The 144,179-nt window shown below is 42.6% G+C and overlaps 1 protein-coding gene across 1 annotated transcript; it reads right to left on the bottom strand.

Moving 5' to 3' along the window:
* Positions 1-24,437: 24,437 nt before the first annotated feature.
* LOC145355317 (potassium voltage-gated channel subfamily A member 1-like) lies at positions 24,438-99,629 on the bottom strand. Its single transcript, XM_080207275.1, has 2 exons — positions 96,457-99,629; positions 24,438-24,825 (listed from the first exon to the last, which is right to left on the bottom strand). Exon 1 carries the CDS (start codon positions 99,627-99,629, stop codon positions 97,989-97,991), a length of 1,641 nt encoding a protein of 546 aa, XP_080063401.1. The 3' UTR covers positions 24,438-24,825; positions 96,457-97,988.
* Between the last annotated feature and the right edge of the window lie 44,550 nt (positions 99,630-144,179).

A 144,179-nucleotide genomic window follows, 5' to 3' on the forward strand; every position in this document is an offset into this window, starting at 1 on the left:
TCCTGGTCCCTGGTGCTGTGAGGTAACAGTGCTAACCGCTGTGCTACTATGTCACAAACTATAGAAAGATCTCCAGTAGCAGACTGTCATTGATAACGCCTCACATTTCCCCTGCCAATCCCCTGAACATACCCATCTTGCAAAACTAAAGGGCAATTTAGCATCTTGTGTTTTTTTTTCCTCGTTTTTAACTTCTTATCTTGACTGATAAGCTCCATTTTAGGAATTGAGGCTACTCAGTGTTGCATTGAAATGTAAATGCCAAATTCTGGTGAATTATGATATCAGGAATGCTGACGGCTGCTGACAAACAAGTTCCAGGGGGAAGGGAGACACAACAAAACTTTCATTACTTACTGATTAGCCTCAACGCTCTAAATTACATTCTCACCAAGCATAGTCAAATGTTGAAGTAATTTGATTATTTAACCTACAAGAATGTAATTCTGAATGCACGAAACAAAGGCATATTTCTCCAATTAAAGTGTCAGAATAAAAGTTCAATACAATTGAAAATGAAGTAATTATCAAATAGCAACCTTCAACTGAAAGCTACAGTTAGACCAGTGGGAACAAACTGCACATTATTAATATTACTTAATAGTTTGGAACCAAAGTCAGCTGCATTATGTGAAGGAAACATGCAACCAGTTTGCATACAGAAAGCTTCCACAGTAAACAGGGGAGATTACTGACCATTTAATAAGCTTCCGCTGAAAAACCTCCTGCCTGATCTGTGACTGGGATTCTCCAGTGCCGCTGTAGTAAAAGGAGGTTTAGCTGAGTACCAAATCTTCCAATCACCCTGGCAGCAGGACTGAAATGAATGAGATCAGAGAATCCGAACGTGTGTTCCCAGCAGGTAGCCTTGCCCATTGGGAAAGCTGAGGCATGATTCATTTTCACATATTTGAGAAACTGATTCTGGGTTGCAGTGAGAGAGCAATGTAAAGCAGCATGTTGGGAAAATTCCATATTCTGTTTTGGAATAGCGTCATGGGACCTTGCACAATCACCTGAACATCAAAGGAGGAGTTACAGCTCGATTACGCATGTCCAAGTAGGGGAGGCAGTGGCTCAGTGATATTGTCACTGGACTAGTAAAGCAGAGACCCAGAACAAGATCTGGAGGACGTGGGTTCACATCCCACCAAGGCAGCTGGTGAAATTTGAACTCAATAAAAATCTGGAATTAAAAGTCTAATGATGATCGTGAAACACTTGCCGATTGTTGTGTGAAACCCATCTGGTTCACTCATGTCCCTCAGGGAAGGAAGTCTGCCATCCTTACTGGGTCTGGCCTATATGTGATTCTAAAGTCGCATCAATGTGATTGATTTTCAAATGCTTTCTGAAAATAGAGGGCCATTAAGGGTGGGCAATAAATGCTGGCTAGACAGTGACACCCATTTCCCATAAAATGAATGAAAAAAAGTGGCTATTCTGGAAATGAAGCACTCCCTCAGTGCTGCACTAATGCGTCAGCTCAGTTTACTTGTTCAGTTTTTGCATTGAATAGTGACTTGAACCCATGACATTCCGACTCAGGGAAGAGTGTCAGAAACACAATGGTGCAATTTCAATGTAATTTAAAATCTAAAATCACAGGAGGTTTTCACAAGCATCATGTTTCCTTTGATCCAATCATTGCTATGAAGAAAACATTGTAATTTATATCAACTGTCAATCAGCAAAAGGACAATTTGTCTCATCAAGATGAGAGATGTCAACATCGAAGAGTGGAACATATTTCAGTTTCAATTGACACTGTTAGCGTCACGCTGGTGCTGGTTGACTAAGAATAGGGCTCCTTCTACTTTAATTATGGAATTTGTATCATATTGCATGGACTTAAGATCCAACTATCTGCAGGAATAAAACAATAGCTTTCTGCAAAAGTAAATTCTTCACTAAATTTTGTACATTAATATTGGCAATATTCATTTATTTTAGATAGAAATCCCTCCACGTGCCATTTGAAACCATTTGGCTCATACTTTTGGCAAAACGCTTTCTTTGATCAGTGTTGTTGATGAGTTGAGTTGAAACATTTACTTTCTTTAAACAACCTCTTCAGTTTATAAACTATCATCCTTGTTTTCAAAAGCCTCCATGGTCTTTGATCTTTTGTAGCCTCTTCCAGCCATACCAGGCCTCAATTCTGTTCTCCTGCATATCATTGGTTTTGCTACATCATAAGTGGGCTTGTCTTTAGCTGCTCAAGCCTGACATTCTGCAGTTCCTTCCTTACCCACTCTGTTTTTCAACCTCTCTCTTTCTCCCCCTGTTCTAATATCTCAAGTGGTTTTGTGTCAAGCTGTGTTTGATAGTGCGCCAATGAACCCCCTTGGGATGGTTTACGATAGAAAAGATGCTATATAAATGCAATTTGGTATCGTTATATATAATGATCAGTGAAATTTAGATGCTATACTCCAGAGACGAGAAGATTACAGATTACTAGTACTGAAGGATAAATGTGAATTCTTCAAATCTTCTATTGAATATCAGGTGCACGTCATAGATGCAAAGGGACTACACAAATCACCTTCAAAAGGAAAAGCAACAACTGAGGTGCCTGCACTTCATAATGTAAATCAACTTTGAGGTGGAGATGGCAGTGGTTTGTGGTGTTGATGGCAGCTATGAGGTGGGGATGAAGGAGCAGTGTTCTGAAAGCTCAAGATTCCAAATCAACCTGTTGGACTCTAACCTGGTGTTGTGAGGCTTCTTACTAAATCAACTTCAATCATTTTTGAGTTTATTAAACTATTATGGAAGATTAGTCCCAAATCTAGCAACTATTCTCAAGCCTTTACACAACTTATTGTGTCCAGACAGGGAATGGAAATGGTGGATCAGTGGGTGAAGGCCTTCATACAGATGAAGGAGACATTATTGCAAACAGAAATACTGACGCCCTTTGATTCAAAGCTACCCTTGCAACTGGCTTGTGATGCATCACCCTACAGGGGGGTTTCTCACATAGAACCCAATGGTGAAGAGAAGACATCAAGATCATTGAACAAAGCAGAAATGAACTATGCGCAGATAGAGAAGGAAGCTCTGAGCATCATTTTCGGGACTAAGCATTTTTACCAATAGCTATATGGAAGGAAATTTACTAATGGATCATCAACCACAGACAATGATACTGAGGCCACACACCGGAATTTCATCTCTAGCAGTGAGCTGATACAGAGATGGGCATTGCTGTTGGCAGCACATATATACACAATAAAATATCATCAATCAAATCTCCATGGGGACACTGATGGATTCTCCAAATTACCTTTAGTAACAAGTCATCAATTAATAGCTTGAGTGATAATATTTTCTATTCTAAAGAAGTTGATAACATTCCTGTAACTGTAGGACAAGTTAGGAAGTAAACCAGACTGTCAGGGGTTATAGACATGGTACTTCGTGGCAAGATGCCAGGAACAAAACCCAGAGTTGAAGCCATTTGTTATTTGAAGACTCAAACTATCCGTGTGGGCTGGTTGTCACCTCTGGGGAATGAGGGTCATCATCCAAACACAACACAAGAAATAGAAGCAGGGAATGACCACAAGACTCTTAAAGCCTGTTCTGCTATTCAATATGATCATGGCTGATCTATGCCGGCTTCAACTCCTTTTCTGTGCCATTTTCCCATTGCTCTCTATTCCTCTATCTATCAAATATTTATCCACCTCCACTTTAAACATTTCAGCCTCCACCACCCTTTGAGGCAGAGAGTGCCAGAGATTCACCACCCTCTGCAAAAGAATTTTCAACGCAGCTCAGTTTTAAATGACTAGACCTTTATCTTGTAGCTATGTCCCCTTGTTCAAGACTCTTCTACTAGTGAAATCATCTCACCATCCACCCCGTCAAGATCTTATATGTTCGAATAGGGTCACCCCTCACTCTTCTGAGCTCCAAGGAATACAGACCCAGATTATTTAAGTTGTCTTGATTGGATAACACTCTCATCCCAGAAATTAGCCTGGTGAATCTCCTTTGGACTGCCTTCAATGTTACTATATCCAATGGGACCAAAACTGTACACAGTATTCCAGATCAGGCCTCACCAACACCCTCCCAATTTTCAAACTCCAATCTCTTTGCAATAAAGGCCAAAATGACATTTGTCTTCTTAACTACTTGTTGGACCTGCCTGCTAACTTTTTTGTGATCAATACACTAGAACACCAAGCTCCCTCTGTACTTCACTCATCTGCAGTCTTTCTCCATTTAGATAAGAATTTAAGTTTATGTTTATAAGTTTATTAGTATCACAAGTAAGCTTACATTAACACTTCAACTAAGTTACTGTGAAAATCGCCACAGTCCGGCGCCTGTTCGGGTACACTGAGAGAGAATTTAGCATGGCCAATGCATTTAACCTGCATGTCTCTCAGGCTGTGGGAGGAAACTGGAGCACCTGGAGGAAACCCATGGAGACACGGAGACGTGGACAGTGACTCAAGCCGGAAATTGAACCCAGTTCCCTGGCGCTGTGAAGCAGCAGTGCTAACGACTGTGTCACTATGCTGCCCTTGTAATAATCGGCCTTTTGATTCTTCCTACCCCCTTCAACAGTGAAAATCTTCTGCAATCATTGTCTTAAGAGAGAGGGAATTTCAGGAAGAGATTATCATAATTAAGTAAATCAATCTAGACTTGCAAAGTTAAATGGGGATGAAAGTTATGATGATGTTTTATTCAGAAGAATTTTCTACACACCTCAGTTTTAAATGACCAACCCTTTATCTTGTAGCCATGTACCCCATGTTTGAGACCCTCTCACTAATGAAAACATCTCACCACCTACCCTGTCAAGGTCCCTTGATCTCCAAGGATTACAGACCCAGATTACTTGGCCTCTCTTGATAGGACATCCCAGGAATTAGCCTGGTGAATCTCATTTGGACTGCCTCCAATGTTACTATATCCTTTCTAAGTTCAGGGGACCAAAACTGTACACAGTATTCCAGGCATGGCCTCACCAACACCCGATACAATTGCAACAAAACCTCCCAATTTTAAAACTTCAAACTCCCTACGATAAAGGCTAAAATGCTGTTTGCCTCCTTAACTACTTGCTGGATCTGCCTGCTAGCTTTTTGTGGCTCTTGCACTAAAAACACCCAGATCCCTCTGTACTTCACTCATCTGCAGTCTCTCTCCATTTAGCTAACAATCTGCTTTTTGATTCCTCCTACCGATGAATTGACTGCTTGTAACAAAACACTACCTCTTAAAGAAGTCGCCCCCCCCGCCATTAAACATAAAATATATTAATAACATAGTATCATCACACAGATCTTGAAAATCATAGAATATTGTCTTTTATCAATGAGAAAGTGTTTATTAACCTAACCATGAAGACACACAATTGATCCTATCCAAGGAAGGATGGAAAATTTTTGACCTTATTAGTGGTACAGGACTTTCATAGTGTGCTTTTAAGAACATAAGAAATAGGAGCAGGAGTAGGCCATCTAGCCCCTCGAGCCTGCCCCGCCATTCAATAAGATCATGGCTGATCTGTTGTGGCTCAGTTCCACTTTCCCGCCCTCTCCCCATAACCCTTAATCCCCTCTCTTATCAAGAACCCATCAACCCGCTTCTTAAAAATATTTAGCGAGGCAGCCTCCACCACTTCAACGGGCAGAGAATTCCAGAGATTCACCACCCTTTGAGTGAAGAAGTTCCTCCTCAACTCCGTTCTAAACCACCTCCCCTTTATCTTGAGGCTGTGCCCCCTAGTCCTACTGTCTTTTTTGAGCGGGAAGAGTCTCTCCACCTCTATCCTATCCATCCCATTCATCATCTTATGCGTCTCAATGAGATCTCCCCTCATTCTTCTAAACTCTAACGAGTACAAGCCTTTACACAGCTAAGTGATTACTTTAAAGTGGTAAACAAGGGTAATTAATATTTTATTTTGGAAAATGTGAACGCAACAGAGCAAATATGACATTTTCAAGGTGAGGCGCTGACATGCACAAAAGGTGGAATATATCCACACTGCCTTTGTGTAAAGTAGCAATAGACCTTCCTAAACCAGGCTAACATGGGCTAAATACAAAGCATGTCTCAGGCAATACTGTTCTGATCACATAGAAATGAAATTCCATGCCATATTTCAGTCAGTCCGGTCCTCCATCAATTCTTGGAGTTCTCGCATTGACTTGGAATTTGATTTGATTTGATTTATTATTGTCACATGTATGAGCTACAATGAACAATATTGTTTCTTGCACGCTATACAGACAAAGCATAGCGTTCATAGAGAAGAAAACAAGAGAGTGCCGAATGTAGTGTTATACTCATAGCTAGGATGTAGAGATAGATCAAATTAATGCAATGTAGATCTACTCAAAAGTCTGACAGCAACAGGGAAGAAGCTGCTCTTGAGTCAGTTGGTACGTGACCTCAGACTTTGGTATCTTTTTCCTGACGGAAGAAGGTGGGAGAAAGACTGTCTGGAGTGCGTGGGGTCCTTAATTATGCTGGCTGCTTTGCCGAGGCAGCGGGAAGTGTAGACAGAATCAGTGGATGGGAGGCTGGTTTGCATGATGGATTGGGCTACATTCATGATCTTTTGTAGTTTGTTGCAGTCTTGGGCAGAGCAGGAGCCATACCAAGCTGTGATACAACTAGAAAGAATGCTTTCTATGGTGCATCTTGTAAAAATTGATGAGAGTTGTAGCTGACATGACAAATTTCCTTAGCCTTCTGAGAAAGTTGGTGGGCTTTCTTAACTATAGTGTCAGCATGGGAGGACCAGAACAGATTGGTGATCTGGACACCCGAGAACTTGAAGCTCTCGACCCTTTCCACTTCGTCGTCATTGATGTAAACAGGGCTATGTTCTCCTCTAAGCTTCCTGAAGTCAACTACAATCTCCTTCATTTTGTTGACATTGAGGGAGAGATTATTGCCACTGCACCAGTTCACCAGATTCTCTATCTCATTCCTGTACTCTGTCTTATCATTGTTTGTGATTCGACCCACTAAGGTGGGTCGAATCACAAACTTGAAAATCGAGTTGGAGGGGAATTTGACCACACAGTCATAAGTTTATAAGGAGTATAGTAGAGGGCTGAGAACACAGCCTTGTGGGCACTGGTGTTGAGGATGATTGTGGAGGAGTTGTTGCCTGTCCTTACTGATTGTGGTCTTTGAGTTAGGAAGTTCAGGATCCAGTCACAGAGGTAAGAGCCGAGGCCCAGGCCACAGAGTTTGGAGATGAGTTTTATAGGAATAATGGTGCTGAAGACTGAGCTGTAGTCAATAAATAGGAACCTGACATAGGTGTCTTTGTTATCTCGGTGTTCCAGGGTTGAGTGCAGGGCCAGGGAGATGGTGTCTGCTGTGGATCTACTGTGGCAGTAGGCAAAAACTGTAGTGAATCCAGATAGTCTGGGAGGCTGGAATTGATTTGTGCCATGACTAGCCTTTCAAAGCACTTCATAATGATGGATGTCAGAGCCACCGGCTGATAGCCATTAAGGCAATGGTAACTCTAGCAGTTACAAGGTACTTGACAGGCAGATAGTGGGAACTCTTGCTGTTCATGTGACTGCAGATATGGCAAGTGAGTGGAGGCATAGCAGCCTCCATAATGATGCACGCAGACCTTAACAAAGAGGTGCAGAGAACGCACTATTCCAAATGATAGTTTCTCTTGTATCTGCCTTCCAATTCTTTGTCCATTTCTGCCTCTGCCTGGCTCTGGGATATTTGTTCTTGACTTGTGTGTGTTTGGCTCTCAGTCCCACTTTGTCTGGCTGGCAGTTTTTTATATATTCTCAGGTATTTTAATATCCAGTTGCAAACAGACCTGTATTATCCTACAAAGCAAGAGTAGAATAATTCTGACCTTGTTCCATGGGAAGTTGAGGATATGTAAGGAGATTCTGGACAGGTGTAGAAAAAACAGGGTTGTTGTAGTGGGAGACTTTAATTTCCCTCATATAGACTGGAAATCCCTTAGGGCTGGGGGTCCAGACAGGGAGGAATTTATAAAATGTGTCCAGGAAGGTTGTTTGGAACAATTTGTTGATGGTCCAACTAAAGACAGCGCTAAACTGGACCTAGCACTGGGGAATGAGCCCGGTCAGGTCATCAAAGTTTCAGTGGGGGAACATGTGGTGAACAGTGACCACAACTCTGTAAATTTTCGAATAGTTATGGAAAAGGATGAGTGTTGTCCTATGGGTAAGGTGTTGAATTGGGGGAAGGCTAACTACAGCTGGATTAGGCAGGATTTGGTGGCTGCTGAGCTGCTGATTGGGAGAGGCTGCATGATCGGTGCAGACATGGAGGGCCGAAGGGCCTGTTCCTTTGCTGTATTGTTCTTTGTTCTTTGTTACTGGAAAGAGGCTTCCAAAGTGTATTTTAACAACCAAGTGATTCCTCAAGGGTGATGAAAACTAGGTACCATACCTGCCACAAAACCTGACCACTCTGATGTCTCTCTGGCTTTCTATTTGATGATTCCCAAATCATTCAGCTGAACTTAATTTTTATAGATACCTTTCCATAACGTCCTGGTTTTATTTTGCTGTTTTCTTGTTTCATTTCCTTTTCTTTCTGTGTGTGTGTGCGCTGCTTAGACATGTTTTGTTGATTCCGTGTCTATTTTTTGTTGTGAATTTACCTTTCCCTTTTGGCTCGAGGGATAAATCCGGCCTTGGGAATCACCGGCATCTGTAAAGACATTATATGAGCAGCTGTATGCTTGCACAGAGGCTGGAAGAAATCCGGACTGCATTCCCAGCAGCCTCTGAAGGGCCAGAACACTACAATCCGAGCTGACGAGTGCACTGATGTAAATGCAGAAGATGTAAAAATACAGTCAATGAAAGTATTTGCATTTCTCCATTTTAAAATTCCTTTAAGGTTTGGTGATGTGTTGTGGAAATTAAGATGCAATTCCAGCTGTGGCCAAATATTTAAGTCACTCTGTTCTGCACTGTAAATAAAGCACTATGGAGTTGCTGAGACCTGTGAAACTATAATTACAAGCAGTTAAAAACTACAGATGCTGGTGTGGAGATTAAGTTACAACAACAATAGCAGGTAAGAATGGAAACAAAGCCTCATTGAGGTCAATGGTTGGGCATTCAGGAAAGAGACTAATCTAACGTTGTGTCAGTTTCATAAACACTTCATTCCCCACCTTGACCACAGGATAAAACAAAGACAAGTTACCATGACAAATACCAAAAATGAGATACATTGACTTATGACACTAAGGAAGGAGATGATTTTCTATTGGATAAGGGCAAAAAAGCAATGTAATGATTGGTGAGCTATCCTTGCAAATGAAGGGTTAGAAAGTTGCTTGTTTCTCATTTGCTGTAACTAACTACAACCGCTAAGTGTCTGTATGAAACAACAGAACACCGTAGTGAAATTCATTGTGTCTGTTTTCATTGCTAGCAAGTAACAAAAGTTTAGGAGATTGAGTACTCATCATGCATGGTCTGGTTAATCCTCAACAAAGTTATGAAGTAAGATGTGAGTTTTTCTTTGGTTGCATCTTTCATGAACATGGAATGTGAGTCAATTAGTATGTGCCACAATCAATGGACACATCGGCCACAGTGGACTCAATTTTATGCATAGGTGGGATTCCTGTCTTCTGGCATAAGATTCAGGGGCAAGCCCCCCTACGCTTCACTGGTTCCTCCTGCTCCCCACAGTCATGTACTGACCATTGGGCCATAAATCAGCTTGATGTTGGACTTCTGCCCCCATTATAAAGGACAGTTGCCAGCCAAACAAAAGCAGCACTTATGTCCCAGCAGCACCACTTGGAGCAGTGGCCACTGCTGGAACTGCAGGCAGTCCAGAAGAAGAGGTTTTTGATTTGATTTGATTTATTATTGTCACATGTATAAGCATACAGTGAAAAGTATTATTTCTTGTGAGCTATACAGGCAAAGCATATTGTTCATAGAGTACATTGGGGAGAAGGAAAGGAGAGAATGCAGAATATAGTGTTACATTCATAGCTAGGATGTAGAGAAAGATAAAGCTAATGTAAGGTAGGTCTATTCAAAAGTCTGATGGCAGCAGTGAAGAAGCTGCTTGAGTCAATTAGTACATGATCTCAAACTTTTGTATCTTTTTTCGACAGAAGATGATGGAAGAGGATAAGTCTGGCATACCCTGGCGAGAGAGATTGGGGTCAGAGTAGATATGTCCAACATCAAAAGGTGCACATCTGCATTTTGCGCCCAAGACCTTTCTAACCTGCCGCACAAAATTGGAGTGGGATCTGGAAGACAGAAGAAAATTCTTGCTCCAGCTGGGAAATAAAAGTAAGTTCAGTGTTTCACTGCTCGATTCACACTTCCAGTAAGGGGAACGGAAATACGGCCCTGGGGGTCTGACAGTGGGGAATGGTAGGGTATTAGATCTGGAATCTGAGAGGGAGGAATGGTAGATTGGGCGCCTGAGGGTCAGGAGAAAGCAGTAGGTTGTATGTCTGGTGGGGGGGAGGGGGGTTCTCAAGAGTGGGTGAGAGACAGATTGGCTGTTGAGTGGGGGAGTGTTGGATTGGGAGTTAGAGAGCGGGGGGGGTGGAGTAGTAGAACACAAGCCGGAGAGAGTAAACTACATACTATCTTTCCAAGCACTGAGGTCACTGGTTTGAAGCAGTAATTATGCTTTACAGTTATGGCGGTGTTGATAAAACAGCTGAGCTTCAGCCCTGAGGCTGGTGACATATTCAGCACTTGTTTCATTTAATTACTATCCACTGCTCATTATTTTTCATGCTTTATTTAAAAAAAATCCCTCTCGCATAAAATTACACCAAACAGTTTTGCAGACTCCTGTACTTCACAAAGGCAGATGCTTCTGTTATACACGATTCATTCCAGTTGCTAAGGTTACCAAACACATTGCAATGTTACCGCACGGAAATGTCAGCTCCATACGCTGCAGACATTTTAACAAATATCTCCTGAGTGCTGAGGTCGCCAGTTGATGAGACAATTAGGAATTAAGCTAAGCAATCGCTCCCAGTTGCTTCTGCTGAAATGTCACACACTAAAGGTTGAGCTTACTTCTTTCAGATGCTAATTGGCACGCTTTCTGTTTACATCAAAATTGGCAGGGAGCGGTGGGGTGGGTGGAGTGGGGGTGGGGGGGGGTGGAGTTGGAGGATGCGTGGGTGGCTGGGGTGAGTTGGGGCGTGGGTGGATGGGAGGGAGGTGGAGAATGGTTGGGAGTTGGAAGTTGGGTGGGTGGCTGGAGGGGCAATTGGAGGGTGGGTGGGGGGGGGAGTTGGAGAGTGGGGGAGGGAGTTGGAGTGTGGGTGGGTGGCTGGGGCAAGAATTGGGGGCTGGGTGGGTTAGGGAGTTGGAAGGTGGGTGAGTGGGGTGGGGGGGAGTTAGAGGGTGCTTGAGTGGGTGGGGAGGAGTTGGAGGGTGGGTGGGTGGGGGGAGTTGGAGGGTGGGTGGCTGGGTAGGGGGGAAGTTGGAGGGTCAGGAGATGTCTGATGATTGGAGGGTCAGGAGAAGGATTCAGGCAAGGGTGGGTAGGAAGTCAGTTGTTCAATAACCCGGGAGTTTAGTCATAGGCAGGGATTTTCCACTTCCATGTGTTGGGCAGGTTTGGTGATGGGAGTGGAAAATATTGCGAGAAGGCCAAAGTCAAATTTTATGTTGGTGTGGAAGTTTGCCGTGATACTCCCCTCACTGTCTGTGGCAGGTGGGTGGGCCACATTTCCCACCATTCAATGTCAGGAACGCCATTTGAATACGTTCGCTTCTCATTATTGGCCCCATAAACATATAACACATCAAAGCATCCACCCACAACAGGCTGATTTTAGAGTGGCATCAATCGTACCTGGTTTGAAAAGGCATGCACCTGGCAAGCACCCTCTCTGAGGGGAGTGCAGCACTCTCAGAGAAACTCCCGCATTCAGGGGGGAGAGGGAGATACCAGGGTTTGACTTGGAGATACCAGAGCTTGACTCTGGGCATGATGGAGCTTGACCCAGGGATGCTGGGCTTTGAGTCTGAGGGTACCAGTTTCGATTTGGGGTTGGGCAACCTTTGACTCAAGGCAGGGTGGAGTAACACTGGAAGGAGACCAGAGGTTACTGGAGGGGGAGGTTCCACGGTACCTGGGAATTCTCCAGTGAATCGAGTGGAAAGTTCAGGGGGGACTAAAGGGAAGAGTTATGTGAAAAGAACCATTCCTGAGACTGAATTCTGTTGGTGGGCCACAAGCTTCTTGGAAACAACGGGAAGGAAAACCTGGGGCTGTGTAGCGGCTGGGTGGGGAATCATCACGAACTGAGTAATTGGGGGGGAGGGAGGGCGGCCTCTGGATGCAGATTATTGACATGAACAAGGCTAATTGAAAGACATGTCAGTAATAATGATCCAGATGCAGCTGAGATCATTCAGCTTTAATTCAATTGACATGCCTGGAGTCTAACTACTAACACAATTATGCCTACTGAAGCACCATTACGTATATGAGTGCCACTGATTGCCACTTAGCATTTAATCTTTGGTGCACTGATCTCCAAATTCTCTGACAACCATTGTTTGCCTGTACCATTGACTGGCTGTGCATGCAAATACATTCCTGAGGCAACGGCACTCTGCCCGAGTGTTTCAAACATATGGCTGTGTATTGAGGCACCTTTTGACAGCTACCACTCTGCCCCATAGACCAGCTCGCAAGGCCTTGACATAAGGCTTTAAACAATTCCTGTGCTTGGGATGAGCATTCAGGATGCAATGGAGTGGCCAAAGCTGTGGCTATTCAGTCACATGGTGTGGCGTAAGGGTTGTGTGGGGATTTGCCCACTCAGCAAGCAAATGAAGCACTTGACATCAATGTAGTGGCCAGGACATGGGTCAGTGACATTTGGAAGGCAGCGTCAGACAATGAATGGACAAACAGTGGTCCTTAGGAAATAAATGCTAACCATCAAGTTTATCTGATACCACCTCGATGAGAATGTACGAAACATGGAGCCTGTTGAACTTGCAATCATTCTTCTTGCTCAAGGGCAAGAGAATAGGAGATGTTAGTGGAGGTGCCTGGTTTGCCAAAGACAAGAGCAGAAGCGTGTTGAGAATGGGGTGACAAGGTATGTTCTGCAGGCACAAGATGAATGAGCCGTCACTTGAGACACCTCGCTAGACCCAGGGAGTACAGGTGGCGCCTGACATACGTCCAAGTATTTGAGAACTAGTGTTGCTGAAGACCTTACATTTCCAGGGAAATGGTTGATCACAAATGCCAGTTTTTGCTGGATTTGGCGCGATGGGGATTTGGAGAGTATCCACCGTCAGTGTCACTGAAAGCTATTAAGGGGGTGACTGATGATGCCTGTGTGAATGCCACAGAGTGCAGTTGAGACAAGGTACAATGAGGTTCATGCTGCATCTCACATTGTTGGAGCAGACCATAAGGATGCTGGCGATGAGGTTCCAGTGCCTGGTCTGGTGGAGTCCTGCAGTACAGTCCACAGCGAGTATCAAGTATTGTGGTTGTCTACTGAGCCCTGCAAAATTTGGAATCAGAATCCCTACAGTTCAGAAGGCACGATGCAGTCTGTCGAATCTGCACAAAATCTCTGACAGAGCATCTTACCAAGGCCCTATCCCCATAAGCCCACGTATTTAACCCACAAGTCTACATACTTAGGGGCAATTCAGCATGGCCAATCCACCACACCTGCACATCTTTGGACTGTGGGAGGAAACTGGAGCACCCAGAGGTGCAGGCACAAGGAGAATGTGCAAACTCCACAGAAACACTGACCCAAGACCAGAATTGAGCCCAGGTTCTGGGCACTGTGTGGCAGTAGTGCAAACCATTGTGTCACCGTGCTTCCCAATTAGGAAGAAGATCATACAAGGTTGTCATTCTCCTGATGTGGAGATGCCGGCGTTGAACTGGAGTGGGCACAGTAAGAAGTCTCTCAACACCAGGTTAAAGTCCAACAGGTTATTTGGAATCATGAGCTCTCAGAGTGCTGCTCCTTCCTCAGGTGAGACATTCTCATTGACAAGGGTTTTGTTAGATTCAGAGTTGTTGATACTGTTTGGCCAAATCAAACTGACTGAGGATCACAGATGAAAAAGGGTAACTTGGTGAGATTCATGAAAGCCTTTGAAAATGTACCTATAACAAAGAATAAACTGAGCTCTTTGCAACACCTCAGGGACAGTCGATTCCCAGGGGCTATAGAAAGGAAAACAAAAGGGGGCATAGGACTGTTCCAATTCCACAATATTCCCTTTGGATTTTCATGGTTTTTTCAAATTATCCGATGTGGATGAGTGTCTTCAAAATGCTTGGTCAATACTACTAAGGAAAAGAACGGTTGGGGTAATTATTGTCCTTGCCACCTCAACCCACTCCACATAAATCTATGGAATATCAAAACCCCATCTAAACTCTTCAAAATAACTTTCCAGTGCAGATTTCTGTCAGTCAGTCAAAAGTTTGCAAAGTTTGGGGAAATCCCAATAGTGACTTGAAAAGGTTAACAGCAGCAGATAGAACACTCATTCTTCTTTTCCAGTCAAACCTTTGGCTGTCAGTGCTTTCAACATGCTTGTCTTAAAAAACAGTCAGAAAGCCCCAAGGCTAATGGCCAGGACTGCAGCTGCCTTTCCGTTTCTGCCGCAGGTTACCCACTAAAAGTGCCAGATGTCAAATTGCCCTGGGAACATGCCTGAAACCTGCAAGGGTTAAGAATTGATTTATTAAATTTATTTATGAGTCAGCTTACATTATAAATAGGCTTGCATTAATATTGCAGTGAAGTTAGTGTGAAAATCCCCTAGTCGCCACACTCCAGCACCTGTTCGGGTACACTGAAGGAGAATTTAGCACGGCCAATGCACCTAACCAGCGCGTCTTTTGGACTGTGGGAGGAAACCGGAGCACCTGGAAGAAACCCACACAGACAGAGGGAGAATGTGCAGACTCTGTATGGACAGTGACCTGAGGCTGTAATTGAACCCAGATCCCTGGCGCTTTGCAGTCTTAACCACTGTGCCACAGTGCCACCCCTAAAGGGTAGAGCAGGGTGGAGTTTGTGGAAATTCATCATTCACAAAAGAGTGGTGAAGCAGCAAAAAAAAAACTGACATTAAATACTCAATGTATCAAAACAGAGGGAACTCAAAGTAGAATAGATTATAAACCTTAGAGTGCAGAAGGCCATTTGATCCATCGAGCCTACACAGACAACAGTCCCAACTCAGACCCTATCCCTGTAACCTCACGTATGTAGCCTGTTAATCCCACTGCGAAGGGCAAAGTTTAAAAGTGATATACGAGGCAAGTTTTTATACAGAGGGTGGTGGGCGGGAAGGTAATGGAAGCAGATACGACAGTGACTTTTAAGGGGCATTTTGACAAATACATGAATAGGATGGGAATAGAGGGATAAGGTCCCTAGAAGAATAGGGGGTTTTAGTTTAGTCATAGAATCACTGAACCCTACAGTGCAGAAAGAGGCCCTTCAGCCCATCGAGTCTGCACTGAACACAATCCCACCCAGGCCCTACCCCGATATCCCTACAGATTATACCCACTAATCCCTCTAATTTATGCATCCCTGGATACTAAAGGGCAATTTTAGAATGGCCAATCAACCTAACCTACACATCTTTGGACTGTGGGAGGAAACCCACACAGACACGAGGAGAATGTGCAAACTCCACAGAGACAGTGACCCAAGCCAGGGATCGAACCCAGGACCCTGGAGCTGTGAAGCAGCAGTGCTAACCACTGTGCTAAAGTGCCGCCCTGGGCAGCATGGTCGGTGCAGGCTTGGAGGGCTGGAAGGGCCTGTTCCTGTGCTGTAATTTTCTTTGTTCTTTATGAGCAGGTATTAAAGCAGGCAACATTTTTGACATGGCAAAAGTAGAACATCAGTGGAAATGAAAATTGCTCATGACGTCTCAAAGAATCTACACACTATTTGTGCGCCATTAGTGATGTACAGCTAATTAAACAATGAATTTGTTAATTATATTGAAAAATTATTTTCTCAATGTTAAACAGCTTTTATTGTGAAGACTTGTTTCAGATAAGGGGACAGGGGGCCCAGCAGAAGCACACCCCCACAATGTATAACCTGCCTTAATCTTAACCTCCTTGCATTTCAAACCCCCCCCTCCAAACCTCCCTCAAACCCCTCTCACCCTTTCACTGGGGGCTGCCAGCCAGACCCCATCAAAATGCTGGACTTATCAGAAATATTAATTTTGTCATATTTTACAAATTGTTTTAATATTCAGAATTTAAATTTGTTCTCCTAGCTTGGGGTGAAACATTGAACTTTCACAGAGAAGTACAAACTAACTTGATTTCAATACTAAAGATTGTCTTCTTGGGGAAATCTTGTTTTTACTATCCAAGAGCATGTGTGTGCACGTATGTGTGCGTGCATATGTGGCATCCCATGCACAGTTGGCGCATGATCCCCCTCTAAATTTAGTTTTTTGCAACAATGCTCCTCCAAGCTTTGGAAGAAGGCAATGTGCGTGACTGGGTGAGAAGTGTAAGCCAATTAATGGGACTAAGACAATACTATTTAAACTAACAACATTGTGTTGGGCAGATTAATACAACAAGGTTGTATATTGTGCAATGCTTTTATGTAACTTAGCAGACATGCATTTTTAAAGATGTCACTACGTCTGCTGATTTAAGTGCCTTTGGACACCACAGTATTACCCCAAAGTAGCAAAAACGCACAGCAGCTCATTCAGTCACAACAGGACAGCAAAATGCTTACACCAGTTTAACACAAGGTAGTTTGCTTGCGGTCAGCTTTTCAATTGCATGTTAGTACAGTTCTGCACCAAAAGTGAAATTCCAACCAATTTATAATTTTAAATAAGTGTTTGCATCAGAGTCTGATAGCTCTGGAACTCAGAGCATGCGCAGTGGTTCTGAACTGTCAGTTTCCCCGTTCGTTGGTCAGCTCGATCACTGGCCAGCCCGGGACCAACCACAGTGCTGCTCCTCCAGCACCACCCCTGCTCCGATCGCAGCCCCCACAACAATTCCCAGCCAGCCCCGACCCCACCCCGTCCTTGAGCACCCCAATGTCCAGCCTACCCTTCCCCAGCAGTGGCGACCCCCCCCATTCCCACTCACCCCTTCGGGGTCAGGTGCCCACGTGGGAGGCAGACTCCACCCCCGGCAGACCAACCCCCCCACCATCCCCCAGCCCACCCCGATCATTGGCCTCTCTCCACCCCAAACCACACACCCCCCCACCCCTACGGATTGCCCACAATTGGTCCTACACCCTTGGCATTGCCTGATGCCCAATGGGCAGTGCCAACGTGCCCCCTGGACATGGGCCCATGCCCTGATTGCCCCTTCACTCCAGAGTGGTGTCCCTCTAGTTCCCTGAATGTAGGGAGCTTCTCTACACTCCGCAGGAATGAAGTACCTCTGATGGGATGGGAGATGCGATGGGGCCCGGCATGTTCTGTGCCTGGCCTGATAATCACATGTAAATTACATTTAAAATATAATAAAAATAGATTTAAATCTCTTACCTCTCTTCCTGCTGGTTTCCAGCATGATCCCAACTGTTTCCTGGCTCTGGGAGACACACAGGCTTCCCGCAAAATGGCCAACATGTGATTCTGTGGACCGGACCAGCCCGAAAATTTGTGGGTTGCAATGGGAGAATCGCTCCTGATGTGTGTTTTAAAAGCTGAAAGGTTGCTTTACACAAAAATTATACTGAAACCTAAAACTGAGAGCTTTTGCGGCGATGTACTTCTCCACTTACACACGGTGTGCTTCCCATGTCAAACAACACTTCACTTGGAAGAAAGCTATAAGAATTGAGATGTAACCTCTAAACAATTCTGAAGAAGAGTCATATCTGAAATGTTCACTCTGTTTCTTTCTCCACAATGCTATGCATTTTAAGCATTTTCTGTTTATAGTTCAGATTTCCTGTATCCACATTATTTTGCTTTAAGATTTACTCCAAACTATTCAGCTGCTGAAAAAGCAATTTCAGTCTCAAAAATTTACTTTACCACACAGATTCAGATGTTTCCTTGCACAATTCCTAAAATTATTTACTGACAGTGATGAAAATAAAATTCATGAATGTGTCAAAGAATTCACGTTGTGAGCAGTACACTGTACACTTGAAAGATGGATTTCTGATGAATGTAGTTTGCAACTTAATTGGCTCAGAAAACTTTGCATTTCTCTATTCAAAGAACAGATTTATTAGATTTAGACATTGAATTTTTCCGCCATTCACGCCCTGCTGTGAGTGAGACAGAGAATTTGGTGCTCAGCCAAATCTCTATCCGCTACAGGAGACCAGAGAATCCTACCGACGTGAAAGGACAGAAAATTTCACCCATCATTTCTGCATTTTTTTTTAATATGAGTGCCAAATGGTGAATTATTCACATTATCCAAAAATGGTCGTGAATAGCAAGGTAGCTAACAAAAGGATGAAGTTCCATGAACTCCTTCTCCTTAAACGTTACAGAATTAGGAATGTCAGTGCAAGAGATGAGGCCAGGATGCTGCAAAGTACCTTTAGCTTAGTGGTATTATCACTATACTATAAATCCACAGACTCAGCTAAAGCTCTGAGGGCTCGGGTTTGAATCCCACCACAGCAGATGGTGGAATTTTAATTCAATTAAATAAAATTTAGAATTAAGAATCTACTGATGACCATGAAACCATTGTCAATTGTTGCGAAAACCCATCTGGGTCTCTAATGTCCTTTAGGGAAGGTCTGTCCTACTAGTGACTCCACAGCCACAGCAATTGGGTTGACTCTCAGGCACCTAGGGATGGGCAATAAATGTTGTGATGTGAAGATGCTGGCATTGGACTGGGGTAAGCACAGTAACAAGTCTCACAACATCAGGTTAAAATCCAACAGGTCTATTTGGTAGCAAGTGCCACAAGCTTTTGGGGCTTTGCCCCTTCATCAGGTGAGTGGGGAGTTCTGATCACAAACAGGGCATATAAAGACACACACACTGTGCCACATAAACTTGTTGGACTTTAACCTGGTGTTGTGAGACTTCTTACAATAAATGTTGGCCAGCCAGTGATGTCCATGTCCCATGAACAGATAAAAAAAACTGAGTTGGTTATTACATTCAGGTTCCTCTCAGATCCCCATCATCATAGATATCAACAAGATACACTCCTTGTGACATTAAGGTGTTGTTTACTGCATGGCATGTAGCAAAGGCTATTGGCTCAGGCATTAATGCAGCTGTAGTGCTGAAGGCAAGCACATTAAAATCAGCTCTTCCCCATACCAGTTAATTGGCAACTACCAGACAATCAGGAATATTAATGAATATTAAAGATCCTAACTATGATGGTGGGGACCTCGGGAAAAGGCTGAGTCGAATAATCCAATCAGCACTTTAGCATGAAGATGTTTGCAAGCACTTCAGTTTTGTCATGGCTAAAGATATGAATGTTTATGCAATCTACTCCTCTGGCAGTTGCCTTATTGTCCACTAGTGTTCTTGACTAGATGAGTTAGGGATACTGGACAAGACTAATCTGGCTAATTCTCTGTAATATAAGGATCTGGTACATAGAAGAGTTCACAGAATCATAGAATCCCTATAGTACTGAAAGAGGCCATTCAGCACATTGAGCCTACACCTACAACAATCCCAGCCAGGCCTTATCCCTGTAACCCCTAGTATTTAACCTGCTTGTCCCCCTGACACAAAGGAGCAATTTAGCATGGCCAATCAACTTAACTCATGCATGTTTGGAGTGTGGAAGGAAATCGGAGCACCTGGAGAAAACCCACACAGACACAGGGAGAACATGCATGCTCCATACAGACAGTGACCCGAGGCCGGAATTGAACCTGGGTCCCTGGCGCTGTGAGGCAGCAGTGCCAACCACTGTGCCGGTTAACGTGGGACTGAGTACAGTATCGTCCACATGGTGAAGTAAGAAGCCACATGAGCCAAACCTAGAGTCAGTGTGGTGTTGAACAGGGACGTGTTAAGGACTAGAATCATAGAATCATCATAGAAACCCTACAATGCAGAATGATGCCACTTGGCCCATCGAGTCTGCACTGACCACATCCCACACAGGCCCTTCCCCTGTATCCCTACATATTTACCCACTAATCCCTCTAATCTACGCCTCTCAGAACACTAACGGGCAATTTTTAGCATGGCCAATCAACCTAACCTGCACATCTTGGACTGTGGGAGGAAACCGAAGTACCCAGAGGAAACCCATGCAGACACAAGGAGAATGTGCAAACTCCACACAGACAGTGACCCAAGCTGGGAATCAAACCCAGGTCCCTGGAGCTGCGAAGCAGCAGTGCTAACCACCGAGCTATCATGCCGCCCTTGACATGAATGTATCTCCTAACCTACACTTTACAGTATATATTTACATAGTTGAAAGTACTTGAAGATTTTCTGTTAACAGATTGAAGACTTTTTAACAGATACGTTTTGTAATCAACAGTATCCCAACATTATTGCCCAATGAGCTTCCTAAAGATCATAAGTAAAGTGATGGAAGCATTCATCAATAGTGGCATCAAGGAATATAAATTTACCAAGCCAATTCCTGGCTTGGGTCACCATCTGTGTGGAGTTTATACATTCTCCCCATGTCTGCGTTTGTTTCCCCTGTTTTCTCTCACAGTCTAATGACGTGCTAATTAGGTACATTGGCCATACTAACTTCATCCACAGTGTACCCGAACTGGCGCTGGAGTGCGACAATTAGGGGATTTCTCAGTAACTTCATTGCAGTGTTAATGTAAGATTACTTGTGACTAATAAATAAACTTCAAAAAAAAAATTCCCTCACGACTCTGTCCAGATCACTCACCATTTTGAATAACTTTATTAAATTTCCTCTCAACCTTCTTTTCTCCAAGGAAAACAATCCCAATCTCTCCAATCTCTCTATGTAAAAATGTTTCTCATCCCAGGAACCATTCTCGTGAAACTTTTCTGTGACCTCTCTAATGCCTTTACATTCTCCCTGAAGTGCAGTTTCCAAAACAGAATGCAATATTCAACTGAGATAAGAACATAAGAACATAAGAAATAGGAGCAGGAGTAGGCCATCTAGCCCTTCGAGCCTGCCCTGCCATTCAATAAGGTCATGGCTGATCTGTCGTGGCTCAGTTCCACATTCCCACCCTCTCCCCATAACCCTTAATCCCCTCGCTTATCAAAAACCCATCAACCCGCATCTTAAAAATATTTAGCGAGGCAGCCTCCACCACTTCAACGGGCAAAGAAGTCCAGAGATTCACCACCCTTTGAGTGAAGAAGTTCCTCCTCAACTCCGTTCTAAACTGCCCCCCCCCTTTATTTTGAGGCTGTGCCCCCTAGTCCTACTGTCCTTTCTGAGCGGGAAGAGTCTCTCCACCTCTATCCTATCCATCCCATTCATCATCTTATATGTCTCAATGAGATCTCCCCTCATTCTTCTAAACTCTAATGAGTACAAGCCTAGTTTATTCAGCCTCTCCTCATAGCTCAACCCCCTCAACTCCGGTATCAGCCTAGTAAACCTCCTCTGCACTCCCTCCAAGGCCAAAATATCCTTGCGTAAGTGCGGCGACCAAGTGCGAGATCCATATAAGCTCAACATAACTTCCTTGCTTTTGTATGTTATAGCCCTATTAATAAAGTCAATGATACTGTATGCTTTATTGACCACATCTACACCCAGGTCTCTGCTGCTGCATTCCCTTTAGAATGGTGGCCTTTATTTTATATTATCCGTCTGTGTTCTTCTGACCAAAATCAATCACTTCACACTTCAATGCATTAAATTTCATCTGCCACTTTTCTGCCCATTCACAAACCTAGCTATGTCTTTTTGAAGTTCTCCTATCCTCTCACAGTTCACAAAGTTTTGTATCATCCCCAAGTTTTAAAATTGTGCCCTGTGGCCCGAAGTCCAGGCCATGAGTGTCTATGAAAGGGTAGGAATCTGAGCACTAACCCTGGGAAACTGTACTATAAATCTTGTGTGAATCTTTGGAATTCTCCACCCCAAAGAGCTTTCAGCGCTCTGTCTTTGCATTTATTTAAAGCAGAGATGGACATATTTCTGACGATCAATGACATAAAGGGACATATATGGCAATATAGTGGGAAAAAGTCACTGAAGTGGAAGATTAGCCAATGATCGTATTGAATGGAGGAGCAGGATCAATGGGTGAATGTCCTGCTCCTATGTTCATCTCTCAGTCTAAAAAACATCCTTTAACCACTACTCTATGGCCGGAATTTTACCGGCACATCCGCCTCGATTCCGGGGGCAGGTGAGGCTCGGAGAACGGCATTCTCCGTTGGTCTCAGGCAGGATCATATGAACTTTGGGCGGACATGCCGGTAAAATTCCGCCCTACGTCTCCTGTCACTCAGCCAATTTTAAATCCATGTTGCTGCTGGCCCTTTCATTGTATGAGCTCTAACTTTGTTCACAAACCTGTTGTGTGCCACTTTATCGAATGCTTTTCGCAAGTCCAGATACACCACAACAACAATATCACCCTCATCAACGCTTTCTGCTAGCTTATCAAAATATTCCAGCAATTCAATTAAACATGTTTCATCCTTAATAAATCTGTGCTGGTTTTCCTTAGTTATTTGACTTGATTTATTATTGTCACAAGTATTGGGATACAGTGAAAAATATTGTGCACCATACAGACAAAGCATACCATTCAGAACGTACACAGGGAAGGAGGAAAGGAGAGGGTGCAGAATGTGGTGTTACAGCCATAACTTGGATATAGAAAAAGATCAGCTTAACACATGGAGGTCCAGTCAAAAGTCTGAACATTATCAGAGTTTAAAAAAGTTATAGTTTTAAGAGCACAGAATGAGAATAAAGGGTAGAATTAGAGGATATGAAGGGGACAGCTTGCAAGAAGTCGCCACTCTCCAGCATCATCTTGAATCCTCTTGAAATCATCCTGCATTTGTGCAAGTGACTACTAATTTTGGCCTGAATTATCATTTCTAGAAGCTTCCACCATCAGCATCTGACCAACTGACCTGTCATAGAACAACGTCTTCCCGATGATGAGCAAATAATGAAAAACAAAAGAGATTGCTCCCTCTTCTCATTTTCTCTTTGACCTCCTCTCTCAGGAGCAGAACTAAAATTACTGTATCATCAGGAAACCGGTATCAATGACACTTCCATGCAATTCATATGTTCAATGGAAAGGGAAAATAAAGACAAGAAGAGAAATATTTCACTGCAGCTTGAGTTTTCTGCACTACTTAGCCTGATGATACAGAAAAGCAAAGCATAAACCTTTTTGAAAAGAAAAACATGCAGGACGAGGTTAAATGCTACTCCAATTCACTGTCAGAACATGACTCAGCCTGCATTGCTCATTTACCAACTAGCTATTATTCAAAAGATTTGAGATTGCCTCTGCCACAAAACAATTTTATTTTCTGGATAACAATAAAGGCCCAGAACTTCTGACTAGCAATGGAAAGCCAGGGGCTGCCAAAAACCATAGAATTTCTTGCGCACTTACCTGAGTTGAAAAATCGCAATCCAATATCCGACGGGCATGGAAGTCTTCGGCCTTCAGCAAAACAAGCTCTGCAGGTCCCAGTGCAGCGCAGGAGGATTCTAACCTCAGCCCCTTATGATAGGGCCAGATTGGGAATGCCCATTGAGATCTAACTCTGAAACAACAGTTTTGAAGTGAAGACAGAGAGATCAGAAGGAGTCCCAGCTATTATAATGTTATATTGAATTCATTTTTGTTTGCTTTGCTATTTCTTTCAAACAGTTGATTCTATTGTTATTGGATCATTTAAAGTGTAAATTTTCATTTTATTATTATGATTGTAGGTGGGTTTTATTTAATATGTATCAACGAGAATAGGTTGTTATTTGTTTTATATCTGCAAAATCACTATTTAAATCTGAATAAGTTATTGTATAACTTTATGTGTGGCGTGCATCTAAGTGTTTGTATCTTTTAATTTAGAATCTGGAAAGTGAAAGTGTATTTGAGAAGAAGAGAGATCAAAATTTCTCAGACCGTGATTTGGGTAGCTTATTGCATGGGTTTGAGCAAAGGAGAGTTTACATTTTGGGCTGTGGAAAATCTAAACCCCCATGTGTTTATCATTAGTGATCTTCTGCCTTGTCTACTTCATTTATAATTATCCCATACTTAAATGTTGTGTTTAGTGTTTCAATAAAGTATTTGTATACTTCCATATTTAAATTGTTCTGTTTCAATATTTCCGTAAAGCATTCGCAGAACTTTGTAAAGTTTAATGGAAAACATTTATTAACAAAAATAATGTTATAAATACAAAACTGCGATACCATGTTAACATTTAACTAAACATTTTACTTTAGCAACTGCACTATGACATTTCACTTAATTGCCTCATGTTTTCAAATTTCTTGCAAAATATATTTTTCTCTTTAACACAACAATCAATAAAATATGTTACTTTAAATCAACAGTTCTGTTGTCTCGAAACAAGGAGGTAAGAGAGGGATGGAAGTGGGATGGGTAAGGAGCAAAGGGAAGGTGTGGGTAGGGACGGAGAAGGGAGGAAAGGGGAAGGGGGTGTGTTGGACATATTAATTGTACATTTTACATGTAGCCCGACCCTCTCTCGTGACCTCTGCGTCACTGTCGAAGCCTCAAAAGAACTTCAGCGATTTTAAGAAGCGAAGCTAAAAGTATGATGTATCAGCGATGATGGAAGATGACTCCAGACTTCCAATCTGCACTGGATTCTGCAATACCTATCAGGGAGATAGTTCATATCAGCTTACCGGAGACTTGCATGTTGCATCTTAAGGAATACACTTTCCTAAAGCATTTGAAATAACCAAGTTGCATACTTCCCATGGGAAATGAAGAAGACGGGCAGGATTTTCCAGCCAGGCTCGCACCAAGACTAGAAAATCCTGCCCGAGTTCAACGGACCTTTGCACAGTCCACCTCCACCCACTACCATTCCCGTGGCAGGTGAGACGGGAAAATTCTGCCCCACATTTCACCCTATATCTTAAGAAGCTTGTAAGGGTCAACATTACATCAGGGAGACTCTTAAAAATGGAATAAACAACATTGTTTAAAATATATAGCAAAATCCAAGTGAACTTTAGCTGAACTGTATCAGACACTTCAAACTCACTTTGCGGTATATGAATGTACCTTTTAATGGAATTAACAATATGTCATGTTAAAGTTGTAAACAAAATCTTTCATTTCCTGTACATTACAAAAATTTTAAACACCTTTTAAACACATTTACAAAAACCCAAAAAATCTCTGCTGTCTCTATTCACGATGTGGGTATGCCGGCGTTGGACTGGCGTAAACACAGTAAAAAGTCTGACAACACCAGGTTTTAGTCCAACCTCGATGAAATGTCCCCTCGAAAGCTTGTGAGAATATTATCAAATAAATAGGTTGGACTAAAAAAAAGTGAGAATATTATCAAATAAATAGGTTGGACTAAAACCTGGTGTTGTCAGACTTTTTACTGTGTCTCTATTCACTGCAGATAGAGCAGAAGAAAAGTGAGCAAGTAAATAAGCCTAACTACTCACTTATCATCAGGACAAGTAAATAAAGTTAGGGAGAGACTGTAATGCAGAGCTTCAATCCTGACAGCGTTATAAAGCAAATTATCACTCTCACACAGACACACTCACATTCTAACACCTCACTCTCACACAAAAACACACACACCTTCGCAGTTCTCTCCCTCACACACACTAACAGTCACAATTCTACATCTCTCTCAGGTACACACACACACTCCTGAATCTCCCTCTCGCACACAAACACACTCTACATTTCTCTCTCTCTCACACACACAATCACACTCCTGCATCTCTCTCTCTCTCTTATACACACACCAGCATTACTCTTGCATATAAACGTACTCACACTCTAGCATCTCCCATTAAATATTGGAAAGACCTAAAGCCATTGTTTTCAATCTCTGCCGCAAATTCTATTTTCTGTCCACTGGCTCAACATCCTCTCTCTTGCAACTGTCTGTACACAAATAACCATAACCCTACTCTCATTAACAAACTGTGATGTTATGGCAGGACCAATACATGAACATGGAGTACTAGAATGCAACTGAACTGGTTTATTCTGGTTTTAGTTTATATACATGCATGCATAAATATCACAAGACAATGTGATTATGCTGATACTCTTTTTATGTTATTATCTAAATCTTCTTGTAACAAAAGCGGGAATGATTAAAATTAGTTGGTAGTCCCATCCTTTAATTTCTTGTTTATTGCTCTTTCTTTCTGTTCCCTTCCTTATTTTTGTAACAATTCACTTGAGGGAAAATTTTTCAGCAACTTGGGGGACCTATTTGGAGAAGGAGGGCATTGGGGGAGCTACTAAAAGGGCAACAAAAAGCATTGGACTGACTCTATGATGATTTCCTGCTTTCTGGCATGGTTTCAGAGAGGACTTTAGCACAGTTTTGGCAACTGACCTGTCAGTACCAATTAAAGTCATTATGCAGGAAATTAATGAGCATTTTTGCACAATTAGGGAAATCCAGCAGTGGTGCATGGGACTTGCATTGTGTACAGCTGTTATATGAATAGGAGACAAGTGCGAAGTGTGAGGTTGGAGGGCCACAAGATTCATGTGCAGTGGTCTCTTTAAAGGATGGAACCAGCAATCCTCAGGGCATCTGTAGGCAAATTTATCTTGGATTTAGTGTGGCCATTGAAAAGGACAAGGCACACTCTACAGTAAGGATATTTAACTGAGGAAAAGACAGTGTTGATCCTAGGAATGTAACTAGACACAGTAAGAGGGTGAGGAATTTGAAGAAGTGATAGGCACCTAGCTGGCACGGCTGTTAGTAGGTACTAGTGTAGAGAGATCACTGTAACTGTATATAGTTACAAATAATAAATCACTCAGTTCAGTAACGGAGAGTCCAACCTGTCATTTCACACCACCAAGCTCAGTGGACCCATGTGCACACCCACATTTCACTGCTGTGGAGTGTGAGAATGGCTGCGCTATGCCTCTCCCACACTGAGGACAGAGTAAAGAAAGCTTGCTGCAGGCCATCGGACAGCAGCAACTCCTTTGGTCAACAGTGCCACAAGTGCCCCTTTACCGATGTCAGGGTCCCTCAATCAGCCACTTAGTGAAGGGCTCCCCCGAGAGCCCACAAACAATACACACAGGTTTGCATATCATGCACCCTGCACAGCAAACAGGTCCACTTGCCACTGATTTGATACCAGTGGCAGCAAGATGAGGCCCTTAAGTGCGCATTAATTGCCTAGTTACCATAGACTTAATGAAGGTGGAGGCATGAAGGTGTCAGGGTGCACTCCTGCAGCAACCTGCCCAATTAAATGCCCTTTTTGCGACAAAACATGCCATGGGTGAGGGTATAAAATACCACCTAGAGGGTCTGTGGGTCAACCTTCATCTCAGGGGTGTCTGATCCACTATCCCGCACCCCAAGGTCACCTGTTGTCCTGAACTGGACAGTGTTCCCAAAGGCAATTTCTAAATTTTCCCCTTCCAGGAAGATTACTCCGCATGTTCCTCCTGAATCTATTGCTAATTCGAAATACATTTTTTTCACAGGGTAACTTGCAGCTTCTGATCACTCAAGTCTGCAGGCACTGTAGATCAATGCAATGGCTGACAATCGAAGGAAACAAAACACAGCTTCATACCTTGGGCCCCCGAGTGTGCGACAGAAAGAATTACAACAGCAAGCAGTCACAGATAAAGGAAGATTACCGCGTGTCTGACATTGGACATTGCAGATTTTGTAATAGCCTATCTGCATGAACAATTTACAGGATGTTGAAGCTTGCATTATTTATCACAACCAACTGACATGAAAGAATTAACGAAGAGTTTAAAAATAGACAGTCCTGGAGGGGAACCCTGCCTGGTGGGTGAACTTATGGAAAAACTGCTACCATGGAGCTGTAGTGAACACAGCTGTCATTTAGTATGTACACCCAGCTGGGGAGAGTTCCTTTCCTGAAATGTGCATTCATAAAATCTATCCAATAGGTTTTTGTTCAGAAAATAGACTATTGTTGTAACTTCAATGAGAAATTGGCTATTTAGAACAAAACAATTTCAGAGTAAGGGGTAATTTTAGTGAGTAGCATCATCTACCCTGTATGATTTAATTCCAGCTCACGTCACTTCATTGTCAAATCTGAATAGTTAATGCTTCTTTTAGAATCATCAGATCCCTACAGTGCAGAAGGAAGCCATTTGGCCCATTGAGTTTGCACTAACCACAATCCCACCCAGGTCCTATCCCCATAAACCACTTAGTTATCCTGCTGGTTCTCGTGACACTAAGGGGCAATTTACGAAGGACAATCAACCTAACTCGTACATTTTTGGACTGTGGGAGGAAACTGGAGCACCTGGAGGAAACCCATGCAGACACAGGGAAAGCGTGCAGACTCCATACAGACAGTCACTTGAGGTCGGAATCGAACCTGGGTCCCTGGCACTGTAAAAGGCAGCGGTGCTAATCACTGTGCTGCCCATTTTTATGTATAAAATTACAAATGTAAGTTCCTTATTGCCGCACAGAGGAATGGGCAAAATTTAAACAAATGGCAGGGGGCAGGAGAATCAGGCTGGAATACCTGTGGATAATTCCCTGCATTGGGAAAACTATCTCCGTGAAGTTGGGTGGTGTGAAAGGCCCAACGAGGGAATCCCATTCACCGGTGGCTGGGTGCCAATTAGGTTCATTAATTAGCAACTTAAAGCCAATTATCCCTGAGCCACCTAGAATTTAATAATCTCTCATAGATTTAACAGGACTCATGTGGGTCTCCCCCAGTACTCTTGAAGCTACAGCCTCATGGGAAGAGGGGTGCGTTTGCAGGCATTTGGTGCCCAATTGAGGAACTCAGCATCAGGAAGTTGGGTGGAGCAGCTGAAATCCTCCATCATCCTTGCCTCCAACCCCCTTACCCAACCCCACCAGTTCCTTCCCCACAGCACCATCCCACACCATTCATCTGTTTCTAGGGAACCAGCGGTGATTCTTTGGGTAGGCCTCGGATCAGTACTGACTGCAACAACCACTCCCCATGGTGCTTTCCAAAATGGAGAGCTGTCAGCCTCTGATTAGCAAGAGTCCACTGGGGCAGGATTTCTGCCCTCCATTGACCCTCTTTCAGAGAGAGGCCTGACCCTGGCCAGTTAGGTTCCTGAGTGCTGTGTCACGTGTACCTCCCCCACAAAGCAACATGGGGCTCCATCAGTTATCTGGCTGGTGGGGTGGACTCCCATCACAGGACCTCAATCCCACCCAATGTTTTCAGCAAATTAAGGGGACAGATCAGAAGCATTATTGAGTTGGTGTGTGACATAAGAACATAAAATAGGAACTGCACTAAACATTATGATCCCTCAAACTTGCTCTGCCGCTCAACACAATCACACCTTCACCTGGGTTGTACTTCACCTCCCCCTGGGTTATACTCCACCTCCCCCACATTATACGCACCTTCCCCCATGTTATATTCCATCTTCCCCATTCTATGCTCCATCTATCACCCTGATGTACACTCACTTAAATCGCTTTTGCAGCCTCTTTAGGGCTTGCATTGGTACCTAGTTTTATATTGTCAGCAAACATGGATTTATTACTCTCTTTTTTCTTGTCTGAGTCATTAATATAGATTGTAAATAGTTGAGGCCCCAGCACTGATCTTTGTTGCACTCCATTATTCTTAACCTGCTAACTTGAAAATGCTCCATTCATCTGCTTCCTGTCAATTAATAAATCCACTCTCACTTTAATATATTACCCCTGACTCCATGAACTCTTATCTTGCATATTAACATGTGTATGGCACCTTATTGAATATCTTTTTGAAATCTAAGTTTGCTACATCCAGCTTATTTACCTGACTAGTTACATCCTCAAAATAAATTTGTCAAACAATATTTCCCTTTGAGAAAATCATGTTGTCTTTGGTTGATTATACTACTGCATTATTTTCTAAGTACACTGTTAAATTTACTTAAAATTATCTTTCAGCATTTTTTCAACAACTGGTGTCAAGCTAATTGACCTGTACTTCCCCATTTTCCCTCTCCCTCACTGGCAAACAACTGTAACAAATACTGACATAAAAGTCTAATCAAATATCGTGACATCAGGAAATAAAGTTTTGGGACAGGAAAAGTGCATCCATCAGTTTGTAGATGTCCTTTCCAAACATTCTTTTGTAAAACGTTCAGATCAGTGAGCTTTGCGCATAAGTAGTGGGAGAGCATATATTGAGTGAGACACAGCCAGAGTCAGTGGGGCTATCGGGAATTTGGAACACAGTAGGATTTGAACTGAGTGGTCTTGAACTGAGAGCCTGCAAGCGAGAGAGCTTACTACTGAATCGCAGGTAAAGTCAGGTAAACATTTACTACTTTTATTGCTTACAGTTTGTAAGGTATTTTGTAGTTCATAGTTTGTAAAGGTTTTATTCTACAGTAAGGAGGGCCAGGGAAGTAGGGCCCTGGAGCAATTGATATTATTTGATATTAAACATCTTCCAAAGCTTCAGTGTAAAGGGGTAAATCCTGACAGGAGAGCTCAAAGCTATGGTGTGCTCCTCATGATCTACATGAGTACATTTCCAGTGCCCAAGATCAGCACGTATAGGAAGTTTCTCCAGCTGCAGCTCCTGGAAGCCTGGATTTTGAAGCTGGAACGGCAGCTGGGGACATTGTGGAGCATCTCTGAGGTGGAGAGTCTCGTAGATGGCATGTATAGAGAGGAGGTCACATCACAGGCTAAGACTCCACAGGCAGGAGGGAATGGGGGACCACCAGGCAGAGCACAAGGTCTGGACAGATCATGCAGGAATCTACTGTAGCTATTCCCCTGCAAAACAGATGTACCGCTTTGGATACTGTTGAAAGATACCAAGGGCCAAAAGAAAAATATTGGGGGGTTGAATATACATCCCCCAATTGTATTATTGATTTTGGGAATGGCATAAAGCAGGAAATTAGATGCCATGGTGATATCACAATATTTTCTATTTCAGAACTTCTCCCCACAAGCTCCATAATAGGGGTGAGAAATCAACTGAGAATCTGCTCAAAGTGCAATTACACCCACCATTTGGTATAGCACACTTGCTCTGAAAGGCAACCCTTTTGACAATGCAGTCCCGTCTCACTGTTGGTAAAGTATGTTGTTTTCCTCCATGTTCAACATGCTTGTTGCCTTCAGTTGCTCAGATCCTAAGCTCTGAAATTCCTTCTGTTAGCCTCTCTGCCTCGCTTTCCTCTTTAAAGACACTTCAGCTAGAACCTGCATTTTGAACAAGCTTCGATCATCTGCCCTCACATCTGCTTATGTGCCTTCTGGGACGATTTCTGTTTGATAGTACTTCTGTGAATGCACTTGGGACTCTTTACTCAGTCACCAAAACCTCATATAAACTGTGGGTGGGATTTTACGATCTCGCTCGTCCCAAAACCTTAAAATCCCGCCCGAGGTCAACAGATCTTCCCATGCTTCACTCCACTCTCGTTCTGATTCCCATAACGGGTGGAGTGGTAGAGTTCTGGCCTTAAGTCATTGCAACAAAGCTGCACCATTGCAAATTATATGGAAGGGAGCATGCATCCTTGCATTGATTTGTGGAAGTCTACAGGGCTTACCTCATTAATACAAAACTGAGGAGATATTATGTACTGATCTGTGTCAATCCTTCTGGCATCCAGGAATTGTACTTTGGTACCACCAGTGAAGAATTTATTTTACAAAGAGGCACCTTTGTAATCTCAAACTGGCCTGTGAGACAAAAAGAGCTTTCTAAAATTAATTTAAAATGTAACATCAGCACATGAATAAACACTATCTGATGCAGTTGGAAACTAAAAGGAAACCAGCCAAACAGATTTTGATTTAACCTTTCCAGAAATAGCATAAGACTGCATCACAAGTTTCTAAAAATAGGCTTGCTGTAGTGTCGTGGGGTATCTGCATTCTACCGATTGTCATTTGATTGTAACAGTTAATCCAATCTACATATTAATCAGATAGCATTTCTGCATAATTGTTTTTTGTTATGATCAGTACCATGTTCTTCCAGTAGGGGTTGTTACTTTATCACATCTGACATGTATACCTAACAACATTTTGTACATTGCAGTAATGCACTGAAGTGAATTATATCCGTAAACATCTGATCATGTTGGTGACTTGGTGATTTACAAGACTCATATGTTAAGCTTAATAAGATGTTCTCTGATGACTGCAAATCTAAAAAATGACGCTGCAAATGAATTTCACTCTCCCCTGCTGGCAGATTTTTAATCGCTGAGGGGGGAGTGTGAAACTGAAGAGATCCCTGCTCTCCCCAGCCCTGCAGTGATTTCACACTGAGGCGGGAAAGGTATTGGATAGGATGGTCACCCTTGCTTCAGTTGATCCCCTTAAGGGGTCAATTATTGGCCCCTTAACAGCCACTTCCCAGTCAGCTTCAATTTTTTAGGCTGGCAGGAGTATTTACCTGGTGTTGGGAAAGCCCAGAAACAAACAGGCTCACATCTCTGGCAGGAAGAAGTGCCTTCATCAGAAGCAGCATTCTGAGTTCAGAATCTCTTCCCCTTCTGCCCCCAACCCTGCAAGATTCAGTGGCGTCTGGACCTCCCACCCGCTTCTCTCTCTATCCAGCTCACCAGCCTCTCCCTGTCCCCCTTCCCCAAGCATTCCCATCCTCCACAACCTGGGACCCCTTAAACTGACTATCCCCTCTGATCCTGGGACTGAGAATCAAGCATCTTCCTGAAGTCCCTCCAGTTCACTGCTGCTGTTGTCGTGGCAGAGACTGGCAGAAATGGCTGTGGGAAACTTAGAGTTGCCAAGGAGCCTTCAGATGGTGGAAAGGGAGAGCTGCCATCTTAAAAATGCATCTACCATCTACCCAATGCATTCCCACCTCTAAGCAGTTGTGCCGGAAGCAGGATCAAACGGACACCAGCTACCATGGAGAAGGTGTTTCCATTAATAGGACAGACTAGGATCTGAGGGCACAGCCTCAGAGTAAAGGGATGACACTTTAGAACTGAGATGAGGGGGAATTTCTTCAGCGAGAGGGAGGCGAATCTATGGAATTCATTGCCACAGAAGGCTGTGGAGGCCAGGTCATTGAATGTATTTAAGAATGAGTTAAAATGGGAAAATTTTAAGCAAGGAGAAGGATCTTAGCAAGCAAGTCCCACAGATAATTTCAAATTTCTGCCCAACTTCTGCATGGGGATTAAATTGATCCTGAAATACTGTTTACCGCAGGTTTGAGGATGACTCTCATTCCTGCTCCCCATATTGCCAGTGGTCTTGCCATTACCTGCCAGCCAATCAGATGGTGCAGTCTGAAGCTGACCGTCTAGGCTCATCATTCCCCAAATCCATCCGCAATCTTTTCAACTGAAGATTAGCAGATCGTCCATGCAGTCATGGGGGAAGCACTGCATAGGGGTATTGGGATTGGCAAAGACACACAAAAGACAAGCACTAAGGGATTATGTCATCATTAAATGTATTCAGTTTGTATTAAATTTGTACTGGAATGTGTATTTTTTTCTAACTTTCACCTGTGTTAAAAAAAGCATAATGTGATCATCAGCGATAGAGAAAAAGGAAGAAATGTGGGATTGCTGTTAAAGGGGAAGTATGGTTGAGGTTTCTCACAAAATCTCATGAATTATTTGATCAACTAGAGCTCAGCATTGAGGACAACTCACTGATTCACAGGGAGAAGGAGGTCAGCACTTCATCAAGCATGCTAATTCCCTTCCTGAGCTTGTGAAAATATAAATTCCATATGCACAGGATCCAATCATTAAACCAAAAGAGAAAATGCTGGAAAATCTCAGCAGGTTTGGCAACATCTATAAGGAGAGAAAACAGCTGACATTTCGAGTCCAGGCTGATTCTTTGTCAAAGGTGAAAGGCATAGAAAGTGGGAGATATTTATACTGTAGTGAGAGGGAATGAAAGATGAGTCATAGCCACAAAAAAAGGAGAAAAGCTAAGAGGTGTTAATGGCAGTCCTTGGAGAGAATAGAAGGTGTGAATGGCCAAATGGCAGATAAACAGCAGGGTAAATTGCGATAGTTAGAGATATTTCATCCCCCACTTTTCTTACCTTTTCTCCCTCTTTTTCTCAATTTTACCTCTCTCTCACTCATCTGCCCCCGCCCCCACCCAGCCCTCCCAATCTCTATCAGCTTCTCTAAACTGTATGTTGGAGGCAGGGTCAGATAGGCAGCTACCATGGAGAAGATGTTTCTGTTAATGGGAGAGACTAGGATCCAAGGGCACAGCCTCTGAGTAAAGGGACAACCCTTTAGAATTGAAATGAGGGGACTTGCTGAGATTTTCCAGCATTTTCTTTTTAAGTCTCAGATTCCAGTATCCACAGAAATTTGCCTTTACCCAATCATAAAAACCTGGAACCCAGCAAAGGTTAATGGTGAAGCTGAAAGTTTCACATGTCACTGAGACTGAAACCAGTAAGCTAATGCAAAGGAGCAGAGTCCATGTTGAACATACAGCTGAGTTGGAAAAGCAGAAAGGATCATCACCAACGGCAGGAGAATAGCACAGGCCCCGTTTTAACTTACTTAAAAGCCACGCATGCACACAGAGTTGAAATTGGGCCTGTAACATTTCAGGTCAATGGTCTTTAGTCAGAACTCTCAATGATGAAAGGTCACTGAGCTGAAACACTGGGTGGGAGTTTTCGATCCCACTGAAATTCCCATCCAAAGTCAATGGACCTTTGGCTGCTCTCCAAATTTTCCAGTTCTACCAGCAACGTGCATCAGTGCCTGTGAGTTGGGAAAATCCCAGACATTAACTCTGTTCCTATCTCCACAGATGCTAAGACATTTCCAGCATTCTCTTGGTTTTACCCTATGTCCCTTGATTCTTTTGAAGTCTAAAAATCTCTGATTTGAGTGTACTTAACAACTGGTTAGCCACATCACTCTGGAATGGAGAATTCTAAAGATTCACAATAGTTTGAATCAAGAAATGTCTTCACAGCTCAGTCCTAAGTTGGCAACCTCTTACCCTGAGAATATGATGCCAGCTTTAGATTCCCATGTTAGGGGGAACAGTCTCTTGGCATCTAACTGGTCATGCCCTCTCCAAATCCTAACATTCAATGGCATTGCCTCTCAGTCTTTTAAATTCCTGAGTGTTGGCCCTTTCTATTCAATGACTCAATCTTTCACCAGTCCCTCCTCCTTCTCCTCAGTTTCTTGCCTGATAACTGGAGGCAGGATGATTTGCTTATAATAGCAGGATTATGAAGCATCCTTCCACAAATCTTAAACCTCACTCAGCCAAGTACTGCATGGCTCCTCCAGAACAATGCAGGCAGCAGCAGCATTGCTCGAGAATGCTGATGGTGTGCTCCATGGTTTTCCTGATGACACAAGGGGTCTCACTATAGATCTGTTATGAACATGTGTGTGGATTCTGGATTGGAGTCACAAAACTATATCTCGTTTGGATAACTCTGGTCGCCTTGAAGCCGGCCTTTAACGTGTCATGCTGAGACAAATGCAGGAGACACAGAGACCTATGAAAATTAAGGAGTTGTGAATCACAGGGTAACAGGCATTCACTCATATACTGTGCTGTGTGGTCACACATGAGAGAGTGGGATCCCTTTCAGTTGGTGAAAATGGCTAAGTTCAGCAAGTGCGCGAAATGTAATGTGTGTTTGGTCAAGGAAACCCTGCACTACAGGGAACCCTGCAACCTGACTCATCTCACTTAAGACAAGTATAGAAAAGATCTAATGCGGCTGTAGGAGCCAACAGAAATAATTCAGCAACTAAACTGTATGTAGTTCATGATACTTTTAACTAGAGGATCCTCCACTTTGCTTAATGTGTGTTCAGCTGTGCAACGTTAAGGGAGGGTGTAGATTAGAGCATGAAGTTCAAAACTGACAGTGCTGGTTTCAAACAAAATTGTACATTGATTAACAAAATGATTCACTTGCTCTGCATGCTGCTGGCAGTCATTGTGTTTCACATGCAAATTCCTTTGTCAAGTTTTCAAGTGGAAATTTCATGCTCCCCTCTCCAGCAGCCAAGCTGATTGGCAATGAGAGCTGATTAATCAGGTGGGGAGAGTACAGGATGGGGATCAGGCTACTTCCCTGCCTCACCTAATCAGAGCAGAAAGTTGGAGGGTTGCCATCACACCTGGAGGCCAAATTGAGGCCATTAAGTAGCCACTTTGTGAAAGGCCATCTACATTTCATTAGCCAAAGCTGGCCAACTAGACCTGTATCACCTGCTAGGACAAAGGATCCTGCAACTTACCTTTCAAATTCTGAATGGTTGGAACATGAACAATCTCAGGAACTCAGACAAAGGAATATACCCCTTTATTAAAGCCAGAATAGAGACGTATTACTTGACCACCACCCCTACTGGAAAAACCAGTCGCATGGTCTTGCTGTACTGTAAATCAGTGTTCCAGCTTCCATCCACTAAGCAACATGGCTATCAAGAGCTTGGTCCAGCTTTGTGTATCCGGCCCCAAATACATTTTTTTCCAACAGAACTACTGGACTTTTACACCACTGCCTTTAAGACTAATTCATCCCCACATGCCTCTGTCATCGTAGAGGTCACCTCTACTGGAAAAAACATTATTGGATTTTGACTCTGGACTCAAGCAAACAATTATTCTTTTCTCTGTGGGCTTTGCCTTATAAATCTTAATTTTCACAATCCCCTTCATTTATACGCATTGCAACTCTCCTTCATTTGAATGTGTACAAATAAATTAATCCTATCACGTTCATCCTATGTCGAGTTTGCTGTGGGGTTATTAATAGAAATTGGATTACGTAAAGACTGAGGGTTTTGGGAAATATACCACTGCTCTCGAAAGGAGAAATCAAAATCAATAAACATTTTTGTTTATGGATGGATAAGAGGAGAGATCAGGATTGTTGAACTCCCCTTCTGTCCATAGCACTTGTTAAATTTACCAGTTAGTTAACATTTTGATATTGGTGCACAGTGGTTGGCACTGCTGCCACACAGTTCCAGGGACCAAGGTTCGATTCCTAGCTTGGATCACTGTCTGTGTGGAGTCTGCACGTACTCCCCGTGTCTGCGTGATATTCTTTCAGGTGCTCTGGTTTCATCCCACAGTCCAAAGGTTGTGCTGGTTAGGTGCATTGCCATGCAAAATTCTCCCTCAATGTACCAGAACAGGTGCTAGAGTGTGGTGACTAGGGGATTTTCACCATAACTTAATTGCAGTGTTAATGTAAGCCTTCTTGTGACACTCATAAGTAAACTACACATCCTATAACCTAATAACTATCACTGTCTGTGTGGAGTTTGCACATTCTCCATGCCTGCGTGGGTTTCCTCTGGGTGCTCCAGTTTCCTCCCACATTCCAAAGATGTATGGGCTATGTTGATTGGCTTTGATAAATTGTACCTTAGTGTCAGGTGATTGGCAGGGTAAATATGAGGGGTTGTAGGAATAGGCCCTGGGTAGAATTGTAGTCTCAATGGGCCGAATGGCCTCCTTCTACACTGTAGGATTCTATTTGCAGCAGTTTTAGAAATATATACTGATATCTGAAGTTTGATTTAACCAGGATGAATATTTTAAATGTCACCAAGCAGTTTATTCCTTTCTCTCCTTAATTGTACGGTTTTATTTTTTGGGTTCAGTGGGCTCTGGTGCCTACTTTTATTTTAGTTCTTTATTTCTTCAGGCACAAAAACAAGGCATTTCAAATTGTGGCTGTCTGTCAGCAGGTACCCAAAAAATAGTTTTTAAGAGGTGGTAATTCTTCAACTAGCCACATCTTGATAAAATTTGTGCTAAATTTAAATATGTTAATCAACACCTGCAATGTGACTATAATATATAATGGATGAGTAATCTCCTGGTTATGCAGCAACAGAAAAGGGCTAAAAATACCTTTCAAAAAAACATTTATTTTTTGCTGCTTAAAATCGTATCTGAAACTTTCAGTCATATAGTTTGTTGTAACATTGTCTACTCCTGGACTTACAAGGAGAAAAGTCACTAATAATAAACTAGTGTTAAAGTCTGTCATTGTGTTTTAACGACTGTCCATTAATCAATTCTTTCCCCCAAACATATACTTAATCATAGAAACCTTACAGTGTAGAAGGAGGCCATGCGGCCCATCCAGTCTGCACCGACTCTCCAAAAGAGCATCTTACCCAGGCCCACCCAATCCCCATAACCCCACTTATTAACCCATTAACCCATTAAACCTTCTAACCTACACTGAGGGGCAATTTAGCATGGCTAATCCAGCTACCTGCATATCTTGGGACTGAGAGGGGAAACCGGAGCACCCAGAGGAAACCCATGCAGATACATCAAATTCTTGTAAGTTTCCACTGGTGTGAACCTTTTGATGCGTATATTTACCAAGGTCTAGGTACATGCACACTTCTCTGAAAGCCTTGTAATTCCCTTTGGTGCAACAGTTGCTGGAATACTCACAACTGAGTGACTTTGAGTTATTACTAGGCTGGAAGCAGAATACATTAAAATTTTCTTTGTTCAGCAGCTTTAATTGTTTCATTCGCCCTCTATCAATGTGTCCATCACACAGACCTGCAGATGTCAAGTGAACATGCACTAGGGCCAGCATTTTACAGTGTCTGTTCCCACCCCGCCACTCTGGTGGATGTGCAGGCCTTTTAAATTGCTGTTTACTTCATCAAGACCTTAATATTCCATCAAGCGGGAGGGGCTGTAAAATCCTGGCCAAGTTATCTTATGTTGCAGGGTATTCATTCTCCATCAAGAACCCCAACTCTTGTGTGCCCATCTTTCCTCCACACTATGAGACCACCAAGCCATATCAACTCCCTCCCACACTTGTCTAGTCTGAACTCCACTTAGGATCTGGGGACTACTTGCAGTCCCCACTTTGGCCACCTCTGCCACTTTTATTTATTCATTCATTGGACATGGTCGTTGCTTGCTGACTAGCATTTATTGCCCATCCCTAGTTGCCCTTGGAGGGCAATTGAGAGTCAACCCCTATGCTGTGACTCTGGACTCATATGTGGGCTAGACCAAGTAAGGGTAGCAGATTTCCTTCCCTGAAGGACATTAGTAAATCTGATGGGTTTTTTCGACAACTGGCAATGGTTTCATCGTCATCAGGAGATTTTTAATTCCAGACTTTTTTTATGGAATTCAGATTCCACCATCTGCCATGGTGGGATCTGAACCCAGGTCCCCAGAACATTGGCTGCATTTCCCGATTAATAGTCCAGCAATAATATCATTATGCCATCGCCTCCTCTGGCAGAATTTGGAAAGCAGTGGCACCTCTGCTGAAGTGAAGGCATGATCCCATCTGCAGCCAATTAATGCTTCTCGGGCTGCTAAATTTTTGTGGGATTGCTGGAATCAGCTGCGATGGAGACCTCACCAACTCTTCAGGTGGTGGGCAGGAAACCCTCCCATCCAAATCAGTCTGCTCCAGAACATGTTATTTACTGCAACAGGTCATTATGGCCTCACAAGAGCAGGTCATCATCACTGAAACGGGTGAATAATACACTATACATCACATTGTAGAGTGCTCCTCTATTAGTGCATCCTCTGACTAACTATAAACAAAGAAACAGGAGATGCAACAGAATTTATTAATTCTAACATTGAGCTGCTAAAAATAATAATGTGGCAAGGGAGAATTTTGATTAATGTTTGCAGTATTTGCTATTACACACAAACATAAATCAGTTACTGAAATCACTACTGGAACCTACACTATGTGTATCCATCATCTATACAAAATACTTCTTTCTGATTTGAGCACACTACGTTAGTTTTGTATTTTGAAAGGATGGAAGCAACATTTGCAGCATTTGCAGGACATCTTCTTTTCAGGAGCCACACACACATAGTAGATATATATTATACACTTAAAAATAGTATATAAACAAGACTTTAGATGAGAATATACAAAAATATATCAGAAAAAGAGGGCTTTTCACCATAAATGAGAATGAGGGTAGATTAAAAGAGGTCATTGTAAGAGTTTCATCTATAGAGTACGCATTGCATAAATTTGGGCAGTTCTCTAGTTTCCTCCATCCTTTAGATGTCCTTCTCAATTTCTGATGTGTGTTCCCGATAGGTAAAGCAGAAGTGTGAATTTCTAAAATTACCCCTTATAATTTAACGTTATATAATGTGGGTGTCTAAGTGAACTTGTACGAAGAAAAACTATCTTTCTGTAACACATAATGAAAATACCAGTGTTGATTTTATCTCCATTTTTGAGCAGTAGTGTAGTGGTCATACAGTAACCCCTCCCACTCTTACCTCCCAGCCCCTTTTCAAAAGGTCAAGCTCCATAGGAGGGCTTCTTCCAAATCATTGCTGAAGCTGGTGAAGAGCTTTGATGCAGCCCCTCTGTTGCGACTTCTATCACTAAGGGCAAGAATAGCAATGTTGTGGAAATACCAGTATATGCAAGTTTCCCTCCAAGTCACAGAAATCACTCTGACTTAGACAAACATTGCTGTTCTTTCACTGCCATGGAATAGTGGGCTTAGTTGTGAGGAGGATGCAAAGAGGCTTCAAGGGGATTTGGCCAGGCCAAGTGAATGGGCAAGAACATGGCAGATGGAATATAATGTTGAAAAGAGTAAAGTTATTCACTTCAGTAGAATGATGTGGAAATGTCAGCGTTGGACTGGGATGGGTACAGTAAGAAGTCTCACAATACTGGTTAAAGTCTAACAGGTTGATTTAGTACCATGAGCTGTCAGAGTGCTGCTCCTTCATCAGATGAGTGGAGAGGTGGGTTCACAAACACGGCATATATAGACAGAGACTCAGTTGCAAAAAAAAGTTGGAATATGAGTCTGTGCAAGTAATCAAGTCTTTACAGGTACAGACAGTGCGAGTGCAGAGTGATAATCACAGGTTAAAGAGCTGTGAATTGTCTCAAGCCAAGTTTTTGCAAGCCCAGGCCAAATGGTGGGGGTTAGATGTAGTGTGACATGAACCCAAGATCCCGGTTGAGGCCGTCCTTGTGCGTGCGGAACTTGGCAGTCAATTTCTGCTTGGCGATTCTGCACTGTTGTGTGTCTTGAGGTTTCCTTGCCGGAGGTTTCCAATCTTTGGGTAAATATTCTCCAAGGCAACCTTCAAGATACATGACAATGCAGAATCGCTGAGCAGAAACTCATCGCCAAGTTCCGCACACATGCACGAGGATGGCCTCACCGGGGATCTTGGGTTCATGTCACACCACTTGTAATCCCCACCATTTGGCCTGGGCTTGCAAAAACCTACTCGCTGTCCTGGCTTGAGACAATTCACACCTCTTTAACTTGTGATTATCACTCTCTGCATTCACATTAAATGTATCTGTAAAGACTTGATTACCTGTAAAGAGTCGAATTCCAACCATTATCTTGCAATTAAGTGTTTGTGAACCCACCTGATGCAGGACCAGCATTCTGAAAGCTCATGATACCAAATAAACCTGTTGGACTTCAACCTGGCATTGTGAGACTTCTTACAGAAAGGCAGAGTATTTTTTACATGGTGAGAGGTTGGCAAGCGTTGGTGTCCAAACATATCTCGGCGTCATTGACTAGAAATCATTAAAAGCTGGCATAACAGACACAGCAAGCAATTAGGAGGGCAAATGGAATGTTGACATTCACCATAAGGGAATTGGAGTACAGAAATAAAGACATTTTGCTACAATTTTGTACCACCTTGGTGAGACCACACCTGGACTTTTAGGTATATTTTGGTCGTCTTATCTAAGGAAGATTGTACTTGTCATGGAGGGAGTGAAACAAACGTTCACCAGACTAACCCATGGCATGGAAGGATTGCCTTATGAGGAGATATTGAGGAAACTAGGCCTGCATTCGCTAGAGTTTCAAAGAATGAGAGCTGATCTCATTAAAACTTATCAGATTCTACAGGGAGAAACAGAGGATATTTGGGTAGGAAGTTTGCCCTGGCTAGTGAGTCTAAACACAGTAAGAAGTCTCACAACACCAGGTTAAAGTCCAACAGGTTTATTTGGTAGTAAACACCACTAGCTTTCGGAGCGCTGTTCCTTTGTTAGGTGAGTGGGGAGTTCTGATCACAAACAGGGCATATAAAGGCACACACAGTTTACAGAATACTGATTAGAACGCGAGTCTTTATACCTAATCAAGTCTTAAAGTTGCAGACAATGTGAGTGGAGATAGCATTAAGCATAGGTTAAAGAGATATGTATTATCTCCAGACAGGATGGCAAGTGGGATGTTGCAAGCCCAGGCAAGTCATGGGGGTTACAGATAGTGTGACATGAACTCAAGATCCCGGTTGAGGCCGTCCTCATGTGTGCGGAACTTGGCCATCAGTTTCTGCTCAGCGACTCTGCGCTATCGTATGTCGTGAAGGCCGCCTTGGAGAATGCTTACCCAAAGATCAGAAGCCAAATGCCCGTGACCGCTGAAGTGTTCGCCAACAGGAAGGGAACAGTCTTACCTGGTGATTGTTGAGTGGTGCTCATTCATTTGCTGTCATAGCGTCTGCATTGGTCTCCCCAATGTACTATGCCTCAGGACATCCTTTCCTGCAGCGTATCAGGTAGACAACATTGGCCGAGTTGCAAGAGTATGTACCGTGTACCTGGTGGATGGTGTTCTCATGTGAGATAATGGCATCCGTGTCGATGATCTGGCATGTCTTGCAGAGGTTGCTGTGGCAGGGTTGTGCGGTGTTGTGGTCACTGTTTTCCTGAAGGCTGGGTAGTTTGCTGCGGATAATAGTCTGTTTGAGGTTGTGCGATTGTTTGAAGGCAAGAAGTGGGTATGTGGGGACGGCCTTGGCGAGATGTTCGTCTTCATCAACGGCATGTTGACGACTCTGGAGAAGATGTCGTAGCTTCTCCGCTCCGGGGAAGTACTGGACGACGAAGGGTACTCCGTCCATCGTGTCCTGTGTTTGTCTTCTGAGGAGGTTGGTGCGTTTTTTTGCTGTGGCGCGTCAAAACTGCCGATTGATGAGTCGAGCGCCATATCCTGTTCTTGTGAGGGCATCTTTCAGCGTCCGGAGGCGTCTGTTGCGATCTTCCTCATCTGAGCAGATCCTGTGTATATAGAGGGCTTGTCCATAGGGGATGGCTTCTTTAACGTGTTTAGGGTGGAAACTGGAGAAGTGGAGCATCATGAGGTTATCCGTGGGCTTGGGGTACAATGAGGTGCTGAGGTGACTGTCCTTAATGGAAATGTGTGTGTCCAAGAATACAACCAATTCCGGAGAATTGTCCATGGCGAGTCTGATGTGGGATGGAACTTGTTGATGTCATCATACAATTGTTTCAGTGATTGTTCACCATGAGTCCAAAGGAAGAAAATGTCATCAATGTATCTAGTGTACAGCATAGGTTGAAGGTCCTGTTTGAAGTCTTGTTCAAGCCTGTGCATGAAGATGTTGGCATATTGAGGTGCGAATTTGGTCCCCATGGCTGTTCCATGTGTCTGGATGAAGAACTGGTTGTTGAAGGAGAAGACATTGTGGTCCAGGATGAAGCCGACGAGTTGTAAAATTGCATCTGGAAACTGGCAATTGTCGGCATTGAGTACTGAGGCAGTTGCAGCAATGCTGTCGTCGAGGGGGATGCTGTGTCGAGCGCCAAGACATCCATTGTGACGAAGAGTGCCCCTGGTTCAACTGCTCCATGTGTGCTGAATTTCTGTAAGAAGTCCATAGCGTCGCAACAAAAGCTGGGGGTTCTTTGTACAATGGGTTTCAGGAAGTAGCCGGAGAGATTCTCGCACAGGGTCCCACTGCTCGATACGATGGGACAGCCAGGCGTGTTTGCCTTGTGTATCTTTGGGAGGCAGTAGAGATCTCCAATGCGGGAGTACATGAGATGAGAGCACGGACGGTGCTCTGAAGGTCCGGATCGAAGGTCTTGATCAGAGTGTTGAGTTGACAGGTGTGTTCTTTGGTTGGATCTGCGGGTAACTGTCTGTAGTGTTCCTCGTTGTTCAGCTGTTGGTACAACTGTGTGTGCCTTTATGTGCCCTGTGATCAGAACTCCCCACTCACCTGACGACGGGGCAGCGCTCCGAAAGCTGGTGGCATTTACTACCTAATAAATCTGTTGGACTTTAACCTGGTGTTGTGAGACTTCTTACTGTGTTTACCCTAGTCCAATGCTGGCATCTCCACATAGTGAGTCTAAAAGCAGGATCTTAGAATAAAGGGACAGGCCGTTTAAGACTGAGATGAGGAGAATTTTCTTTACTCAGTGAGTGGTGAATCTTTGGTATTTTGTACCCCAGAGAGGTATGGAAGCCCAATCACTGAATGTATACAAGTCAGAAATTGTTAATGACATTAAAGGGATATGAGGTTGATGATCAGCCGTGATCTTGTGAAACAGCAAAGCAGGCTCGAAAGGCCAAATGACCTCCTCCTGCTCGGGTTTCCCATATTCTTAATATTCTACATAAAGATGTGCTGACACCATAAACACAAGGACTGCAGCTGCTCAAACAGAAGATCCAACATCACCTTATCAGGGCAAGTAAAGTTGGGCAGTAAACATGACAGCCTACATCAGAGAACAAAGGAAAAAATAGCAACAGCCCCACACAGGACCCTACCAATTTCACCAGTGAGTGGACACTCTATTAATAATCATACAGCAAATCTCTAATAATTTACTTCCAACTGGTGTCAAACCAAAAGACATGTAATTTGCCTTATTCCCCTTTTTAAGGGGTAGTTGGTGACATAGTGGTAATGTCACTGGACTAGTAATCCAAAGACCCAGGCTAATGGGGGCATCCCGATGAAAGAATGCATCAAAGAAATGTCTCTCCGTGGACTCACTCCAATCCATGGGAACAGTTCCAAATCTCAATCAGCTGTTTTGTATATGAGCTCCCAAGTCCTGGAGTAGAGATGGATTGCACGTGTTTTTGACTCACAGGTGAGAGTGCTACCAACTGAAGCAATAAATAAACTCAACAGTCATTGAGTCTACAACACTCAAATCCAAAATCTGTCTCTATAATCAAATCCAGTCTGATTAAAGAGAACAGTTTGTTCAAGCCTTCATGTTAAACATTTATGCAATTAAACATTAAAATAGAGGAGGCCATTTACTATTATTTTACTTCACATAGATGATTCACAGCCATTCGGAGCTAAAATTAATTTCATTGGAAGTTTTAGATTTGTTATCATGATTAAACTCATAACACTAAATACATTGTGGACATTTACTGACTGCACCATAATTTGGTGGCAGGAATACCTGAAGAACCTTAAGTACTGGGGTGGCATGATAGTTAACACTGCTGCCTCACAGTGCCAGGGACCCAGATTCAATTCCAGCTTCAGGTCACTGTCTACGTGGAGTCCGTACCTTAGAAAAGTAGAAGATAGGAGCAGGAGAAGGCCATTTGGCCCTTCGAGCCTGCTCTGCCATTCATTATGATCATGGCTGATCATCCAACTCAATAGCCTAATCCTGCTTTTCCCCACAACCTGTGACCACATTCGCCCCAAATGTTATATCTTGCCACCTCTTGAATACATCCAATGTTTTGGCATCAACTACTTCCTCTGGTAATGAATTCTACAGGCTCACCAATTTTTGGGTGAAGAAATGTCTCCTTCCCTCTGTCCTAAGTGGTCTACCCTGAATCCTCAGAATGTGAACCCTGATTCTGGACTCCCCCGCATCGGGAACATCCTCCCTGCATCTACCCTGTCTAGTCCTGTTAGAATTTTATAAGTCTCTATGAGATCCCCCCTCATTCGTCTGAACTCCAATGAAAACAATCCTACCCTAGTCAATCTCTCTTCATACATCAGTCCCACCATTCCCGGAATCAACCTGACAAACCTCCCCATGTCTGTGTTTGGTTTCTCCCGGGTGCTTCGGTTTCCTCCCACAGTCCAAAGATATGCAGGTTAGGTGGATTGGCCCAGTGTCCAAAGATGTGTAGATTAGGGAGAAGGAATGGAGTGGGCCTGGGTAAGATGTTCTGTCAGAGTGTTGGTGCAGACTCGATAGGTTGAATGGCTTCCTACTGCACTGTGGGAATTCCATGAAAAGCTTATGAAAGGGATACTCCAGGTATCCAGAAAAACTTTTCGCCATAAATAAAACTCGCAAAGTTATTAAGAGGTGGAATTGGTCTTTGGGAAAATTACAAAATGGGCGACGGCAAATCCTTTGCAGCTAGGCAAGTTGTAGGTGGTGTAAACAGGCTGGTGATTTGCTCTTCCCCATTTTGCGCTTTAGTAAAAGACTTTTTCCTACAATAATTGGCACAAAAGGAACCCACAAAAATATAACATAAACGTGATCTTTCTTTGTTAAAATGTCACACTATTCATGTAGCTTCCATTTGTGTGACGTGGTAGATAGAATGAGTCAGTACAGAGCCAGTCAAGAGTGACCCCTATGGGCATGACAAAGTGTGATTAGCATTCCAAACACTAAACATGAAACTGAGTTAATTCATTTCTTTCAGTTTAATTTCTACTAAACCCCTTCCTTTATAGATAGGCACATGACACATTAATTCACAAGCAGAAAAGTCGAAAATGGAGAACTTCCCCTTAACATTAACATTTACTGTTGGCACAAGCTGCTACCACATTTATCACCATATCAATAAAAGGCCACAGGGTACAGCAGCACAGTGTTTGTTACTGGACAAGCAACCCAGTGGTGTGGACTATTATTGATTTTATTCTTTTGCAAGGTATGAATATCGCCAGCTAGGCCAGCATTTATTGAGAACATAGAACAGTACAGCACAATACAGGCCCTTCGGCCCTCGATGTTGTACCGAGCTTTGTCCAAAACCAAGATCAAGTTATCCCACTCCCTATCATTCTGGTGTGCTCCATGTGCCTATCTAATAACCGCTTGAAAGTTCTTAAAGTGTCATTGCTTATCCTTATTTGCCCTTGAGAAGGTAGTGGAGAGCTTCCTTCTTAAATTGCTGTTGCACAACTTGTGTAGGTACACCCAAACTACTGTTAGGAAGGTCATTCTAGGAATTTGATCCAGTGGCAGTGAAGGAACAGCAATATAGTTCTGAGTCAGAATGGGGTGTGGTTTGGAGGCGTACTTGCAGGTGGTGGTGTTATCATGTATCTGCTACCTTGTCCTTCTAGGTGGTAGAGATCATTGATTTAAAAGGTGCTTTTGAAGAGGGCTTGCCAAGTTATTGCAATGCAGTGGTGTAGTGGTATTGTCACTGGTAATGCTTCGGGGACCTGGGTTCAGTACAGCAGTTGATAAAATTTGAATTCAACAAAAACCTGGAATTAGACTCTAATAATGACCAAGAAACTACTGCCAATTGCAGTACAAATCTGTTGACTGTCGTAAGAGCCCATCAGGTTCACTAATGTCCTTTCAAGAAGGAAGTCTGCTGTCTTTATCTGGTCTGGTCTACATGCAACTCACAATCCACAGCAATGTGTTTGATGCTTAAGTGCCTCCTGAAATGGTCTAGCAAGCCATGCAGTTCAAGGACATTTACAGATGGGTGATATGTGCTGGCCCAGTCAGCAGTGTCCACATCCTATGAATGAACTTTTAAAAATGCATCCTGTAAAGGGTGTTGCCAATGTGTACTGATAGTGGAGAGAGTGAATGTTTAATTTGATTTGGTTTATTATTGCCACATGTATACAGCCAAAAGTATTGTTTCTTGCGCGCTTTTCAGACAAAGCATACCGTACGTAGAGAAGGAAAGGAGTACAGAATGTAGTGCTACAGTCATAGCTGTGTTGTGGAGAAAGATGAACTTAATATAACATAGGTCTATTAAAAGGTCTGATGACAGCAGGGAAGAAGCTGTTTTTAAGTCTGTTGGTATGTGACCTCAGACTTTTGTATCTTTTTCCTGACAGAAGAAGGTGGAAGAGAGAGTCCAGGGTGCGTAGGGTCCTTGATTATGCTGGTTGCTTTTCCAAGGCAGCAGGAATTCTAGACAGTGTCAATGAATGGGAGGTTTGCTTCATTAATAACCCTTTGTAGTTTCCTGCAGTCTTGGACAGAGCAGGAATGCTTTCTATGGTGCACAGTAGAAGCTGGTGAGAGTTGCAGCAGACATGCCAAATTTCCTTAGTCTCCCGAGAAAGCAGAGGCATTGGAGGGCTTTCTTATCTATAGGATCTGCATGGAGGAACAGGACAGGTTGATGGTAATCTGGACACCTAAAAGCTTGAAGCTCTCGGCAATTTCTACTTCATCTCCATTGACGTAGACAGCCCTCCACTATGCTTCCTGAAGTCAATGACTATTTCCTTTGTTTTGTTTTGGATGGTGGATGGGTGCTGATCAAATGGACTAGTTTGTCCTGGATTTTACTGAGCTTCCTGAGTGTAGCTGGAGCCACACTCACCCAAGTACAGAGCATCTCATCACACTCTTAACTTGAGCCTTGCAGATGGTTGATAAGCTTTGGGGAATTAGGAAGTGAGTTACTTGTCAGACGTTTCCCAGCATCTGATCTGCTCCTGTAGCCAAAGTATTTATATGACTGGCCTAGTCTAGTTTCTGATCAATAGCAACCCCCAGGATGTTGATGGTGGGGAATTTAGCAATGATAATTCTGTTGAATATCAAGGGGGGATGGTTAGATTCATTTCTGTTGGAGGTAGTCATTGCCAGGCACTTGTGTGTTATGAATGTTACTGCCACTTCTTAGTTCAAGTCTGAATGTTTTCCAGGTCCTGTTGCATATGGGCATATTTGCTTCAGCATCTGAGGAGTTATGAATGGTACTGAACACTGCAAAATCATCAGCAAATACAAATCCTCACTTTTAACATTCTGCTGGCAAGAAGATTATTGATGAAACATCTGAAGATGGTTGGGCATAGGACTGCCTTGAGAAATTCCTGCAGCAATGATCTGAAGGTGAGATTTTTTTTACCCCAAAAAGCACAACCATCTTCCTTTGTGTTTAATAGGCCTCCAACTAACTGAGAGTTTTTCACCAATCCCCACTGCCTCCAGTTCTGTTGGGGTTCCTTGATACCACACTCGGTATCATGTTGCCTTGGGGTCATGGGATGTCACTCTCAGCTCACCTCTTGAGTTCAGCTCTTTTAAATCATAGAACCTTACAGTGCAGGAGGAGGCCATTTGGCCCATCGAGTCTGCACCAACCACAATCCTACCCAGGCCCTATCCCCATAATCCCATGCATTTACCCTAGCTAGTCCCCCTGACATTAAGGTCAACCCACCTAACCCACACATTTGTCGACCGTGGGAGGAAACCGGAGCACCTGGAGGAAACCCACACAGACGTGGGGAGAATGTGCAGATTCCACACACACACAGAGTCACCCGAGGCTGGAACTGAACCCAGGTCAATGGTGCTGTGAAGTAGGAGGGATGACAAGGTAAAATCTGATATGGAAATTAATGGCCACGGTTGGGAGGGTACTAACCTGCACCCTCCTAACCTACACAACTCAGACATGGGGAGAACGCACAAATTCCACACAGACAGTGACCAAAGCCGGGAATTGAATCCGCATCCCTGGCTATGTGAAGCAACAGTGCTAACCAATGTGCCACCAGCTACATTTGTCCATGTTTGGACCAAGGCTGTAATGAGGTCAGAAGTTAAGTGGCTCTGACTAGAAGGAAACTGCATGGAGCAACAATGTGCAATTTGTGTGTTGTGCAAGTGTGATTTGTTCACACTGCTGTTGTCACCTTCCATCACATTGCTGATGATCCACAGTAGACTGATGGGTCACTAGTTGGCCATATTGTGAACGTAAGTTTAAGAATCGGGATTGAAATTAGAAAGAAGAAAAATTGGAGTACTGGCATCAGCGAAAGTGACCATGAAGCTGCTGCATTGCTGCAAAAACTCTATTGGTTCAATAACCTCATTGAAGGAAACAAGTCTGCCATCCTTATTCATGTGCATGCTATATTTGTGTCCAATCCCACACCGAGGTGGTTGACTTTTAACTACCATCTGTGCAAAGTGGCTGTGCAAGTCACTTGGTTGTATGAGAGCAACTAAAAATGGAGAATAAATGCCAATCAACACCACCCACATGCTGAAAATGACTAACACACATTTTAACTTCTTTAAACATTGTGGTGAAGTACTTTGAAACTTCCTAAGGATGTGATGAGCTGATGTAAAATGTACCAAGATTGATAATTCTTTATTTCATCCTTCTAATTTCAATTGTCCGCTCCAGTCATTCATCCATGTTGAAAGGTGACACTGCAGTCATTTACCAAAATCTATTTGGATGTCAAAAGTTGTTCAAACCTGATTGTGAATTCAGTGATCCAGCACCCCAATGAAAGCTGCAGTCAAAGGGAGCTATTCATGAGAATCAGGGCTAGAGCGCTGGTGTCATCTCTAACCTACAGTTCCTTTGCACACAATTTCCCACTGGAGTGTGGGAGTGCTTAATGCACCCTTTTAAGATTAAGAACCCATCAAAAGGTTCTTAGCTATAGGAAGAGATTGACAGCAAAGAAACCTCAGTAGTGAATAAACAGTGGCCTTTCTCCCACTATTAGATATGCCTGCTGTTGCGCAGTGATAAAGGGCTTTCAACACATTGTCAGCAATCAAACTGACTTTCTGCACCTCAGTGTAACAGCAGCAAGCTCTGATAACACAAATGAAATATTAATTATACACAGACACCAGACACGTGCTTCCCTGCAAATCTTGCTGCCAGTTAACCACCTGAAGTACACTGCCAATAGTCAACCTGCTGACATCACAGTAAGCCTACACAAGCAGGTCAAAGACAGCATGTGATTCCATTTCAGTGAGGATAAGGTAACACACTGATCACTTTCAACCAAATAATGAAATATAGAAAATACCAGGGCAGCTTTTACTAATCAGTTTTCCTTTGTTAAATCAAATATTAATTTCAACATAAGTGGATGGACTCAGTCACCTTAGAGACAATGAGGGTATAATCGCACAATCAACATTAGCAGTAATAACCTATATATGAAACATCTCTATGTGCATGGTTGCATAGTCACAGAGATTCAAAACTTTAAATGTAACTTAACATATTAACAAATAAATATTGATAATTCGAGTTGACATTTTGCAAGCCTGGAGACTTCTAAACACATTAATGTACAAGGTTCATTTGCCCATTAGGGTTTTACACATGGGATAATGGAATATAAAGAGGAATTGAAAGTCTAATATTCATGCAGTTTCCAAATATCATATGCACATACAAATTAGGAGCAAATCTAAGCCAATTGGCACTCTCAAGAGCCTACTCAACGTTCAGTAAGATCAAAGCTGATCAAATTTTGGCCTCAGCTCTGCATTCCGCCTATCCCTAATAAACTTTGACTCTCTTGTTAGTCAGGAATCTATCTACCTCTGCCTTAAAAATATTCACTGGCGCTGCCTCCACTGCTCTCTGGGGAAGAGAGTTCCAAAGATTCTCTGGGAGAAAATACTTCTTCTCATCTCCATCTTAAATGAGAGACACTTTATTTTTCAACCGTGTCCCCAAGTTCTAGCCTCTTCCACAAGGGGAAACATCCTTTCAGCATCCACCCTATCGCCTTCATTCGAGATCTTATATGTTTCAATAAGATTTCCTCTCATTCTTCAAAACAAGAAAAAATAAAGACTAGCCTGTCCAATCTCTCCATGTAAGATCACACCCATCCAGATACCAGTTGAGTGAATGTTCTCTGAACTGCTTCTAACGCTTTCATATCTTTTCTTAAAAAAGGAGATCAAAACTATATGAAGTACTCTAGGTGTGGTCTCACCAACACACTGCACAATGTTAGCAAAACATCCCTACTCCCATGCTGTAAACCTCTATGACTCTACAAATGTTCCATTCCCCTTGCAATAAACACCTGCATTCCATTTGTCTTCTTAATCACTTGCTGTATCTGCATTATTACTTTTCTTGATTCATATATTGAGACATCCTTCCATAGCTCATAATTCTGCAATCTCTCTCCACTTAAATAATATGCTGCTTTTCTATTCTTCCTGCCACATACTCATACTGTCATGTACGTATGAGTCATACGTCTCATACTCCGTCTGCCATTATTTTGCCCATTCAATTCACCTATCCATGTCTCTTTGCAGGCTCCTCGTGTCCCTTTCACAATCTGCTTTCCTACCTATGTTTGTGTCATCAACAAACTTAAGCATGGGCCGGATTGTTGAACCTGCCCGCAGCCTGGATTTTCCACTTCAGCAAACAGAGATTAGGCTGAATGTCAAACTCCCCATTCTCAATGGCAGTGGCGGCAGGGCATGAACAGTCAGGGAGCTCCAGTCCATACATTTGGTCCCTTCACACAAATCACTGATATAAATTGTAAATAGTTGAGGCCCCAGCACCGATCCCAGTGGCACTCTATTCATCGCATCTTGCTAACCAGAAAAAGACCCATGAATACCATTTCCCTACTTCTTGTTAGCTAACCAATCCTCTATACACGCCAATATATTACCCTCTATATCGTAAGTCTTATTTTGTGTCATAACCTTTGAATGTGGCACCTTGTCAAATGCCTTCTGGAAATCCAAGTACACATACCCACTGGTTCCCTTTTATCCATGCTTGTCACTTTCTCAAAGAACTCCAATAAATTAGTCAAACATGATTTCCCTTACACAAAACCACACTGACTCTGCCTACTTACACAGATTTTATAAATACCCGGCTCAAATCTCCTTAATAGTAGATTCCAGCAGGATCTGAGTATTTGTCAGATTTTTATCCAATAATTTTCTCCGTACCCTTTCCCTGGTGAGTATAATTGTTTTAAGTTCTTCCCTCCCTTACACGCCCAGATCCTTAATTTTTTCTGGGGTGTTATTTGTATCTCTCCAATGAAAACAGATGCAAAATATGTACTTAATGAATTTGCCATTTCCGTATTTTCCATTATTAATTTCCTATTTTCACTCCAGAGGACCAACAATCACTTTGTATACTCTTCTTTTTTTAAAAATACATTTTTTAAAAAAATATCTGCAGAAACTTTTACAGTTTGTGCATTTCTAGCTAGCTTTGTCTTGTGTTCTAATTTCAATAATCAGTGGACTGGGACTCAAAGAGGTTTGTAGAGGTAAGATGGGGTGAGTCGTGGAATTAAAAAATGAGGAGATGAACTTTAACTTGAAAGTAGTTCAGACAGAAAGCACACGGGGACAGAGTTCAGTGGAGGGCTAGATACTGATGGTGGTGTATTGTATGCACTACTGTTTATAGGGGGTGGAATTTGGAAACTGGCTGACGAAGATAAAAATCATCTAGAACTTATTGAACATGACGGGTGGCTTCAGAAAAGATTTTGTTTATTTATTCATTAGCGACAAATAGGCTTATGTTAACAGTGCAATAAAGTTACTGGGAAAATCCTCCAGTTGCCACACTCTGGCACTTGTTCAGGTACACAGAGAATTTAGCATGACTGATGCATTTTTTGGACCATGGGAGGAAACTGGAATATCCAGAGGAAACCCAAGCAGGCACGGGAAGAACGTGTGCAGTCACTCAAGCCGGGAATTGAGTGTGGGTGCCTGGCACTGCGGCTGCAGTGTTAACCACTACGCCACCCCATTGATGTACAAATGTATTCAAAAATATCCTCACATAATACATTTTCAATCAATTAAGTTGTCCTTTTTGTTTTTCAGAAGTACTTTAGCACTAGGAGAACAAGATTATATTTATGAAACATTTTCACATTTTCAGCCCATCCAAAGGTGCATCTTAGTCAATTAACTATTTTTGGATTGTGTTTTTTTGTAGTTTAATAAACAAAGCAGATTAAAACAGCAGTAAGCAGATAAATGACCGAATAATGTGTTTTCTTATTGATGTTTAAAGGATATATATTTGAAAGGACTCAAGGTGGACTCCCTTACTCTTATTTGAAAAGTTCCAATGAGTCTTTTATTTCAATCTATAAGGCACATGGCATCTTGATTTAATATTTCATATAAAAGACTGCATTTCCAACAGTGCAGCTCTCCCACAGTACTGACTGCACTGGAATGTCAGTCTAGATTATATAATCAAGGCACTGAAATAGGGCTTGAATCCACACCCTTCTGACTCCGATCAATTCCACCAAACTATCTTGTACAATTACGATTGAGTGACAGGAAAGTATCTAAAATAGCAATGTATTCACTTTGCATTTTATTCATACATGGACTCACGGATTGAAGGGCCACAGGGGGGATGGATGTGGGCAAGACATGGCAAACACGGGGCATAGGAAACGTGTGGAGGTGAGGGGTGTGAAGGATGGGGGCAGTCAGGCCTTTCTGTTTCTACTACAACTGGGATGAAGTCCCACAGCATCGAGATGAGTCTCTTGAACAGTCCGCCTCCACATCCCTGCTCCCAGCCACCCCCATAACTGCCTCTGAAAGTTTTCCTGGATCAGCCGGCCTGATCACAGACTGCCACCAACAATGAACATCCCATTCTTGCAGGCATTTCCCCCAAGGCAGCCACGAACTTTCCGAACTCCTGCCACCCTGCCCATGGACGGAAGTATAACCCAGTATCATCAATCCCCCAATTCATATTGCTTGAGTGGGACTCACAACTGGAAGCATCAGCAGTGACTTTACAGCCAATGCATGAAATTGTTTTAGTCACTGAAAAATACTGCAAAATATTTATACTTCATGTCTGGTTTCAAGATCTAATTTTCCAAATGACGAGAGGATGCAGTTAAATGTGACTTCTGTGCTATCATGAGAAATTAATGCAAGGTTAAAGTGAATATCTGGCATTGATCTACATGGAAAATTCTTAGTTGTTACATCTTTGTCACCATCTAAACATTTTAGATCGTGTATCCCTGATCAGCTTCCCTTCAGTGAACAAGGGGCTGAAAGCGGGGCCCAGATATTTTCAGCTCATTACATTTCCCCCACGTGATGAACGTTGACCTAGCCTGCATGGAATTTATAAATTGTTTGGGAATGGCATGCCTTATTAACAATAGCTGCTCTGTAATTCTCCAGTTGTGGATACTCTGGGCAAGCTAATTGCTGTTCAGGAAATGAAGAAGTCTAGTGTGGTATCGTGTAAATGGATGGCCAGATGCTCTTTCCTAGGGTAGAAAAGTCAAATACTAGAAGATATAGATTTAAGATGACTAGGGAAAAGTTTAGAGATGTGCGAGGCAAGCTTTTTGTTTTACACAAAGGGTGGTGAATATCTGAAACGCCCTGCCCCCAGGGAGGTGGTAGGAGCAGGAACGATAGCAACATTTAAGGTGCATCTAAACAAATACATGGATAGGATGGGAAAGAAAGGATACTGACTCCACAAGTGCACACGGTTTTAGTTTAGGCAGGAATCATGATTGGTGCAGGCTTGGAGGACCCGGAGGGCCTGTTCCTTGCTATACCGTTCTTTGTAACAAATGATAACATTGGAATGTGTTATCACGTAACCAATGGTAATACTAGAATCTGTTATAACATAACCAATGGTAACACTGGAATCCGTTATGAATGTTGGTGTAACGAAGTTTCTTTATTAAATCTCTTTCTTTGATTTACTTTATGAAATTAGTCCTTTTAATATTTGCAACTGAATATTCTTACATTTTGAAATGTTGGCTCTGTTCTCTCTCACAGATACTGTCAGACCTGCTGATATTTTCCAGCTTTTTTTTTGCTTTTGTCTCCAGAATTATGAATGCTCCAAGCCTCTATACTGAAGGGTAAACCATTATGCAAAATAGCCATTGCTGATATGCAGCAATATGCGTCAATTCATCAAATTATTTATCTAAATTTGTAGTCAACCACTAGTGGCTGGGTAGTTAACATATTGGCACAGTTGTCCTGATTTTATCATCGCAGCAAGTTATAGAAACTGAATTCATAAAGTTGAGTAGCTTATGGAATGAAAAATGACCATGAGAGATGGTGAATTGTTTTAAACAGGCAACTAGGTCATTAATGTACTTCAGGGACCCATCACCACTCCCTGGACTGACCTACATGTGACTCTAGTCCCACACTACATCGATGACTCTTTAGGATAATAAATTCCACTGCGTCAGTGTTGTCCATATGGCAGGAGTGACAAGAAATTCATTCCGCCGATTTGTTCACACCAATTTATTCCAAGGTTCTTTTATTTAAAAGAGAATTAGTCAGTCATTTGGAATGTGCAGATAAACTCTTCAACGAGCAGAAATACTTCCATCAACATATAGCCAGAATGTCTGAAGATTCTGCTAGAGAGAAAAATAACCCTAGAAACTGCATCTAAAAAGTGAAAGCCAGATATTGTACCCTGTATTCTGACCTGCAGCCGGAAGAGCAATTAAACTCTGATACAGTTCACTCAGTGCAACTCCCGGATAATTAATCTTTGTTGTTCTAAGGTTTTGCTTATTGATCAAAAATTGATCTGAAAGGGACACAGCCTAACCTAAACAGCAGAATGGTACACACCACATTTTGTGGACTTGGGTTTCATTTCTTAAAAAGCAATAAATCACCCAACTGAGTAAGACCAATGGAAAATCAACTAGTGCTAATCAACTAAAACACTTCCCATACATGCCTTTTTTCCATTATTGCTCTTCTGCCAAACTTGCCGCATTTGAGGCAAATTTTCACAGGTAACTAATTACCTCTAATGGAAATTCGATTTGGAAAAAGTCAAGTGAAAGACAACACGGATTCTTGTCTCAGGATTCTTTTTAAACAATGCAGATTCATTTCTCTTCACTCCTTCACCTGTGAGCTCTGACAACCACAGAGAAATCAAACTGACCCCCCGACATACCCATTGGTGAGTCTCTGCATACATTCAACTTTCACAAACTCAGGTGAAACTTCAACTATTCGGCAGCTTGCTATGCTGCAATCTGAGTATATCTGCCATCATCTTTAATCTGATTACTTCCTACATCTGATCCTGGCCTCTTTTACCCACGCCAAGGACAGGGATTTCAGAGATCGATGGGTTTGGAGGCAGCGTAACATTTTTGAAAGGCTGAATTGCATGTGAAACCTATCTGCCCACAAATGGTAACTTGATGGCCAGAATTCTACTGCCCTTCCAGCCAGATGAAGGGCAGACAATGGAAATGTCCGTTGACCTCAAGCAGGAATTTCCAGTCTCGCTCGAACGAGGCTGTAAAATCCCACCCATTATGGTGATCACAAGGCCAATGAAGGTCATTGATCAAAGGTTGACCGGATTTTCCAGGGATTTGTTTTTACTTCCTGGCTCTTGCTCTAGCTGCTACTCTACATTTAAAGATTTAATTATATAACAATTTGTATTGATATAGCACTTGGGGTGTTTTATCACATTAAAGGTGCTTGGTCAAAGAAGTAGATTTTAACGGGTTTCCTAAATGAAGAAGGCAAGGTAGAGAGGCAGAAAGGAGTAAGGAAGGAATTCCAAATCTGAGGGCCTAGTTAACTGAAGTTGCGCTCAATGCTGGAGCAATGAAAATCAACAGGTCAGAATTTAAAAGGCCCAGATACTACTGAGGGTTGTAAGGCTGGAGGAAATGGCAAATGCAGGCAGGGGCCACATCATGGAGGGATCTGAGAACAAAGAAAGGATAAAAATAGGTTTTCTCGCTAACAATGGCAAGAAGCTCATGCATTCTTTATTGCCAAAATGAAGACTAACCATTCAACTTCTTCCATTGTTTCTCCATCCTTTCCATACTCCTGAACAACCACCTCACCAACCAGTATATGACCTGCCCCTAATACTCTCTCCATTTCTTTCCATGGTTAAACTCTGAACTATCTAACTTTATCTTCCAGGCTATTATGTTAGCTGACGTTGCAAATGTTTCTCTCTCCTGAAGCAAAATGCATTCTTCCCTTCCAAAATCATGGTTATTAGTCATTACTTCAGAATGTCTTGTCATCAGAAAGTATCTCTGAAGGAAAGTCATACAGACTCAAATGTTAACTCTGTTTCACTCTCACAGATGCTGGCAGGGCGGTTGAGTTTTTCCTGCATTTTTAGTTTTTATTTCAGATTTTTAGCATCCGCAGTATTTTGTTTTTATTCTCAATCTTCTAAACTCACTAACTGCAACCACTCTCCAAACATCTTTTATTCCCAAAGGCCTTTGTTACCTTGTTATTTCCTAGATTTGTGTCTATCCCTCCCACAATTCCTTGTTTGAATCCTTATCATTAACTTGCTCTTCCTTCTGCAGCATTAAAACCCTAAGCAAAGACTGACTGACATTCTCCATTGTTGAGATCATGGTGCCTTGTCCAATGTATTTGACCTCTTTATAGCCATCATCACAGTTGACCGTACATCATCCACTATTACCCCTCTGCATTGTCCAGCTCTGCGGTAGCACCCTCGCCTGGTTCTTCTCATACCCAATTTGATCATAATTAAAAGATCTCTAAAAATGGCTTTGCCTCCCATTTTTCATCCTTCTCAAGGGTTCAGCTTCTACACATACAGTACTTACACTGCTGCTTCACAGTGCCCGGGACCCTGGTTCAAGTCCCGGCTTGGATCACTGTCTGTGGGGAGTTTGCACATTCTCCCCATGTCCGTATGACTTTCCTCTGGGTGCTCTGGTTTCATCCCACAGTGCAAAGATGTGTGGGCTTGGTGGATTGGACGTGTTAAATTGCCCCTTAGTGTCTGAGGGACTAGCTAGGGTAAATGCATGTGGTTATGGGGATAGGGCTTGGTCGGGGTTGTGGTTGCTGCAGACTCGATGGGCTGAATGGCCTCCTTCTGCACTGTAGGGCGCTATGCTATGACTAATTCTTCATCAACTCTCAGAAGCCTTCCACTTTCTCTTTCATTTCAGATTATTCATTCAACATCCACTACTGGATAAATGTCAACTTCTTCCAGTTAAACATTGGGAAGATATTCATCGTGTGTGTCTATTACCACCCTCCAATCTCCCAGCATAACTTTGAGTGGAAAGTTGCTGGAAATTTTGGAAAGTGGCACAAACACCTGTTTGGATGATTTCTCAGGGATCCTCCCTGAGGTTTCCACTGGAGTTCCAGCAGCAAAATCAGGGGAACCCCAATAGCCACATCATTCAACATGAACCACTAAGTTCCTACTCGTGTCAATAGTTCCACCACCTCCCTTGCCCCGTCACTCTCTCAGGTTGAACTGTTTGCAACAGCACAGCTTGTAATCTTGGTCTCTTAGTTAGCTCCTAATTGAGACATGAATGAGGATTTCAACAATGATGAGCTGAAGCAAGGCATAATTGTGTGATGGTATTGTCATGGATATAGGCAGCCTTAATGACAGTGTAGACATGTTACTGAAAGCTAAATTAGAGACAAATACTCTGACCTCACCCACAGTTGGGATTCTCCAGTCCTGCTGCAGTGGACAGAAACTGGGCTCAGCACCAAATTCTCCATTTTTGCTGGTAGGGTAGCGAGGTGTATGAGACTGGAGAATTCCGGCCAAGTGGTCTGGTTCAGTCCCAGATAGCTGCTGGGAGAGGGATAGAGTCAGTAGGTGGAAAAGGAGTTTGTGGTAGGGACAAAAGACGATGGATTCCATCTTCCCAACATTTAGTTGGACAAAATTTCTCTTCATCCAGTACTGGATAGCGCACAGACCACCTGATAATTTAGCAACAGTTGAGAAATCCAGGAAGGCGGTAATATGATAGGGCTGCACCTCATCAGCATTAATATGGGAACCGCAAGTTGTGCTTTTAGATGTGGTCACCAAAGGGTAGCACGTAGATAAAAAAAGAGAGCACCAAGGATAGTTCCCGAGAGGACATAAGAAATGTGGGACCGGGAAGCAAAGCCATTGAGGTGATACTCTGGCTATGATGGCAAAGATAACATTTAAATTGTCCTATGATCCATACCCGAGAATAGTAATCAATAAATGGATTCAGTTTCTATACCTCACACTGGTCTCTGAGGACACTGGACACAATAGCAAAATTTAAACCTGATAACAGCTACATCTACTCAGCTGAAAAGATTCATGTTTGTAGCTTCCTATATGAAAGAATTTATTTTGTAGACTTATCTGAGGTAAAAACTGAGCCTACAGCTTTAAGCAACAGGTGTAACCATGGCAACTCCTTCATCCTGTGAAGCAAACCTGTATAATTTGCTCGTGGCTTCGCCTTTTCTAAATACGCAATCTCTTTTGCTCAGAATAAACATTATACTGGAACAGATTCTTATAATATCCACTGTAAGTAAAACAGCATGAATAGCAGAAGTAAAAGAAAGGTTAAATTTCACCAAGAAAAAATGCTTTCATTGGTTGGGTGTAGGTTTAAATCTGAAATCAGGCTTGATTTTGGTGCTCATGATCAGCAGGAATTAGCTTGAGGACAATGCAGGAAAACAGAACAAGGTTAAAATCAACCCCCAATTTAGTGCAAAAAATAAAGGGCCAAATGGTTTCTGCCCTGTTTAAAAAATTCCATTCACCTAGCTGGTTTTTACATCCCTTACTATCAGCTTGCATGTTTGAAGATATTTTATTATTAGAATGTTTTCAATCTGTTTTGATAAATCAGATATGTAACGCTTGATACTAAAATAAGAATCTTGTACTGTACACACCTGTCACATATACTTGTCTCAGGCAGTGGCACAAAACAGATGGTATAGTTGACTACCCATTACAAACAGTGCTGATATTGAATTCCATTGGCTACGATGACACTGAGGGCCCTATTTCACCATTTTGATTCTAAGTGCTGGGTGGGAGTGTTTCAGATCCAACTTTTGAACCCGTTCTCAGGCGTCTCCATATACACACTGCCGGAAAAAATATCAGCGATTTCAAATCGTTCTGCAGAAGGTAGGAGGGGCTTAATACACCCGAAACTCTGCAGCTCCAATTGGTGCCTCCAACTGCACATGTGCAGAAAAAAAAGATTGAATGCAGCTCCCCTACCAAATCTCTCCCAGGCTGGCTAATGCCTCCCCCTGATCCCCAGTGACATAGCACCACCACCCCCCAACATTACTGACTCCCTTATCCTGTCACACAGATCGATCGCGGGCCCCTCCCCCATACTGATCTCAGGCAAAATTGCAGCAGACTTTCCTCCCCCCACCCCACCCCTCCTACTGATCTCAGGTAGAGTGGCAACAGACCACCGCTTCCCACCCACTGATCTCAAGCAGAGGGGCAGAGGGGCAGTGGGCTCCCCCCTCTCCCCCCACCCCTCACTGATCTCAAGCAGAAGGGCAGTGGACGCCCCCTTCACCCCACCCCCACCAATCTCAAACAGAGTGTTGTTGGATGCTCAGCAATTACCTTTTCACTAACTGCAGCGCCCAAATGCATGCAAATGCATTTAAATGGCCACCGTGGTTGTTTTGGGTATAGTCCCGAACGTAGCCATTTTTGGTAAAGGGGGAATCGGCGCGGAGGTGGGCACTGATTGTGCCACTTGCCTCACGCCCGACTTTACCAAACTTTTACACCTGAAAATGGGCGCAATGCGATGGTAAAAAAACCGGGCCCTGAATAGCAAGGGTTGTGTAAAACAGGCGACAGATCCAATATTGCCACTTAACAAGGCGGCACAGTGGTTAGCCCTGCTGCCTCACACCACCAGGGACCTGGTTCGATCCTCGGCTTGGGTGACTGTGTGGAGTCTGCACAATGTCTGTGTGGGTTTCCTTCAGGTGCTCCGGTTTCCTCTTTCAGTCTGAAAGACACGCTGGTTAGGTGCATTGGCCATGCTAAATTCTCCCTCAGTGCACCCAAACAGGTACCGGAGTGTGGCGACTTGGAGATTTTCACAGTAACTTCATTGTGATGTTAATGTGACCCTACTTGTTACACTAATAAATAAACTTTTAACGCCACCAGTTTATGCTAAAGGTTTTCAAATTTCTTGTACTTTGAATTACGAATAGCTTATGAAAAGTCATAGGAATGTTTTATCATAGGGATGCTTGATCTTTCAACTTAAGGATTCAGGGCAGCATGATTCTGATAGTAAAATAATCTGTTGTTACCCTATTCAATAAATGGTTGTTCTTTGCTGTTGAGTTTACCTCACTGTCAACCATTGTTACATGTAATGGTATTATGTGTGTATTCCATGGGGCCCATTCCACTAGCCCTGAGTTTAAACTCCATCTACCCTAACCCAAAATCATGGAATCTGGCACACCTTACCCTCTGATTTCAGCTTCTCTGCTGTTTGGCCATTCACAACTTCTATTGTCTCTACAGACTTCCATTAACATCTCTTAGCCTTTCCCCTTGTTTTGTGGCTGTGATTCATCTTTCATTCACTCACCCTACAGTATAAACATCTCTCACTTTCTATGCCTTTTAACTGTGACAAAAGGGACACCTGGCCTCAAAAATGTCAGTTCTTTTCTTTCCTTACAGATGCTGCCAGACCTGCTGAGATTTTCCAATGTTTTCTCTTTTGGTTTCCGATCCCATCCCAAATCCTAGGGACAGGCTCTCTTGCACAATTAACATCAGTACATTAGAAGCAAAATACTGTGGATGCTGAAAATCTAAAAAATCAAACAGAAAATGTTGGAAAAACTCAGCAGATCCAGCAGCATCTGTGGAAGGAGTTAGTGTTTTGATTCTGAATGACCCTTCTTCAGAGCTAAAGAGAGGGAGAAATGTGATAGATTCTATGCTGTCTAAAAGGGGTGGGGCAGCTGAGGCAGTGTAGTCAGTCAGTGATAGCTGGGAACTAGGGGGGATTACAACAAAGATGCATAGGGCACGAAATAGAGGAAATGTTAATGGCAGGGTGAAGGGCTAAAGAATGTGCTAATAGTGACATAAAGGTAAGGTAGCAGAACGTGTTAATGGGAGAATAAAGGGCAGTGCTTAGTGAAAGTCCCCCTCCCCTTTCCCCACTGGGCCATCCGTCACTTGTCCTTTATTTTTGCTTTCAGTTTTTTGTTTTCACAGATTATTTGAATAAAAACAATGTGCAGGAGTACGGGGAAAAGGTAGGGGAATGCTGCCAAGTCACATGCTCATTTGGCGAGCTGGTTCAGACACAATGGGCCGAATGGGTTTCCGTCTGCGCTGTCATGATTCTGTGATCGATTCTGTGATTCATGCCTGGTATCAGCAGCTCAGACAGGACATTGAGTGAAATTTCCAGGTATGTCCAGAAGCTCTCCTAGACGCATCCTGTTGACATTAAGATAGAGGAGAAAGATCTGTACAACTCTGCTCCCTGCACCCAGAAAAATGTCAAGATGATTGGAATGAAACTCCAATATACCCATGTTCTACCCCTGGTTCTAAGCAGAAATCTAGCTTTCAGGTCCTGTCTAGCCCCCATGAATTTCAATGTCAAAACTGCAAAAACATGGTCATCTACAAAATGTTAGTACTTTATGTCAAAGGGAACATCTGCCCATAACGGTAAATCCTCAATAGGCATTACCATCAACTGAGGGTGTGTGCCAGAAGTGCGCACTTGTTAAATCTATAGCCTAGGAGTGGGATTTTATGGCCTCGCTTCAGTAAGACTGTTGTCCACCTCTCGCCTGCTCCCATTCTGTGGCGGCTGGGGTGGTAGAGTTCCAGCGCCAGTGTTTAAAATTAAGCCAAGTTTAAAATTTAAACGTAATTGAGATTCCACACAGCTGCAAATTAAACAAGCTGCATACCATTCAATGAGGAAACTTTCACCCATATATGTTAGAAACGTGATGATGGCAGGGACTCAACCAATCAAATTCAGTTAACATTGATAGATTTGGAAAAAATTCTTCAGAGGCCAACGGATTATGTGATTGGGCAATTTCAGTGAAATCTGTTGGGGCTTGTGGGGGGGCGGGGGTAGGGGAGTTATCCAGGGACATTTTTAGACATGAAATTTGCAATTTGTTACATAACCGCACAGGTTCATTTGCAAACTTCTTGGAAATTGGAAGGCAAATGGTGATTAGTGAGAAAATGTGACAACCTCACTCTCCAAAGCTCGGTACAGTCCTCCCTTTCTGAAGTCTCCAGGTTCCTCACTACTGCTGGCCGGTTGTCTTTGAAGTAGAACAGAAGCAGCACCAAATTACCAAACAGAAAAATCAACATTTCCTGATATTTATTTATTCCTTCTCCCTCTATCCTCCAACTATGTGCCAAGCTCCGTGTACAAGTCATCTCTCACCCTCTGTGGTGATACTTTGAAAGCTTCTCATTCATTACGTGTTGGTCTGACCTGGGCTAAAACATTTACTTTTCACTTTGACTGGACTGTAGCAGAACGCCACACACAAGGACATTATTAACACTTAAACTGGCAAAGTTCCCAATTACTCTATTTCTCCAGAGTTTTTGCCAAAGTTACAACAGGAAATATTGCCACAGTTGCTTCCCTGACTTTGCCCTAGTGTCTGGTAATGGGAGGAGGGACGGGGGCCGGCAGGAATCATTTAGGCTGTTTTGTGCTATTTGCTTTTGGTTGCCCTAAACAGGACTCTGCCAAATGATGGAATAATACAATGTAATTGAGATATGGCCATTCCAATTGTGCTAAGCTCAGTCAAAGTAATTTTTTTGCCTTGGGCTTCAAGATACGACTGAAAACATAGAAACTATTTCACTCAAGCATTTTTATTTGCTCCCAGATGTGAAGAAACTACAGTATAAAGAAATGACACTATAGATCCATCCTACTACTTAAACATGCAGCAACAGCACCTCATTAAAAATTAATCGATTACAAAAATTGAAGATCCATATCCTTTTACAATGACAAAAAGCCCACTGGCACTTTTCCCTCCGTTTTATTTATCCTAGATTTTGCAAGGATAACTTATAAAAGCTTTCTATTAATTTGGTTTATCAGCCTGCACATAATAATGAAATTCAGCTGCATAGATGTGTGCTGAAATATGTATGAGATTATTATAATTTCAGGTGCGGTCATATTAAATGTAATGATATCAATAGGGATTTATACTTCAATATGAATTGAGTTAATTCAGATCCAATACTTCCTATTCGCAGCTCTTAACTAAAGAGTATAACTAAATAATTATATTAAAATTCTAGTTTCTACGTATCATGTGTAACGCATCTCCCAACTTATGCCATATCCATTACAGCTACTCCATCATGTTAGAGTTAGCGATTGCTTTACATATGTTGTTACAAGAATTGTTAAGTGCATGCGTTGCTTCTTGAAATATTACCAGGAATGTGCCACGCACTGTCTCACCCATATGCAATAGGTCTCTCAGGGAAGTCCCATTCAGTGTTGACAAAAGCGTGTACACCTTGCCAGGAGGAAAATTGCCCTGATGATTCTCCGCCATCCTCCACCCCCCCACCCCAATTACTGCCACAATAGATGCATAGGAGGCCATAGAAATATTAACCATGAGCCTCATTTAAATGGTGCCAAACCAGCTTCCTGCCTGAACTGGGATAGAAGAATTGAGGTGCAGAGCAGCTGTTGCCAGGAGACAGTGGCACGGTAGCATTGTCGCTGGACTAGTAATCCAGAAACCCAGATTCTGCTCTGAGGACACAAGCTCAAATCACACCATGGCAGATGTTGATATTTGAATTCAATAAAAATCTGGAATTAAAAGTCTAATGATGAACACGAAACCATTATTGATTGTTGTAAAAACCCATCCAGTTCACTGAAGTTAAAGTTTATTTATCAGTGTCACAAGTAGGCTTACATTAACACTGCAATGAAGTTACTGTGGAAATCTCCTAGTCGCCACACTCCAGCGTCTGTTCGGGTACACAGAGGAAGAATTTAATATTGCCAATGCACTTAACCAGCACATCTTTTGGACTGTGGGAGGAGACCAGAGCACCGGAGGAAACCCACACAGACACAGAGAGAATGCACAACTTCCACAGAGGCAGTCACCCAAACTGGGAATCGAACCCAGGTCCCTGGCACCAAGGGGCAGCACTAGTGTGCTTTTAGGGGAGGAAACCTGTTGTTCTTACCTGGTCTGGTCTACATGTGGTTGACTCTCAAAATGCCACTCTGACAGCAATTAGGGACCAACAACAAGTGCTGGCCTTGCCAGCAATACCCATATCCCATGAAAGAATAAGGAAACAGTGCAAAATGGTTTATAGTGGAGCTCCTCAGCGGTCAGTGCTGAGATCCTTGCTCTTCCTGATACATATGAATGGCCTAGACTGCGTTGCGCAGGGCAGGATTACAAAACTTGCAGATGATACGAAAATTGGAAAGACTGTCAACTGTGATGAGGATAGCAGTGAACTTCAAAAGGATATGTTGGTAGATTGGACAGACAAGTGGTTGATGAGGTTCAGTGCAAAGAAGTGTGAAGTGATTCACTTTGGCAGGAAGAAAAATGGAATGACAGTACAAAATAAAGGGAGAAACAAAAGGACGTCAGTGTAAAATTCTTTGAAGCTTGAGACTGCAGTTAATAAAGCATAAAGTAGCTTAGGATTTATTAACAGAGGCGCTGAGTACAAGAATAGGGGTGTCATGTTGAATTTGTGTAAGACACTAGTTAGGCTCCTCACAGACAGTGACCCAAGGCTAGAATCGAACCAAGGTCCCTGGCACTATGAGACAACAGTGCTAGCCACTGTGCCACCATGCCAGCAACAAAGAATTGGTTGGGATCTCGGTGGGTGAGTAACCTGCTCGTTTTTAAACTGTCCGCCGGCCTGGTTTCTGCACAGTCAATAGGGTTAAACTGCTTAGGATCAGTATTTAAAGAGAGGAACATGGTTTCTAAAAGTTTGGATTTGAACTGTTATTTGAGAATAATGTTGAGGTGTTGAATAATGTTAAGGGGGCATGGAGTTGGGGGTAGGGTGTTAGCGTGGATAGAGGACTGGTTGTCAAATAGGAGGCAGAGAGTGGGGGTCAATGGGTGCTATTTGGACTGGCGGATGGTGACTAGTGGAGTGCCCCAGGGGTCGGTGCTGGGACCTCAGCTATTTACCATTTATATAGATGATCTGGAGGAGGGAACCGAGTGTATGGTGTCGAAATTTGCTGATGACACCAAGATTGGTGGAACGGCAAATTGCGCGGAGGGTGTGGAGAGTCTGCAGAAGGATCTAGATAGGCTGGGCGAATGGGCCAGGAACTGGCAAATGGAATTTAATGTTGGCAAGTGCGAGGTGGTCCACTTTGGTAGGAATAATGGTAGGAAGGACTATTACTTACGTGGCAAAAAACTGCAGCAGGCGACGGTGCAGAGGGACCTCGGGGTCCTTGTGCATGAGTCGCAAAAACCCAGCCTGCAGGTGCAGCACGTGGTCAGGAAGGCTAATGGGATGCTGGCCTTCATAGCGAGGGGGATTGAATATAAAAGTAGGGAGGTCTTGCTGCGGCTGTAACAGGCATTGGTGAGGCCGCAGCTGGAGTACTGTGTGCAGTTTTGGTCGCCGTACTTAACGCAAGGATATTTTGGCCTTGGAGGGAGTGCAGAGGAGGTTTACTAGGCTGATACCGGAGTTGAGGGGGTTGAGCTATGAGGAGAGGCTGAATAAACTAGGCTTGTACTCATTAGAGTTTAGAAGAATGAGGGGAGATCTCATTGAGACGTATAAGATGATGAATGGGATGGATAGGATAGAGGTGGAGAGACTCTTCCCGCGCAGAAAGGACAGTAGGACTAAGGGGCACAGCACAAGATAAAGGGGGGGGGCGGTTTAGAACGGAGTTGAGGAGGAACTTCTTCACTCAAAGGGTGGTGAATCTCTGGAATTCTCTGCCCGTTGAAGTGGTGGAGGCTGCCTCGCTAAATATTTTTAAGACGCGGGTTGATGGGTTTTTGATAAGAGAGGGGATTAAGGGTTATGGGGAGAGGGCGGGAAAGTGGAACTGAGCCACGACAGATCAGCCATGATCTTATTGAATGGCAGGGCAGGCTCGAAGGGCTAGATGGCCTACTCCTGCTCCTATTTCTTATGTTCTTATGTGTGGTCTTTTCCAGCTCAATTTTTTGTTGCAGGTTTTTTTTGCCTCTTTTAAAGTGCTTTGGCTAAAATATTTTTAATGATCTGGTTAGAATGCGCATGACTGGCAGATACCAACAACCTCATTTTTTTAAAAAAACAGCATCTTATCAGACCTGCAAGAAACAAATTTTGTTCACGACTATTCTTACCGATATCCTCACATCTACACTCAAAAGCACATGTCCATGGCATGTCATAGAAAAACTGTCACTACGAGTTGTCCTTCACTTGAGAGGAACTGAAAAGAGTTTTGCCAACTCCTGAAAACTTGCTTCCACTCCCAGACAACATTGCCAGTGGCTGTCACAATCATTACTGTCGAAGATCTTTGTAGGCTTGTTTGTGGTTGCCACAGCGAAGATTACTCAATGCACGATGTGTCAAACAGGAGCTTGCATTCGTTACCAAGATAAGCAATTATATTAAACTTAAGAAGAGTCATTCGACTGGAAACGTCAACTCTGGCCAGAATTCTCTGATGTTGTCCATCCCGCCACCACTGCCTGGAAGAATATAGCATTCAGCCAACGCTCCAATCACATGTGAGGTAGGAGAATCCTGGCTTCGGTTTCTCTCTCTACAGATGCTGCCTGACCTGCTGACTTATTCCAGCATTTTCTGCTTTTATTTAAGATTTTCACATTTGCAATATTTTGCTTTTATTTAAGTAATGATATCACGCTGTTCCATGACAAAATGAGAGGTGTTGTATGCTCTCTGCTTAATAGGATTCCCAAAACCCAGAGTGGAATGCCCATTTGACTTAATGGTGCTGGCACACAAGTCCACCAATGAGTCCATAAAGTTAGATGCTCACTTCAAGACAGCAGCAAAGATGGCCGGATTATAAAGGTACCCAGACAGGCAGGGTTATTTGAGAAAGGTTTGCTGCTGGGTAGCCAATGCTACCCACATGAGCCCTTGCTCATGACAGTCATGAAGAGAAATAGAGTGTACTCATATCGAGATGATACAGCTACCAGTAAGTGCTTTAAATGCTCAAACAGACATAGGGAGCCCTACAAAGCAGCTTGGAGAAAAACTCAAACATCATGCTAGGCTCATGTTGCATAAACTTTGTCATTTCAAGAACCGCTATAAATCTGGAAACTCCCCAGTCCTCCAGCCACATCCAGGAGGACACTAGATTGAGTGAAGAAAATATTTAGATGGCTTTCATGGTTGAAGTATTCACCTAAATGTCTCACCTGGCCAATGCATTAGATTCCTCTGTACATCTGCACCATGACGTGGAGGTGCCGGCGTTGGACTGGGGTAAGCACAGTAAGAAGTCTTACAACACCAGGTTAAACTCCAACAGGTTTATTTGGTAGCGCAAGTCATAAGCTTTTGGAGCACTGCCCCTTCATCACATGAGTGGGAGAGTTGTGACAACTCCCACTCACCTGATGAAGAGGTTGAGTACCAAAAGCTTATGGCTTGTGCTATCAAATAAACCTATTGGACTTTAACCTGGTGTTGTGAGACTTCCATCTGCACCATGTCATGGGGGCTGCATACAGCTGACCTAAAACATGCCTCTTTACCCACACAGATTCCCTTCCTTTCATCTGCTAATAATCATACATTATCTCAAGAGTTCTGCTGGGTGCCAGTACAATTAAGTTGCAACTGAATTTAACTTTTTACAAGTGCTTTTAGATATGCGTCTTGTGTTTTTCATGCTGGTGTTTCCCCTGTTGTCAGTACGTGTTCAAAAACCTAACCCATTGCTCTAAGAATCATAGAAACAGGAAGCAGAAGGCCATTCAGCCTATTCTGCCAGTCAGCAGGACTGGTTGATCGGTAACCTAAATACTTTTACCTGCCTTAGCTCCATATTCCTTAACACACATGACTACCAAGAATCTATTAATTTCAGTTTCTCCCACAAAAAAATGGATGTTGATAAAATTAACAGTCTATCACCATCTCTGGGCTCCATCAAAGACTGTCTACATGAAAATCCTACATGGAAAGGCTGTCTACTTGGAAAACCCTTAGATTTATTAGTCTTGGATCATAAGGTCTTCCAGCCAGTTTACAAATGGCCTACTTGCATTGCTGAAATGGCTATTTGTTCGTATTCATTTTCTGGCACATGATCTGAACCATATGTTCATATTGACCTACTGAGGAGGGATGGTATGCTCTTTGTTTTGTATTATTACACAAAAAGATACATCACTTGAACTAAATAAATCTGCTCATATGTGATTTATGGTCAACCCATTGCAAGCTAGCAAAAGGATCATTAAAATAGTGACTGCCAAGGAGTATGGAAGAAGCTGCATTAGGATATGAACTTAAATTTCCACTTTCTAGCTATTAAACTTCATTTGAAGACTGCATTTGATTTTGAATCTTCACATGCAATCATACAGCAGATTGACTAAGCTAAATAGCCAAACTCATGACAAGAATACATTTAAAAGATTCTCATATAAAAGTCGAGAATTGAGAAACCTTTCTGCAGATTTGATCTTGCTCCAACTCTTTTTGAAATATTTACAAATGACCTGCTTCCATTACTTTCTGAGTGGTTCAAGCATGCAGAGGATACCTACCTAGCTTCAAGATACTCCGACTGTAAAACTTGTGGATAATCTGAATGACAATTTATCATCCATCAGCAACTAATACAAAATGTAGATATTTAAGCCCACTGTGGCAAGAGAGAGCTTCATGCTTCAATGTCACATCAGGCTTCAATCTTCATCACATAAATATAAGAAATAAGAGCAAGTGAAAGATGTACAGCCCTAGAAGCTTCTCCATCATACCCACATCCCTTGGTTCTCTGATTACTAAAAATGTGATAATCTCAATCTTGAACATACTCATCAACCGAGTATCCATAGATTGACATTCATCAGTAAAGAATTCTAAAGAATGAAGTAATTCCTCCTCATCTCAGTTCTAAATGGCCAACTCCCTAATCTTTACAGGCTCTAGTGTGCATCCCTACAATCAGTAGCACCTTCACCACCATGCCTTCTAAAGATTGATTAGTGTTTATGGATGTTACTCCTCTGCAATGCAATGGGTTCATGATCTCACCCAGATCATACACTGATCTACAAGGACATAACGGTAGTCTCCATGTTAGCTGATCTGTAATCCCTACTGCAAATATTCACAACCGCCTGTGGCTCTGTATTAATAAGACATAATGTATACCTTATGATTTGGACATTTAGCCAAGTAATCAACCTATTTAACTGTTAGGACCCAGGTTAGATCAAGGCTTGTGTATGTAGTTGTTGCTAGGAATATGTTTCATGTAATTATGTTCAATCAGAACCTATGTCATTCTCTTTGGGTGGCACAGTGATTAGTATTGCTGCCTCACAGTGCCAGGGACCCGGATTCGATTCCCAGCTTAGGTCACTGTCTGTGTGAAGTTTGCACATTCTCCCATGTCTGCATCGGTTTCCTCCGGATGCTCTGGTTTCCTCCCACAGATGTGGAGGTGCCGGCATTGGACTGGGGTAAACATAGTAAGAAATCTGACAACTCCAGGTTTAAGTCCAACCGATTTATGTGATAGTAAACTCACAAGCTTTCGAGGTTTCCCTCTTCGACAGGTGAATGAAGAGTTCTGGCCTCAGACAGAACATATAACAGCACAGCCAGTTTACAGATTACTGATTAGAATGCGAATCTTTACACCTAAACTGCTATTCAAGTCTTAAAGTGGCTAACAATGTGAGTGGAAGGAGCACTGATCATAGGTGAAAGAGACGTGTATTGTCTCCAGACAGTACAGTAAGTGAGGTTTTGCAAACCCAGGCAAGTCATGGGGGTTACAGATAATGCGACACGAAAAACCGACACAGCAAAAAACCGCACCGACATCCTCAGAAGACAAACACGGGACACGTTGGACAGAGTACCCTCTGTCGTCCAGTAATTCCCCGGAGCAGAGAAGCTACGACACCTTCTCCGGAGTCTTCAACATCTCGCCAGGGCCATCCCCACACCCCCACATCTTGCCTTTAGACAACCGCACAACCTCAAACAAACCATTCTTCGCAGCAAACTAACCAGCCTTCAGGAGAACAGTGACCACAATACCACACAACCCTGCCACAGCAACCTCTGCAAGACATGCCGGATCATCAACATGGATGACATCATCACAGGTGAGAATACCATCCACCAGGTACACGGTACATACTCTTGCAACTCGGCCAACGTTGTCTATAAATACATTACAAGAAAGGATGTCCCGAAGCATGGTACATTGGGTAGACTATGCAGACGCTACGACAACGGATGAATGAACATCGCTCGACAATCACCAGGCAAGACTGTTCCCTTCCTGTTGGCAAACACTTCAGTGGTCACGGGCATTCGGCCTCTGACCTTCAGGTAAGCATTCTCCAAGGCGGCCTTCACGACACACGACAGCGCAGAGTCGCCGAGCAGAGACTGATAGCCAAGTTCCGCACACATGAGGATGGTCTCAACAGGGATCTTAGGTTCATGTCGCACTATCTGTAACCCCCATGACTTGCCTGGGTTTGCAAAACCTCACTTACTGTACTGTCTGGACACAATACACATCTCTTTCACCTATGCTCAGTGCTCCTTCCACTCACATTGTTCGCCACTTTAAGACTTGAATAGCAGGTTAGGTGTAAAGATTCGCATTCTAATCAGTAATCTGTAAACTGTCTGTGCTGTTATATGTTATGTCTGAGGCTAGAACCCTTCATTCACCTGATGAAGAGGGAAACCTTGAAAGCTTGTGAGTTTACTATCAAATAAATCGATTGGACTTAAACCTAGTGTTGTCAGACTTCTTACTGTGTTCCTCCCACAGTCCAAAGATGTGTGAGTTAAGTGGATTGGCCATGCTAAATTGCCCCTTAGTGTCAGGGGATTAACTAGGGTAAATGCATGGGATTATGGGGATAGGACCTGGGTGGGGTTGTGGTCGGTGCAGACTGGATAGTCAGGAGCTTTTTCCCACAGTGGAAGAGTCAATTACTAGGGCATAGGATTAAGGTGCGAGGGGCAAGTTTTAAAAGAGATGTACGAGGCAGATTTTTTACAGAGAGTGGTGGGTTCCTGGAACTCGTTGCTGGGAGAGGTAGTGGAAGCGGATATGGTAGTGACTTTTAAGGGGTGTCTTGACAAGTACATGAATAAGATGGGAATAGAGGGATATAGTCCCCAGAAGCATAGGGGGCTTTAGTTAAGTCAGGCAGCATGGTCGGCGCAGGACAGTTCCTATGTTATAATTTTCTTGTTCAGTCTCGATGGGGCATATGGCTTCCTTCTGCACTGCAGGATTCTCTGATTCTATAATTTAACACCTTGCTTAGCATAGATCGCAGAGAGACAGATCCCTTGAGGTCTACATCAAGACCCTCAACATATATGGTGGCAACAAACCGTAAGAGACCACAAGAACAATAATTTTACTCTAGTGCAAACTAGTGTAGTAAGATGTGAAAAATGAACACATCAGAGGATGAGGGTGCAGCCCTCTGTGCAGCTGGAAAGCTGGTGAGGTATCAGTGCCTCGATTGAGTGACTGCTCAATTCCAGAAGAACTTTCTGAACTCAACAATTAAAACCTATACAATGCTAAGCAAGCTTCTTGATATTTTTGACCTTTTTGTTTTCAGTTTTTCCAATCTTCCTTGTATCACTTGTGCATTTGCAAGTAATAGTTAGAATTGAATGGAGTTGAGTTTTCAAAATACGCTCTCATTGAATTCCTGAGAAAGCTTGCAATGAACGTTACTGCTAATTAAAGAATTTTCAGTGCAATGTTATTGTTTTGTAAAAAGGTTATCTGGCCCAAACACAAATATTAGTGTGCAATGGTAGACAGAATATTTTAAACAATTTCCTGATGCATTTCTCTTCAATTGTTAAATAATTAATTTTCTTTCCAGTTCCTGTCACTATTTTCATTTTGAACAGATGGCACTGAGTGATCAGAATGACTTGTAAAGATTAAAGAAAACCAATAAAATAGCATATTTGCAATAGGGTCAGAGAGTCAATTTCCAGAGAAAAATCTAAGTGAAAGTCAAAAATATTTGCATCTCTACCAGTTGCATTCTGTGGACTAAAATCTATTGCCATGAACTTGTATTCAGAAAGAATTTGTGCAATATCTTGTAATTTAATCAATTTTACTAAAGTAGATAAGAAACACAGGGATGTAATGAAGGTTTAACAGTCAATATATTATTGAGTTGTTAAAATTATCCACTAACCCTGAATTTATTCATTGTAAACTTCAAAAGGTCAAAAAATATTCAAACCCTGTTACTGCAGTTTAATTTACAAATGTACAAATCAGAGGCAGTAGACCATTTGTCGCCTCAGCCATTTAATAAGGTCATAGCTTTCGACTTTAACCCACAATTAACATTCACACCACCCCCAATAACCTGTCACACCTTGGCTTATCAACAGTCTATCCTCAAGGACTCTGCTTCCACCACCTTTTGAGGATGAGAGTTACAAAGACCAAATATAAGACTACAATACAAAATACATTTTCTTCTCTTTCACATCATCAAATTCACATTGTCTGGGGCAGCGTGACTATCAAGAATGTCCAGACTTTATATTTATTGCATTCAGTCTATACATAGTCAACATCAGTAGTAGTTGTGGGAGTCAGAACATATTGTGGGAAAGTGATGGCCCACTGGTATCATCATAAGATTATTAATCTAGAAGTTCAGCTGATGTTTGGGGGACTCGGGTTCAAATCCCACCTCGGCAGATGGTGGAATTTGAATTCAATAAAAAAAATCTGGAATTAAGAATCCACTGATGACCATGAAATCATGGTCAATTGATTGGAAAAAACCCATCAGGGTTCACTAATGTCCTTTCGGGAAAGAAATCTGCCAGGCCTGGCCTGGCCTATATGTTACTCTAGAGCCATAGCAATTTGGTTGACCCTCAAGTGACATCCAAGAGCAACTAGGAATGGGCAATAAATGCTGACACCCAGTGACACCTATGTCCCATGAATAAATAAAAATAAATATAATGTTGTTGATGTGTTTTGGGGTAGTTTTTGACCATCTTGTAGAAAGAATGACTTTCAGGGTTAAAAATCAACTTTTTGAGGGATATAAAATTATCAGACCCCCCATTATTTCCTTCCCAAATCAGATGAGGTATATAATACCCATTACATACCCTCACTAAAGTTGAATTGCACATTCCTAATCATTTTATAGGCCAACTGCATTTTTAAGAGACAATATAAAAAAGCTGCCAAAGTCCTAAATGAGACAGATCTCCTCCAGTCGAACATCTGTAATACCAAAGCCACTATTTTCAGTCATTCCTTTGCTGACTTAGGGTCTGCCCACTGCTGGATTCGTCCAGTCCCACGGAAAGTCAACAGAATTTTACCTGCGCAACCAAATTCCCCACAGCAGATCCCATCACCACAGGTGCTGGAAAATCCCAGCCTTAGCCTCCCATCCCCAGACTTGATCAACTGGTATTCCATTCAATCCGACAGCTGAGTTCCAACTTTATGTGCCATCAATCACCAAGCCCGTTTTCTTCCATCTTCTTCTCTAGTTCAGCTCCAATACATTTGAAACTGTACTTCCATCACCTCTGAGCTCAATTAGGGTGGCATGATGGCACAGTGGTTAGCAGTTGCACCTCAGTGCCAGGAGCCTGGGTTCAACTGTGTGTGGAGTTTGCACATTCTCCCAGTGCCTGACTGGGCTCAGATTTCCTCCCACAATCCAAAGATGGGGGGGTTAGTTTGATTGGCCATGTGCAGGGTTACAGGGATAGGACCTGGTTAGAATTGTCATCGGTGCAAGCTCAATATGCCAAATGGCCTCCTTCTGCATTATAGGGATTCTATGATTCTAATTCTTCCCAGTCCTTTAAAATGTGCTGGACAAGGAGGTCTTTTCCATCAGTCCACCATGAGAATCTGCGTGAATTCAGCACGTGGTGAGTCAAGAATTGGCATGCATCATAATTATGCCGATGCTACAGTTAAGAAAGCCCACTGACGCCTCTATTTTCTTGGGAGGCTAAGGAAATTCTGCTATGATTCTCAGCAACTTTTACAGATGCACCATAGAAAGCATCCTTTCTGGATGTATCACAGCTTGATATGGCTGCTGCTCTGACCAAGAACACGAGAACTACAAAGGGTTGTGAACATCCATCACACAAACCAGCCTCCCATCCACTGGCTCTGTTTACTGTTTCTGTTGCCTCAGAAAAGCAGCCAGCAGAATCAGCCCGGAAATTCTCTCTTTCGCCTTCTTCCATCAGGAAAATGATACAAAACTCTGAGGTCACATACCAACCGACTCAAGGAAAGCTTCTTTCCTGCTGTTGTCAGACTACCTTATGTTATTGAACTTTCTTTAAATCCTACTTATGATTGTAACACTACATTCTGCACTCTCTCCTTTCCCTCACCTCAACCCCCCCCTCCCCCGCCCCGATGTACTCTATGAATGAATTGATTTGTCTGTATAGCACGTGAGAAACAATACTTTTCACTGTATCTTAATATATATGACAATAATAAATCAAATCCAAAAACAGAAAAAGGAATTTGCAATTGTAACCTATTCATTCTTCAGAATTGTTTGACATACACTCTTTTGACCAATAGAGCTCAGCTCAACATGGTGGGTGGTGAACATCTGGCTGGAAATGCATGTGCACTTTCTGTCCACCATATCATAGGCTTAGGGAACCATTTAGCGCCCAAAAGACAGGACATTATCAAATTTCTAGGCCAATGCTTTATGTAGGTAAAACATTTCAGCATCAATGTATTAATGTATACAATGTTCAGGTCAATACTTCCACCATTAATATTTCCTAACTTTAGATGGGTGTCATTAACAATTCTTTCATGATTATATTAAAGAGCATTTATTTTTCAGTTTCTCTTCAGTCTTTCTATAAATAGCTATGTGTGAAACTTTGTTAAAATAGGTAGGATTTATGTGAAAGTAACAGTTTCTCATACCTTTTCCCTTTTTCTCTCCTGCCTTGCATGACATATTATCCCATGGCTGTGAGAACAGAAATGAGCAAAAACTTGTCACTGAGATGCAGGAGGGACAATTCCCTCCCCTCAGCACTTCCTCCCATTATCATGGGAGCCAGACTTTTGAAGGACAATCGCAAACTACAGAGCTGCCCTAATAGAGTTCACAACAGCAAGCTTAAAATTGTGATTGTCAAGTATACATATATACATATCTGTACAAACACACACACACACATACTTATACAGTCTTAAATGCAATTAGATTGCACATTGAAAAGCTTGTCCATCATTTACAAGGCACAAGTCAGGAATGTGATGGAGTATAAGGTACATAAGTTCCTTATGTACCTTGGGTGGCATGGTGACACAGTGGTTAAGCATTGCTGCTTCACAGTGCAAGGAGCCAGATTGATTCCCAGCTCACTCTCTGTGTGGAGTCTGCACATTCTCTCCGTGTCTGCATGGGTTTCCTCTGGGCGCTCCAGTTTCCCCTTTCAGTCCAAAAGACGTGCTGATTAGGTGGACTGGCCATGTGAAATTCTCCCTCAATGTACCCAAACAGATGCCAGAGTATAGCGACCAGGAGATTTTCACAGCAACTTTATTGCAGTGCTGATGTAAGCCTTCTTGTGACACTAATAAATAAACTTGAACTTAAAATTAGTACCTTCTAAACCTATGGCCATTGTCATCACTGTCCAGAAGGACAATGACAGCAGATACCTGGGAACACCACCAGCTGGAGGTTCCTCTCCAAGCTACTCACCATCCTGACTTGGAAATATATTGGCTGTTCCTTCTCTGTCATGGGGTCGAAATCCTGGAATTAGGTCCCAAATAGTACTATGGGTGTACCTACATCACAGGAACTGTGGTGGTTCAAGAAGGCAGTTCCCCGCCACCATCACAAGGGCAACTATAAATGGACAAGAAAATGCACACATCCCATAAACAAATTTTTGTTTCCTCGTCTTTATGCTTTCTGCTTTTCCCCTTACTCTACCTTCTATAGCTCATTCATGATGTTAAGTCAAAGCTCACAACACGAGGAGGAGCAAGCATGACACAGTAGCATGAAAATCCTGAGTGCCAGTGGTATTTTTTGCTCCCTTGCTTATATCTTAGCTGTCCCCAAGTTTCACATTAACATTAGGGTCATGAAGTTGAAGCCAGAATTCCCTGGCCGGCAATGCACACCTGCCCATGTGTTTCCCACTGGCAATGAGGTGACATCAGTGGGAATTACCATTGACAGTGATGGGGCCAGAGAATCCTGCCACTAGCAAATAACATACCACCTCCTGCCAACGGGAAACATGCTGCAGGAAGGCCAGAGGGTTCTGGTTAGTGAGTTTTGTCCTGACCTTCTCCTGCTATTGAATTTGGGATGTTTGGTTATCTGAAATGTAAAAGTGCCCGGCAAAAATGTTCTTATTAATGTTTTCTATCGTAACGTAGGGCTGGATTCTTTGACCTTGCCTGTAGCTGGTATTCTCCAGGCCTATTGCAGTAGACAGAGATTTAGTGGAGCGTCATTTTCTCCATTCTCACTGGCAGCGGTGGTGGGATGTACGAGACTGGAGAATCCTGGCCGTAATGTGCAGAAAAAGATATCGCCTGACCACGTGCACAAGGCTTTGCTCAGATATAAAGGATTAACAGCAATTTTGAGTCTTCTGTACTACTGCTCCATCCCATGCCAAAATCAGAACAGCTTTGCTAAGCACTTTATCTCAGAAGATTGTTCCCTTTCAGATAAATATGCAAATATATATTATTTGATCCCTAATATCTAGGCCTTTTATGTTTTTTTTGTTTTTCTCCTGGCTCTTAAGGCAATGCTTAATAGCTGAACAATTCATAAGCATGTTTAAGATGGAGTCATGAAAGCCACCATATCTTTTTAAAGTTAGCTTCCAAGTAAATTCTTTACTTTCAACCATGGTTACGAATTTCAATTATCTATTTTACTAGCTTAGCACACTAAATTAACAAAATTATGCTACAGTATTTGAGTGTGTAAAAAGATTGGCCATGGCTATATCGCCTTGCTGTTTACAGCTGCCTTTAATCATATAACAGTATCATTAATCTCCCACAAAAAACATGCTCCTCCAGACCACCAAGGCCCCAAGAGGGACCTAAACCTGCAACTCCGTCTGGCACTTGGCATAGCAAAACTGAATGGCAAATGTTGACATAACAAGTCATACGTTGAATTTCTGACTAAAAAATATTCAGGAAGAACAGAAAGTAAGATTTCCTTGTAATGATGCTATGTTATGTAATGATGCTATGTTTGGAAATGCTCTCCCATCACCAGTACGGATTTGAAGATTGGGAAAAGCTGTCATAGTTATTTTCAAGTTGGAGGGTACAAATGAAGTCGCCAGTATTTGCACTATCTGAAAAAGCTTACTAGTTATTGGTGGGCCTTTCTGGTAGTTGAAATCAAAAGAAAAGATGCTAGAAAATCTCAGTAAGTCTGGCAGCATCCGTAAGGAGAGAAAAGAGCTGAAGTTTTGAGTCCAGATGACCCTTTGTCAAAGTTTTGTGGTAGATACCTTTCTGGCGAAACCAAAGCTATTTCTTGCATTAAGTAAGTAACTAATAATAATTGGAGGGGGTGAAGCAAAAAGGAACAGAGTTGGGTTAAAACTGGGAGAAGCAGTTCCCTGTAAGTTATTGTAATGGATACAGTTTATCATTTGTAATTATGTTATCTGTTTGGTGTGAGATGGACCTGCAGTTATCTTACTACATCGCAACAGAAAAATCGTAGAATGATTTATCTAAAATTTAAGTGCCTTTGGCATAGACATGGACCGATGATATGATTAATGATCGAATTAATAAACAATAATAAGCTCTCAAATTGAAAGCATTTAATCATCGCAAAGCCCAACATAAAACAAATTGGGAAAATAAAATGATAATGCAAGATTGTCAATCATGTTTGGATCTCTAATGCTTTAACATTGCTAGTCAATTTCTTACTTCAATTGAGATATAAATCACACGTCACAAAATTGCTGTTTGAATGCAAGCTTACAATAAGAACAGTCATCCATTTGCATTGCAATTTAACACATCAAGCAATTAAGTGGCACTTGCTGTAATAAACTTTACTGCATCAGCCAATACTGCTGCAATGGATTTATTAACAGTGTTCAATACAATGGTGTAACTGCACCGTAAAACAGTTTATCATAGCAGCCATGACAAATGGTATTGCTGCGAAACAATTCATAACAAAATGATGGCGATTCTGATATTGGAACAGATTTCTTAGACCAGGTTATTCGAGAAAATAAAAGCAAAATGCTGCAGATGCCAGAGATATGAAACAAAAACAGAAAGTGCTGGGAATACTCAACAAATCAGGCAGCATCTGTGGAGAGAGAAACAGAGTTCACAAATTGAGTCCAAGATGACTTCTTTGGAAGTGAAGAGTGGTAGAGATATGGGAAAGGTTGGTGGGGGGGGGGGGGGGGGAAATTCTCCCATCCTGGCTGTCACAGGAATCATAGCAGGTGGTGGTGAGGTGGGTGGGGATGGGGCGGGATGCGGGGGCAGACCATGCAAAGATCCATTGATCTCGGATGGGTTTGTCCAGTTTTGGGGTGAACATGGCCGGAGAATCCCACCCATGACCTTCCCTTTTGCTCCACGTAACACTCTCCCTTTTCTCAACAGAGGGAACCCATCACATCATTATCTCATTTCAGTCCTGAAGCAGTCATATTGAATTTGAAATGTTAATTCCTGTTTCTCATTTAACAGATGTTGCCAGATCTGGTGAATTTTTCCAGTACTTCCCACTCTTACTTTAGGAGGTCGCTTAGTTGAAACCTTTCATTGTGAAAACATTTCACCTTTAAATACAGCCTCAGTGCTATTTCTTGACAAAAGCTGAAGGCTGCCTTCTTCACAGAATTATTCTAATGAGATACCATAATGAAATGAAATTCTTCTGCTCGATCAGTTACACGCAGCTATCAATATTTTAATATAAGAAAGCATGCAGATTAATGTGGAAAACCTCGTATTGTTTCTAAGAAGTCATAGACTAAAAGAGATTTAAGACCATTCAATATGTGTACTCTCCCCCACACATTGTGTAGACTGTAAATTTCAGTTCAGCATTTGGCATGTGTGTTGCATAACACGTTTTATGTTTCGCTAAATACCTTCTTGAAGAGCTATGCTGTCAGCTGTGGCAGGTTTCAGGATTGGCATCATATCACAGCCATGGGGTGCATTTTATAGATAGGTACAGCAACTGAGCTTCATCAACAAATAAAAGTTGCATGCCAGTTCTGCTGTACGTGCATCTCAGCATGGAGGTCACAAACAAAGCTTTCAGTCTTGGTAATTAGTTATCAAAAAGGATCTCTTAATCTTCACTAGCTATAATTATTTACCACTTACCTACTTAATCCCTCCTTAAAACTTCTATATCATGTAACTGGCAATCATGAACTATGCAGTTACAGCTTTGTTTTATGCTGAATTATCAACACTAATGCTCACAAATATGTTGCATGTAAAATTGATGTTCCATTTGCAACTCTTCAGATACTGGTGAAGTCCATGCCTGCATTCAACAAGTTCTGAAATACATTCAAGGCTTGGTTTGATAAGTGGCAAGTAACATTATTGGCCCAAAAGAGTCATGCAATGGCCATCTTCAATAAAAGGGAATCACAACCATCTCTCCTTAACATTTAATGGCACCAGAAATGTCAAATCCTCTGCTATCAATGTGCTGGGGATGATTTTTGACAAGAAATGTAACTACAGGAGCAACATAAATATTCTGGCTGCAAGAGCAGTCTGAGTCCAGATATTCTGTAGCAAGTAGCTCATCTCATGACTCTCAAAAGCCTTTCCACCATCTACAAAATCAGAAGGGTGACAGAATACTCTCCACTTGCCTCTGAGTGCAGCTGTAACAACACTCAAAAAGTTCAACACTATCTATGAAAAATAATATTTAATTGACACCCTATCCATCACCTTCAACATTCACTCCTTTTACCATCGGCGGTCCACGATTTTAGTGTTTACCATCTATAAGATGTATTGCACAACAGAAGTTTCTTCAACAGTGCCTTCCAAACCTCCAGCCTTACTACCTGGAAAAGTAATGGCAAAAGGCACACAGGTACACCACTAAGTACAAGAATTCTCCAGCCATTCAAGCCAGCAGGATACTCTGCAGTGAACGGAGATTTGGCTGGGTGCCAAATTCTCCGTCCTTGCTTGTCAAGGCACGAACAGCTGGAGAATTCTGGCTCCTGTTGCTTCACTGTCATTGAATTAAAATTCTTTGAACTCTCTATCTAAAAGCACTGTGAGTGCACTTACTCCACATGGACTGCAGCACTTGAAGGAAAAAGTTCATTGCTATCTTTCGAAGAACAATTTGGGATGGCAAATAAATGCTGGCCTGTAACAGGTGAAACTTGATAGCAGTCCCCACAATAGCAATCCCTTGATCAAAGATGATAGCCTTCCAGTACTTTCCTCTGCCTCCAAATTTCCCTCAGGCATATACCTGTTGAAGGCCTGTATTTTAGCCAAGATCCTCACCACTCACTGTGTATAAAAGTTTTTCCTCGTGCTGCCTTTTCATTGGAGCCTGAAAAGAGCTGAAGAGAGGAAAGGTCAATGAGTACTGGCTTAGGCAAGAGGCTGGGTCCCGGCAGTGAGGTGAAGAGTGGGAGAAGGGGAGAACAGTCAGAGACTATATGGCTGGTATCTTTGGACATGAAACAGTCAAATAAAGAACAGCAAAGGAAAGAAAATGAGAAGAGGCAAAAACATGATTAAAAGAAGGTAAGTCCATTATTGTCACAGTTATACTGCATGGAGAGATTAACTATATTACAGAAAAGGAAGCCACTTTTCCACTACCTGCTTGCAGCATGGAATCATCAAAATTATAAATTACAAACAGATCAACCATGATCTTATTGAATGGTAAAGCAGGCTTGAGGGGCCAAATGGCTTACTTCTATTTTGTATGTATGTTCATATGTTCGTACAACAGCAAAGGGATGCTATTTGTGCATTAAGCCAATGCTATGCCTGCAAGTGAAGATGTCTCCTCTCATCCTTTACTTACCACTATCCTTTCTTCTATGATCTACTCTCTTTCCAAATAATTATAAAATTCTCTTTGAAATAATGTTACAGTCGCTGCCTCAATAGCCACTTGTGGTGAAGTATTTTGTTTTCTAGTAACTCTGAGTAAAGAGAAATGATTCTTTGATTCCCACCTATGTAATAGGTCTTCAGCCTATGGCCACTTATGGCTACAATTGAGGAGGAGCAGCACAGTGACACAATGGCACTGCTACCTCACAGCGCCAGAGACCTGGATTTGATTCCCGGCTTGGGTCACTGTCTGTGTGGAGTCTGCACATTCTCCTCGTGTCTGTGTGGGTTTCCTCCGGGTGCTCCGGTTTCCTTCATAGTCCGAAAGATGTGCTGGTTAGGTGCGTCATTGGCCATGCTAAATTCTCCCTCAGTGTATCCGAACAGGTGCCGGACTGTGGTGAATAGGGGATTTTCAGAGTAACTTTGTTGCATTGGTAATGGAAGCCTACTTGTGACAATAATAAATAAACTTCAAATAATATAAAACACTTGTTACTGAATAGCCAATTTGCATCTTCCACGATTTATCCTATTAAAATATTTCATTATTTTGAAGTCATCCATTAGATTCTGCTGTTATGAGAAAGGAGAAAAAAATATCCAATTAATCTGCATTATTTGCAAAGTTCTAATATTCTTTTTTGAATGGAACTCCCAGAATGCAATATTCCAGTTATGGCCTGATGAACTCCTATTCAAATTTAGCATCATTTTCCTACAAACATCCCATGTATAAAACCTAGAATCCTACTTACCTGTTTATACCTGCTCAACACGATGGTGGCTTTGCTCTGAGACAATGAGGAGTGTTTTAATCTAGAGCAAAGCAGGTTTGAATTGGGTAATCATGGGGTTAATTTTTGAGAAATCTGTTCCTCTACCCGAATCCCCTCCAATCCAAACATTTCCAACTTTAACTAAGGCAGGTTGGATCTTTAATATGATGCTGACCCCACCACAGGGCTTCTGACTTCCTCATCATTACCAAATCTTTGATCTCAAAACCCCCAATCTCTGAACTCCAATCTTCATCTCCCCTACCCATCCTCCACCCTCCCTTAGGCATTCAATTCCTGCCACCCATCGCAACTGCTTCTGATCTCCAACTTCACCCTTAGGCCGCAAGTCCATTTATTCGATTCCTGCTCAACCACCGCCCAAAACCTCCTTCCTCCCTAGTCAAGTCTTGTTCCTCCACCATCAAACACCCTCTTCTAACCCCACCCCATGCCCAATCAAATCCCCCAAACACTCCTCAGTCAGCATTTAACTCAAACCCCAATCAGACTATCCTACGGGCAGAGAACTGATTAGCAACGTCAGTGACATGCCGTAGTTCCTCCACAGTGCCTGGCGGAACTTCAAATTGTAGGTTCCCCATTATCTTCATGGCCGCCCCCCTCCACAAACAATGTCCTTGTCAGCATTCCACATTCAAACACATCTGAATTTTTGAGCATTTGTGCATTTCAGTATACCAGTTTCTACCTATTTACAAGCCGAGTCCCAATCCCTTCCTCCACAGCCCCCCAGTCTGTTGTTCCTCTTTCTCAGCATCAATATTTCTCCGTCACCAGGTGACCACTTCTTGAATTGCACCTTTTAGGATTATTTACCCACTCTCTTCCCCCCTCCCCCATACTAAACAGCCACGCTCCCACCCAACCCTGAATACCATGTCGAGCAGGACAATTCGAATAATTTCTCAGTAACTTTGAACTTTTCAGCCTATACTTATCCTTCACACTTGCGTTTTCCATGCCACCCATTTGAACTGTGTGATTGATACAATTTTCTGCTTTAAAGCAAAAGGTGACACCCTGGGTGTGCAATCGACTTTAACTGTCACATGAACACAGTGATTTTGTGCAATTGCATAATATGGATGACAGTTGGATAAGGGCTCACTTTGTCATGCTGTAAATTTTTATATCCATTGACTTCAATAAGGTGGCAAACTGACTAATGGCTACCATTTATTTTACATTATTGCACAAAAGTTTGCCTAATGTTGGCAGCTCTGGTGACAAAAGCTGGTGTTGCATAAGACCAACTATGGGCGTGAGGAACAAGCTAACATGTTAAGTTTTGAATCCCGAACAGATTGCAAATGAACCTCCAGAAATTCCAAACTAAAATTGGCAAACCAAAATGACAATAGATGGAAGAATTAAAGTTTGTAATGATTTGTGCCTGCATTAACGGATTAATCTTAATTTATTTGGGTAATATTGCTTCTTAAAATATACCAATACATTTCTCAAAGAAAGGATAATTAACCTTTTTCGTGATCTTCCATCGCTTTCATTCAGTTACTATGGAGATGATTCAATGCTCTTGGAATTGCTCATTTTAAAGTTACTGTAATTTAGATATCAGTTTTCATTCCCAGAAATACAATTTACAATTCCAATTTTTTTACAAATTAGGAAATTGTTAGAGTGGAGGGTGGCTCTATGCATATTTTTTATATTTCACTTGTTTAAATGTCACAAAGTAACGCTGACACATCATGCTCCTAGCCGCCAAGTTAGTTTATACAGGGGCTTATTTCGTTTGTTTTACTGGGACAATACATTGCCAGCCTTATTAATTTATTTAAAATAGACAGCTCAAGCTCTCCTAGCTCTGCAAAACCTATATTTGAATAACAAGGTTGTGCACACACAGCTAGTAAACAGGGTGGTGACAGGAATTTGGTAAGAGTGGGAATTCATTGGTCTATAAGGGATTTCCGTTAACACACAGAACTGTGCACACAGAGCTGGGTGAATCTGCTTGACAGAGTGGTGACAGGAATTTGGTGAGAGTGGGACATTAGTTATGGATACAGAATATCAGAACACAGAATAAAGGGATCAAGGAATTCGGAAGTGGGGGGCGGGTGGTGATCAGCATATTGAATTCATTGATCAGCCATGCTCAAAATGAATGGTAGAGTACGCTCAAAAGGCCAAATGGCCTACTCCTGCACCTAGATTTTAATTCATAAAATTCCTACAGTGCAGAACGCTAACCCTAACCCAGTCTGCACAGACAGAGCATCCCACCACCACCCTATCTTCATAACCGCACACAATTACCCCATTAATCCCCCTAACCTTCACATCTTGGGACACTAAAGGGCAATTTGGCATGGTCAATTCACCTAATCGGCACATCTTTGGACTGTGGGAGGAAGCCGGAGCACCTGCACGAAACCCACGCGGGAAAAATGTGCAAACATAGTTACCCTCGGCCAGAATCAAAACCAGGTCCCTGATGCTGTGAGGCCGCAGCACTAACCACTGTGTCACCATTCCGCTGAGTACTAAGAGGGAAAGAGTTATAACAATAAAAAATCTGGTAAATACCAATAATTGAAAAAAAAGAGAGTAAAGGGACATTAAATGAAAAGCATATCAGGTATCCAACATAAATCGTTACACTTTCAAGTAAATGAATGAGATAACCTTGGTCCTCTTTTTCTCCTGCAGTTCCAGCAGCAGCCACGGATATCTTCTTAGGGTTACCAGAACAGGTGGAGCTGTCCACCAAACTGGACCACAGCTCCAGAGGGCAGAAATTCTTCCCTAATGAAGGCAAAGGTCCAATTTGGCCTTCTTTGTCCGCCTTGCAGGTGGTGAGGAGCATGTCAGTTCCATATTATCCAGCCCAGAGTTTATGAACGGCCAAATGGCTTTCCATGCTGCACTGTTCTGTGACTCTGTACTGGAATAGCACCAAGGATGAGGGACTTTAATTATCTGGAGACACTGAAGAAGCTGGGGTCATTCTCCCTAAAGTAGCGAAGTCAAGAGGAGACTTTACAGGGTGTGCAAAATCAAGAATGATTTTGAGAGAGTAAATAAGGAGAAATTATCTCGAATGGCATAACCTGTAACTTGAGGGCCTAGATTCAAAGGAATTGGCAAAAGAACCAGAGGCAACATGAGGAAATGTGTTTTGCACAGTAGGTCGCTATGATCTGGAATGCACTGTCCAAGAGGGTCATGCAAACTGACTCAATAATAATTCTCAAAAGGGAATTGAACAACATTTGATGGGTTCTGGGGAAAGATCCACACTTGACTCTTTTTCTCTCTCCACAGATATTGTGAGATCTACTGAGTATTTCCAACACTTTACCATTTTTATTTCAGATTTCCATCATTACTGTAGTTTTTTTTGTATTGTCTTACTGCTCACTCCTGTTACTCAAACAAGTCCATCATTTGGCAGCACAGTACAAAAAGATGAATAGCAGGATTGCTAAATGCACTGTCTGAGTAGACAGCTAATGACTTGTCACAAATATTCCAACTAAAAATGGATCATTTGAAGGTTATTGCAATTAATTTTAAGATCTCAAAAATAACAAGACTATATCTATTCATTTGTTCACCAATCTTAACTTGAAATCAAAGAATAATATCTTAGCCTGGAGTGTTTACTGAGGCCAATAGTGTCAGGCAGCTGAAATAAGTCAGACATTTAAAATTATTTTGTCTGAGTATTTCCTTCTGCTGAGTATATTAATTCCACTCCTACTCCCTGTAAGTTTCTCTCCGACCTCTGATTAGTGTTTAATATTCAGTTTTTTAATTAAAAATTGATGTAGATTTTGTTTTTGATGATTAGTAATAATGTCACTCCCTGTTTATTCTGATCATGTTGGCTTTGTATTACTGTTGGTGATACGAACAGACAAACACATGTTAAAATGATGAACAGGTCAATGTCATACAAACACAAGTATAAAGTGGTATTCAGAGAAGGCTCCTTCCTCATTTAGTGTAATAGGCAACATTAACTGCTAAGCTTACTACTCTGTAACATGTTCTAAAATGGCAGGGGTGAAACTATGATCAGACATGGGATTTCGCTAGCCCTTTGCACTGGGGAGGTGTGTGGATGCCTGTGATCATGGTTTGCCTAAGCTACGGTCATGTTAAGGAGTAAGGATAGCCAATGAGGTTAAACTGAGGCTTTACCTGATGCAATTTTTCAAAGCCATGTCAACCTTTTAGCTAAGATAAAGCGTTAGATCAAGCTGGAGAAGGTGTGCAATGCCTCATCCTGTCAATTTGGATCTTGTTGGATCAAGCCCAAGATGGAGTGCAATGTCTTGTCTTGTCCCTCATGTGGGCACCATGACTGGACTTAATTTGAATTGGCTTTATTGATCAGTATTTAAGTACCGTAAGATACCAAACGAAGCTCTGAAATGAAATGTTTCTGCCGACCACAAATGCTTTCACACTTAGTTACAAATTTAGCACAAAACAACTGGAAAGCCAATGAGTAGTGTTGTCTTGATGAAAGCTCCATGCATCCTCACGTAGCACATTCAAAAGCACTAGTCAGAATTCCCAGTGTCAGACATCATATTCTCCATGGAGCACTCAGGTGCTGCTCAGCTGGGTACCTGCTGGAGAACAATCAGCCCGTGTCCCTGGCTGTAGCTTCACAATGGTGATAAAAAGGAAAACAGCAGCTCCTGGAAACCCAAAGTAAATAGGAAATGCTGGAAGTGCAGTGAGTTCTGATGCAGAGTCTGACCTGAAATACTGACCTATATTTCTCTTTGACTCACCTACTTTGCCTTTCCAGAATTTTCTGTTCTTATTTGTCGGCTCATTTTATGATAAAGTCTCTGGAATCACCCAACTCACACGATGTGACTCTTCATAATCCTGTACAATTCTATGTCTGTACACATTCAGCACGTACATATTTGCTTCATTTCATGCAAGTTTTAAAAATATTTAATAACATCAATTGGCCATCACGTAAATACAATACAGGATGATGCAATTTGTGCAAAGCTCATCAACTCAATTGGAATAACGTATGTATGACTTCACCCCACACATTATATAATCAGGTATGCTCACTATATAAGTATCACATGACATCAAAACCTCTGGGGTATCCCATAGCGATTACATAGTGAGTAACAGAAATGAAGGAAAGCATTAAAATAGAAAGGAAAAGTAAGAAAAAATATCCAGACAGGAAAGATCGAGAAGAAATATTAACAGGGAAATAAATAGGAAATTCACATATCTAACATAAGAGTGAAATGATAAAATACATAGAAGACTTAAAGAAAAATAGAAAAAAAGAAAAATATTACCTTCAAATTAAAAGATTATATCTCCATGCACTTGCTATGAACATTTTCCCCTTCTAAACTCTGATGCCCACATTTGTAATGGAAACAGCCTGTGTAAACTTGCACGTAGTAACTGCATTCTCCCACCCTGAGCAGTTGCTACAGCTCAACCACTGGAAGAAGGATGTAATTATACTGTGACAGGCCATGGCAAAGTCAGTCTGGGAGTCGCGACATCCCAATCATCACACATGATTGTAGAGGATCACCTCTCTACCTCATTCCCAGGAATATCTCTCAAGCATCTTGGGACTCTAGGTTTCAGAGTGCAAGTCTCTATGATTTCCAGCTCAGCCTTCAGGCAAAGTGTGGTCAGAATAGCCTGATCCCAGCTCACAACCCTTACTGTCAAGTTGGCTAAACTATCAGTTCAATCCTCCCTCCACCAAATCGCACAAGCCAAGTTCTTCCTTTGGTGACAATCTGATCACAGGCAGTTTCCATTATAATAGTGCTCACAGGGATTTAAAATTGAAGTAAAAGAATAAAGGCACAATATTTGATATTAGAGTGGGAGCTGAATTACATTTCTGTACCCTGGCCAAATAATTCCTTTACATTTAGCCCAGTTTGACTTGGAAAATTAATCATTATAAATATTATAGCTGATGATATTTTTCAGTAGGAGTACAAATAAATGATAAAAGTACAGAATACCTTAGCTATTTTTAGTTCTTTTATGTATATTCATGCAGTGAAATATGCAGAGAAATAACAAAAAATACAGTAAAAAATGAGGAAGGCAAATATCATCACAGTTTGAGTGCACAGACATTTTTTGTTGCCTTGCATGATTAAAAATAAACTACTCTCATTCGAATTTGACTACTTGACTTATAACCAAATACATAGTATGTGAATTATGCACTTAAACTGTTCTGTCTTCAGTGTATTTTCAGTGACCATATCTTTGTATGTCTATATAGGACAGAATAACTGAATATTTAATTACAATCTGAAATTCATACTCCATTGGAAATGCACAAACTGTAATCAATGACCCATTTTTGTATGGAGCAAGAACATTAACATACTGATTTTATTTGCATAGCTTGTTTCAAGGGTCGACTGAAAAAGTCTATTTGCCAACACAGCTACTGATAGATTTCTGTCATTCTAATGTGAAATGAATGAGATGAACATCTGTGGTACTGGTCATATGCGATTGTCAGACACTTGTCTGTCCATGAAATTCAAGTAAATATTTGGGATATCATGCTTTTCTGACATCATTTACCATTCATTTGTTATTTTGTGCTATTATGACTTTTTTTTCCCAGTACTGTTTATTATGTATTGTGACTTTCAGAGGTTTTAGTGTTGGTGTTCTCAGTAAGATGTTTAAAATAACAAAATAACTAAGGATTTTTAAAGGCAACTTTCAAAAAGGTGGATATTTTTGTCTAATCCATAAACTAGTCAAATTGAATAGTGAATAATATGAAATAACACTGAGAGCTTCCTGCTGAATAATGTATTTAATTAGTTGCCTGGCAGTGCAGTGTGCTGATTCACAAATGCAAATTACTGTAGAGTAGTTGGGTTATCCTTCTATCGTGAGTTGGCAATGGAACCCTGAATGCTAGAGAGAGGCAGCAGGCACATCTGATTTGCTACAGGGAACAAATGGAAAACTGGAGGTGGACAAGCTGTGCTACTCATACATCTCCAAGCAACAGACTTGTGCAACAAAAGCCACGAAACCAAGATTTGGCCATACGCTGACCTTACAAGGCATTTATGTTGATTTAATTCTTAGCATTGAATAAGGACCAATATATTGACATGTATTAAAAACAAAGTTAAAAATTCAAGTGCATCAGTACTTGGGCATGGAGGATGTGAATTGTGACCTGCCCCCACTGTTTCTGTTGGAGGTAGGCGGCATGCAAATTTGGAGTTGCCATCTCACTTACATGATTGGAGCACTGTGCTGAGCTCTGACAAACAGTCATATGGACTTGAAACATTAACTCCATTTCTATCATTACAGATGCTGAGATTTTCCAGCAATTCCTGTCTTTATTTCAGATTTCCAGCAATTCCTGTTTTTATTTCAGATTTCTAGCATCCACAGCATTTTGTTTTTAACTTGTGCTGAGCAGTTCCTGGCTGACTATTGGTTGCCTCTCATCTGCATTATGAACTATCTCATTTCACAGTAGGGAGTCAAACAGCAACGTGCTGAGAGCCAAATTTCTATTCTGAGAGGCAGTCTGTCCCTCTTAAAGCTGCACCGGATTGCAAGAGGTTTTTGGCGAATACAGTTGGTGTAACTCTAAACAAGGAAAAGTACCAGGGTAGAGAGCGGGTTCTATGATCACAGATGTGACACTGCAAATGGTGTAACTAATACGAGGTCTGCTAGGCTTTTGTACCAGTAAAGTGGTAGTGGCTTGGCGGAAGGTGTGTTTTGGGGGGCGGGTGTGCATGGAGGGAGATGCAGGAGATGGATGTAAGAATCTTGTATCTGCTCCCCCACTCCCACAATATCATGCAAGCTTATTGGAGGTGAACCCTAGGCTCTCCCTGAAATTCCACTCCTTACACTCTCACCAGCCTTAGTGAAACTCTCAACAGTTGAGAGCTGGCTCTTAGTCAGTTAGTGTTACAGAAAAATCTTCCCAGAGTGCAAGGGAAAGGCCTAAATTCCTCAGTAGGGCAAGCTAATGGGATCAATTTCTGACAACAACTGTGTCTTTAGTTCTCTGAAAACCTGAGTTTCAAATTCTTAGCTTTCATTTGGCATTTTCCAGACTTACAAGTGACAAAGGCATAGTGCCAATCTAACAATGCTGCAAGTAAATTTGCAGAGGTTGCATTTGGTGCATGCTTGCCAGGGTTTGTAACAACAACAACAACAACAACAACAACAACAACTTGTATTTACATAAAATACTTGACCTAATAAAATGCTCCCAGATGATTCACAGAATATCACACATAAGGATGCATTAGGCAAACTGATCAAATGATTGGTCAGTACAGAAGGTTTTAAGGAGCATCCTAAAATATTAAAGAGAGCTAGGTAGAGAGATAGAGAAGTTTCCATGGTGATGTCAGGGAGGTGGGGGGGGGGGGGCGCCTTTGGTGCAATATTTCAAAGTTTGGCAGCTAAAGTCACAGCCAACACAGCTGAAGTGATTAAAATTGGGGATGTCCAAAGGACGTGAGTAGAGAAGATACCTGAGGTTTGAAGAGCTGAATAAGATTACAGGGGTTTTGAAACAAAGGCATGAATTTTGAAATTGAGATATTGCTTAAGTGGGAGCCAGTGCAGGATATAACACACAGGGTGATGGGTGAATGGGACTGTAGCTAGTTAGGATATGGGCAGCAAAAGTTTGGATGACCTCAAATTAAGAGAGGTGGGAGGTCAAACAGCAAAACTTTGAAATATCTAGACTTAAAGTCTAGACTTAAAAAGCATGGGTAAGGGTTTCAGCGAAAGATAAATGAGGTGGTGTGGAGTCAAGTAATATTAGGGAGGTGGAAATAAGTAGACTTAGACAGTTGCCAAGAAGAGGGATGGAGATGGTAGCTAGCGAACAGTGTTTCTGGTAGCCTGTCTCACCCAAATGTCCATATTCCCAGGATTTGAGATGCAGCCTGCAGTCTCTCCCAAGGATGGATGAGAATCCAGTTCTGCAATGCATATGTTGACAGCATGGATCTATTGCCTCCACCCATTCCAGAATTCCAGGTGGGGAACTACTTAATCCAATTCTATGGCCACAGTGGGTGAGGGGTTCTTCTTAACAACACAGGGATATAATGCGGCTATCCTTACAATGCAGGAGATCATTCCAAATTACTATCAGGAATGCCACATAAGATTCACAGTGGCCCCAAAACTCTGCAAGGGGCATTCTCTGTCTCCACCTCCAGCAGGAGAAAAGCAGGAATTAATAATAATTGAAGACATTACTTAATGCTATTTACCAAAGGAGCCTGGAAAACCCTGCACAGAATTTCCAATCCAATAAACCTAGATTTCTAGGTCAGATGTTTTATAAAGGCATAAAGAGACAAATGCAATATTTTGAAATGTGTAACAGTTTTACCCAATAGAAAATATGTCAACAGATATAGAACAAATATCTATATATTTATAAACAATCTATATATTTGTTCTATATCTGTTGATACAGATATCAACATATACCTATATTGATATATTGATATATCGACATATATCTATGAGGGCCCCACAGTCCTCCAAGCCTGCGCCAATCATGATACTTGCCTAAACTAAAACTGTATGCATTTACAGAGCCAGTAGCTTTCAATTCCCATCCTATTCATCTAGTTGCCCCTGGAATGCTGTTATCGCACCTGCTCCCCAAGTAGCACACTCCAGACATTCACCATCCTCTGTGTAAAAAAAAACTTGCCTCGTACATCCCCTTTAAACTTTTCTTCATGCACCTTAAACCTAGTACTTTTCTACCCTAGGAAAGAGCATTTGACTATCCACTCTGTCCATGCCACTCATAGGAGCCACAATTTTTCTAATCTCACGGCCATATGTATAGCTTGCAACTCAAAGATCAATTAAACTCTGACCTTGTCCAGTGTTTATTTAACAAAAATTACACTGATTAAAACAAAAGCAAAATATTGTGGATGTTGAAAATCTGAAATAAAAAGGTCCTTCTTTGGGAATACAAGAAACGCTCAGCCCATCTGGCAGCACCCATGAAGAGAGAAACAAAGTAAACTGCCCAGGTCAAGGAGCAGTTCTGGGCAAGTTTCTTTATCTGAAACATAGGCTGGGAGTTCCTGGCTGTTCACGCTGGCAGGATATTCTGCTCTGGCTGACGGCAGACCCCTGTCATGGGTTTCACAGCGGCGAGGAGTGTATTCAACAGGAAACCCCATTGACAATAGCGGGACCAGAAGATCCCACCATTCACCAATGGCAGGCCAACTGTGCTGCTAGGAAATGCATAGCAGGTTGCAGGGAAAATCCCGCCCACGAATTCGGTTTCTCTCTCCACAGATGCGGCCACACCTGCCGAGTATTTTCAGCATCTTCTGTTGTTAATTGAGGAAATTTGTTGCTGGGGAAATCGAACATCTTAATTTGCAATTTGAGTACGTAGGATTGGCATCAGGTATTCACATAATCAGGTGTAGAACACGTGGATGCAAATTTTCAGCTCCCTTTTCTCTATCACACCAATCTGCCTCAGCATCAGTACATGTTGTGCCATTAATAAGAGCAGAATTAATATTTCTGCTCTAACTCAGTGATATTGCCAACTTAATGACAAACGTAAGAGAGTTTTATACTGTGGACTACTACACTTTACTTCCCAATAGAAATAGGGTGCCCATTGAACACCAGGCCTGGTTTTCATGCCAAATAATTTTAACAGTAACAAAAGTCGGGGTGGGTGACAACCAGATGGCTCATCCATTAATACCCAAGGGTAAAACCAAACATTCACTCCATGAGGAGTTGCACTGACGCTGGCCAAACTCAAGCTTAGGCCTTTTTGGCTAAACAGCATAGGGCACTGAGCTGAATATGAGTTCAACAATAGTCTGAAAATCAAATAATCTAAACAATCAGTCCTGCACATAACTCATATCCTGCACAGATTAAAGGTTAGTAAACATTTATCTTGAAAGTCAATGCTACACTAAAATGGAATATTCTTCATATAATTCAGCTACCAATTAAAATTTAATTCTGTGAATAAAACATGACAATTGTTCATGACACTCAATACATAAAATATGATTTCATATGCTCTGTCAATGCCATTTTAAACAAATGTGCACCAATAATGACATGCGAATGAACCCAGCACATCATTAAGAAAAGTCTGATCCTAAAACCAGTCTTTACATAGAAAATAAATAGATAGCAATATCAAGCAAAATAATTTGACAGTAAGTGATGTTTTTTTCATGGCCACTATGTATTTGCACCATTGTAATGGTAGCAAGAAGATATCCTCTGATTATTATTTCTAGCAAAATCGAATACGTGTTGAACTTGTGTTTTCACTAGAAATGGTGATCAGAAGAAATCTTCCTGCTGTGGTTATGATGTCGCAATCACCCAGCAACCAAAGAAAATCTTTACCCTGTAGTGTTGAAACAGTCAGCCACTTGAATTCATCTGATCTCCAAGGCAGCTGACATATGTATACTGTTGAATGGTAAAGAGCTGTAAATCACAGATACAAACATTCATTGTAAACAGGTTTGCTCTAAGTCAAATTAAATTCATCTTCAGGACCCATGAGGTGCAGAAGATGGTGACAGCAAGGGAAGACCCATAAATTATGAGCCAAAACACCCTTAATTCATTTATAACTGAGTGGCACTGATGCTGGTGACTCTCAATTCAGCTGTTTTGAATTGCGAATTTATTTAAGTAAGGGCATTGTTTCTGATGGGTCATCCCTATGAGGTCTGTATCGTACGTGTATTTTATGTGCGCCTGTTTGTAAAACATGCTCAGATGTTTCTGAATAAATAATGACAATTGATGGTACAAGTTATTGTCTATAATTCCCAAGAACTAAAGCTGAAGTAAGTTTTAAATGTAAATATCATCATCGCAGGAGTCATGAGCAGTTTACAAACTTTGTCTTAACATTGTTATTTAGAGAAGATTTTGAGGCACAAGGCAATAGAAGGCTACCCACCAAAGTAATGTCATTCAGTAAGGCAGCATCTTCTATAATAAGCTCACAGTGAAGTCAGCGTGATTGCTCTTTGTTGATCCTTACAAAAAAACCAAGTGATTATCTGTGCATTAAAATATCAAAACAGCTGCACATATCTATCATGGATATAGATAGCATGTACTTTGAGAAATGTTTTAACTTCATAATGCCCTGTGGCTCTTAGTGAAATCAGCCACGCACTTCTTAAATTTGGATTTTTTTTAAACTTTTTAAGCTAGTCATTCTTTTTTCAAAACAAAAGTAAAAGACTGACCTTTAATCGCCTGCAGCAGTGAGCCACTCACAAGAGACGGGTGTTTTGTCCATTTGAAGACATGGGTGTTCTCAGTTATCAGTTCAGAATCTGGTAAAAACTCCTTCCACATCACAAGATTTGTTTTAAATGATTATAGACTTGGGGTAGTTAGAAGCCAGTCCCTAACTTATAATGTTGTCCAACAGTCCACTTCCTCTAAACATTTTCACAAGATAAAGGATGAGCCAAAGCAAGAATCAAATCCAGAATGATTTGTGATCATCTAAAATGCGTTTCCAGTTCAAAAGTCTGTTGACCGTCTTTTTGTTTTGTTGCTCCATCGCACTGTGGTGTCATTTCTTACTACTTCACAGTTCATGTGTTAAACTTCTGGTACATAATCCCAATCTTCATTTGTCCTCAGAGAACCCAGTATTTTGCAGATTTACTGTTCAGGATAAATATGCACAGGTTTTAAAATAATTAATTTATAGCAGTAATATAAAACAATGCATTCAGTTATGTCAATACAAATGTGATCAAGGGGATCCTCAAGTAAATTACTTTGGATCTTTGCTGTACAGTAGCTTATTTGCAACACATTAAGGTGGATTCACAATATACTTTGACAGCCCTACCAGCAAAGAGGGAGACTACTACTTCTCCAAATGTGGAAAATCGGTACTAAAAAAGCTGGAGTTCCTGATTTCAATCTCCAGTCATGTGAATGGGAGAAGCTCCAATTATCCCAACATACTGTTCAGCAATTCGTGTATGATATGTTTGAATATTGTCTCATGAAGGCATTTTAAAAACTACATTGTTAACAGAGGTGTGCCACATTGCCCAAATGTGTACTCTAATTTTGTCTTCATTACCAACTTGTCAGGAGTGTTCTTCTCCCCCTCTCTGAAGGTACACTGCAAATAGTACAAACACTGTTGTGAACCCATCGTCGCCACTGGAGTTATCCCCACGTGTTTTAAATCATTGCCCGCCCTGCCCATTCACCTGTCGCGTCCTTGCGAAAGGGAAAAAAAAAGAAACACCAAACGTTAGAGAAATTAAGCAGAAAAAGAAAAGATGAAACAGTCCATGACCCTTTTTTTCTTTACCACAAAAGAGAGAAAAATAAACCGAAGTACTTCACAACTTCCTCCACAGAGACAATTCGAAAAAATAAATACTCGTGGAATTTGAAGACCTCACATTTTGTTTTCAATTACAGAAAGGCACAACAAATACAACACGGAACTGTTTGAAAACTATGCACAAGCTTGTCCTATTGTGCACAGGGTGAGGGGACTATGCACACAGCCCCGAGCTGTCCGATTGTGCACCTGGATAATGTTGCCTCATCATCCTACTTTAAGGGCACTGAAGTGTGCGCCCAATAACCGGAGTTTTGATAAATAACGATGTATAAAATGTTCTTCCCGCCTAACTAATCTAGCCTCAGTGGTTTGTGCAAATGATGATTTGTATCTATGCTCGTTGGTGAGACACGTCCTTCTGCTCAGTGTGGAGAGTGGGCTGCCCTGTGCTGAGGGTTACAGGTCTGTCTCGGTGTGTGGGTCCAGGCACAGGGCGTACAGAGATTTCCTGATGTCCGGGGCGCTGTTGGCCTTCAGGTGGGCGCCCGCCCCATTGTTCACCCCATCGCTGTTCTCCAAGGGTTTGCCCAGCGAGCTCCGGCTCCTCTTCAACTCCTCCGAGTTGCTGGCCTCGCTCTCCGGCTGGTCTTTCAGGTACTGAGCCTGCTCCTCGTTGTCCGTCTCCCGGTGGTAGAAGTAGTTGAAGTTGGAGACGATGACGGGCACGGGCAGGGCGATGGTCAGCACGCCGGCGATGGCGCACAGGGAGCCCACGATCTTGCCGCCCATGGTGACCGGCTTCATGTCGCCGTAGCCCACCGTGGTCATGGTGACCACCGCCCACCAGAAGGCGTCGGGGATGCTGGAGAAGTGGGAGCGGGGCTCGTCCGCCTCGGCGAAGTAGACGGCGCTGGAGAAGAGGATGACCCCGATGAAGAGGAAGAAGATGAGGAGACCCAGCTCCCTCATGCTGGCCTTGAGCGTCTGGCCCAGGATCTGCAGGCCCTTGGAGTGGCGGGAAAGCTTGAAGATGCGGAAGACCCGCACCAGGCGGATGACCCGGAGGATGGCCAGGGACATGGCCTGTTGACCGTTGGACTGCTGCTCGGCCAGCTCGGTGCCCAGGGTGATGAAGTAGGGGAAGATGGCCACGATGTCGATGATGTTCATGATGTCGCGGGCGAAGACCGCCTTGCTGGGGCAGGCCAGGAAGCGGACCAGCAGCTCCAGGGTGAACCACACCACACAGGTGGTCTCGATGATGAAGAAGGGGTCGGCCAGGCTGTTGACGCCCGGCCCCTGGGTGCCATTGGCGCCGCGCTGCCCACTGTAGCGGTCATCGCGGAACTCGGGCAGGGTCTCCAGGCAGAAGATGATGATGGAGATGACGATGACCAGGACGGAGACGATGGCGATGCCGCGGGCGGGACTGGAACTCTCCGGGTACTCGAAGAGGAGCCACATCTGCTTCTGGAACTCGTTGTGGGGCAGGGGTCGCTCCTCCTCCTTGATGAAGCCCTCGTCCTCCCGGAACCGCTCCATGGCCTCGGGTCCCAGCTTGTAGAAGCGGATCTCGTCGGCGAACATGTCGATGGAGACGTTGACGGGCCGGCGGATGCGGCCCCCGGACTGGTAGAAGTAGAGGATGCCGTCGAAGCAGGGGCGGTTGCGGTCGAAGAAGTACTCGTTCTTCAGCGGGTCGAAGTAGCGCATCCTCTTGTCGGGGTCGCCCAGCAGGCTGTCCGGGAACTGGCTCAAGGTGCTCAGCTGGGTCTCGTACCGCAGCCCGGCGATGTTGATGACCACCCGCTCGGCGCGGTTCACCTCCGGCGGCGGGAGCAGCAGCAGCGGCGGCGGCGGGTTTTCCGGCAGCGGACCCGCCGCGTTCATGTCGTTCATCTCTCCCGCCGCGGGCTCCGGCCAGCGGTGACCACTGCCCGTGGCCGGGGGAGCAGCAGCAGCAGCAGCGCTCAGAGCCGAGGTACCACCACCACCACCACCAACTCTTCCACCACCACCACCTCTCCGACAGCTCCCCAGAGCCGCGCCGCCCTCCTCCTCCTCCTCCTCTTGCAACCTCACCAGGGCTATGTCCATCCCCCAGCCATCAAATATTCAACAGCCCCGCCGAGACCCGCGTCCAGCGGCCACACATATCAGCCAGGGTGAGCTAGAGAGAGAGAGATAGCGCTGAGACAGGGGAGGAGAGAGACACACACACACACACACACACACACCGAGCAAAGGAAATCAGCATCAGCCCCTTGCACCACCCTACAGGGACACACACACACACATCAAACCATTGGTTACAGGAGCGGAACCCGGATGAACAACAAATAAATCATTATTCCATCTCTCTCTCTCCCCCTGATGTGCAGAGATGAGGAGCACACTTTTCATTTGCCCCCTCCCGCCGGCAGATTGGTAAGGATAAGGTCGAGTCTGTTTCAACACAGTCTTTTAGGAGCCGACCAGCTCAACTTGTAGCGCTACTTCCTGACACCACCGCCCAAAACCTTCACCCTATTCCTCCCCACAAGCCTGACCCTAATCTCCATCATCCCCTCCCTCCCCCGCTCTACACTCCAGGTACCTTCCGCTGCTGAGAAACAAAACCATGCAGTAATCATCTACCCTCCCTTTCCTCTAGCCTTTTTTAAAAATCACACAGAATAATAGGCAAGGAATTAAACAGGTGGGTTTATTTTAAATAAGTCCCAAGTGCATGTTGTGTCTCTGACCGCATTTACTCGGCACGGTAATTAAAGAGCTTTCCATCCTTTCGTCAAACCAGTGTTTTGGAGATTGCAAGGTGCCACTGCTTTGTGGAACACTGCGGGTATCTCAGCGACCAGCCATTTGATAGCCACCAAATCAATCCATAAATAATGTTTAAAAAAAAACCCTATCAACTGATTCGCTGCGATTCCAACAAACTGGACCCAGTGTAGTTGGGACTACACACTTCAACCCCAACACACAGCAAGAAGCCTAACTGTAACCAAGGTTAGTTTGTAGTAATGGTTAACCCATAAATGTTTTACAGCGATGAAACCCAGAGGACAGTGTGCACACAAGGCATGAACTGTGTTTAGTCACGGTCATGCCTTCGGCATGGCATTGTTTTCGCTTTGTAAAAACACACCCACTCTTGCTCCCATCTCTTCCCCCAGCAACGCTTATTCGAAAGGCAGCCTGGTCTCATGAATTTCAGGGAATCCACACAAGTGAAGTTTTAGACATCTGGTCCAGGATGGCTGCACCATTTGATTCTTCATAAAGTGAAATCTATTTCCTCAGAAGGTCGAGAAGCAATATTGGCAGGAACAATAATACAAGTCGATTTAGAACATGTATCTATTAGCAGACTAAATAGCGGATGCCACCTCACCATGATCTAAAGGAAGACTCTTGGCCATTAAAAAAATCGAGGGCAGGCTACTCCGCATCTTCCACTCTTGCTACAGAAAATGTGTAAAATCCCAAATTTGGGATTAATTTGACATAATGAGGGTCGGCAGGGTGCAAATAGTTGCAGCGGCCACCAATCTGTTGCTCTGCGCCCCCAGTGAAGGAATTGATTTCTGTTTTGGAAATGCCTTCCCTCACAACGTCTCGGATTAACCCGCTGTGGACAAGCAAACCTGGTGCTCACGTGGCTGGACTAAATATGGTAAAGCCCATGCTGATTTATGTTCACATTATAGTGAAAATGGCAACGTACCCGTACATTGTAGAATGAGTTCTGCCGTGTTCCACACCACCTGATATTAACTCCTGTTTTCTGCTCTCTATAGACAACTTACCTTTCCATTCAAGTCAATGGAAACTATTTCGGACGTACAATATCACGTGCTCCGTACCATCATTGAAAGTTAGAAGTGCGCCTACAGCGACCATGATTCATTGAATTATCCCTTATGGATTCTACCTTCCACCACTATCTCGCCGAGGGCATTTCATGTCAATGATAACTCAGGGTAAAACATGAATTTAACAGAGGGAGGGATTAGAAGATTTATGTGCCCGAGTTAAAGTTCATTTAATAGTGGCACAAGTAGGCTTACATTAACAGTGCAATGAAGTTATTGTGAAAATTCTCTAATCACCGTACTCTGGCACCTTCTAGGGTACACGGAGGGAGAATTTAGCATGGCCAATACACCTAATCAGTACGTCTTTCGGACTATAGGAGGAAACCGGAGCATCCAGAGGAAACCTACACAGACACGGGGAAGATTGTGCAGGTTCCACACCGACAGTGACCCAAGCTGGATACTGAATCCAGGGCTTGACGCTGCGAGGCAGCAGGGCTAACCGCTGTGCAGCACTGATACATTAACAAGTGAAAAACACCTCTTTTGTATTTACCAGATTAAAACATTTCAATTTTGAGCACTTCCATCATCTCTCCTCTTCCCCTTCTCTACTATAATGAAAAGAATCTCTGTTTCATGTTGCTTCACGTACTAAAGCTTAGTATCAACGCAGTAGCCTCTTCCATACCTCTCCATTGCCTTCACTTTATTGCTGAAGTACTACACTCAAAACTGGACATAACATTTTACCTACATCCTCTATTGTTTGCATTGTGTTAGCATCACTGTTTTTTTTTAATGGAATGCCCACATTTCTAAAACGTAGGATTCCCTGTGCATTTTGGCGGCTTAATCAGATTGTTCTTCCTTTTAAAGTTTGTGGACTTGAGACCATGTTTTTGTGCTTCTCTGCCCTTTAAAAGGAGGAGACCTATGAGCTAAATGGCAAAAATTTTAGTCTTCATAAAAAGACAGACCGAGAAATTGAATTATCCCGGGGTCAGAAAGTCATCCCGGGGTCAGAAAGTCACCCCGGTGTAGTGCTAACTACAAGCACCTAATGAAACCAAAGGGAGAAGTTAGCAAGATTGCTCAGCCACCCTCATTTGTTTTGTTATCAGCGAGGTGCAAGGTCTGATCTTGGCCCAAGAGAACCTACCCCTCGCAGGCGAAATGCAAAGGCAGCTGGCTTGGTTGTTAATAAGGGTGTAAGTGGTGGGGGGCGGGGGGAGGGTGGGAGAGTGGGGAGATCAAATCATGCAAGTTATAAAATCATTGCATTGCAGGTAGAAGGCTTCCCACTGGAATATGCAAAGAGCCTAACACCTGTTTCATGCTCAGGCTCTGTCCATCCAAGAATATGTATAGATACCATGGAAGGGAGTATGTACAGCACTTGTTTTTTTTTAGGTATCAGTTTTACATCTCTACCCTGGATGCAAAACCAAAAACATTTCTAGGCCATCATGTCACAATTTTCTGCATTACATTTCATCTGTCAACAAGCTACCCATTCTGTTATCTTGTCTCTGTTTATCCACCTAAAGTCCAAACAGTCTCTTCACAGCTAACCAGACTCCCTACTTTTGTGCCATCTTCAAATTTTGAAATCATGTATTCAAATGCAGATCATTTGGACATATATATTGAGAAAAGCAATTGTTCGAACACTGATACTATTTACATCTCTCCAGTCTGAATCAATCAATCTCTTTTCATCCACTAACTCCATAGCCATACTGTCTCATTATGCAACTTAATTTTATCAGTGAAGTTTTATATGATGCCTCATCAAATGCCTCATGCAAGTACATGTAACACATTCATTGCATTTACCATTGCACTGCAGTACATATTAGCCTCTAAAATATTCAATTGCAAGAATAAATCTTTAAATTTGTGGAAAGTAACTCTAATAGACTATCTGGAGGCATTGATTTAAGTAGTTCTGGAGTTTGAATGTGCTAGAGAAAATTGTTTCTCACACCTCAATAATTTATGTGGATGAAGTACATTCAAAATATTTGGCATAAGGGGCATTTGGCTAGGCTTAAATTTAGGGCAAACCTGTCATGTTTCACATGTTACACAGGTACAGAAAACACCAATATTGTGGAGTAGGCTTGGTACAGCACCACATGTGCTCTTAGATTTGGCATTACAGCAAGGTCTCATCTGTCTGACCTAGTGATTGATATAATGCCATGAGATATTTAACAAAGAGCACAGAATTCCACTAGTATGACAGGGAACATTCCTTTCTGAACTAATTCCCCAATGAATCAATCATTTCATTCATTGCTGTTTATTGAATATTGCTGCAATAGGATGGTTATATTTGCTTTCATTATAACAATCCTTATGAAAATTTGATGATTTTCAAAAATTAATATAGACATTTTAAAATTTATTCAAAAACTCTGTCCCACTGAACTAGCAATAAATAAATTAAATACCAAGATCTTCAGAAATCCTCATTTAATTGTAAGGTACAAGGGAACTTTAATTCCAATTTATCATTCCTTAATAATTTATTAACTTACTATTCAAACTCACTATTAGATTTTGCAAATTTAATCAGCAAGTATCTAAGGGAAAACATGTGCACAACCTTAGCAACTCACATCTCCAAGTTAATTCCTATTCTGTCCCATTTCACATCAATCCCTGTCTGACTATAGCACAGAAATACAAAAGATAATCTGGAATCCTGATAGATTCAGCAATTGATAGTTGGTTTCTAATTGGCTCACAGCCTTATCTTTTCATTGTTCTGTTTGCTTCACTTCTATTTTGTGTCTCCCACCTTATAAAGGTTTCCTGCTGTTTAGTTAGTATTTCTAACTAAAGTTGATACAATGAAGTGGGATCCTCTAATTGCTCCTACTGGCAACCAGGCACCTGTGAAGGTTTCTGTAATCCAACATTTAAAACAGCCATCTTTGAATTATCCCACCCTTGAACATTGATTTTGTCAGCTAACAGAATCAAGAGATCACCCAGTGCTATTAATTAAATGGATCTTTCACTTCAACCTCACCTCTTGCCATTGGTCTCTCAAGATATATCCGGACATTATAGCACACCTAGGACATGTGAACGAAACCGCTGTTAGTGGTAAATTCTCCCATCCTTACAGGATTGCTTGCATCAATATACAGCTGTGGGTAATAGACAATGAGCTCAGAAAGATGAACTCACACACCACACATGGTACCATGGTTTTTAGAATCCAAAGTGCTCATAAGAAATTAATCCAAAATGGTCAAATTTCTGACCATGTCATGTTTCAATTTGTACAATGGCTTTTCTATTCTAAGTTATTTTAACTGATCTAAATTATAGATGGCAGTCCAGACATACGTGTACAAATAACTGGCCATCAGAGAAAGCCTCTTGGGATTTAGGATTGGAAACATATGCAGCAGAACGTGAGAAAGATTGTTTGGATGGTTGACTTTGCCGTTATTTAGGGAGTAGGTGTTTATACATTTGAAGAGACATTAGTTGCATGTACATGAACAGGTACATTTTGAGCCTGAGAGATTCCTTTCCCCACCAGCATGTGAAGCATCTTGCTGTGGGCATGAACTCAGAGTATCTGCCCTAATATGTTGGAGGCAATTTTAACCCCAATAATAAATAGGAAAGGGAAGAGTGATGGGGTAAAATTTCAGAAATCTGCAACCTGACACCTATCTGCCTCCATTTCCAATTTTACCAGAAGTAGGCTAGGGTGGACAACTAACCTTCTCTCGAGAGATCAGATATTTAAATATGATAATGAGGTGCTTGGGACACCCAGTCACTTAAAAGAGGCAGAAATGGCCAGAACCAGCAGCCAGGTGCCTTTCCAGCACTGTTTAGCCATATGGTTTACCCAGTGTTACTCTGTTAATAACTCAGCTATATGCTTCTTTCTCTGGAATCCACCTCTACTTGGGGACAGGGTGGGGGGGGGGGGGGATTGTGTGTGTGTGTGTGTGTGTGTGTGTGTGTGTGTGTGTGTGTGTGTGTGTGCGCGCGCGCGCGATGAGGGGAAAGGAATGTTTGTGTGTGTTGCATAACTGGAATGTTTTTATCCCGTGATAACATAATATCTTGTGTGATAATACCAGAGTAGGCAATAATATGGTCAGTGGGTGGGCTTTTAAATTGCAAAGTTGATAATTAATGGATAGTAAACCTCATTGGCAGTCAGGACAGATGCAAAAGCTGGATGTGGTTCTGTGTGTGACTTCAGCAAGGGAGATTTCTGAGAGATTTTTGACATTGGTATTCTTGGAAGGTGCAGAATCCGGGGCCTTTGTCAAGTTTCCAACCAATCATTTGTTTGCAAAGTGATGAACTATCTACTCCGCAGTATTGTTTCCCTGATGAATATGGGAATAGTGGTCTCAGGCTATAGGATGAAGGCATGTAAAACCGCCAATGCATCCCTCCCTAATGTGTTCAATGCATTCTATTTTTGAGCAAGGAAGTCAGTGAGAGCACCCCTCCACCCTAGAAGCCTCGGATGAACCTGTATCTGAGGTCACCATTGCAGATGTCAGAGCAACTTTCTCAAAGGTCAACCCATGAAAAACAACTGGCCTGGATGGGGTACCCAGACGAGCACTCAGATCCTGCCTAGTCCAGCTGGTGGGAGTATTCGCAGACATCTTCAATCTCTCTTTACAACAATCTGATGTCCTACCTGCTTCAAAAAGATGACCATCATCCGGACACCAAAAGAAAAGCCAAGCAGCAAGCCTTAATGACTATCATCCAGTGGCTCTGACATTCATCATCATGAAGTGGCACAAACCAATTCCAGCTTCCCAGGTTGCCTTGATCCACCATAGTTCACCTATCACCACAACAGGTCCACAGCAGACACCACCTCCCTGGTCCTGCATTCAGCCCTGGAACACCGAGATAACAAAGACACTTACGTCAAAATCCTATTTATTGACTACAGCTCAGCCTTCAACACCGTTATTCCTATGAAACTCATCTCCAAGCTCCATGACTCAGGCCTCAGCTGCTTCCTCTGTGACTGTACCCTGAACTTTCTAACCCACAGACCACAATCATTATGGATAGGCAACAACTCCTCCAAGATCATCCTCAAAACTGGTCCCCACCAGGCTGTGTCCTCAGCCCCCTACTACATTCCTTATACACTTACGACTGGGTGGCCAAATTCCCCTCCAATTCAATTTTCAAATTTACTGATGATACTACCATTATGGGTCAACTCTCAAACAATGAGACAGAGTAGAGGAAAGAGAATCTGGTGAACTGGTGTGACGACAACAATCTCTCCCTCAACGTCAACATAACAAAGGAGATGGTCAATGACTTCAGGAACCGTACTGGAGGACATACCCCTATCTACATTAATGGGGATGAAGTCGAAATGGACAAGAGCTTCAGGTTGTTAGATGTTCAGATCACTAACAACCTGTCCTGGCCCTCCCATGCCAAAACTATAGTTAAGAAAGCCCACCAATGCTTCTACTTTCTTAGAAGACTAAGGAAATTTGGCATGTCCATATAACTCTCACCATCTTTTAAAGGTACACCATAGAAAGCATTCTTTCTGGTTGTATCTGAGTTTGGTATGGCTCCTACTCTATCCAAAATTGCAAGAAACTATAAAGGGTCGTGAACGAAGCCCAGTCCATCACTCAAATCACTCTCTCACCCATTGACACTGTCTACACTTTCTGCTGCCTCAGAAAACAGACAGCATAATTAAGGACCTACACACCCTGTATATGCTCTCTTTCACCTTCTTCTGTTATAAATGATACAAAAGTCTGAGGTTATGTACCAACAACTCAAAAACAGCTTCTTCCCTGCTGCCGTCAGACTTTTGAATGGACCTACCTTGCATTAAGTTGATCTTTCTCTACACCCTAGCTATGACTGTAACACTACATTCTCCACTCTTTCCTTTTCTTCTGTGTATGCTATGCTTTGTCTGTATAGTGTGCAAGAAACAATATTTTTCACTGTATACTAATACATTTGACAATAATAGATCAAATCAAGTCATATCAGTGGGAAATACAGGATATGGGGGGGGGGGGGGGTGCGGGCGGTGGTGGCACAGGAGAAGGCACAAGACATGCTTGGTGAAGCAAAGGAGCAGGGAACTGTTGAGGACAGGCTGCAGCCACAGAGGCACATCCACTTGTGAAGCACTGAGAGCACAGCATCCAATAGCATGCCAGAAACTCAAGTTGGTGCAGTGCAATGATCAATCACTTTTTCTTGAACCAAGCCAGTGTATTATCATTGTTATTTCCAGTCTCCTTGATCAGTCTGAACAGACATGACGACCAACATGCATGGGACACTTTCAACTCTAGTATTTAAAAGGGACACTTCAAACATGCAATGTGATGGAGTTTGGAATTGGGATTATAACCAAAGGCACTGACAGAATGCAGTAGAGGAGTTCCAATGGCTGGATCTCATTCTGGTGACACCTCCCTTGGAACTGATGCTGGGGAGTGCAAGAGCTCACAGGGAGATACTGACAGGAGGAAAAAAACCAGTAAGTGGAATTCAGAAGACATTGCTGGAGATTGTCCGTGAGGTCACAGGGGGAGCACAGTGGCACGCTTGCGGAATTAATGCCAAGAGTGCTTTAACGACCGAGATAGGGCTCCTCACACCCTCTTACCTTGCTGTACTCCCATTCCTCGTAAGTCCACCTACTACTACTGACACTCGGCCTCAGCTTTGTGCAGTGTCATGCCTCTTCCTCACAGATGCTTCAACTAATTTTTCTCCATCCACTGATTCAAATCATTCATTGCTTTCTACTTTCCCTTCTTGCAGGGGAAGAAAGCACAAAGTACAGGAAAGACAATCCCTCCTTTCTGTTTAGTGCCGTCTTGTAACAGGGATCTGCAGAGGTGGCGGCGGCGGCCCTGGATGTTATTAGCATCTTTAGGTGTTTGGCTGTCAGAGATGGGGAGATTAGGCAGCCAAAACATCCCAATGATAAAATTAAATAATAGACAGCCATATGGCATACAATGCTTACTAATGTTGACTTGATGTGGTGGAGGAAGAAGATAATGATGCCTCAGTTAAGATCTTACATACACTGTGGGGGCACTGTCACAGGACTCAAACAGGCCATATCCCGACTCAGGTACTTATACAACCAATTAGGAGCAGGAATAGGCCACTAAGCCCCTTCAACCTTCTCTACAATTCAATAAGATCATGGTTGACCTAATATTAACTTCAACTTCAAATTCCTGTCTACATTCTGGTACCTTTCACCAACTTGATTATCAAGAATTCTGCCTTACAGATATTCAAAGGGTCTGCCTCAACTACTTACTGAGGAAGAGGATTCCAAAGTCTCAAAACCCTTATTAGTTTCTTGAGTTAAATGGACGACCCCCTTATTTTTGAACAGCGATCCCTAGTTCTAGTTCCTCACCCCAATGAGGTCAGCTAATAACCCAAATGAATAGGTATGCTCCTACCCATGAATAGGTGAGGCAGTCTTAGGTGGGGTCCTGATGGACTCCAAAACCCAGAGGGGGTTGGGAGGAGCACTGTGACCTGAGCCACTGAAATAGGCTTAAGGCACAGGATTTGCACCAACTAGAAGTGCTCGGAAGAGGAAAAGTAAAGTCTACGCATTATGTTACACAACACTAAATTTCTGTTTCATTTTTAAGGAAACATTTTCTTGTGCTGCACATTTCTTGGTTGCGGCCTGGCTAATGACCTTTTCATTTGTGATGAGTAGGAAAGCATTAACTGACATGGAACAATGAGTGGCTGTGAAAGTGATGGGTGATTGTTTGTAAGACTACTTTGTGTTTCATGGATTGGCAGGGGGTAGATTTTTGTTTGTGATTGTCAGATAGTTGAAACATTAGTGAACTTCTCAATATCGAGGACATCTAGGGCAGCATTATGCCCCATGACTAGTGTATTGGCCACATCATGTTCCAGCTCATTCTCCTCTTGAAGAGGCTCTATGCTCTTTGTCTTATTCCTCTTGCTGTGGAATGTTGTACAACGTACCTTCACCGTTCTGGAGACACTGCCCACAATGTACTAAAGGATTGGATCAGACACCTGAAGCACATCTTCAACATGGTGACAGCTTGCCCAATGACACATCTTTTTAGCATATGGCATTTAATGTATCGCTCATAGGCCTCACTGATTGGGTTCCTCATGGTTGTCATCAGCCACGTTTTAAGTGGATATCTCGTCTCCAAGCAGCCAGCTGGTCAGTCTGTTCCGAGACGTGATGTGATCAGACATCACTGGTGGACAGCTGCAGGGCGATAGCATCATGGCAGCTGCCTGGGAATCTTGTATACATCTGCAGAAACATCGTTGTCAGACCGTACATCAGCAGTGCCTCAATGGAGTGGAAGCCCTTGCACTGATTCCAACTCTTGGGTGCTGTGGGACTACCTTATCTACCAACTCTGCACCCGTGGGAAGCCAGTTTGAACAGCATACCAGACTGTCTGCTCATTCTGACTGACAATTTTGATTTGATTTACTATTGTCACACGTACTAGTATACAATGAAAAGTGTTTCTTGTGTGCTATACGGACGAAGCGTATCATTCGTAGAGAAGGAAACAAGAAAGTGCAGAATGTAGGGTTACAGTCACAGCTAGGCTGTAGAGAAAGATCAACTTAATGCAAGGTAGGTCCAGTCAAAAGTCTGATGGCAGCAGGGAAGCTGTTCTTGAATTGGTTGGTACCTGACCTCAGACTTTTGTATCTTTTTTTCCAATAGAAGGTGGTGGAAGAGAGAATGTCCGGGGTGCGTGGGGTTCTTGATTACGCTGGCTGCTTTGCTGAGGCAGCGGGAAGTGTAGACAGAGTCAGTGGATGGGAGGCTGGTTTGCGTGATGGATTGGGCTACAATTCAGACCTTTTGTAGTTCCTTGTGGTCTTGGGCAGAGCAGTAGCAATACCAAGCCGTGATACAACCTGAAAGAATTGTATCATCACAGGCAAAGTTCACATAATTGCCAGCCTGGCAATCAAGCTGTCGGTCATCTGTCTTGCACATTTGTAGTTCAGTGACTGCCAGATCCTGCAAATGTCAGTGTCTTGGAATGATCCACAGACAAAGGTGTTGAGCGTGGCTATCCAACACAGAGCTCTGAGATTCCTGCTTAGATGTCAAGGAAGCTCATCAACTGCCTACAGACCTTGTGTGCATGGTGTGATCTCCTGCAAGCAGCAACTCTCAACTGATTCCTTCACTCCAGTCCATGAGCAGCTGGCTTTTTCTTCTTATTCATTCATAGGAAATGGATGTCGCTGGCTAGGCCAGCATTTATTGCCCATCACTAATTGCCATTGAGAAGGTGGTACTGTCCATGGCTAGAATTCTCCAACTACTCCCCATTGTGGTGGCTTTTCCATCAGTAGTGGTGGTGCACCATTGGCTGGCAGGTTCCTCAGCAATATGGCCAACAAGCCATGATAATCATCATTATCCTCACTGGAAGATCCTGCCTCTGCTGCTGGAAAACCTACCATACGGGTGGGGGAAAGTCCCAGCTAATGTATTGTAGGTGCTGTTAGGAAGGGAGTTCCAGGATTTTTACCCTGCGACAGTGAAGAAGCGGTGATACAGTTGCACGTCAGGATGGTGTGTAGCTTGGAGAGAGACTTGCTGTTGGCGGTGTTCCCATGAGTCTGCTGCCCTTGTCCTTCTTGGTGGTAAAGGTCACAGGATTGGGAGATACTGTCGAAGGAGTCCTTGCTGAATTGCTGCAGTGCATCTTGTGGAGTTATTACTGTTCCTGCTCCTAGTGCCCTTACAGATCCACATCTCCACTCTAAAGTGACACAGCACAAATTGCACTCACGGTGATCAGAAAAAAATTGCAAATCAGGTGTCCAAAATGGAGAAGGCACCTCCAAAATTGTAAAGATAAATCTCACTGCACGAGTACCATGAGCAAAGCATTTCAGACAACCAGGCAGAAAAGCAGCTGTAAGGTTGCAGTACTTATTGGCGTATTTCCATGACATATCTTCAGCAACTTCAATCTTCATTGTGTTCATTCACTAGGGATTTCCAGGAAGTCCAGGAAATGTGCGAACCCACATTAAAATGGCAAAGATCATGTTAATATTGCTGTAATTATATACCTGCTGTAAGTCAGCAATTAACATATTAAAATCGACAACCTTCCTTTGCAAAGGGGATTGTGCACAAACAGCCATCTAGATTCTGTTTACTTTGATGGAGTACCTCTTTAAGGAATTGCATTTTTAATTTATCCCACTGTTTGTTGATTTGGTTAATGAAGAGAAGCACAACCAAATGCATTGGAGTGAAATGTGGAAGTCAGTGGGTTGGAAACAACTTCCCGATTGCCTCATACTTTTCAGGACTTAACCCCAACCCACACCCAAGCACTTTTCCAAGTTAAAAATCTCCCCAGTACTAATCACTCATCTGTCATAAATTCAACAGAAGGTTTTCAGAAATGGTAGAAATGACATCCATATTAGTTCTTTAATTCATGTATAGATTGCCCACTTTGATTAGGGCAGAGGGAAAATTCTCTCAGAAATTCAAACCCAAAATTTCTCATTTATATTTTTGTACTTCATAATCTAATTCATTTCCACCTACAGCCTCAGATGTATATAGTAACTATAATCATAGAATCGCAAGCCATATATTCAAAGAGACACACATTTCATTATACAAGTGTTGCTGGATATTCTACGTGGTATAAAACAAAGATCATGGGGGCGATCTTACCTCCTCGTCCTGCCAGCAAACGGGCAGCACGAGCTGGTACGATCGCCAGAGAGGTGAAAAAAGTCAGGTTCATGCCCGATTTCTCCTCTCACCATCTCACTGGGCCCGGATTTCCAATGAGATTGACCTCGAACCTGGAAAGGGTGATTGGCTGGTCCAGGCCGAGCTGAACTGGGGGGGGGGGGGGGGGGGGCAGGGGGAGTGTGCGCGAAGACCCATGATCACAGGGTTGGGGTGGGGGGAGGGATTGGTGGGGAGAGGGAGGGAGAGGCGGGCAATATTCAGGTGTGGAGGTGACTGACAGATCTCTCTGCTCCGTTCCACAGAACAGACATGTACTTGTGCCCTCTCCGATGAGCTGCCAGCCTTTCCGGCAAGCTTAGGCCCCGCACCCTCCCCCTAGTGGTGGGAAATAGATTGTGCATTATTTTTTGCACAGAAGTGGCATAAGATTGGACTTACGACCTTGCCGAAAAAGATGGATCTGAAACGCTTCTTTTTTTTTAAACGCTTATTCGGGACTTTAGAATTTTTTTGGTAAGATCAGTCCCCCCCACACCTTTTCACTTTAGAGTGGTCCTACCTGAAGAGTGCAATGGCTTCTTTAATATTCAGCACTTCAACAGTCTATTCGGTCTGCTGGTCTGCCATGAACCTTCGGCCTGCAAGCTCAGCTTTGATTCCTTTAGTATATCTGTTCCATTTTGCTACGGGGAAAGAAAAGACATCAACATAAGGAGAAAGCTCAAGGTGTTACACTTCAACAACTCTGCAAATAAGCTTGTTGATTGAAGCCTATTTTGGATAATTCTGGAAGGTCATATTCTCACAGAGAAGGTCTTAAACAGTCTCCTGAAGGCACATTACTTGATGCTGGAACTTACACAATGTGGGAGGCAAACATGGGATTTTATGGCCTCGCTCGAAACCGTAAAATCTCGCCTGAGGTCAACTGACCTTCCCATTGTCAGCCTGTCTCCCACTCCTATTCCCGTGATGCGCAACGCGATAAAATTCCGGCCAAATTCTCTTATTTTCTGGAGCATTGTAAATGTAATGCAATCCTGAGCAGATAATGAGTCTGTATGTGCAAAGAGTATATAGCTTCAGTGAGGGACAAACTCATTCCCCCCTTGCCCAAGGTAGGAAGCTAATTGCTCTCTGATCCATGTTCTTTGGGTTGACACAATGTGGTCAATTTGAATATCTTGAATTCTCATTGCAGTGCTGCTTGAATGTGGGATAGAGCCCTTAGGTTGCTGCATGCTTACTTTCCAAATCTCAGCTTTGCCATCATAAGGGAAACTGAATGAATGTCACACATTATGTTTTGTTGCACACTATTTAGTTAAGCTGCCATTGGTGGATACCAGGAATCAGATCACAGCGAGTAACATGGTGAGATTTAGGAAAGAGGGAAGAGTAGAAATACACAAAATAGATTTAATTTGAGGTGATCGATAAACTGAGCTTCAGTTTTGCACAAAGAAATAACAAAATTGTGCAGACAGCAATCACATTTAGGTTTCATCTACTTTAAAACATGTTAGGCAGAGCATTTAAGAAAATGGTGATGTGATTGTAATGTCCAGGGGCATGCATTCAAATTCCTCCATGGCATCTGGTAGAATTTAAATTCAATTTTTTTTAAAATCTGGAATTGAAGATTAGTTTCAGATCTGAACTAGGTCCAAAACGGAGAAAGAGATGGGGTTCAGAACCAGAGATGTTCTGGCAGGGTTGGGGGGATCCTCCTGTAAGGCTGGGTCCACATGTTTATATAATTACTCTGGAGTTGGAAGGGTTTTTTTTTAACCTTCTAACTCTGAGTGACTATAAAGATTAAACTGGCAGAACCATCCAAAGTTAATGATTTAAATCATTTCTGTCAAATGGCAACACAATTGTCCAGAGCATGTTAGCAATTCTGTGTAATTACCAGGTTAAACCCTCTCATGAGAACCTCCTAGAGAGATTCCCCAGTACATCACTGAGGTAGTCCCCCCCAAGTGTAACACCAGAGGATCTGAAGTTATGGGCCAATATTACAATCAAATTCCCCACCACCAGCCCCTTAGGGACCACAATTGACCAGAAAATTAACTGGCCAGCACATAAATACTCTCACTACAAGAGCAAGTCAAAAGTTGGACATCCTGTGGCAAGCAACTCATGATTTTCCCAAAGTCTGTCCACAAGGCACAAATCAGAAGTGTGATGGAACACTTTTCATTTGCCTGAATGCATGCAACACTCAAGAAGCACTACACCATCTGGGACAAAGCAGCCTGCTTGATCAAAACCCATTCACCAGCTCAAAGTTTCATATCAAACATAGGTGAGCTGTAGCCAAAGTGTGTACCATATAAAAAAGATGCACTGCAGCAACTCAGCAAGGCCTTTGTGATAACACCTCCCAAAGTGGCACATTCTATCATCCAGAAGGACAAGAGCAGCAGAGAACGCCATCACATTCAAGTCCTTTTCAAAGACACACTTCCTGACATGGAAATACATTGACACATCTCCGTCACCCTGGGTTAAATTCCCAGTATACCCTGACCTCCAACTTAAGGCTAGACAGAGAGTAAACTACAGAGAAAACTATTCAGTTTAAAATTACTTTTATGTGGCACGTAGAAGATGCAAAGCCATTGCTGATTAATAGCCATTATAAACAAGGGAAAGATCCAGTTCATCATTTCTAGGAGAAGATTTTGTTTGGGAGGAATTCCCCAGCAAACCCCCTTCTAAGGGAACCCAATATGTTACATTCCCAAGTATTTTCAGGCTCCTGTCAAGTGAGTAAAACAAGATATCCTAATAAGTCAAAAAAGCAACAAGCGTGCCAGATCTGGTAACTGTTTCCAAAGACTAAACAGAATGATTTGTTTTATGATTTAACGTTGAACTTGAATGTTATTTTCCAATTATATTTGTGATCTCTACAGATTCAAAAAACCATTTGAAACATCAGTATCCCGATGATACCTTTGATAAGAAATCAATCTCTTTTGGAGTTTTGGCAATGTGTGGTAATGCTATAAGGAATCTAATAACTACAACATGGAAAAGTATTACTTTCTCAACTGCAGTTTGAGTGTTGTTAGTACCCAAAGTCAATGACACGTTCATCTTGCTACTGCCAATGGAAAGTATATTGTCCGAAACACCTCTGTGTGACCATGTCACCATTTCACTGTGTATCTGCGAAAATAGCACATTTCCATGATTTCAGTTTTGCCCTCTTACAACTTATAAGGAACTTCTGATCTTAATTGATCCCACTAGAAAGACCTGACTACGAGGTTTGAAAACTGCAGAACTACGACTCCTCGAGGGCTATGCTTTCTATTTAAATAGACTCTTTTGCGAATTCAGAAGTTGAGAGTCACTGAGAAAAGAGGCATGCAATTAAAGCTTTTCATCTTGCACTCATCAAGACAAAATACTTGAAAATACTTGGGAGTGTTACATATAGGGTTTCCTTACAAGGGGGGTGTACTGGGGAATTTCTCCCGAACAATTCTCCTAGAAATGCAAAATAGACTGCCAGTAAACGGAACAATAATTTATACTGCATAAGAAGACAGTGTTGAATGGCTGGCAAGTAGACGTTGGTACAGGCGTTATCATGGAGAATGCAGCAAAGAACAGTTAACTGTTAAGGGGAATGAACCAGGGAATGACTGCCCCTCAAGTTTTTGTTTCATTCGAAAACGCATAAAGTGAGAACGTTTCCCTCCCACCTGCAAAGGACAAGATTGTGTGTGTGAATAAATGTGGCTTCTGGCATGCCTAAGTGAGGGACACCATGAGCCAGATTGATAATCTTAGATTGTGTAATTGTTAGCACAATCAGGAGTTGTTATTGTATTCTCCACTAACAAGATGCTGTTGTCAAGCCAGAAAGACACTCTATCACAAAAATGAGCAACATGGTATATGAATTTCAGTGCTAGTATGATGCTAAGTATGTAGGTCATACGTCCTAATGACTAGTGGATCATATCAAATAGCACATCCCTTCACAACAAGTCCGGACTATACCCAAGCAGCCTGTGCTTGCAAAATCTAAAACATAGGGTTGAATGTTCTGGCCCTTCCCATTGGTGATCAGTACTTTGTTCTGAACTGCTGAAGAGATGTGTTTTTTTTTATTCATTCATGTGAGATGGGCTTCACTTGCTGGCCAGCATTTATTGCCCGTAACTAGTCGCCCTTAGCTAGGCCATTTCAGAAGGCAGTTGAGAGTCAACCACATTGCTGTGGCTCTGGAATCACATGTAGGCCAGACCAGGTAAAGACGGCAGATTTCCTTCCCTAAAGGACATAAGTGAACTATATGGGTTTTTGCAACAACCAACAATGGTTTCATGGCTACCAATAGATTATTAATTCCAGATTTTTTTTATTAATTCAAATTCCACCATCTTAAATGGAGGGATTTGAACCCAGGTCCCTAGGGCATTAGCTGAGTTTCTGGATTAATAGTTTAGCGATAATACCACCAGGCCATCACCTACCCGCTATTTGGTATAATCTGCCAATCATTAAGATGTATGACTTTTATACTTGGCATCACACCAGCACTGAAATTCCTATACCATGTTGTTCATACGTGTGACAGTCAGAACATCTTCCCTACAGTGTAGAAAGAGGTTATTCAGCTCATCGAGCCTGCACCAACAACAATCCCTTTCACCGTTAACCCCGCTGACTGTGGGTTCTTGTGTGGTACGGCTGGAGAACAATGCAAAATGCCATTGATATCAACAGAATCTGAAGACCAATGGCAAGCCGCCTCTGCCACTGGAAAGCACACCACAGGTTGTTGGAGGGAGTGGGGGGGGGTGGCGGGGGAATAAGAAAATTCCACCAAAAAGAATCCAACGTTTGAAGTGATTCTGTAATTGGACAACACTTGGGAGGACACAAAAGGTGAGAATCAGGAATTGTTGAACTCAGTGTTAAGTGCGGAAGGCAATAAAAATATCAGATGGAAAGATGAAGTGCTTAAGCTTACGCTGAGATTCACTGGACCAGAGCAGCAGGCCAAGGGCAGAGGTGTCAGTATGAGGGTAAGGTAGAAAATTAAAATGACAAGCTTCGGGGCTATGCTTTGGCTAAACTGAGGTGTTCTCCTAAAGCAGTCACCCAAGCTGCGATAGGCATCCCCAGTGTGAAGGTGGGCAATGAATGCAGTATACTAAATTAAAAGTAGTGCGTGCGAATTGCTGCTTCACCTGAAAGGAGTGTTTGGGAGCTTGGACGGCAAGGAGAGAGGGAGGTGGAAAGGCAGGTGGTACATCTCCTGCATTTGCATGGAAAGGTGCCATTGGAAGGGGAAGCAGACCGGGGGGGGGGGGGGGGGGGGGGTGTTGACTGAGGGGTAAACCAGGGTATCATAGAGGGAACACAGTCTCCTTCAGAATGCTGAAAGGGAAATGGGTGTTTGGTTATCAAGCAGTTGGGCAATGAATGAGCACTACAGAGAGAGGTAGTCTCACCCTCTTACTCTGTGATGGAGGTTAGATACTGTCTTCTCAGTAACGAAACACTCCATACAAAGCTCTAATCAGGAACTCCAAGTTAAAATTTAAAAGTTAATTTAATTTGTAACACATGCCCTCCAGCGTATTTATGTTTCACCTACTTTACTGGTTTTTTTTTGGACTCAGTACCACATGTTTATGGACTTAATCTTTAAAATTACAGCATTGTAGAACATTTTTTAAAAATCAGGTGCAGAATTTATAAACTTGTGGGTCTTTCCCAATCCCACCTACCTGAAAAGTCAGGACAAAGTAAACATGCTTTGCAGTATATCCTGTAGATATCAGAATCTGCAGCTTCTGCAGCTCCATCTACTGTTGAAATTTATAACTCACGACATGATTGGCACAAAACAGCTCTGCACAAATATGAAGTGACTGAGAGGCATGGAAAATATGATTATATGGGTACATCACTCAAAATCCAGCTGTCTGCAAACCAGATTTTTTCACTCTGAGGAGCTCGCTCCCAAGACAGTGATCCAACCATCTGTTCATTCATTCATTTATTCATTCATACATTCCCACCAATTCCACGCATAGCCTCCTAAAAAAAGAATGATTTCTTTTGACTCTTATGACCAGTATTATGTTATATAATTGGCAGCAACATACAGGATATCACTTGCGCCCTAAAATTCTACGACATTTATCGAATGTAACACTGTCAACAAAACGAAGGAGTAGTGTAGTGGAGTCTACATCAACAGGGATAAAGGGTAGAGAGCTTCAAGTTTTTAGCTATTCAGATCACCAACAACCTGTCCTGGATCCCCCATGCCAACAACTTATAATTAAGAAAGCTTACCAACGCCTCTACTTTCTCAGAAGTTGAAGGAAATTTGGCATGTCAGCTATGACTCTCACCAGCTTTTACAGATGCACCATAGAAAGCATTTTTTCTGGTTGTATCACAGCTTGGTATGGTTCCTGCTCTGCCCAAGATCGCAAGAAACTACAAAAGGTGTTGAGTGTAGCCCAATCCATCATGCAAACCAGCCTCCTATCCATTGACACTGTCTACACTTTCCGCTGCCTTGGCAAAGCAGCCAGCATAATTAAGGACCCCATGCACCCCAGACATTCTCTCTTCCACCTTTTCTCACTAGGAAAAAGATACAAAAGTCTGAGGTCACCTACCAACCAACTCAAGAACAGCTTCTTCCTTGCTACTGTCAGACTTTTAACTGGATCTAACTTGCATTAAGTTGTTCTTTCTCTACACCCTAGCTATGAATATAACACCACATTCTGCACTCCCTCCTTTCCTTCTCTATGAATGGTATGCTTTGTCTGTACAGCATGCAAGAAACAATACTTTTCACTGTATTCTAATACATGTGACAATAATAAATCTAAGATTACATTCAGATTCATAACTGCTTTTCACACAAATCCAGCAACATTTTTCTCTTGGGCTGTGTGGTGTCGGGTACGTATGCCCAGACCTGGGCCCACTGCAATGCTTACAATCTGCCTCCCTGTTCTCCAGACATAATACTGCAACGTTGCACACTAACAGGTAATTTAAAATCCGGGACAATGAGAAATCCAGCATGATCTCAGTCTCGAAGGTGTGCCAAATTTTGGACGTCAGACCTTACAGTGTGCAATCATACAGTTGATCTGATTCCTAGCTGTTTATCTTCACTGAACACACAGGTTTACACAGAAGCAGCAGTTAGGTACCCTTGCACGTACTGTTGGATTTAGCACAACACTTGTATTTATATGGTGCCTTTAGCGTAATGGAACATCCCAAAGTGCTTCACAGCAGCAATATAAAACAAAAGATGACAATGAGCAACCAAACATTTGGTTAGAGAGGTAGATTTTAAGAAGTGTCTTAAAGAGAGAGAGACAGGCTGCAGGGTATTCTAGAGTTTCTGGCCTAGGCAACAGAAGGCGCAGCCACCAATGGTGGAACAATTAGAATGGGGGCTGCACAAGAGGCCAGAAGTAAATGAGCACAGGTATCTCAGAGGATTGAGAGGCTGGCAGAGATTAGAGAGAAAGGGTGGGGCAAGGCCATGGAGGGATTTGAACCCAAGGATGAGAATTTTAAAATTAAGACATTGTTTGACCTCAGTGAGCACAGAACTGATAGGTGAACAGGACTTAGTGTGAGTTAAAACATGAACAGCAGAGTTCTGAGCGCCTTCATATTTACAGAGGGCATCCCAATGTGGGATGAGAGGTATGCATTTGAATAATCAGGGCTAGAGTAACAAAGGCACAAAGTGAGTTTCAGCAGCAGATGACAGGTGCAAAATTGGGAGATATTAACACCGTGAAAATCATTGTAAGTTTTTAAGAATAATCTCCAATTTAATAAATGTTCTATGTTAGTGTGATAACCCCCATGAGATCCATGGAGAATCAATGATTGATCTCTTTCTATCAGAGTTCCCCTGGTAACAAGCAATGACTTGCCCAGCTAGAACTCATTACTTTTTATATGGCAGGCCCAGGACTAGACCTGCAGAACTGTAGTCCCGGGGGGGGGGGGGGGCACTAGTGCGTGCACACTACAGTAGTTCCAAGGTTTTTTTAAAAAGTTTATTTATTAGTGTCACATGTGGGCTTACATTAACACTGCAATGAAGTTACTATGAAAAATCCCCTCGTCGCCATCTCTGGCATCTGTTTGGGCACACTGAGGGAGAATTTAGCATGGCCAATGCACCTAACCAGCATGTCTTTTGGATTGTGGGAAGAAATCAGAGCACCCAGAGAAAACCCACGCAGACACAAGGAGAACATACAAACTCCACACAGGCAGTGAGTCAAGTCGGGAATCGAACCTGGATCCCTGGTACTGTGAGGCAGCAGTACTAACCACTGTGGTTTAAATCTGTATTCTGTAAATAGATTATGTTCCTTTCCAGTCGGGCTTCCTAAGTTATTACATTGGTGACAAGGAACAAGGAAAGTTTCAGGCAGTCTTGCCCTTCACCGAACCCGGTAAGATAGTGACAGAGAGATATTGAAAATGTTTCTGTTTGGGAAACTGGAACTAATGATGTGGGTGTGGAGGATTGGTCTCAGTGTGCAGAATTGGTGAGATATTGCTTCCAGGCAACAGAAGAGACAACCAGCAAAAAGTAATCTTCCTGTCCGCTTGTGGGGTCCTGACTTTCAGCATAGTGAAAAGTTTAACCCACCCAGCAGCCCGCGATTCAAAATCTTTCATTGGTAGACATCTTAGTGAAGCACTATGACCTAAACCGTCTGTTATATTGCAACACTACAGGTTTAATACAGCAAATAGAGCCTCTGGGGAACTTGTCATTGAATTCTCGACAAGGCTGCAGAAATTGTCAGAACGTTGATAACGGGCCAGCACCTCTGGAAATGTTAAGGGATCACAGTGTGTCGAATCATTAATATGAGGACCCAAAGGAAGCTACTGACTGAACTAACTCTGGATCTCAAGAAAGCCACAGCACTGGCCATTTCCCATGAAAAGGGACCCAGTTGCTTCAGGGGTCCACAGCTGATATTGTCCTCAGCCAAGTCTCCATTGGGTCTTCCATTTATTGCCAAGAAAGCCAATTGGAGCCAGAGGTTGCATGATTCAAGAAATGGACAGGAAGTCTCGCAATGGTGTGCAAATACATCTGTGCTGAACGTGCATAGAGTCCATCCCAGACAAGGCTACCAAAACAGTTATAATGCTCAGGCTGAAAACCAACTCAGGACAATTATCTAGTATGAGAATGAGAAACTGATACAGCTAAGTGGCATCACCACACCCAAAGTGGCTCCAACCAAGATTAAACTCCAGGTAAATGGCCACCCACTAAACACACGAGCCGCTGTATCTATTATTGCAGAACAAACCTTTAGGTGACTCCGGTTGGGCTTTTTGCCTTTAAGCCTGCAGGACACCAAGATTAACCACATGCACTGGGGAGCCCTTCCATATTGTTGGGATGACTGTAACCTCAGTTACACATGAGTAACAGGCACTCCGACTTCCCTTGATAGAGGTGCAAGGCCCAGGGTCCAGCCTTTTGGGAAAGGACTGGCTACAGAAAATCTGCCTGGATTGGCAATAGATCTTTAAAATGGACACTCACAGTCTGTATGAAGTCATCAGAAAGTATCCCAACGTGTTCTAAGGTGGTCTAGGGAAAGTTAAAGACCATAGGGGCCAAGATCCATGTGGACCCAGAGGCCTAACCTAAATACTTGAAGGTACAACTAGTCCCCTGTGCCCTACATGCCAAAGTAGAGGCTGTTTTGGAACTTCTAGAGGAACTTGGCATTATACACCCAGTAAAATTTGCTGAATGGGCCGCACCAGCAGTCCCAGTTTTGATACTTGACAATTCAGTCGATCTCTGTGGGGATTATAAATGGACAGTCAATAGAGGCTCCCTTTAAGCAGATACCCTATGCCATGCATAGAGGACTTGTAGGCAGAGCTGGCTGAAGGGGGTTGGGGGGGTGGGGGGGGTGGTCACATATTTTCCAAATTGGACATGAGCCATGTCTGCCACCAACTGGAACTTGAGGAAGTATGTCACATTAATTCTTACAAACTGTATGAGTACAGTTATTTTGCCCTTTAGGGTGTCTTTGGTTTGTGTCATTTTTCAAAGGGTGATGGAGAACATTCTTCAGGGGGTGCCCCGAGGGGCTGTCTATCTGGATGACACTTCAGTCTCAGGAGGTACTGCAAGGAAACACTTGGAGATTTTGGAGGAGGTCTTATGGCATTTTTCTGATGTTGGAGTCCGATTGAAAAGGGGAAAATTATATGTTCCAGGTCAACAAAGTAACATAGCAAGTTGACAAGGATGGATTACACCCTGTCAAAGAGAAAGTGAAGGCCATAACAAGGGTTCCAACTCTAAGAAACACAACAGAGTTGGGTGTTTCCTAGGTTTTTACAATGGGAAATTCATACATTATCACCTCTCCACGTATTGGTATAAGCAGGCTTTGCAGGGCAGTTTTAGGGCCCCAGGTTTTTAATTCTCGTTGATGCCCTTTCAAAATGAATCTATGTGCACTGAATGGACTCTATTACCTTTTACAATGGCACAGAGAGACTCTGTCAATCGTTGCGCATACATGGCATAATGGAGATTCTTGTAACAGATAACAGGATCCCATTCCAAAGATATGTAGGTTAGGTGGACTGGCCGTTGTAAATTGCCACTTTATGTTAGATGAATTAGCCATGATGAATGTGTGGGTTGCAGGTATAGGGCAAGGGGAGGGGGCCTGGTTAAGATATTCTGTCAGAGAGTCAGTGCAGACTCGATGGGCTGATGGACCTCACACTGCACTGGTCGGGACGTTATGATTCTATGACTTACCAGCAGGCAGTTTCAGACCTTCATGAGAGTAAAGCACATCCACATGCACCCTGCCACCCATCTTTAAACAACCCGGCGGAGCGGGCAATTCCAAACATTCAGAAATGACATGAGGAAACAAACTGCAGGTTTTCTAGAAACAAAGCTTGCATGTTTGTTTTTAAACTGTAGGACTATGCTGCATATGATGATGGGCTATTGATGGGCCGACAAATTTGATCTAGGCTTAGCCTGACATTCCCAAATCTGGGTGACAAAGTTGTGTTACAACAAAGAACCTAAAAAAAGGGCCACAACAGTCAGACCGCACCAGAAACAGGTGCGACGGCCATTTAAATGCATTTGCATGCATTTAAAGTGACTTAATGGGCTACACGGCCACCCTTACCGGCACTTCCCTCTTTACCACTGCCGTTCGCCCATCAAGAATCGGTGCAAAATAGACATACTCCACAAAAGTCCAATTTGGCCGCTCCAGTTAGTGAGGAAGTAGGTGCCTACCGTCCGACAGCTCTCTGCTTGAGATTGGTGGGGAGAGGAGTGGGGGGGGGCGCAGGGAGGGGGGGTCTGCTGCCACTCTGCCTGAGATCAGTTTGGGGGGTGGGGGGGCGGTGGTGGTGGAGGAAGGGGAGTTCTGCTGCCATTCTGCCTGAGATCAGTGAGGGGGAGAGGAGAGTGCCCTGCAATGGGTTTGTGTGGCGGGGAGGTGGAGGGGGGGATAAGGGGGTCAGTAATGTTGTGGGGAGGGGTGGGGGGGCAATGTCTGTGGGAGCCAGGGGAGGCAATATCCGGCGGCGGGGAGCCACATTCTATCATTTTTTTCCTGCGCATGTGCAGTTGGAAGCACCAATTGGAGCTGCAGGATTTCGGTTACATTAAGCCATGCCCACAGGCTTGTGCAGCATGATTCGGAATTGCTGATTTTTTTTCAGGCAGAATGTGTATGAGGGCGCCTGAGAACAGGTCTAAAAGTTGGATCTGAAATACTCCCAGTTTCTAGTCCGCCCAGCACTTGAAATCAAAATGGTAAAATAGTGCCCACGGTCCGCATGAGGAGTTTCAGCGATGGCTCTCCGTGGATTCCGGAGGTTGTTGTTGAAACAGGACAATTGTCGTAAAGGTGCAAAACATGGAGAATAGCTACAAAAAACACATTGATCACCTCCGTCTCAGAGACCCCACCAAGGAGGCAATGGGTTCTATGGACATGCTACCATTGGCATCCTTCACACGGGCCTACAGACAGGACATTCCCGCCTACTAAAACCTTAAGAGCCAATCCTCAGGATGCTGATGATTCTGGTTCAGATATGGAGACAGAGGCGATGGAAACCCAGAGGTCACCAATAAGCACCCGGTAGTGGTTCTTTGGCACTCTACACAAAAGGGGTGATCACGGACCTGTTACACACCCCCAACCTGACCGTACAAGCATTGGAGATGAGACCACAGTGAAGAGATGGCGATGTCCCCATCGTCATGGGAGAAAGGAGGAACCCTCGGACTCAGAGGGGGAGGGGTGTGATAGCCCCCACAAGATCAATGGGGAGTCACTGATTGATCTCCCTGTGAGGCTTGTTGAGTATGAGCTCCCCTGGTAATAGGCAGTGGCCTGCCCAGCTGGAACTCATTACCTAAGCCTTTTATAAGCAGGCCCAGGACTGGGCCTGTTGAACTGCAGTCCCAGGCAGGGGCTATTGTGTGTATACCACGGTAGTCGTTTTTGCTTTGCATTCTGTAAATAAACTATGTTCCTTTCCAGTCAGGCTTAATAAAACAGTTAGTTTAATAAAACAAAGAGTTAATCCTTTATTATCTCACTGTAACCAAGCAGCTGCTTTGTTTAATTTCAACAAAGTTGAAAGTAAAATCAATCATAAATAAATGTAATCTTTCAAGTTAGAGTTAACATTTGTTAGAGATTCAGAGGCTCACAAATTATTCCACAAGGTAATATTTTATCTACAAGCTTCAGGTCTCGCTAACCAGAAGCCACACAGTTTATTCTTGACATTCACTATTGATTTGCCTCTGGTTTAACCTTCTATTTAACGAGACATACTAATCAAGAACTGGTTAAAACAGAACCTTCAACAGTTAAATAATAGTAATTTGATTGCTACTGGCCAGATAGCATTTTAAAGTAGAATGCTTGCTTTGACTTGGGAAGTTTATTGGAATAAGCATATATTTGCATTGTGTTGTACATTGTCCCCAGTGTCAGCAGGGGGTAGTCTGGAGCAATGCTATCTGTGTACAGTTTCTGAATTCTAAAACTGGCTCAATCCCCTTATGTAATCAGCAACCTTTCTCTTTCTGGGCAGTTAATTATATATACAGCATGTGAATTTTTGACATAGAGCATTGGCCAAACTAGGAATTAACATATTTAGCCATGTATTGAAGTGTGTTTGTCTATATGAGCACATGCATGTGTCTGTCTTTAGTATGTGTTGGGATGGTGTTGGTCACAGAACGTGTCTGTTAAAGGACTCTTCATAGTATTCAATAAGATAACAGCAAGTCTTTTTTTAACTACTTGTAGCTATATAGGAATATACAGTAAAGGATAGAGGCATGATATTATCTCCGAGTCTAGGTCTAAACACACCAACACCTAGCCAACACCACACTGACTATGGTTAGTATTTTACCAGAATGCCCACTCAAAACTCATAAGGTCACGCTTAAGGCCAATGGAGAATGCCATTCTGTGAACCTCTCCCGCCCCAAAATCAGGACAGGCACACCAATAAAATCAGCTCTTATGTCTAGGTGATGTGCCTTCTTCCATCATTGTGTGGGCAGTACTGTACTCAGTCTCATGTTAACCCTGTATATCCCAGACTCTTATACTTCTGCTACACTACTGCACCTTCAACTACATTAGTTTATTTGGTCTTACGTAGCAATAAGCCTCATGCATTCACTGTACTGTTACAACCTTAATGCTGTTCCAACACTATTGCTATTTCTGCATTAACATTAACAACGTTCTCACGAGCCCACCTCCTCGTTTCAAGTCCTTGAAGTTCAAAGTTCTGACAGTTTGGAGACTTTATAATCCTTCCACATGAAGAGTGGTAGATTCTGTTGGCTCTGGTTGTTGTTGGCTTGGAGATTGAACAGGCATTTCAACAATCTCTTCTTCCATTTCTTTATGTTGAACCGGGTGTCGTTGGTTTGGCTATCGTGTTGCTCCATGGTCGTTGTCAATCCTGATCCTTTCTTGGGGGTGGCTGGACATATATTTGTTTCCTTGACACTGCTTTTCTTCTCCTTTGTTCATTGGATAGTCTGTAAGCTGAGGCTGAGAAAGAGCAATCTGCGATGAGAAGAGGGTTTAGTTGTACATTCACCCTCTATTTGTTGTCAATGGTGATAGATTACTACTGGGTTGCCACATCCCTTATAGTTGTGGCACTTTGGCTAGAACATGCTGTGTGCGCATAACCATTGCCAAGCTGACCAGCTACACTATCATAGTTGGAGGTGGAAATTTCTCAGATTGTCAATTCTTCTCCGGATCAGGTAATGGGAATTGCGTGAATGGCAGATTTGTCTAATTACTGGAAACTTTCTAGGACTTGGAATGATGATGAACAAACCTACTCCTCAAAGACAGGAGAAATCGAGGATGAAATCACATTCTGAATGCGTTTTAGGGTTCAAGTACTTAGGACAGCGCTGCTCTGGTTCACTAACATCAATCATAGTCTTGACATCTTTTGCCATCTGGAGGAGATCCAGGGTGATGTAGACATCACTGCTCAGGACAAAAGCTGGTTATGGATGATGTACATCAGTTCACAGATTTATTTGTTGCCATACCTTAGTGTTTCCAGGAACATGCCAGTGATTGGGAGCCTGATTTCCCCTGCTCTGTCTCTGAGCCTCAGTTCCTTGTCAGAAAGGACTGTCGCTTGAATCTAATTTAAAATTTATTCGATGACCGTTGTCAGTATTTCAGCATTCCAAAATGAAGAACCACAATCTTTGACCTCACCAAAGAAGCGTGGCTGTCTCTCTTCTGGGTTTTCAGTCTCAACTTTGTGCATTGCCTTTGGGCTGTCTATGTGGTGCTGATTTATACTTGCACATTCCTGTCTGTTGCAGTGGAAGCATTGGGCTGTCCTCGCAGGACATTAATCTTTCCTGTGAGGGTGCTTCGCACCACTACCATGGCAAGTTTGCTCTGCTGGATGGTTTAAGAATTGCTATCCTTGTCTTGGATAGTCCCTGGGTTTCTGTAACATATGGTGGACTGAGGGTTGGCTTCTGCCCCAAGTAGTCTTCTCTCCCCTTAGGATTGTCCTATGTTTTGCACGTAGCTCACAGTCTAGCTATCTGGATTATCTTGTCCTGGACAAGATCATCTTTAACTCGTAGGAGGTCAGATTGTGAACCATCTGCAACATCCACTATGATTCCGTCTCAGATGAAATCAGACTTTAAACCTCTATATTATCCTTGCGCTATTCTGTAGAGATCATTGTTGGATGACTTGACGGGTTCCCCAGACAACTGGACTCTCGTAATTGAATTCTCTTTCCAATATTTTGGATCTCAGCTTGAAATAAATGTCAAAGGGTTTTAAAACCTTCTCAAATTTGGTAGATGAGTCATTAATATCCTGTAATCTAAAGATGCTGTCTACAGCTGGCTCTATTGAGCAAAGTGGTGTCTTTAGCTCTGATGAAGGATCATCCAGATTCGAAACATGGGCTTGGTTCTCTCTCCACAGATGCTGTCAGACCTGCTGAGATTTCCAACATTTTCTGTTTTTGTTTCAGATGTATTATTTTGCCTTTATCCAAGTGTCTTCACTTGTTCCTCATCTGATCATTTTTATTTGAGTCTGAAGCAGTGCTGTATCCTAAAAATCGATTCCTTAAAAAGATTCCAATTTTGGGACTGGCCTGGGCCTTGGGCAAGCCCCAGTTGAAGTGGAAGAATGTAATTGTGATTCATATTGAAGATTTTTCAAGAGTGTGTACAGCTTTAAGGATTTACAGGCTTCCAAGACGGCAATCCTGTTCATTGCAGAACAACATATTTCCCATACTTGCCAGTTTTAGTAAAATAGCAGCAGCTTACTTCTGGGAGAAGAACCCTTCACAACAGGTGAGGGGGGGGTCAGCTGGCTGCCAACTTGATTTATTCAATGATATAGTATTGCAAGTGGAGGGGCATTTAAATTAAGCGCAAACATGCTGCTTAAGGATTTGGATGGTCACAAAGTTTCCAAGAATTGAGAAAGCTTTTGTTTTAATTTTCAACTCCAAGGCCCTCACGAGTTGGGGATCAGAATTAGTGACTGGTTTCGTTCAAATAGCCCTTCTCACTGAATTTGTAAAAATGGCTTCTTAGGACTGGCTACACCCCAGAAGTTTAAAAAGATTTAACTCACCCTTACATGCTGCAGACTATGCGTGCTAATGCTAGACTTCCAATGGAGATTATATGGAGTCTTCTGCTGCAATAAAACCTCAGCCTTTAGTTTTTGGTCACTGCTGACTGGAACTTCATCTAATGCCTTTTCTCAGTGTCCGGAGCTTCATTAAGGAGCTTTCTTCTTAAGTTCAGAAACTGTTGAAGACTTTTTCTCATAACTTCTCAGCATTTTTATGAAGGTGCAATTTTTGATCCTGAACTGCCATCATGTTGAGATGATGTTGATTAAGGAACGTGTATGTTAAAGAAGTTTTTGTTGTCTTCAGTATAATAACAGCATGTCTTTAGTCGCTGCTTAATCTCCATCTCTCGTCTTGTCATACCTCTGGCTATCACACTGGCTTATCACACTGACCTTGGGTCTAAGGACATGTGACTTCTTACATCACTGAGTGGGCAGTCCCATGTTAACCCTATTTATAGGAGACCCTTATAACACAGTATAGAATCATGGAATCCCTACAGAACAGGAGGTGGTCATTTGGCCCACTGAGTCCATACTGACTGCAAAATCCCACCCAAGCCCTATTCCCGTAATCCTATGAATTTGCCCTACTAATCGCCCTGACACTAGGGTCAATTTAGCAAGGCTACACAACCTAACCCACACATCTTTGAACTGTGGGAGGAAACCCACACAAACAGAGGGGGAATGTGCAAACTACACATAGACAGTGACCCGAGGCTGGATTTGAACCTGGGACCCTGACGCTGTGAAGTAGCAGTGCTAACTACTGTACCATCGTACTGCCCAAAATACGTATTTGTGTTTCAAGTGTACATGTGCATGTTATCAATATTGGTGTACTAGGTGCTACAAATATTTGTGCACATATGTTGCTTCAAGTGTGTACATTTTGGTACACAGTGTATATCTCGGACTGTGTGGGTGTGTGCAAGTAAGTGTTGTGGGAAATGTGTGTATTAAAGTGTGTATGCATGGATGTGTTGTATAAATGTGTAATTGTATGTATGTGGCATGTGTCAGTGCTGATAATTGGTTGCTTTGATGGTGGTTACCATTGTTGTATAATGGATTATACTTGAACATGCCTGTATCTTTTACAGTGGATTATAAAAGTTGTCCGAGGTGATGGGGTGGGGGGGTGGGGGAGGGTGGATGCAGTGTATATCATCATCAGTAAATTTTGTGTCCTGTTAACTTTTTAAATATTTACGAAAAATCATTGAAACAACTTTCCAGGGTTACAGTTCACATTTTGTGCTGATAAATATTCTAGTGTTGAATATATTTTAAAACTGTATGCGTCTCATTGGAAAAAGATATTCTGCATATTAGATGTGAAACAGGATGTGCTCACATGCATTTTGATGCTTCATATACTTGGCCGTGGTCATTGCTGAAAAGACTAAGGTTTGACAAATAGTACAGGATACCACCAGGGAATATATTTCCCGTAGCCTGTTCAAGCCTGCTTCAACCAATGCTGCTAAAATGTGCATTTACATTTCAGCACCAGAGGGTGACAATGTCTGACTGAAAGGTCTGTGGGCAGATCATGACTGACATCCTTTATGGAATTTATAGATGGGTGCAAATTGCTGAAACACAGCCACAGATCCTTCCGTATTCCTGATGTAAACACAGATCTAGTGTAAGGATTGTCTATGCCTTATAGTTGACAGTCAATCTGTGACAGACAGCCTGTTCCATAGAAGTGATCTTGCTTGTCAAGTCCACTATCTTCACAGAGTCCAAGATTAAGGAATGGATTTTCCCTGCCTTTGTCAAGCAGTGTGACAATATCGCCAGTAGGTATGACTCCCTTAAAGATTAAATATATAATAACAAATCATTTTCATTGGGCTGAGTTTGGTCACTAGACCCACTTCTCCCATCGAAATGGCTGTAGATAACTTTAACATCTGCACATTGGACCTGGCAGCCTCACTGGGCTCTACGATATAAATGTCTCTATCCCAGGCATTCGGTGAGAAGCGTACAGAAGTTTCATTCTGCTTCACTTGCACCATACAGCGTAGCCATCAGGATTTTAAGTCCAGTAAGTCCAGTAAAATGTTGACCATGAATTTCCTGAGGAAAAAGTGCTGAGACTAATAGTGCTATATATTGGACAGTAATCACATAAACGCAGTTAACACAAAAAACCAGAAGTTGCTATTCCAGGCGCCAAGTCCTTCAACAAACTTCACACAAAAGGTGCCATGACATCTTGTTCTTCTTTTGATGCATATAACAGCATATAAATTGTTGTGTTTACTTCCTTCAAGTCCAAAAGATGTGTGGGTTAGCTTGATTGGCCATGCTAAATTAATTCTAATGTTGGGGGATTTGCAGGGTAAATATGAGGGATTACGGAAATAGGGCCTGGGTGGGATTGTAGTTGATGCAGACTTGATGGGCCAAATGGCCTCCTTCTGCAATTGTACAGAGTCATTGATTCTACGATTCTAAGATACAAACCAACCTCACATCAGTGAGCTATGGTCTTGCTCATTTGAGTGTCGATGCCCTTTTAATCCTTTGGTATGTCAAAATTGCCACCAAACAATCTTGCTGGCACTAAAATAGAACTTTTACAAATGTGGCGCCTCCTTTCCCCTGAGCATGCAAATGACAACCTCTGCCAACACTTCAGCATCTTCTTTAATCAAAAGAACTCCGCCAACACACATAGCTTCCCATAAGGCCTACATCAGGTTTTCTAGAACATTCACAATTAAAAAGACATGAACTTCTGTACCTCATCAGCAAAGATGCTTATGCTCCTTACGTATCCCAAATACTTTCTTCCCTTTAACAAAGATAAGAACTGCCTACAGTAGCATCAAAGAATTACAAATAGGAGAGCAGCAGTGAATTTAGCTGAGGAAGGAAGGAAGATGGTAGGCAAACAGACAGGAAAACAAGCAGCAGAGAGTGAGGTTTAAGGTAAAGTTGCAGTTGGTAAAAACTGGTACGTACTCATTATTGTAGTAGAGTCAGCGAGGTTTACAGCATGGAAATGGGCCCATCAGCCCAATTTGTCCTAGCTAACCAGTTTTTCCCATTATGCTAGTCCCAATTGACCATGTTTAGCCCATATCCCTCTATCTTACTCAGGTAACTGTCTAAATGCTTTTTAAAATACAAAATTGTACTCATCTCTACTTATACCCCTGGGAGCTTGTTGCAAACACTCACCCCACTGTACAAAAAGAAAATCGCCACTCTGGACCTTTTTGTCTCTCTCTCCCCTCAGTTTAATCTGTGCCCTCTAGTTTTAGACTCCCCTATCTTTAAGAAAAGATGTTGACTATTTACCTTATCTATGCCCCTCATTATTTTATAGATCTCTAAGATTTCTCTTAGAGTGAAGGGCAAGGCTAGTAGAAATAGGGAATCCTGAATGACTCGGGATATTGAGGCCCTGGTCAAGAAGGAGGCGGCACATGACATGTATAGGCAGCTGGGATCAAATGGATCCCTTGAAGAGTATAGAGGGTATAAGAGTAGAGTTAAGAGAGAAATCAGGAGGGCAAAAAGGGGACACGAGATTGTTTTGGCAGGTAAGGCAAAGCAGAATCCAAAGAGCTTCTACAAATACATAAAAGGCAAAAGAGTAACTAGGGAGAGAGTAGGACTTCTTAAGGATCAACAGGGTCAATTATGTGCAGATGCACAAGAGATGGGTGAGATCCTAAATTAATATTTCTGATCAGTATTCACTGTTGAGAAAAACATGGATGTTAGGGAACTTGGGGAAATAAATAGCGATGTCTTGAGGAGTGTACCTAAAACAGAGAAGGAACTGCTGGAAGTCTCAAAGCACATCAAAGTAGATAAATCCCTGAGATCTGAAGATACCAGGACATCATGGGAGACTAGGGAGGAAATTGCAGGTCCCCTAGCAGAGATATTTGAATCATCAATAGTCACAGGTGAGATGCCTGAAGATTGGAAGGTGGGAAATGTTGTGCTTTTGTTTAAAAAGGCTGCAGGGAAAAACCTGTGGCTATCGATTCAAATATCTCTGCTAGGGGACGCGCAATTTCCTCGGGTGTTTGGGACTATAAAGATTCATGTGGGATTGGGGGAAACAGTGCCACCCGCATTACGATGTAGAGAGTCACAGAAGAGTATTATGTGGTAGTGAAGTCATGGGCGGCACGGTTGCACTGTGGTTAGCAATGCTGCCTTACAGCACCATGGACCCACTTTCAGTTCTGGTCTTGGGTAACTCTTGGTTTTGGAGTTTGCATGTTCTCCCCATCTCTACATGGGTTTCCTCCAGGTGCTCTGGATACCTCCCACAGTCTAAAGATGTGCAGGTTGGGTAGATTGGCCATACAAAATTGCCCCTTAGTGTCCCACGCTAAATTGCCCTTAGTGCCCAGGATTTGTAGGTCATGTGGATTAGCCATGGTAAGTGTGAGAGGTTATGGAGATTAGTGAGGGGGATGAGTGGGAGAGGAGTCGGTCTAGACAGATGGGCCGAACGGCCGCCTTGTGCACACCTATGAAGATAGCATTAGTCATCTGCATCTTGTAGAAATGTATATAGTTATGTGATGTTAATTAACAAATAACTGTACAACCATACAAATCTCCAGACTTCTACATAAGAGAGCATACAACTAAAGGTGGCATCAATATATCGCAGCTCCTGAAACTATTACAAAATCTTCTGCAGCTATTTCTAAAAAATGAAAATGTCACTGAGTTCACCAAGTTCTACTGCCTTTTGTGAAGGAGCCAGCGACAATGTGCCCAATCCAGGCTCTTCCACTGAGGAATTAACAGCCAGAAACACAGCCTCAAGTTCCGTCACTTCCATAACCACAAAATACTCTATCCCTGCGCGTGTTAGCGCAAAAACATCCACTTAGGAGGCAGCAGCTAGTGAGTCGAAGGACTCTCATTGGGTGAAGCAGACAGCACAAATGAGAATGAAAACTGGAAAGTGGGAGAGTGTTGTTTTCCACCCAGAGTGACTAAATAACTACTACTGTCCCAGCAGTGTAGGAATATATTTTGTGTGTCCAGTCTTCAAAGTAATTAAAATTAGTGTGCGGCAATCTCAGCTATAGACAGACAATTTCCACTTCATAATTCAGATCATGGACAAAGGGTAAGTCCACTACTCACATCTAAATATGTTGGATAGGTTTCTCAGGATCTGAGGATACATAGGAGACCGTGACAGTTTGGGATATTTTTGCCATATTAAGAGACAAGGATCAGCTTCTAGGAGTACGTGAGGCTTGCGAATTGGTCACTATCGACACTGCCAGAGGAAGTCCGAGCAGAACATTTTCACAAAGGTTACAGGGTTTCTTTGGAATCAGACCAGATTCGAATTGCTCTTTGTTGCTTTTGCACTGAAATATTCTTCATTCTCCAGAAAAAAAATGTCAGAAAGCAGCACTGATGACCTGGGCATTTTCATTAATGGTAAGTTTCTCATTGCACAGTGTAGAAGCTTGAAAGACGTGGTAAACCTTTTTAAATTGTTACACTCAGAAGGGGTGACACCATGCCAGTAGGGAGCAAATCAAACTTTTGCCCCACTGTAAAGGGCTGGATTTTCAAAGGGTCATGGATCAGGACCCGGTGGGCGTGGGGTTTTTAAATCCTCATTCCAGAATCTTCTCAGGATGTCAATCTCTCTGGGAGAGTTTTGAAGTTTCAAGGGGTCAGTATGGGGAGGGAATTGGAAGATCCTTATCGAGCTTGTTGTGGGGCCTGTCACTTTGACACTGCAACTTAATGTATTCTTTTTTCAGGTGAGTCTAATCTTGCACGGTCAAGTCCTACATGAGGCCCAGATAAGAAATTCTGTAATTGATATCTGTTCGAATGTGTGGGGACCACAAGCGCCGGCACGAATATTGTCCTTAACTTTGTCTTCTGTGGCCACTTTCCATCACATTCAGCCATCTGGCCAACTGCTGTACACCATAGAATTTCTACAATGCAGGAGGTGGCTATTCAACCTATCGAGCCTGCACCAACAACAATCCCAGCCAGGTCCTATCTTCATAAGCCCAAGGATTTACCCTGCTAGTCCCCCTGCCACTAAGGGACCATTTAGCATGGCCAATCTACCTCAGCTGCACATCTTTGGCATGTGGGAGGAAAACCAGGGGAAGAATGTGCAAACTCCATTCAGAAAGTGACCCAAGGCCAGAACTGAACATGGCACTGAACTTGGCACTGAGGCAGCAATGCTAACCACCATGCCGCCAAGGCAGCACAAGTCCCCAGCATGGTTGCCTCTTGCCTCTGTTGGTGATGTCAGGCAGACAGCTCTCACCTCCCAGAGCTGCCCAGCGCAACTACATGGGCAGCGAGCTTGCCTCCTAGCCAAATGAGATATTTGAATTTAAAACTAACGTCACAGGGGTAGTGCAATTTAGGTGTGAGGTTGGAATCTGGAATCCATTTGGGTGTCAGATTCCCAACTCTGATTTGAATACTCAGCTCATGGTCACTTATGATTCTGCAGATGCTAAGTAAAATATACACATACTGGAGTAGGGACTCTAATCGTCCTGTATAGTACAGGAAATTTGCAAATTATTACCTTTTAACAAATGCATGCTTTAGTACTGTCATGGTTTGTATTTTGCACACAGTCTCTGTGCACAATTACTTCAGTTTTTGCTTCTGTAGATGAAACCAAAGGGCCATATTTTTCCCCTTCAGTTTCACAAAAAAGTGTGAAAAATCTGGAAAACACCTGCTCGTCCAAAAATGGATCCATTAGCACAAGCTAGAGGCAGAAACAAGTGTGTTTTGACAACTCACGCAACCACAAAACAAAATTGAAAACAGAACATTTTGTTCCAGAGTTTCAAAGTGAAAAATAGATTTTCTGTACATGCTTTCATAAGGTGAGACTATCCAAGAGGGGTGCCAAATTGGAAAGTAATTTCTTAGATTAGATTTAGAATAAAAGACAGAAAAAGAAAGACTTGCATTTATATCTTACTTTTTGGGTGACTCAGCTTAAGAAATAGGCAAATTTGATCTTCAAGTGTTTATTTTTTGCACTGTTGGAATTGTGTTGAACCCATCACTATCAATTCACCATAAAAAGATATTAAGTGTGAGAAAAAATGGGTTTCTCCTACTTCCTTTTTCGACCTTTTTCTGAGGTTTTCCTGAAGTCCTAACCAGTGAGCTGCTTCCAGAGCGCCCAATGGTGGCCACAGCTCACTTGGTTTACTAAAGTGAGGCCTGAGGCCCAAGTTCCAGTGAGCCTCAGGCTGATGTCTCTGGTTAGGCATTGTAGACATGTGGGCTGTTTGTACCACTCGCTGGAGCTAAACAAATTCCTCAGTCAAGCTTTAAGTTATAGTGTCACAAGTAGGCTTATGTTAACGCTGCAAAGAAGTTACTGAAAATCCTCTTGTTGCCACACTCTGGTGCCTGTTGGGTACACTGAGGGTAAATTTAGCATGGCCAATGCACCTAACCAGCATGTCTTTCAGAGCGTGGGAGGAAACCGGAGCATCTGGACGAAACTCACAAAGACACAGGGAGAACATGCAGACTCTGCACTGATAGTGATCCATACCAGAATCGAATTTGGGTCCCTCAGGCTATGAGAACAAGAACAAGGACACCTGGCCCCTCAAATCTGCTCCACTATTCAATAAGATTATGGCTGACTTTTTCATGGACCCAGCTCCACTTAACACCTTAATTAGGTTACCCTTCAAAATGTATCCATCTGTGCCTTAAAAACATTCAATGAGGTAGCCTCAACTGCTTTACTGGGCAGGGAATGCCACAGATTCACAACCCTTTGTGTGAAGAAGTTTCTCCTCAACTCAGTCCGAAATCTGCTCCCCTTATTTTGAGTCCATGCCCCGTTGTTCTAGTTTCACCCGCCAGTGGAAACAACCTCCCTGTTTCTATCTTATCCATTCCCTTCATAATCTTATATGCTTCTATTAGATCGCCCCTCATTCTTCTGAATTCTAATGAGTTTAGTCCCAGTCTACACAGTCTCTCCTCATAAGCCAACCCTCTCCACTCCAGAATCAACCCCCTGAATCTCTGTAGCATCTCCCCTAGTGCCAATCTATCCTTTCTCAAGTACGGAGACCAAAACCGTACACAGTACTCCAGGTGTGGCCTCACCAGCATCTTGTACAGCTGCAATATAATCTCCATTTTTAAACTCCATCCGTCTAGCAATGAAGGACAAAATTCCATTTGTCTGCTTAGTTACCTGTTGCACCTGCAAACCAACTTTTTGTGATTTTTGCACAAGCACGCCCAGGTCCCTCTGTACAGCAGCATGTTGCAATTCTTTACCATTTAAATAACAGTCCATTTTGTTGTTTCTTCTATCAAAATGGATAACCTCACATTTATTCGATTGTACTCCATCTGCCAGACCCCTGTCCATTCATTTAATCTATATCCCTCTGCATAATTTCAGCGTCCTCTGCACACTTTGTTCTGCCAGTCATCTTAGTGTCAGCTGTGAATTTTGACATACTACACTTGGTCCCCAATTCCAAATCATCTATGTAAATTGTAAACAATTGCAGTCCCAACACTGAACCTGAAGCATACCATTAGTCACTGATCCCCAAACAGAAAAACAACCATCTACCCCTACTCTTTGCTTTCTGTTAGTTAACCAATCCTCTATCCATGCTAATGCACCTTTACCTTGTGCAGCAAACTTTGATGCAGCATCTTGTCAAACATCTTCTGGAAATCCAGATACACCACATCCATAAGTTCCCTATGTAATGTTCTCAAAGAATTCCACCAAATTAGTCAAACATGACCTGCCCTTCATGAACCCATGCTGCATCTTCCCAATGGGACAATTTATATCCCGATGTCTTGCTATTCCTTCCTTGATAATGCATTCAAGCATTTGCCTGACTACAGAAGTTAAGCTAAATGGCCTGTAGTTACCTGCCTTTTCCAATCTGCAGGAACCACCCCAGAATCCAAAGAACTTTGGAAAATTATCACTAGTGAATTTGTTATTTTCTCCGCCATCTCTTTTAGTATCCTGGGATGCATTCCATCAGGGCCAGGAGACTTGTCTGCCTTTAGCCCAATTAGCTTACCCAGTACTACTTCTTTATTGATAATGATAGTTTCTAAGTCCTCACATGCCAAAGCCTTCCCATCATGAATTTTTGGCATGTTACTTGTGTCTTCCACTGTGAAGACTGAGACAAAATATCTGTTCAATGCCTCAGCCATTTTCTCATTTCCGGTTATTACGCCCTGCCCCCGCTTCTCATCCTCTAAAAGGTGTTTACTTTCGCCACTGTTTTTCGTTTTATATATTTGTAGAAACTTTTGCTATCTATTTTTAAATTCTGAGCTGGTTTACTCTCATAATCCATCTTACTTTTCTTTATAGCTTTTTTTTGTGGCTTTCTTTTGGCCTTTAAAGATTTCCCAATACTCTAGTTTCCCTCTAATCTTTGCCACTTTGTATGAATTTTCTTTCAATTTGATGCTCTCCTTTTTTTCCTTAGATATCCATGGCTGGTTATTTCTTTTCTTCTACAGTCCTTCAGAGGCAGCAATGCTAACCACTTTATTTATATGTTATAACCACTTGCCACTTTAAGAATTCCATTTTAAAAAAATCAAAACTACAAAGGTATTTTTCCAGTAATAACTCATAACAAACTCGATACTTGAAACATAGCCTTTCATTTTTACCTACTGAACTCTTACTGGGGAGACTTGAGTGAATCTGAACACTTCAGCTTGACTATCAATTGGCACAAAGTCAGTTACAGATTCAGGACCCTTTGAAAACACATTGAGTAATGAGCATTTTCTCCAGTATATTCGATGTAAAAGCGGTTTGCCAGAGGTGGTTGAATTTATGGAGTGGCTCGATTCCTTGATCTGCCGTCATGAACTGCCACCCGAATGTGATGGCAACAGAGGCACCATTTCTGAACGACACCTGTCTCTATGTGGTGTGAAGATTAGTTTGACTGCAGTGCAAAACAGAGTGTAAAAATCTGAATCCATCACCCTCCACAAAGAGAAAAAAAAGGGTTAATATTTTTGGGTGAAGCAATGGATGCGTCTCTTTGCGCAGAATCTGATACATTTGCTCTGTGTTTCCAGCATTTTTCTGAGCCCACTAACTTCTTGCTATCCTGTATATTTTCCTGTATAATGACATCCAAAGATTTCTGCACATCGTCCCAAGTATTGCCTATAATTGAAGAATGTAACTCATAATCCATAGGCATAGATTGGTAATTAATTGTCAGTTTCATTGCACATATATGGCTAGGAATTCTTCTATGTGTACCTACTATGACTTTGCCCTTGGCATAAATGTAACGCAAGGAGAAATTTCCATCCAATAAATCTTGGGATTATAAACCTGTCAACAGATTTAATGATTGGGATAGAAGCTACTTGAGCGATACTGATTCAGCCTGAAATAGAAACATTCACTTTTATATATAGAAGAATATCGAGAGGGTCTGTCACACGCCAGGCATCACCTTTTGTACAAAACACCAAAGCAAAACTACGTGATTGTAAAAGAATATATACACAAGGAGAAAGAAAGCGAGTCATTTGCTGGCTTCTCTGATTCTTGGATAATGTGACCTCTCCCACCAACATTCACTCACTGCCACCCTTCCTTCTCTCTTCTCCACCCCTCCACCCCCACAGAGGGTACTCTGCAGCTGCCAGTCTAGAGAGGCTTCCAGCAATAATGACAATTAGCCTTATTTCCTCAGAAACATCACTTGTCGACAAGGACTATCTGAACACTAACCTTCTGGGCACAGCTCCATTTTAGCTTCAGACAACCCAGCTTCAGGTTACAGTTTCAGAAGCAAAGCTATCAATAAATTTGCAATTGTGACGTTTGCACATGCCACATGGTGGTAAACCTCTGCGAATGCAGTTGGTGCTTTGGACAGCTTGTATGTGTGACAGAAGCTGACTTACTAATGGCGCTGCTGAACTTTGGTGAACACTATGACACCATTCAGAATTGTCATGACACAGAAAAAGGCCATTTGACCCACTGTGTCTGCACCAGCTCTCCAAACAGGCACTGTGGCTTCATTTTGGTTTGGCTGCTGAAAAGTGCATCAAACATTCACCAGGTGGCATCTATGACTGGCCCATGATAATGCCACAGTGCATGACAAAGGATTGGAGGTGTTGATGGGTAGGTCTGAAGCATCAACGCAATGCTTATGCATGATAAAGTGAGCAAATAGGACCAGAGGAATAGGATTGAAATCTCAGCACTCGGTGAGTTTGCACAGGCTGCTGGTGTGGCTCCAGTTGGAATGCTGTTTTTAACCCCCATCACAGTAACATGAGAAAGACATGATGTCATTGCAGAGGATGCAGCAAAAGGAAAGCAAACTGATAACTGGAGATTAGATTGAGTTATGAGAGGAAGTGGAAGCTGGGAATGTTTACACTGGAGGAGAAGATCCACAGAGAATTTTATTCAAGATCAAAAAGGGTGTAGATAAGACACACAATGAAAATTCCATCTTTGTGAGATTTCTGCCTGTCTGCTGGCAAAGCTACAGTGGGAGACAAACCACAGCCCGACAACATTACACAGTACATATATTTTACCAAATAGGCTGAAATTTAGAAGAGGGAGGTTGAAAGATGGTTTTGTTTTACACTTAATGAAGAGAGCTGGATTTCTAAGGGAAGCAGGTGAAGGTTCATTATGTCAGCTGTCTCAAGAGAGAGATGGATACTTAGCAGGTGAAAGTCAAGGGCTATTCTCACTGGATTTAGATGAATAAGAGGAGATCTAACTGAGGTATTTAAGATGCTAAAGAGGATTCACATGTCCCCTTATTGGGCCTTCTAGAAACTGAAGCCACAGTTTCAGATTAAGGGGTGGTAGATTTAAAACAGATGCGAGGAGGAATTACTTCACTCAAAGGGTCATGAATCTGTGGGACTATTTACCCCAGACTGCAGTGGATGCCAGAACACAAAATAAATGTAATCACAGAATCCCTGCAGTGCAGAAGGAGTCCATTTGGCCCATCGAGTTTGCACCAACAACAATCTCACCCAGGCCCTATCCCCTTAACCCCAGGGCAAGTATTTAAGAACATAAGAAATAGGAGCAGGAGTAGGCCATGCAGCCCTTCGAGCCTGCCCTGCCATTCAATAAGATCATAGCTGATCTGTTGTGGCTCAGTTCCACTTTCCCGCCCTCTCCCCATAACCCTTAATCCCCTCTCTTATCAAAAACCCATCAACCCGCGTCTTAAAAATATTTAGCGAGGCAGCCTCCACCACCTCAACGGGCAGAGAATTCCAGAGATTCACCACCCTTTGAGTGAAGAAGTTCCTCCTCAACTCCATTCTAAACCGCACCCCCCTTTATCTTGAGGCTGTGCCCCCTAATCCTACTGTCCTTTCTGAGCAGGAAGAGTCTCTCCACCTCTATCCTATCCATCCCATTCATCATCTTATACGTCTCAATGAGATCTCCCCTCATTCTTCTAAACTCTAATGAGTACAAGCCCAGTTTATTCAGCCTCTCCTCATAGCTCAACCCCCTCAACTCCAGTATCAGCCTAGTAAACCTCCTCTGCACTCCCTCCAAGGCCAAAATATCCTTGCGTAAGTACGGCGACCAAAACTGTGCACAGTACTCCAGCTGCGGCCTCACCAATGCCCTATACAGCCGCAGCAAGACCTCCCTACTTTTATATTCAATCCCCCTCGCTATGAAGGTCAGCATCCCATTCGCCTTCCTGACCACCTGCTGCACCTGCAAGCTGGGTTTTTGCGACTCATGCACAAGGACCCCGAGGTCCCTCTGCACCGTCGCCTGCTGCAGTTTTTCGCCACGTAAATAATAGTCCTTCCTACCAAAGTGGACCACCTCGCACTTGCCAACATTAAATTCCATTTGCCAGTTCCTGGCCCATTCGCCCAGCCTATCTAGATCCTTCTGCAGACTCTCCACACCCTCCGCGCAATTTGCCGTTCCCCCAATCTTGGTGTCATCAGCAAATTTCGACACCATACACTCAGTTCCCTCCTCCAGATCATCTATATAAATGGTAAGAGAAACTCATGCAGACATAGGGAGAATGTGCAGACTCCACATAGACAGACAGTGAACGTGCAAACTCCATAACGGACAGTCACCCAAGGCCGGAATTGAATCTGTGTCCCTTGTGCTGTGTCACTGTGCCAGAGGTTTTTAATGAGTAGGGAGACAATGGGTTCTGGTGAATAGACAGGAAAGTAGAGATGAGGCCAAGATGATCAGCCATGGTAGTATTGAATGGCAGAGCAGGTTTGAGGGGCTGAATTGCTCACGCCTACTCCTAGTTCTTATACATTGGAGCAATCGTGACGACCCAATGTAACCTTTTTTCAAATCGGGTCCCTTTGTTCATAAAATCTAAACATCTCATCAGTTCAGTTGGCTAAAAAATACTTCTTGGCAAAACAAAGATATTTCTTTAAAGAAAACTGTTGCGCTTTCAAACTTGGAGATTTGAATCAAAAGCAGGACTGACAAACTATTTTAAAGTTAGCAAAACAATGGAAGAGATAATTGAGCACATTAGTTAAAAGAGTGGGCCAATTCTAATTAAATGAAAGCAAACACAGAAAAGGGACGTTAGAATATAGAAAGAATGGAAATTAAGTCAAACAGAAAGGGCAGAATTTTCTCTTGCACTACCAACTTTTCCCGCCAAATTCTTGAACATTTTTGGGAAAAAAATCCAGGAGGCAGGTCCCATGCCTCATGTTGGCGAGCGAATCCCACTAGCAGCAACCTCAGCTTTCCAAAGCAGAGCGTCCTTTTTGAAAGGACATTGGACATTGGCCAAGCGTTACTAGGGTACTGCCTGGGCACATGACTCTCTCCCCCCTTGGGGGCTGTACTTATTTGTGCACCCACCACAGGATCTGTTCACCAGTTCCTCGTTTTTAAAAACCTTTTGCAAACCCTGCCAACGTGATGTTAGGCTGCCTATGGGTGGCTGGAGTGCTTTCCTAGGTAGGGCTGATGGTACATCGGGGGAGGCCCGCTTATTAGATTTAAATGGATTGTAATAGGGCTCCCGTCATTTTATGGCAGGATCCCCATAACATCTCTGAAAGGGAGGTTTGTGAACAACTGAGGGCTGGTCTCTTTGGTGCAAAAGGATTCCCAATCGATTATCCACCCCTTCACCATTCCTGCCCACCAAAAGCAGGGGCAGAAAATCCCCCCAAAAGGGTATATTCTTTGTTTCATTGAATTGTCCCTGAATGCTTTATTTCAATGGTACAATTGTAAGTGTAATTCTAATAATATAACTATACTGTAGAAATATTAAAAGTTCTGCAGCAAGGCAACATTTGCAATGAAAACAAACAAAGATTCCAAGAAGACCAAAGTTTCCTGCATCTGCCAGCGAGCTAAGTACTCCCAAATTATAAATTAACAACTGTCTCTATAAATCTATCCCATTTTACATCTTTAGGAGTTTTATACACACTGCAGTTTGCAGCAAAAACATTTCAATGGCAGGCAATTTGAAGGGTCGCAGCATGATTTTAATTTGCTCTGATGGATACTGCTGCAAGAGCTGCAACACAGGTGGGTTTAGTATTCCCAAGATACTTTCCCCAGGCAGAGGGAAGCAGAGTGCTTGGGAAAAAGATACTAGCTACTCTTCATACCAGCGGCAACATGCAGCACACGCACAAGCAGATGTGCCAGATGTTTTAGCTATCCAACAGTTCGCCAAAGATAGACATTCCTTTTCCTCATTCAAGGGATATGGAAGGTGCTGGAAAACCAGCATTCACTGTCCATTCTGAGGTGGCCTGAAAAACTGTTGGGGTGAATTTTGTTCGAGCTCGATAGGTCAAGTTAAAAAGTAGTTAAGAGGTATTGGACTACAGTCACATATTAAACCAAGCTGATTAAGTATCATGTCTTCTTTGCTGAAGAACATTAGTGAATTGTTGGGTTTTTGTAACAATGAGATTTTAATGGTCATTTTTGCTGATAAGTGCCTTTTATTTCCATATTTCCTGAATGCAGCAAACCTCCTAAGATAGCACCTTATAAACCTGATGACTACTGCCTAAAAAGACAAGGGCAGCAGACACATGGGAACACTACCACCTGCAAGTGACATCTACTACCATGACTTGAAACTGTATTGTCATTCCTTCACTGTCATGGAGTCAAAATCCTGGAATTTCCTCCCTGACAGCATTATGTGTGTACATACACCACATGGACTGGTTCAAGAAGTGGTTCAAGAAAGCAGCGCACTACACCTGCTCATTGTCAATTAGGGATGGGCAATGAATGCTTGTCTATCCAATAATGCCCATATGCCAAGAAAAAATTGTTAATAATTGTAAACCTGAGGATTTGTACTGCAATTACTGATTTCATAAACTAATATTATTACAGTGGAGTGCCTGTTAAGTGAGCAATTTGACTGACTGCTTCAAGAGTACATGGAATAGAAATGTTTGTTTAATCAGAGATTAGTTGGAGGAATTTATACGTATTGAATATTTGCATCAACGAGAATGTCTTTTGCGTTTAAAATCGTGACATGATCAACCTTTATTTCATGTCAGCCTGGCTCCTGAGATTTGTTGCTGTGTGAGCTGGCATGGAGGAGGTAAAGGAAAAGGGTAATGAGTTGAGAGGCAAGTGTTGGCATGAGGCAACACTAAGCTGGAATAGGGACTA

The sequence above is a fragment of the Carcharhinus amblyrhynchos genome, chromosome 19 (genome assembly GCF_965287045.1).
Source record: "Carcharhinus amblyrhynchos chromosome 19, sCarAmb.v2.hapA, whole genome shotgun sequence".
Classification (NCBI taxonomy): domain Eukaryota; kingdom Metazoa; phylum Chordata; class Chondrichthyes; order Carcharhiniformes; family Carcharhinidae; genus Carcharhinus; species Carcharhinus amblyrhynchos.

Coding starts and splice junctions, on each gene's coding strand:
- LOC145355317 (XM_080207275.1), bottom strand. CDS start 99,629: ATGGACATAGCCCTGGTGAGGTTGCAAGAGGAGGAGGAGGAGGAGGGC.